The 121,896-nt window shown below is 36.1% G+C and overlaps 4 protein-coding genes across 5 annotated transcripts in view; 2 read left to right on the top strand and 2 right to left on the bottom strand.

Moving 5' to 3' along the window:
• Positions 1–1,211: 1,211 nt before the first annotated feature.
• Positions 1,212–75,925, bottom strand: LOC128211507 (dynein axonemal assembly factor 9-like). The gene is made up of 34 exons (XM_052916373.1): positions 75,795–75,925; positions 75,241–75,329; positions 74,510–74,600; positions 74,095–74,123; positions 73,788–73,912; positions 73,286–73,382; positions 72,592–72,670; positions 72,110–72,215; positions 68,229–68,287; positions 67,665–67,710; positions 65,442–65,639; positions 56,532–56,616; positions 28,742–28,781; positions 28,076–28,160; positions 26,120–26,247; positions 24,721–24,878; positions 23,926–23,996; positions 22,613–22,757; positions 19,418–19,521; positions 18,739–18,885; positions 18,278–18,357; positions 17,991–18,086; positions 17,498–17,609; positions 16,478–16,566; positions 11,927–12,079; positions 11,068–11,144; positions 10,460–10,590; positions 8,530–8,618; positions 8,118–8,302; positions 7,723–7,797; positions 7,172–7,353; positions 6,222–6,287; positions 5,305–5,398; positions 1,212–4,138 (listed from the first exon to the last, which is right to left on the bottom strand). Exons 1-34 carry the CDS (start codon positions 75,866–75,868, stop codon positions 4,029–4,031), a joined length of 3,495 nt encoding a protein of 1,164 aa, XP_052772333.1. The 5' UTR covers positions 75,869–75,925; the 3' UTR covers positions 1,212–4,028.
• LOC128211508 (isotocin receptor-like) lies at positions 39,242–52,007 on the top strand. Of its 2 annotated transcripts, none has more exons than XM_052916374.1 (2): positions 39,242–39,511; positions 49,200–52,007. In XM_052916374.1, the coding sequence occupies exon 2, from the start codon at positions 49,396–49,398 to the stop codon at positions 50,461–50,463; it is 1,068 nt and encodes a 355-aa protein (XP_052772334.1). In that variant the 5' UTR covers positions 39,242–39,511; positions 49,200–49,395; the 3' UTR covers positions 50,464–52,007. The 2 variants fall into 2 exon arrangements, with proteins under 2 accessions (XP_052772334.1, XP_052772335.1); XM_052916375.1 differs by lacking the exon at positions 39,242–39,511 and adding an exon at positions 41,180–41,248.
• A 16,168-nt stretch (positions 75,926–92,093) lies between the features above and the next one.
• On the top strand, positions 92,094–98,276 carry LOC128212489 (uncharacterized). Its single transcript, XM_052917971.1, has 2 exons — positions 92,094–92,218; positions 94,781–98,276. Exon 2 carries the CDS (start codon positions 94,792–94,794, stop codon positions 98,023–98,025), a length of 3,234 nt encoding a protein of 1,077 aa, XP_052773931.1. The 5' UTR covers positions 92,094–92,218; positions 94,781–94,791; the 3' UTR covers positions 98,026–98,276.
• A 20,612-nt stretch (positions 98,277–118,888) lies between these two features.
• The window catches only part of LOC128211127 (uncharacterized), a 7,830-nt gene continuing 4,822 nt past the window's right edge, over positions 118,889–121,896 (bottom strand). The window contains exon 5 of the mRNA XM_052915552.1: positions 118,889–121,896. This exon is cut by the window's right edge and continues 508 nt beyond it. The gene's annotated coding sequence lies outside the window, so the exon portion shown is untranslated.

The following is a 121,896-nucleotide window of genomic DNA, read 5'->3' as shown; positions in this document are numbered from 1 at the left end:
CATCGTATATCGGTCCGTCATCTACGGTTTCCAACTGGAGATCGCTTAGGCCTAGTGACATCAAACTTGGAAGGCAAGTTGGTCATGTCACCACGAGATGAACCGTATTTATTTTGAAGTCAGTGGGTCGAAGGTCAAGGTCTTAGTGACCTGAATCTGAAAAGGTGTTGCCGACCAATAACTGGAAACGTTTGGGCGCAATAATCTAAAATTTGGTAGGCAGGTTGGTCATCACCAGCACCTTAACTAGTTTGAAGTCAATGGGTCAAAGTTCAAGGCCGTGTTAACCTTGAGATGAAAATCCGTTTCCGATCTATATCTGAAGAGTGCTCTAGCCCAGGAACCCCAAACTTGGTATATTGGTTGGTCATAGGCAGCAGATGAACCCTAACGAGTTTGAGGTCAGTGGGTCAAAGGTCAATGTCATTTCTAGGTGACATTTATTCAAAAATTGAAGAACGCTTGCGAACAAAGACCTCATGTTTGGAAGACCAGGTTGGTCATACCAGTAGATGAACCCTATGACTCTGAGGTCAGTGTGTCTAAGGTCAGACAGGTTGGTAACAACCAGTAGCCTAACGATTAGGAGGTCAGTGGGTCTAAGGTCAAGGTAGTGGCCCAGTGATCTCAAACTTAGTATGGTGGTTGGTCATCTGTCCAACAATGCCTTTTTAGGGCATTTGTCATGTTCCTGCGATAGCTCTAGTATTATTTCTTATATTCATGTTAATTGAACTTCAAACAATAGGTCAATTAGAGAACTATGTTAAGAAACTTAAACAAATCGGTTTGTTGCCATGTATAATTTACTGGCTGTAATGTTCCTACCGATTTAAGATTTTTTAAGTTATGAGTAGGATCTTGTAATGAAATGGGCCCTGCTGCATTTCCAGTGCAAATTAAACAATTATTGGGTTCCAAATGATACTGAAGTCTCAAAGCTTTGCCAGTGTTCATTTACAATATTGCACTTTCATACTGATATTGACACATGTTAAAAATCCACTTTGTGTTTTTCAACATTCTTGGACAAGCCATATGCAATTAATGCAGGACTTTACAAGACAACATTCTTATTGTTATTGATGCAAATCATCCTATGATTGGCCCATGTCCATTATTTTGACGTAAATATGAATTTGAGTTTTGGTTAGACTCCTGGTGGGGCATTTCTAAATAAACAAAAAAATAAACAAAGCAATTTTATTTTTTATATTTATTAATACTGAGCAAATCTTAAAGGCTGAACAAATTCATAAAACACAAACAAGCATCAATTTCAGATCTTTTGAGGGAAATGTCAATAGAGTCATTCACATCTTACATTTAAATAATATGAAGATGAAAACATATTGAACTGGCAAAAAAGATACCTGTAGTTATATCAGTTCAATAAACCACAGAACAAAAACCCCCACAAAGAACAGGCATTTGGCTCATTGTTCATGTCTCAAATACTGAATTATATCCATTTGGGGATAGGTGGTGAGATAAACAACATATCTGAGGATATCTTATGCCATAAATATATTAATCAATAACTGAGCCAATGGCTACCTCTGAAATGTAGGTAGATTGAAGGGCAAGTTTATTTAGTATCAATACATTTATGGCATCAGATGTAAGCTTATCTCACTAAATATGTCCCAAACATGTGTAAGCTTATGCGTTCCTTATCTCACTATACATGTTCCAAAGATCCATTCCTTATCTCACTATATATGTTCCAAACATGTTTGCCTATCTCACTTTATATGTCCCAAACATGTGTAAGCTTATCTCACTATATATGTCCCGAAAATGTGTTCCTTACCTCACTATATATGTATATATGTCCCAAAGATGTGTTCCTTATCTCACTATGTATGTCCCAAAGATGTGTTCCTTATCTCACTATATATGTCCCACAGTTGTGTTCCTTATCTCACTATATATGTCTCAAAGATGTGTTCCTTATCTCACTATATATGTCCCAAAGATGTGTTCCTTATCTCACTAAATATGTCCCAAAGATGTGTTCCTTATCTCACTATATATGTCCTAAAGATGTGTGCCTTATTTCACTTAATACGTCCCAAAGATGTGTTGCTTATCGCACTATATTTGTCCCAAAGATGCTTTGCTTATCTCAATTTGGATGTCCTCAATTTTTTTATCTCACTATACATCTCCTCAAAATGAATACCTCACTATACGCCCTAATAGATATATATCAAAATTTTAAACACATACAATGACCTTAATGCCTGTGCAATAACGAGAAAAGAAAATATGATAGAGAAGAGAAACATTTTCACAAGTATAGAGGTATTTGCAGAACACAAGGAACAAGAAGCATACTTAACATGTACAACATGGCATGTGAACAAGACTGTATAAAGTTTACGTTACTGTATAAATAATGGACGGAATGTTAATGTTTCTATCACAATTACTTGGCTGCACCAACATTTGAAGCTCTAACAGCTGCACAACCTTAATTAAACATTTATATATCCTAAACAGAAATTAATTGGTATGATTTGTTTTTATACACTGGCCAGTGTTTAATGATTAATGTGTTGTTATGGAATGTGACTTACGAGTAAAATACAATACAATGTGATATAACCAAAATATTAAAGCATTATTTATAAATATGAGAAATACTTAATTGACAAACATAAAAATATGGAACACAAAATCTACATAAACTAAAATATTTAAAGTGCTAATTAGAGACCTTTATAAATTATTTGAAGAGCTTTTCAATACCTCTTTAATTGATTTGAAGAGGTCTCTATTTTTTGTTGTGATCATTACAATTCAATTGTTGCTATCACTAATTGAATTAGAGAGCTCTTCAAATAAATTGAAAAGTGCTCTGATACAATTAATGAGGGCAACAACTGATTTGCAGATAGCTTCAATTGTAACAAATATGTTCTTATCCATAAATGATTTGAAGTTCAATTGAAGAGCTCTTAACTTCAATTGATTGGGAGATATCTTCAATTAAATTGTAGAGCTCTCCAAATGAATTGGAGAGACCTCTAATTCAATTAATGCCATCATCAATTCGATTAATTTCATTAAAGCTCTCTTTAATTGAACTGAAGAGGTCTGATTAATTGAAAAGCTCTTCAAATATTTGAGTTTATATAGATTTGGCATTCCAAACAAACATATTGTGGAAAAAACAACGAATACAATGTAGCAATTCAGAATTGCCATGTTATCAAACTACATATAGTATTGTATAAATACAAATATACATCTTTATACAATCAATCACAGATTTTACTATGAATGCAACATTACAATTTTACAGCTGAACAAGAAACTTTACAAACACTCACAGTATTACATTAACAACAGTTAAAATTTTACCCAATAAAGCAGTTCACACAGAAATAACACCATAAAAGTAGGTCAACATGTTATATTCTCATTTTTACTTTCAAACTTTATCCTTTCTTATGACCTGAGATCAGTTCTTATTCTTGCTATACATACATACATGTACATGAACATGCTATTCAGATCTTTCTATATTTTATAATAACAATTTATAAAACAACAACAACAAAATCAGGAAATATTCAAAATCCATTATTACTCTTATATTAGTACCATCACCCTACTCATATCATAAACTTTAAGCCTAATATAACTTTATCACTTTCTGCCTGTCTGATTCATTATGAAGCTCATCCCCATTCTGATTTTTGAATACAATTGAGTGGAATGGTCAAGTATGTTGTCCTGGAAAAATGCATTTAAGTAGTGCCCTTACTTAATCAAATAGGTATCACTTCATGGTCAAACAAAGTGACACTCCAGTGAATTCTATGATAAGATGTCCCTGTGATGTTAACTAAGTGTCACCCCAGTGAATTCTATGGTTTGATGTTCCTGTAATGTTAACTAAGTGTCACCCCAGTGAATTCTATGGTAAGATGTTACTGTAATGTTAGCTAAGTGTCACCCCAGTGAATTCTATGGTAAAATGTTCCTGTGATGTTAACTAAGTGTTGCCTGTGTGTAGTCTATGAGAAGAGGTCCATATAGCTGGCTAGCTGTTCCTCCACCTGTGCATTGTGGGCCTTGATATCTGCATTCTTCTCCTCCAAGTACCCTCTCACAAACTCCTCCAGGCCTAGAAAATAGTACATAAAAAATATTATACAGAAAGTCATGAAAAGGAGCATAACTTATTAAGAATTGCAGTTTTACAGAAATGGTAGTATGTGTGCCAAGTTTCAATTGAAAAGCTGAAGTTAAGGCCAAGGTTAATTTTTTCACATAGATGACATCATCGTTGCTAAAGCTTGTTTTAAAACTCACATTCCCTTAATTAATTAAGCTCGCATAAAATTACAATAAACCAAAGGATTACAATAACAAACTTTCAAATCATCATGAATTTCTTTTTTTGAAATTCCAAATCGATTCTTTTGATTCATAACAATAATAAATGAATGCCACAGAGCAAACAAATGTGCCCCAGAGCAAAAAAAGTGTGCCTTCGAGCAAACAAATGTGCCATAGAGTAAACCAGTGTGACACAGAGCAAACAAGTGTGCCACAGAGCAAACAAATGAGCCACAGAGCAAAAAAATGTGCCAAAGAGAAAACAAATGTGCCACAGAGCAAACAAATGTGAAAACATGTGCCACAGAGCAAACAAATGTGCAAACAAATGTGCCACAGAGCAACTTATGCCTGTCTCTTATTATTTTGTAGTTCAAAAAAGGGGCATAACAACTATTAAAGTTAGATATTTGGGCCTTGCTGTACATTTGGTATTGTCACTAGCAATATGTGTACTAATTTTCATTTTTAAATATCTTGAATGATTTTTTAGTTATGACCAAGGTTGACGTTATTGCACGAAACTGACCAAGGCTATGATATACAATAATACAATACAAATACATTTGTATAGCGCAAAAGGTATTGTTCAATATTCGATTGCGCTTCACACAGTTCATGCGCTATTTCACACAAGGCCAAATCTGGTAGGCTCTTAATTATAAAACAGTCCAAACAAATAAGTTTTCAGTTCCTTTCTAAAAATAGGTTCACTTTTAATGTGTTTTATGTCTCTAGGAAGAGCATTCCACCATTTTGGCCCAACCACAACAAGTGATCTGTCAGCAATTCTGGTTCTGGTTCTTGGAACAATAAATTGAATGTCATCAATAATTGAATGATGATACCTCCATTTCTTAATTTGCAAAACAGAAAAAACTAAAAATAAATTTGTGTATCTCATTCATTGTCACAAAGCAGACTGGCATAATTTACAAAACTAAATTGCACCTGGATGTTTGTCCTGCTTGGTGCCGTCAAAGCTGACATACTGGGTGCCGTTGTAGAACCAGCCCTCTGGTAGGACTTCCAGGTGGTGGGTCTTCTGTAAACGAGAACAGGTAGGGAATTAAGTAATTGCATGATAATAGACACCCGCTTCACTGCTTGGAAATGCCTAATTAATCAATTTTGCAGATATAAATACCAAAGTCAGTAAACTCAAGTGTAACCTGTTGGTTCAAATATTTATCTTAAGTGTTTAATGCTCTTGTGTTTTTATCTTTTATATTTATTTTCCAACAATAGAAGTCTACAAAAAGAAGTCATGACCAACCACCCCACCAAGTTTGAGTATCATTGGTCCACACTTTAGGAGAGTTTAAGTCACCATGACCTTGATATATGACCTCAACTGGGGTCATATTCTGGTCATGACCAGCCTCCCTTCCAAGTTTGAGGACCATCAACTTTATTGATTTGTATTTTAGGTCAGCACATATGTGACGTTTGACTGAACTCAAATGAACAAGGGTCATTTGTCATGACCAAGTTCCCTAAGTTTGAGGACCTTAGGCCCAAGCTTTCTCTAGTTATCAATCAAACAATGTTTGTCTACTGACCGACTGAAAAAACAACCTGTGCAAAGCAATATACCATTACTTCTTTGAAAGTAGGCTTAATAATTATATTTTTCACAATAAAGGCTAAGACATTGTATGACTTCCATAAAATGGCCATTGCTTAGTTTTTTTGTGCCTGGCATCTTTGAAATAACTTTCCTCAGTGTAAGTGATGTTGTAAACAAACTAGAAAATTAATGAAGAAAATTTGTGTACAATAGAAGAAAATGAAATTGTTTACGAAATATCTTAACAATTTTAGATACAACATATGTATATGCTCAATGTAACACCACATAAACCTACATGAATTTTGTTGATGACATCTCTGCTGACATCTTTCCTTGAGATCAATGGCTTCTTCTCTGGCTTCTGAAAAATAAAAATGTAAAACATTGAACATTGAAAATGTGCAAAGGCCCATTGCTGGTAATTTTTGTAAGAAGACTGTTGCAAGCTATCATGATTTTCTCACCCCTGGACATAATACCACACAACCTCTTTTTGCACAAAGACAGACAATGATTTTTAAATTTCTTTTATGTTGTTTCTGAATAGAAATATTTCTCTCATTGACCAAGGGACATTACCAGTACTCAATGAATATTATAGGGAGATGAATCCTGCTACATTAACAAGTTATGGCTGACACTGTTTTGGTACCATGCAAATTCTGATAATGATAACACCAAGACTATGGCAATACTTCTTAATACTACTAATTCTCTTAAGCAAAACAAAAAAACATGGCATTTAATAACAAATAGAAATCTGACCAGAAAGAAGGACAGTTTAACATCTACAATATCTTAAACACGGAAGAGTAAAAGGGTAAACCAGTTCGATTTACTATAGGATTTAATTATCATTTGAAGTGGCACAGGTTGCATAGGTAAATGCCAATGACAGATAGATTAACAGTCATTCGAAAAGCCTTTACGTTAATTTATAAAAATGCAATGATTGAGTCCAATTTATATGACCTAGCCCCTATCGAGCGACACTTCAATAGTTTACACTCTCCAGTTCAGCCCTATCGTAAACACAGCTACAAGCTGATATGAGTCACAAGTCTGTTTCTTGGATAAGATCGACATTAATGTCCTTTTTGTAAGGACAAGAGAATTCGCCCCTAGTGAGGCTCAAGCCCATGATCTCTCATGTGATACGCTGATACCAGCACATATGCCACAGTGAAATAGAAACCACTAACCCATAAAAATAATTATATAGTTTTTATCAAAACCTGCACATACCGGAGGGGCACAGTCTCGCAGCCAGTCCTTGAGTTTGTCCGGAGTAAGGCCACATCCAGTAAAGACAATCGTGTTACCCGGGGCCTGGGTTTTCTCCCTTGCTGTCTCCGTGTAAGGGGAGATAACTAGCTGCCCACTCAGAGTTGTGTACCGCAGCTCCATACACTCAGACGGCTTGGAGTCTTGAAGATTAACAAAATATAAAGTTATGTGTATTGATACCATTCTGACATCATTTGATAATCCCAAGAACACAGTTACTCTCTGCTTCATTGAGTTCCCTGCAACATGGCGATAGGAAAATCTCAGAATCATGAATAAATAATGAGGCAGTTGCATTTGATTTTCTGAAAACCAGAAATAGTATTTGTATGATGAAATTAACGTTTAATAATTTTTCACACTGCAACAGAAAATATTATTCCTAAATTTCTAAGATTCTTTCCAACACCGAAACCTGACAGGCAGGTGGATTACATCAAAGTGTAATTAAACTGTTAATACTGCAGTCCTCTACAATCATGAACTCAAGATTTCATAAAATCACTCACCTGTAAACCTTAGTTTTCCATGTACATTATATATATTTCCTACAAATGGGAAACTCCCTTGATGAGATTTCAAACCTGAAAATAAGGGATTATAATCTTCACAAAATAGCATTGTTTTTGGTAACAACATCACAAAATGGGTAAAAAAATCATCTAAAGAAATGTATTGAGGGATGGGAGTAAGAATGTTTTAAGTGACATTAATTTAAAAGAATGAGAATGTATTTGCTTTCAGGCCTAAAAAATTAAAATGTCCTTTTTAGTTCCAGTACTATCACTTTTGGTTTTAAAAGTGGCAATAAAGAATTTGGAAAACATGATCATTATAAGATTTCACTTTTCTACTTAGATTGCACGTAACACCAATGGAAAACATTTATTGAAAGAAAACAAACCTCTAAGTTTATTGACGAGTTTATGCTTATCAAGTGGAAGAGTGAAGTTGAGCTGGACGGTTCCCATCACAGGTGTGGATTGGTTCCCTGCCCTCCGCCAGCTGGGTACCAGCAAGTATCGAGCCCGAACCTTCTCTAATGAGCGCCAGCTCTCCTCGCTCAATATGGCATCCACATCCATACTCCTGACAAATTAAATCACATGATCAAATATCAATCATCATGTTATTCAAATAATCTAACAATTACAAGGTTCAGATAAGTTTTAAGGTTTTTAACAAAAGTAAAATATCAATATCAAAGTAACATTTTTTTTTTAACAAGCCCTGCTGCATGAAATCCTTGCGGGCTTGTGCTTATTTCATAAACTGATGTACATAATGTATCAGGCAATGATGTTACAACGTTATACCTGGAGACATTGCCTTGCTCTGCCAGAAGGAAGGCCACATCCGGGTTCACAGACCGCAGCATGTGTTGTATGGTCTCCAGGTCCTCATTCTGGCAAATATATCAAATAATGAATGACTTGAATCACAATGTCATATGCCTTTACTGCATCAACAAAATTATAGACTCAATGTTACTACAAGAGCTGTCACAGAGACAGCGCGCTCGACTATTCCGCTGCTTTTTGGTGTATGGATTGAAAAGTTTTGGCGAAACATGCATGGAACACTGTTAGATAAGAATTTAATGCAATACATGATGTGCTGAGATATTTACATAAATTAAATGGAAAATATTTGAGGTGGTACGTAACGTAAATTCTAAGTCGAAAAAGTGGCATTTTTTTGTCAAAATGCTTGATAGAGTTACCTCCTCCTGTGTACATGATGGGGGTATGATGGTGAACAAGCATGCACAGTTTCAAAGCCAGATGTCAATGGACTTTGAAAATATTTGAGGTGGTACGCAAACTTTAACGTAAAATCAAAGTAGAAAAAGGGGCATAATTATGCCAAAATGTTTGATAGAGTTACCTCCTCCTGTGTACAGGCTGGGGGGCATGACGGTGAACAACCGTGCAAAGTTTCAAAGCCAGATGTCAATGGACTTTGAAAATATTTGAGGTGGTACGCAAACTTTAACGTAAATTCTAAGTAGAACTAGAAATGTGTCCATAGGACACGGATGCCCCCACTTTGATTTTTTGTCACAGAAAATAAGCCATAATGATTATTCAGGATAATCTGCACATATAGGATAAGTTGAGTTGAGTTGGGTTTTACGGCATCGCAAGACTGTATAGGTTATATGGCGCCATTCAGGCAGGAAAAAACTTGTTGGATCCACATCTCATTTACATCGAGATGATATTTTTTAAGTATTGTTGGGAAATAAAGGGCCCTAACTCCTAAATGATTAAAGCGATTTCCATGGCTATCGAACTTGATCAAGATATTATGGTCACAATCATGTATGTAAAGTTTGGTGAGGATTGGACACATACTTTTCAAGAATTAGATTGGAAACATATATTTTTGAAGTATTTTTGGCAAAAAAGGGCCGTAACTCCTAAATGACTAAAGCGATTTCCGTGACTATCGAACTTGATCAAGATATTATGGTCACAAACATGTGTTTAAAGTTTGGTGAGGATTGGACAAACGGTTTTCAAGAATTAGATCGGAAACATATTTTTGAAGTATTTTTGGCAAAAAAGGGCCGTAACTCCTAAATGACTAAAGCGATTTCCATGACTATCGAACTTGATCAAGATATTATGGTCACAAACATGTGTTTAAAGTTTGGTGAGGATTGGACAAACGGTTTTCAAGAATTAGATCGGAAACAATCTTCGGGACGTACGTACGTACAGACAGACAGACAGACAGACAGACAGACAGACGTACGTACGTACGTACGTACGGACAAGGGCAACCCTATATGCCGCCACTTTGTGGGGGCATAAAAAGGGGTATAATTTTGTCAAAATGCTTGATAGAGTTACCTCCTCCTGTGTACAGGTTTGGAGCATGATGGTGAACAAGTGTGCAAAGTTTCAAAGCCATATGTCAATGGACTTTGAAAATATTTCAGGTGGTATAAAAACTCTTACAAAAACTTAAGTGGTTACGCCGACACCAACGCTCGGGTGACTACGATAGCTCTCCTTATTCTTCGAATAGTCCAGCTAAAAATGAATCGCAAGTCACAGGCATCCAAAAATAGACAAGAACAAGCTATTACTGTAATACAAACAATATTTTTCTTTAAACACCTGTAAAAATGTGGTAGATTTCTTTATGCAAGCTTCATTTAATAAGTGCAACTGATTCAAGTATATTCTTATACACTTAAAATCCCATGCTTTACATCAAGAAGTTGAGGCCACTGACCTGAAGAGTGGTTGAAGAGGTCATGACAATCTGGTTGACCCAGCCCTGGGCACACGTGTTCAGAAGGTAGGGCAGGGTGAAGTGGTGCTCCATAAACACATTCAGGGGGTCCACACACGCTGTCACTGAACCTGTTATTGATTTAAAACAGTTATGAACAAGAGGGGCAACTGTCACAAGATACACTTGTTGATAGCATGATTTTATTTTAAAGATTATGTAAGTTAAGCAATTCAAGGGCCATAACTCTAAGGTAACTGGGGAAAAATGGCTGCTTATCAAACTTGGCTGAGCAATGCTGCCAGTATACATATTCAAGCCTAGTGATGATCAGTCAAATGGTCTTCGAGTTACAGCATGGACATCATAAAGTCTTCAGTTATTGTTTCATACCTGGGCCAGTTTCAATACAGATCATTTGGCTTAAGATCATAACTTTCTAGGCGTAGCTCAGTTTTGGCATAAGTTGCATTTCAATAAAAATATCATGAAGACATTTATCACATAGATTCTACCTGTGGCTTTACAGTTGAATCCGAGTACTCTTATGCAGCATTTGTTTATGACTAAGATATCTTATCAAAACGAAGTCCATGCACTTTCCTTACCTATTGCACAATGAGAGCGGACATCAGGGTCTGGATGGCACTCTATGGCTTGAACCACACTCACAATGTCTGTGTATCTGTTACAGGAAAAACATGTTAGCAAGCTTTGTGGTAATCAAATAAATATATCCATGATAATATTTCGTTTAATAAAGTTAAGCTTTAAACTTTTAAGCAGAGGCGTAATTAACTCTTTTCAACATATATTTCATATTTATGGTAATATCTAGTACCTTTTATTTTCGATCTCTGTTTGTAAAACTTTTGATTTAAACAATGCCCCATGATCACAGCTTAATTAGAAACATGTGCAAGATGGAAAAAAAGCTGTTTAAAGAAAAAAGTTATTGCTTATACATAGTTATTATGCCTATTATATAATTACACTTAAAGTTTAAAATAACTGTTGTGACCTTGACCTTTGACCCCCCAAAGCAGTAGGGGTCATGTACTTGCCAAGGGAAATCTACAACTGAAGTAGCAGGGTCTTAGGTCAAACCAATATGGAGTTTTTTTGCCGACAATGTTTTCATGTCTGCAGACTGTGACCTTGGTCTTTAAGTTACTGATTCCAAAATGAATAGGGGTCATGAACTGGTAACAAGGGCTACCATCCATTAACTTTTAAGAAGTTATTTTGTGGACAAAATTTTAATGAGATTTTTTACTGTGACCTTGACTTTTTGCCCCAAGAGAAGGGGTCATAAACTGGTCAACTGGAGTTTCATGGTTCTAGGTCAAACCCTTCTTGAGTTATTATGTGCACATGACATGGTTTACCAACCAACCAAAAGACAAACTGTCGACCAACACTTGCTTACATTAGTGAAATTGTAGAACTAATAAATGAGCCACTAACCCTGGTACCACATAGATGACTCTAGTGTTTCGTGTGGCCATCTTTCCCTGCTTGCGTCGGCGGTGGACGTTGAGGGTGGCCTTCAACTTGGCCTGAATGTCCACTGGGCTGAACTGTTGTCTCCCGTCAATTACCGGCTTCCAGACAACATACCTGCATTTTAAAACCATAAGGCATACATCTGTTTATGAAATAACATTGTGCACCCTTAAGATAAAAAGCAGGGGGATATTTCCTGTATCATGTCGATTACAATGCCTATACCTATATATCATGTCTCCAACATGAGTGATACAATGCCATTGGTCCAGGTCTGGTCACTCGGTGACGCCATATTTTTCCATATTGTGTCACTTAATTATATCCTACTTAAATGGCGTCTACTTTCTGATTTCGATGAAAAATGAAACATTTTCCATAAATTGATCAATGTCAATAGGTTGTCAACTTGATATATACGTTACAGGGTTAGTAGGTGACTTCATATGGATTATATATGGGCTATAGGAAACCATATTCTGGTTCGAGCTTCACTCTTAACGGATATGATTTCCTTTGCCTTGTATATCCCATATACGGTCACCTACTAACCCCGTAACTTATATCTCGCCTCCTACATGAATGACGCTATCCGATTGGCCTAGAGCAGTCACGTGCACGATGTGTATAATCCATACACCCCCTGTAATTTCCAGTATGTTTCATACCATTCCTGTAACTTTCATACTACGCAAAAGACATAACAAAAATGGCGGCCGAAAAATTTGTAACTTCTCTCTCGGCTTATCTTTTCACTGTAGGGGAGCTAACTCATGCACGTTATTGAATATCCATTGTATTCAAGCAATCTGTTGTGTGTAACCGACTGTTTTACATGAGTCAATGGTTACAAAGATTAAATGGCGATTCAAAAACGATTTACAAGCACAACAAGTGATGAATCTCTCAAAAAAAGGGTAAAATTAAATTCAGAAGAGACGCTTCGATGCAACAAGAAATCTGCAAATGTGCTGAGGAGTTACCTTCAAGAAATTGTTAAAAAATAAATGTTAAAAACAGTAAACTGTTGTTGTTTTTCTTATTATTACATTTATTGACTGTGATACATCTTTCTTGTACAGTTATAATTTAATGTGACCTTACTGCGAAAATATTGTTACGACCTAGCCCCGTGGTCCGTCGACGCTATCAACTGTCCCTTTTAGGGTGACCAAGTATTTGAAGTGTTCCCCTCGTGACTGCCCCTCAGGTACTGGTAGCGAAACCTCTCAATGGCAGTTAAATTGTATGTAGTCTAACCATTGCGTGTCAAAAACTAGTTCACCGGGAAGACAACTCAAATCGATGTTTACAAGTTTAATAAACGTTGGAAAACAGTACACCAGCGGAATAAATCATCATTTAAACATCAAAAGAAGAAAAGGTACAGAATGCAATCGCTGGGTAGACACAGGAAAACGCTATATCATCGTGTTGAAGTCCTTTAAACATTAATTTTCCGCGAATTTCCTATATAATTCTTTTTGGATTTTATCAAGGAGACAAATAATAAAAATCGTTTCATTTGTTATCGTTTTCTATTTCCAGTTAAATGTCAAAACCAAATGCCAAAATGGACGAAACGCCCGAGGGCGAATCGTATGGGATGTGCTTCAAGCTATGTCCAAGTTGCGTCTCCTCTCGATTCTGGAAAACCCCGCCTTATATACACACATGGTCAAATGACCGAAAATCACGGTCATATGACCCGACCGAAAATGACCCGACCGAAAACGACCCATATATTTGGGTCAAATGACCCAAAAATATTGGCTGACAGCCAATCCAAGATGGCGTCGTCATAGATCGTGAACTATTGAAAAAGTAAATAAACAATCTTCTCTACATGAACACGAGGATATTCACGTCTGATATTCTGTGTCTTTACCCAAGTTTATCAGGTTTGTGAGCAATGAAATCTGAATAAAATAAATGTAGATAACTTTGTGTAGCATTTATAATAACTTTTATCCCTGTGGAATGATTGCTCACTCGGCGGTGGCAAAATTCAAACAAGGCTGGCGCGCCTGGAATGTCGGGGCGTTGCTAGTTTCTTGTGTGATTTGCCATTGACCGATAACAACAATAATACATATTATACAAAGAATAAGGTACGTGCATATTTTTCTAACACAACCGTACATATGCTGGGGCATATCAATATGTATGCTGTCAAACAATGTTATTACTATATTTAAATTGTTATTGTATTTATTCCAAATAAACTTGATTTCATAAACTTTTTGTATTTCTCAAGATATAATTTTGAGACAATATTTAAACGTCACTGAAATTTTCATAACAAATACATTATATCTTAATATAATCTTATTATTAAAGGTTCTCGGTGAGATATATTCGTTACACTGTTAGTAGCTGGAGGGGTATATGATATACACCCCCAGTGGTTTCATACCACTCTGGAGCTTTGCTCTTGCATGGTATGAAACCACTGGGGGTGTATATCACATACCCCCCCCCCCCCCAGCTACTAACAGTGTAACTAATAATATGTATCGCACAACTAAGAATGAAACTACGGTAATAGCAGAACATCTTATGTTTGAATAAGAGTGGTCTAGTGGTATGGGTGTATGCCTCTCTCCCCAGTGCTATTGGGTTCGATCCTTACCAATGTTCAAAGAGAACACCAGTTCTGGTTTCTGTCTAGGAAATGGACTCAGGAGTGGTTCATATTTCAGCTGTCTTCCCAATTCAGACATTTGTTATGAAGCAAAATAATAACTACACAAGAAACGCCGCAATGCAACGAAACCAGGTTTTTAATGATTGACAGAAGAACTTCAGCTTGTGTCTTTTTTTCTATTTTTAGTAACAGTGACCTTGACCCTAGGGACCCCAAATGCAATCCATTGAAAGATATCCATAAACTCTTCCTTTATACCAAGATGTGTCAGGATATGTCAACTTAAGTTATTCAGTTTTAACCATTTTGCTATTTTTAGTAACAGTGACCTTGAATCTAGGGACCCCAAACGCAATCCCATGAAAGTATCCATAAACTCTTCCTGTACACCAAGTTTATTCAAGATATGTCATCCCTAACTAAAGTTATTCAGTTTCAACCGTTTTTCTATTTTTAGTAACAGTGACCTTGACCTTGAACCTAGGGACCCCAATCGCAATCCCATGAAAGGTACCCATAAACTCTTTCTATAGACCAAGTTTGGTCAAGATATGTCAACCCTTACTAAAGTTATTCAGTTTCAACTGTTTCTCTATTTTTAGTAACAGTGACCTTGACCTTGACCCTAGGGACCCCAAACGCAATCCCATGAAAGTTCTCCATAAACTCTTCCTATAGACCAATATTAGTCAAGATATGTCATCCCTAACTAAAGTTATTCAGTTTCAACCGTTTTTCTATTTTTAGTTACAGTGACCTTGACCTTGACCCTAGGGACCCCAAACACAATCCCATGAAAGGTCTCCATAAACTCTTCCTATTGACCAAGTTTGGTCAAGATATGACAACCCTAACTAAAGTTATTCAGTTTCAACCGTTTTTCTATTTTTAGTAACAGTGACCTTGACCTTGACCCTAGGGACCCCAAACGCAATCCCATGAAAGGTCTCCATAAACTCTTCCTATTGACAAAGTGTAGTCAAGATATGTCATCCCTAACTAAAGTTATTCAGTTTCAACCGTTTTTCTATTTTTAGTAACAGTGACCTTGACCCTAGGGACCCCAAACGCAATCCCATGAAAGGTATCCATAAACTCTTCCTATTGACAAAGTTTGGTCAAGATATGTCAACCCTTACTAAAGTTATTCAGTTTCAACTGTTTTTCTATTTTTAGTAACGGTGACCTTGACCTTGACCCTAGGGACCCCAAACGCAATCCCATGAATGGTACCCATAAACTCTTTCTACAGACCAAGTTTTGTCAAGATATGTCAACCCTTACTAAAGTAATTCAGTTTCAACCGTTTTTCTATTTTTAGTAACAGTGACCTTGACCTTGACCCTAGGGACCCCAAACGCAATCCCATGAAAGGTCTCCATAAACTCTTTCTATTGACCAAGTTTAGTCAAGATATGTCATTCCTAACTAAAGTTATTCAGTTTCAACCGTTTTTCTATTTTTGGTAACAGTGACCTTGACCCTAGGGACCCCAAACGCAATCCCATGAAAGGTATCCATAAACTCTTTCTATTGACAAAGTTTGGTCAAGATATGTCAATCCTAACTAAAGTTATTCAGTTTCAACCGTTTTTCTATTTTTAGTAACAGTGACCTTGACCTTGACCCTAGGGACCCCAAACGCAATCCCATGAATGGTACCCATAAACTCTTTCTATAGACCAAGTTTGTTAAAGATATGTCAACCCTTACTAAAGTTATTCAGTTTCATAGGTGAGTTTGACGTCGCCCGGCCGCCATCCCGCCCGCCCACCCGAACAACGATGTTCGCCATTCTAATAACCAGGTTTCATTATGTGAAAACCTGGTTAAAAATGCATAAAGAACAATGAAAGTTCATTTACCTGTTTTGTTCCTTGGACATGCTGGTGAGGATATCACACATGTCCTGTTGGTGGGAGCCGGGCACACCACTCAGGATTGTCACTACTATCTGTAGACATACAAACATACAGATGGTCACAACTATTTAGAGTGGCAAGTGCATTTAATTTCAAGCATTGATGTAAAAAACCCTCTTTGGATCAATATTTTTAACAAAAACATTAAATCTTTGAAATATGTCCAAGTATACCCCCAAGTAAAAATATATTTGAAGTAAAAATTATTTCAAAATGTTGAACATGATCACGTTTTTGATCAACATCATGTGATATGCGTGACTGTTCAGCAAAGAGTTACAACCCCTGTGTGGAGTTTGTATTTCATGACCGACAACCCAATCACTTATGAAGCTGACTGGGCCAAACATGAAGTGATTTCACGTTGGCTCTGATTCCTGACGTTAGAATATATATAGTATATAAGTAGATGCCTTTTCTCCCACCTCAGTTAAACAAAATTATGTAAAAAAGTATGTTTTTGCTGTAACTCTTTTGTGCTAAGTGAAAATAAAAGCGTATGGATATGTGATAATTTGTGGTTGTCATGGATATGCAGTATATCGCGCAGTGATTCGGGTTATGTTAACAGTCAAATCGTTTTTTAAATAGTTCTGAGGAGAGTGAAGCATTATTTCTTGGTGCATGAAAACTGTTTTATGGTGACATTTGAAGCGAGAAATAATTAATTAGCTTTCTAAATATTGCCACAAGACAAGGTTTCCATGATGCTACAGATGACAGTCTTCAACAAGGGAGGTAATTACAATGTGGCGTCCATTAAAAAGGAGTTCCATACGGGCATTTGATCTTCGCCCATGGGCAATTTCTAGCATGGTTAGATTATTTGATCTACTTACCTGAGGTGGGAGAAAAGATTATATCTCTAGGCGATCAAAGCATTTAACATCTTGATCTACGCATTTCTACATGTCATTCCACAGACTTGCTTTATCTTCAATATGACATCAATTCTGGACCCACCTCTGCCTCAGTGTCAACCACCTGGCCACCAGCCCGCCCTAGAACAGCTCCAAGGTCTGTCTCTGGTACTGGAAGCCAACCCAAACTGCCTAAGGAGAAATGCTCCAAAAATCTGCAAGAGAGGAACTACATGGAAGTCTCAGCAGGTGAATAGTCTTAACAGTTACTGTTTCCACAATTAAATATCAAATTCAAGAGATAAAAATAATATTCTCAAGCTTGCTAAGACAAAATTTCTTCTAATAAAAGTGCCAGTCTTCTTGCAGTATAGGTGTCCCATTCTTATCAAAGAGATTGTAGGTTCAATCCCCATCAGAGTTTATTTCTCATGGTTGCTCAAAAAGGACCACAGTACTCTTTTATGGCCAGGAACAGACTCAAGAGTGATTTATATCAGCTTTCAGCTGTTTGAAAATCAACCTAAGGTTTTGCCTGCACCGTAAAAAATTGCTCCATCTTCACACACATCAGATATTCTCCTTACACATCATACCTGTACAGATGGGGCAGGCCAGATGAAGCCTTCTGAAGTGCTGTCTTCACTTTGCCCATCGACAACTCCATGTATTCATGTTGTAGTAACGCATGCCTGCAGATAACAACATTTTGGGTGAAAAAGTGGGTCCATATTCAAACCTTTCTTTGCATGAACATATACAGATTTAAAACCTTAAGTAAGGAATGAATTGCGGGGTTGATGACATTATCGGGGTATGAATGCAATTGGGTTGATCAATGTGTGTGGAGTCCGAAGGACAAACTACACATGCGTTTCCATACATGAGTGAGCAGTTGTCCGGTAGCTGGTCGATCCTCTTCACCTTGGGGGAGTCTTCATCCTTACGCCACGTATGCAGTACCTGGAAAACACATGGTAAGATTGGGGTATTGAATGTAGCTTGTTGTCATTGGATATTTCAACCATGCAATAAAATAGACACCATCTCCACAAAGGGATAACACCTCAACTCGTGCTCAGTTTTCAAGTTTGTTTACATAAAAATGCATTTGATATTAATACAAACTATTTTTATCACAATTTTTACAAAGGAAACCTTACAGTGGCCCAACATTCATAAAGCTTTCATAAAGGTTGCATACATGTGTATATAGTCTTGTGTAAAATATATCGTCTCTTTGGCAACAAGAAATAGCAGTTTTTTTAAAGACTTAGCTCTTTCTTATTAAAGTCTAAAGTTTCACAATAATTATTCATTTCCAGCAAGCTAAACATTTCTTACATCTGAATACAGGTGTTTGTAGGCCTTGGACTTGGGTGTAAACATAAGGATGAGCTGGCACTCTTCATTTTGGAGGTGGAACGGAAGAAATGGAAGAAATGTAGACTGGTACTCCAACACCAGCACCGCCACTGTGTTAGAAGTGTCCTGAAACAAATATAAATAGGTAACATATTATTTCACATCATGCAGAATTGAATACTGGTTAATTTTGACCCTAAAAGAGTTGAAAGGTTGAAAATGTAGACTTGTACTCCACCATCAACACCGTCAGATACTCTTCGTTTTGGAGGTGAAACGGGTGAAAGGTTAAAAACATAGACTGGCACTGCCATTGTGTTTTAAGTGTTCTAAAACAAACATGCAAAAGAAACATTATTTCACATAGTGAAGAATTAGTGAATACTGTTCATTTTGGTAGCAAAAAGGTTGAGAGGGTGAAAACATAGACTGGTACTCCAACACCAATATTGTCACCGTTGGTTAGACGTGTCCTGTAACATGCACTCTTCATTTTGGAGATGCAATAGGATAGATGGCCGAAATGTAGACTGGATTTCAAACATTAGAAATGAATCCATGTAAGATAGATCCTGTAAAAGAGTCAACAAATAGTACAGAATAAATATCATATTAGCTGTTCTTGCTTGTGATAAAAAGTTAAATCACATACTCTTACCCCATCATAAAACTGTGCTGAGCGTATGTGGTTGCCATGGAGAGCTACAGCGCCATACTGGGGACACAGGATCACCAGCCCATTCTCAAACGCATACAGGATCGCTGAAAAACATAAACATAGTGAATTGTATGATCATTCAAATTTGTTATATATGACCTTCAAGTTAAATTAATTACAAGGCATCAACAATACTGGTTGTCCAGAACGGTTGTTCATGCAATCCCTTCTCACCAAGGAAACGTGGGTTTGATTACTGGCTTGGGCTTACGAGAGTTTAGTTGGTGGTCACCACACCGGACGAATGGGTTATTCTCCCAGTTTATAGGATTCCCCCCTACAACACAACAAGAGTGAATTAACGCTAATATAACTTTTTTCACAATCGTTATATAACAAAAAATAAACACGAAAATTGTCTAACACTTGACAAGTTATCCTGTAAAAGCAATCATCCTCATATATAACAATAGATATATATACTCAAGACGTGCTTCCTTAGATGCACATATAGCATTTCAATTGCATTTCCGATAAATGAAACATCGTACAAAAATACCTCTGAAAGTACAATAAAGATGCTTGTGATTGGTCAAATGACTTATTATCATTGTGAAATATTTGTTGTCGTGATGAAACAAGTGGCATGATTGACCCCGCTGCAGTTTAAAGAAACAAACTTAAATTCTCTATTGAATTGAATTGGAATCGTTATTTTGAATGCTGAATTTTTATTTAACTAAAATAATAATAAAAGTAATTATAAATATTGAATATTTTGGAATTGCAGATAACCTGTTTATGAAATATTTGGCCGGTGCTAAGATAATCATGAGGTCTTTCATAATTCACGAAAAACCATGCACTAACATAACGTTTCATTAAACCAATTAACCTACAATAAGGCCAAAATAAATAAAATGGTGTGGTTAGGGTTACATTTTGTCCAATTTAAAAAAAAAAAATTATTGGGCTTTTAATATGTTAAAATGTTTTTGTCACCATTGGGGAATGGTGTAAAAGTAATCTTCAGGCACCAATTTCTCAAAACTTCTTAAGTCCCTTATAACAGGATTAAGCTAATCACAATATTTTTTCCTATAATTTATATTTAATATTATTAAATTCATATTTTCTTTTTTTTACAGATTTTAGACTTAAACAAGTCTTTTTTTGCAAATAAAGGGCCGTAACTCCTAAATGACAAAAGCGATTTCCATGGCTATCGAACTTGATCAAGATGTTATGGTCACAATCATGTATGTAAAGTTTGGTGAGGATTGGACACATACTTTTCAAGAATTAGATTGGAAACATATATTTTTGAAGTATTTTTGGCAAAAAAGGGCCGTAACTCCTAAATGACTAAAGCGATTTCCATGACTATTGAACTTGATCAAGATATTATGGTCACAAACATGTGTTTAAAGTTTGGTGAGGATTGGACAAACGGTTTTCAAGAATTAGATCGGAAACAATCTTCGGGAATTTTTGGCAAAAAAGGGCCGTAACTCCTAAATGACTAAAGCGATTTCCATGACTATCGAACTTGATCAAGATATTATGGTCACAAACATGTGTTTAAAGTTTGGTGAGGATTGGACAAACGGTTTTCAAGAATTAGATCGGAAACAATCTTCGGGACGTACGTACGGACAAGGGCAACCCTATATGCCGCCACTTTGTGGGGGCATAAATAGTAATTATGGTTATGCTAATAAACAATTTTTCATTTACCAAAATCAAATTTAAGTATGTGTTTTGGCTAAGTAAAATAAGCTTCTTTATATTGTTAAGCTCAAGATGTTTAGAGAAATTTGGGCCAGTATAAAGCTTTTTTAAACTTTGTTTATTTTTATTATGGATGGACTTAAGTCTTAATAGTTACTTAATTATATCCCATACCACAAATGACAAAACAATCAAAGTTCATAAGTCACAATTAGTTCCGATATCCCAGTGATAATTCAATAAACCAGACAAAATTCTGTCATGGGAAATTTTGTTATGACCAAATTAGTATTATAACTCATCATTAGGTGTGACAATGACCATGCAACGTTGGATATGCAATTATGGTCATAGCGCTTTCTGTGTTATGCTGGTGGGTTTTAAAGGTCTGCTTATCCTAAGTGGCAGCATTATGGCTTGACCCCACTGCATTCCCATTGCAATAACAATTTAGAAGCCTAAGGGGGTGGTGGGGGTGGGGGTGGAATGGGGGAGGGGGATTTCATTGATTAATGAGATATAAAAACCTGGGGTGGTATTTATAAAACATCTTTAGTCATTTCTTAACTTAAGTTAATTTTCTAAAACATTTCATAGTCAAATTAAAAGAAAAGTATTTTTTTTACGTAAAAGTATGTTTTTTGAATTCAATGAAAAAAAGAGTATTTCACATATTATTAAGCGATTTTATGATATGATAAGTGATATACTTAAGAGAATGACTTAAGTTAGGAAATGACTTAAGATGTTTTATGAATACCAGCCAAAGATGTTAATTCAGCCCCACAGAAGTGTTTGGGTGACAACGATGAAAGACATCTAAAACATTACACCACAAAGGGAAGAGAATACAGACAGGTAAGCCCCATTTAAATGGGAGTGGACAAGGCTCTGTGCGTGTCTTCTTGGTTCGGTTGCTTTGAATCACCCACCACAGGGAGGCTCAAAGCCTCAACTGTAACTATGATTCTATCAAAGCCGTTCAGTCATTATCAAAATTTATTCACTTACCCTGAGGTTGTTAGATAACATATCAACATAAAACATACACCAACTTTGTTTAGAAAGCTAAGATGCATGTAAACAATTGTCTGAGAAAAAAACAATTTGGAACAATCTTTCTCACTAAAGTTATTGTTTTCTCTTGCTTCATAAAACAAATCTGTTTTCTTGTTAACATCTGAAATGCTCCTAAATGGCTGGAACCCCCCCCCCCCAAAAGCAATTAAAACAGTTCTCAATAGTTGGAATTACCTCCCAGGCTGTTTTAAATATTTCTGTTAAAAAAACACAATTATTTTCCCAGCACTGAATGATGATATATTTTAAATTATTTCCCCAGAGGGGTAATTAAAGAAGCAGATACACCCATGCATATTGGAGGTGATTTTGGGGAGGGTGGGGTTTGGGGAGTGGTGCTAACTTTTTATTAAACAATTATTTAACTCCTTTAGGGGAACTCACCTTCTTCTGGTGGTAGACAGTGTGTGCGACTACAGCCCAGGTGAATCGGATCTCCTGACAGCAGAAGGTCCCCAAAGTTTTCCTTTAGACTGGGACCCTCCAATTTCTGCTGTAAACACTTCCTCTCATCCACTAGACTTGTCACCTAGGGAATAAACAACTATGTGAAATTTTCAGGCAGACTGGGACCCTCCTATTTCTGCTTTTAAAATTTCCTCTGTTCCACTAGACTGGTCACCTGGGATTTTGACAACTTGGATAAGTTTTCTTGTAGACTGGCACCTTCCCATTTCTACTGTTAACACTTCGAGGGGTGAATGTGAAAAGGTTCTAAGTGACATTAAATAAAGAAGCAGATAGAACCTTTTCGCTTTCACCCCTCGACTTCTTCTCTTAAACAAGCTGGTCTCAAGTGTTATATATGTTCTGTCTGAACCACTGGGATTGTATGGTTCAAGGTATCATACATGCCATATCTCCTGGTGGGGGGGGAAACTCCCCTGGGATTTCGATCCATCCCCCGGTCTTCCGGCGGGAGATAAAAATCCCCCGGAATTAAAAAAAAGAAGAGATTTTACATCAGGCAATAATGACAATGTGAAACCACAGTATGTGAGTGAAACTGAATGTAAAGAAACAACTTCTCAAGGGTGAAATGTTTAAAAAAGGTTTGATAAATGCCAAAAGGAAACCTTAACAACAAGTGATCAATTAATTTGAAGTATTGATCAAAGACAAGGAAATATTTCTATTTTGGAAAAGGAAGAAATTAATAATATTCATTCCATTATCTCAGGGTCTGAACGTCACCATAGCTGATAGTATTACCGGTAAGCAGAATATTTTAAAAGACTTTCAAGGAAGGTTAATTTAATTTACAGTATTACAGTATGACATGACAGTGTATCATAAGAATATGATAAATCATGACATAAAATAATTCTGTATAATGAAAAAGTTAGAGGTTTTCACAGCAAAATATATGTGAATACATTTCTTTCGTAATTGCGTCTAAAAATACTATGAAATTTTGCCAACTTAAACCTGCTAAAAAATCCCCCTGAATACTATCAAAATCCCCCTGAAATTTCAACCGTTCTGAACAAATCCCCCTGAATGGTCCCCAGAAAATATGTCATGTATGAGGTATAATGTAATTCTCTCCATTAAATATAACTAGAATCTAAAAATGTTTAATGAAAGACTTCTTCTCCGTCTCGAATACAAATTTTTCAAACTAACACAAAATGCATTAAACTAGAAATGTATTTTTCTATCAAAGTAACTCACTTATTGAGCCCAGTTATACTTACAGCCCAAGCCCGGTATCTGGGGACATGGTCAGTCAACAGCAGGTAGGTCCCGTCCAGTCTCAGACTGCCATCTGTAGCAAGAATGAGAACCAACAGTTTAACATGGATCAAATTGAGGTTGACATAGCAGCTTCATATGATGTACAATAGTCCTTTTTCATTTTAAGCTGTACCAGTAAGGGAGATCTTGGACAGGAATAGATCTCTGACAGTCTTGACTTTTCGTTGTTATGTTTTTTTAAAGAAATGTATGAAGTGCCTGTTGAAAATTGATCAGATATATTTGTGAGATATGATTAGTTTTTAAATATTTATACATTTGACTTTTTTTCAATGATTTTTGTGAACAATGTTAGTCAGACCTCACATAAAGTCATATTAGACATGGTTTTTATAGCCATATATTCTATTAAACAATATTATTTTAATAGCAATGGAAAGCTTCAAAATATTTATTTTTAAATAATATGCAAATCTCAAAAAAAAAATTGTTATTTTAACAAACCGTCCGAGAACTACTACTGTCACATTAGAATTTGACCTCATTTGAACATCAATTTAGTAACCATAGAAAACAGATATGAATTTCATGGCTCAGAAAAAATGTATAAAAAACTTCAAAGTGTCAAAAATATACTTCCCTACTGGAATAGAACACAAATAGAATTCAAAAATCAGACCTCTGCCTCAAGAGTGATGAAGTATAACATGTTACTTTATCGTCTTAAGCTGTTAGTTCTCAACATGTGATAATAAGTAATGCAAAAATATTAAACTAAAAAGGAGAAAACTCACCTTTCTGGAGGACCTGTATCTGTGAGTCCAAGAATGTTTCGGAGAAAACCAGAGAGCCGAGGAGTGTCCCAGGCGTGTCTGGACTGGGGATGTCAGAGATGGTCAGGGAGGTTGTCTTCACCAAAAGGCTTTTCTTTCCTTCTGCCAGGGTCACAGGTCTGTAGGGAAAATGTAATAGTTTTAACACACTATAATGGAGCCAGGAGTGTCCCAGGCGTGTCTGGACTGGGGATGTCAATGTAAAGAGTTTGACACACTATAATGGAGCCAAGGAGTGTCCCTGGCGTGTCTGGACTGGGGATGTCAGAGATGGTCAGGGAGGCTGTCTTCACCAGAAGGCTTCTTTTTCCATCTGCCAGGGTCACCGGTCTGTGGGAAATATGTAAAGGGTTTAACACATTTTAATGAAGCCAGGAGTGTCCCAGGCGTGTCTGGACTGGGGATGTCAGAGATGGTCAGGGAGGCTGTCTTCACCAGAAGGCTTCTCCTTCCTTCTGCCAGGGTCACCGGTCTGTGGGAAATATGTAAAGGGTTTAACACATTTTAATGAAGCCAGGAGTGTCCCAGGCGTGTCTGGACTGGGGATGTCAGAGATGGTCAGGGAGGCTGTCTTCACCAGAAGGCTTCTTTTTCCATCTGCCAGGGTCACTGGTCTGTAGGGACAATGCCAGTGGTTGCAGGACTGATTCAATTTTAGCTTGACCATGAAACAAATGATAGCCAATATAAGCCTCAGTTTGCAAGTTTGTTTACTAGGTGTAAGTCAGTACAGGTGCCCGTTTGAAGACCAGACTCGTGACTGATAAATGAATTACCAGGTCAGTTATTTCATGCTTTTGTAACACTGATTATTCCATGTACGTAAAATGACTGAAATGTCACACATAACCCCAGGTGTACAAATTCTAATACTAATGAACATTCCTATGAAGTTTCAGGAGTGTTAATGAAGTGCTGTTTTGAGTTACATGTGACGCAACATTTTTTAGACATATTTTAAAGTGTTCAAGAACTATACCTTTTCTTAGATTAAGTAAAATAGCAATAAAATTGCAGGTGCACAATCCCCTGTGTTGAACAACATTCGGTGCAATATTTTCGTAGCTATATGCAACACAAGTTTTTCAGACCTTTTTTTACTAAGAACTGTAGCTCATCTAGACTTATCTAAAATTTAACCTCATTGCATTTTACCACAAAGCCTAAGAAGGCTTGATTAAGTTTAAGATGCCTTGACTGTTTGACTGAATTGTCATCAGTAGATAACCTTTGAGTGAAAACAAGATCCTGACAGCAGAGCGTTGATTAAAATATGATTTTAATGAGATTGCCTATATATCTTCGGGTGAAATAAAAGTTAATTAACATTTCATTCAAAAATGAGTGTGTATGCCATTACATTCCGTGTGAGTCGGTGGCAACCATGCTGAAAGTGATGTTTGGTTTTCCCTTGAGGAACTGAACCACTGCGTCGTCCTTCACCTCTGAACAAACGGCTGCAAATATCTCCAAGGCTGCATCAGCTGCCTGAAATATCATGATAAGGCCACATTTGAAATTTCATACTCATGAATATGATGAAATACAGACGTTTGATTGGACCATTGTGACACACCTCAGGCAATACAGAAATTTTAGTTGAATTAAATATTGATGAATTACAAAGTTTGGATTGAATATTTTCTCCTGGTATATTCTGTACAGTAATCCGAATAATATAGCACGTGTTCCAACATGGAGACAATTAATTTTGAAGCAAATTAATTTTAGTATTGAATCCGTATAAGTAACAGAAAACTATCCTCTATTTAAAATTGAAGGAACGTACTTTTTTGATATCTTGTTTCATTTTGTTTTCCAATTAGATAGATGAACAATGGGTGAATTGTATATTGGTAACGAATTCATTGTCAAGTTATATTTAAATTAAACAAGAACAACTGAAACAGTTGTTTCAGTACTTGAAAGACCCAGAGCAGATTGCAAGTTCGTCCCAGAAACTTCCAGAGAAGTATTTAAAGGATTTGACAACAACGATGATATTAAAGCTGCACTCTCACAGATTAACAGAATTGACGTTGTTTTTTTTTAAAAATCTCAGAATCAGCATTTTGGCATCAATACCTTTAATTCAGTCATATAAGATGACTCACTATAGAACAGATCTCAATTGTTTCAAAAACTGCAGAAAAAATCCTATTTTCTTAAAGCTGTAGTAAAGTGTTTAGTCATAAATCATCAATTTATGACCATTTATATGAAAATCTGTGATCTTATCTTATGTCAGCAGTCTTACAGGGTTCGAATTTAGACTCGCATACTCGCAAAATGCGAGCGACATTTGAAAATTGCGAATGACTTTTATTCAAGCTCGCAAAATTCTGGGAGTGGCTTTTTCTAGACCACAAAATGTTAAAAGGAAAGTAGAATAAACATGAACTTAACTCCTCTACGTAGTTGAGTGTAAACAGCCTATAAGTGGCATGGCATGTTTACACAACCAGTATAAAGAAGACAGTACGGAGTCACGCTCTAGTAAGTTTTCAAAAATAGAACAAATACGGAAAAAGCCGACTTTTATTAGGAATCTTTCCCGGATGCATCGAGGCGTGCATAAAACAAAGTGAATTAAAATGACGTAATCACCTAGCTCAATCATTGGCTAAATTTAGCCCAACTGTCAAAGTTAATAGACTTCGTCGATCGATATATTTCATGGTCCAAAGCATCCATGCTACATTTACTGTTGCTTTTATTTATTTCAAATTTATAATGTTATTGTTTTTAATACTTATAGACTTAATAAAATCTGTAGCATGCTTGCCGAATGGGTATTACCCGATGGCGAGGGTAAATATACAAAGTGAACAATGTCAAATTGGACAGCTTTATTATCAAAATGCGGCCAGCATCTGATGAGTCTTTCCATACCTCCCAAAAAGAATAAGCCATCAACAAGTTCTAGTAGTCGAGTCACTCAAGATTGATACTTTTTAATATTCATAATATGTCTTTGGTGTAAATTAAGAACTACTTTAATTAGACAATATAATTATATTAAGGGAATAAAGCAAATGATAAAATTGCAAGTTGATTTTTCATTTTGCGAGTTGCCTCGAAAAGCACTCGCAAAATTTTGCGAGTGCTCCTCAAAGTTAAATTCAAACCTTGCCTTATATCACTGGTTTCCAGACATTTGCATGTAATAATTGGGTCATTCTAAGACAAAATATCAAAAAGCGTGATCGCAGCTTTAACTGTTAAAATTAAGAAAGTTTGACCCATTTTTTTTATAAACATTTTATGAACCCCCCATTACACCCCCCTACCCACCCAAAGTATCCCTACTGCCCACCTGTTTTATGCCAAGGGTTGAACTGTATGCCTGTATTCCTGCTAGGACGGCATCCACCATGGCCCCGTACAACACTGTTAGAAGTCTGGAAATAAAATAAACAATGTGAATGGCTTGTTGATATTGGAGTAATACTGTGAAAGTATGCATTTACAAAGCAGTTCTATAGCAATTTTGGAAATATGGATAACTGAAAAAACAAATTATTTTAACGGACAGTTCATATCATTTATTAAAATGAGACTGATTTGGACATTCAACCATTCAATTGATCAATAAAAAAAGTTTAATAAATAAAAGCACATCGTTACCCTGGTGCTTGAACTCAATAACCGCTTTTGAATTATATATATAGTTATTAAGTTCTTGCACCAGGCTGGTGACATGAGTGTATACTCCAATAGATTACTATGACCCGTCTTTGACAAACTACCTTGGACAGATGACCAGGCAGAGCAAGGCTCTTATTCGCTTATAAATAATACAAGACACATAGTGACTGATTATAATTACTCAAGAAATGGGAACACTGTGATCATTACTGTAACACACACAAAAATGTAATTCCCATAAGACGACAATTACAGAGTGACATTTCCTTTATATTACACATTCTGCATTCCGATGTGATAACTTATTTCCGTATGAAGAATGATGATAAATTACCTCATTTCCGTATTATCTTCATATTCGGCTATCTTGTTATCTGGAAGAAGAAAATATAAGCCGTTATTTTCATGTCTTTGACATAACTAATTTCCACAACGAGACATACAAACTTGTGTAACAAGAAGTCGCTGATTCAATCTCTGTCTGTCAGAAAGACGAGAAATTTAAGCAACAGCAATGAAACTTATTACAAGAAAAAAGTGAAAGTTTTTGTTTTTTTTCTCATTTGATGACATCATTTGCTTGTCTTTTAGAGTTTTCACAAAATTGGTTCCATATTCCCTTTCATGGGAAATGGGTGAATTTTAATCACAAAATTAACCTTGAAACAAGAGCACTGCAGAGGGAAAGAGAACGCTAATGTCTTTTATTTTTCTACTTTTTAAAAGAGGCATAACTCAACAATCATTTAAGCCAGAGTTATGGGCCTTGCTGTACACGTGTGCTTATTATCTCTGGCAAGCTTTGTACCAAGTTACATACTCTGGCAACATGTATACCAAGTTTCATTTGATTATCTTGAATATTTTTTGAGTTATGCCCAAGTTTTTGCACACAAACACCACAACAACAATACCCTTTTTTTTACATAAAACAGTTGAGCTAAAAAAGAATTTAAATGTTGAAAGGATAATGGAGTTTTATCAATAACCCAGGCTTGATATTGTGTAACAAACCGATGGCACCGAATGAAAAACCTGTATATGCATTTTGGTGCTAAACTTTTTTTTAAACTTTTTTAAATATGCTTATTTTCCTTCTTTTTTTAGAAAACACCCATTACGATAGCCAATCAGATAGCAAAAAAATCATCATGTGTTAAAATGTGGTTATTGCATTGGATGAATGAAATCCTTGTATTTACAGGGTTAGTGCAAGACAGATTCACTTCCATATAAAATTGATGGAGTTACATCGGTTTTGCACTAACCCTCAACATTGTGCAAAAAAAGTGCAGGTTCAGGATTTTCACTTTATAGTTTTTCATCGCTCCTGAGAAAAACCATTTTGGCATTTACTGGTTTTTCATTCGGTGTCATCAAAATTATAGCCCCAAAAGATTACCATCTGCTAGAATGAATAATCAAAATGGACACTATTTTCTTCAATAAAACATACTTGACAGGGTTATACAATTAGTACTCTGCAGCATGACAATGATAATGACACCCTCCGGAAATTGACGTCTGCAAGTAGGATGTTTGTAGGAAAAGTGAACAAAACCTGCATGACAGCGCTATAAATAGACTACACTTCAACGACACTCTCATGATCATGGTCATGACGTTTATTGAGTGATGTTTTTGGCATGATCTGCAAATGGTCATCATGTTTGTGGGGAGAGAGTTTCGGGGATGAACAAAGCCAAAGACCACAGATAGATAACTGTGCCTGACAGGCACCTACATGTATAACCAGACGAATGCGGGCTCTGATTCCCAGCTGCTTTGTCAGATTCATGTCTTATGCATGCCTTTGTAAATTTTGCAACTGACTCGTGTAACACTGTCGCGGATGCCAATGACAAAAAACCTGACATTTACTTTGAAAGAAAACCCTTCCATAATTTTATATATCACAGTCATAGTAGACATTGACTAATTAAGTTTTATATATCACCATCATAGGAGCTGTTGACAAACTAATAGGTGATGAAACAGACGAAACATTACCCATACTCGGAAACAAATACTGATACATTTATGTAACAGTAAAATAATAAGCCAAAATAATGGACGTAATAATTGTTTTGGTGATCAAAGCTATACAACAGAATATATATAATAATGTTTGTGCAAATGGGAGCTCTCGTAAGCAACTTTTCCTATATTTTGCTGATCCATATTATAACTTCCAATTATCCCAGTCACAATTACTAAAGGGCACTGGTAATAATTACCATTTACATTATTAATGAATAGTAAAAGGCAAAATTACAACATATTTCCTTTTATTACACAATGCCATTAATTTGAATGGAAACATAATATAATCTCCAATAAAAAGATCACCCGCAGATTCAGTATTTTCCCCGCGGGGTAAGGAAGCCGCCTAGAACAGTTTATTTCCATATTTGTTACCAGTCACAGACAGTCCAGGGACTTTGGATAGACAGACTATCCGTGCTTTATCTCCATTAAATTTATAATGTAAGTACTAAGTAAATGATTAATGATAACAATATGGGGTCTGTAGAAATGGATTCTGTGGTGCTTAAAGAAAGATATTAGATCATATCTGACCATTATTATATTTATAGTGCACCATTTCAAACAAGCCAATCACAGCCAAGCATTCAGTGCAGAATGATAACTTTGATATTTTCTTATGTGAACAAGTTCATTTATTTCGGGGCTTTGCAGGGCTGATAAAATGGGACATTTTGCTGGTTTTGACTGATTTCACCATATCAGACTGATTTCAAGAATAGAAAATGGCGAAAAAAAAATATATCCAATTTTTTCAATGTTTTTGATAAACCTAGTCCCAGAAAGTATCTCATTCACTTAGTTTGGTTGAGTGTCACCAAGCTGGACCAGTGCGTTTTCTCCGGGTACCCCGATTTCCCCCACAGCATAAAACCACACTCTTGCCTAACATAGTGCCAACGAGAGTGACTTAGTATAGGTTAATATAACTTTCTTCACAGTCGTTGTAAAAAAAAAGAAGTCTAAACTAATTGAAGAAAGTAACTTATTTACTTTCCAGAAAGTATTTCATTTACTCTTCACTATTATATTATATAATAAATGTCAGCAATCTGTCCTCATGTTCTAAACATAATAATACTCCCTAGAGAAATGTGCAGCGAAAATTAAATAAACGCCTTAATAAAGGAAGCTAAATTGAAGAAAAACGTTGTGACTGAAGAATATCTCCCATGAAATAGATCACCACTTCATATCCTTCGAAGAAATCATGCAACCGGAAATACATCTTCGAAAACTGATGAATTGGACTTAAAATATGGACAGATAATTTTGTCTGGAATTATCATTTTACTGGAAATTTAATTCTTCTTTGACAATCATTGTGCTCCTCTTTACAGCCTCTTTGTCTCCAAATTCTGTTTTCACTGATACAAACATCCCCCTTTGAACCAGTCTTGTAACATATTTTTGTTGTGAAAAGAGCAAATAAAAATTGGATTGCTTTTTTGACAATTTTATGAAATTTATGTTTATTGATAATGAAAGTGATCGATCTATTTAATCTCCCTGTTTTATATATAAAAATAAATCACACTTTCCTGACAGGCGTTGGAGCAATAAACGTCTCTTCATTAGATACATAATCAATCTTCCAAATTATAACAGTTTGTTTTTTTAACAGCAAGCTAATTTACCAAGAAATATCGACATTAGTGGAATTGTTTTATATAAAAACAGCAGAAATAAATTTAGGACCGGGAAAGAAACTTCAACATAATGCAAAATAATGAGATATGAGAAATCGACACAATGAATTTTGACAAAAGGTATATGCCGCTCAATCACGAGGTTATTAATTCAAATTCTTTCTCAAGTCCTCTTAAAAAGGACACCAGTAATGGCTTCTAACAATCAAAAGTAAATAAAGCAGTAAAAACTAAAACCGATCTGTTTTGACATTTTACTGAAGACCTCGAAATTTGATTTCATCCTTTCTCATGTGTATTTCTTTCTCTCACAACTTCTTTTAATTCAACATTTCCTGTGATATCTCTGTCTTATGATGATGATTTTGCCTCAAGTGAAATTTTCTCAAATCTATTTATTCTCAGGTCTAAGATGAGTCTAAATTGATTTATTTTACAGCCATTGTCAAATAGTCATTAAAACATCATCTTACCTGAAAGGTGATATTTTATGCTGCTGGGGAGATGGGAATACCCTTGTAAACACCATCTTACCTGAAAGGTCATATTTTATACTGCTGGGGAGACAGGAATACCCTTGTTAACACCATCTTACCTGATAGCTGATATTTTATGCTGCTGGGGAGACGGGAATACCAGTGTAAACACCATCTTACCTGATAGCTGATATTTTATTCTGCTGGGGAGAAAGGAATACCCTTGTTAACACCATCTTACCTGAATGGTGATATTTTATGCTGCTGGGGAGACGGGAATACCCTTGTAAACACCATCTTACCTGATAGCTGATATTTTATTCTGCTGGGGAGACGGGAATAGTAACCCTTGTAAACACCATCTTACCTGATAGCTGATATTTTATGCTGCTGAGGAGACCGGAGAACCAGGTTGTAAACACTATCTGAACTGAATGGTGAGGTTTTATGCTGCTGGAGAAACCAGAGTACCCTTGTAAACACCATCTGAACTGAATATGGTCTGGTTTTATGCTGTTGGGGAGACCGGAATACATAAAACTATTTTGGGCATCTCGGTTCACCACAATGCTCAGTCCCACATATGCGCTGAGCACTAGCCATGGTCCCACAGTAGACACGAAATGTCACAGACTCATAAAGATATGAGGCTTATTCGGGGATCAAACCCTGGACCCCCTGCTTGCAAGTCAGGCGCTCTCCCAACTGAGAAAAGCTGCCCGGATAACTCACATACTTTTTTACCAGTATAAGTCAGTACCATAACAACAATATTGTAGAAATGATTAGATTCTTTTTGTGACATTAATGGTTGCTTTGGCTATGTCCTTAATCCATAGGCCAGACATATAAAGATACAATAGGACTAGTTTCTATTCCATCTCTGACAAAAATGCTTCTAAATCTTAACAATAAACAAGGAGTATGCGGTGTGTTTTATTGGAATTTTTTGTTAGCATAATTTCCTCTCAAAAGTTGGCACCACCTTCAATATGAATATCAATAGGTTTTTTCGAATTTCTTACTTGTCCTTATGAGGGTTACCAAACTTCAAAGCACTGTTCAAAAGATTGTAATAATGGGAAAAACATGTCAGCAGATAGTGCTGATACTCCCAGGGGACCGGAACGGTCAGGCCATTCAATGTCCGGGTAATTGGTATTTATTTGGTCAATATTGATGCACCTCCCTTCTCACACAGTGCCAGACAGTGTAAATCTTTCCTTGAGAAACTCGTGCATCACACAATGACTGATTTAAACTCATGCACAATTCCTGGGATACAATTTTGGACAATTTAGCAAGACGGTAATTCTGATTTAGGTAGCCCTGAATGATCATTGACAGCCTGGTGAATGGCAAAAAGAATGGAAGTGTGTTCATTGAAGTGTTATACTTTGAATAATAAAGATAGAGGATAATTGCTTTTTTCAGTGTAAGATTGTAATATATTTCACAAGTGGCGCAGCCATGAGTGCAATATTCACTTTTGGTGTTCATGAGGTGAAATCTGTTGCGATCTTACACTAAAATAAACAGTTTTTATATTTTATTATATGCATAAAAAGGATTTTAAATAAAGTTTTCTTGCATTTTTCAGAAAAGCGCATCAAGGAGTTAACAAACATGACGTCATTTTGGCGTCATTGAAATTTGTCCAAGCCCTGTACCTGCTGAAGTTTGATTTGGAAATGAGAACGGAATAAAATTTCAAAACAGTGAAAAATATCAATTTGATATTTTAACTGTTTCAAACAGTAAAAACTCAATATTATTTCACTGATAAATCTCTATAGTTAAACCACTGGAAAGCATATAATAAAAGGTCATTTAAACGAGTTCCTTTCTTTCTCTTTATCACAAAACTGTTTATAGCAAACTTTCTGATTCTCCAGCATGTTTAATACAATAACAGAATGAAACGTAGAAGATGAAGGACAATACAGCTAACAGCATCTTGTATGCAAATTAAGCCAGTGAAGTGCAGCAAACAATGGCAGAGCTGTCACCATCGATAGTCATTGAAGAAACATGTGTGAACATCTTTTATTTTGCCATAAAACTCGACTTCTTAACAGATCTTCCTTATTGAGTTTGGTCAGGAAACGAAGCTTGCACTATATTCATACACAGCTTTTGTAAAGTAAATCATCTCTGACAAATTCTGAAGATCATTCGAACATTTACAAAGGGCCACTTAAGTCTGAGTGTTTAAACTTTATATCATGCCTTAAAGCTGCTCTCTCACAGATTTTCCGTTTTGACAACTTTTTATTTCTTGTCTTGGAATAAGCAAATTTTTGCGTGAATATCTGCTAACCTGCACTGATATAAGACTGCTGACAAAAGTTCAGATCTCAGATTTTCATATTTCTGTTCAAAAATTAATGTTTTATGGCTTAAACCGTTACTAACGGTTTAAGAAAAATGCATTAAACATTAATTTTGGAACTTAAATATAAAAATCTGCGGTCTATTTTTTGTCAGCTGTCTTATAAAACTGTTCCCATGGATTTTCGCAAAAATTGGCTCGTTCCAAGACAAAAAATAAAGAAGTTGTCAAAACGTCCAATCTGTGAGAGTGCAGCTTTATAAGAGGGTTTTCTCACAAAATTAAATGATAAATTTACAGAATCTAAGATTTAATGTTGGAGCTTCCTTCATTGTTTTTCTCAAGAGGTAACAAAAAAGTTTTCAAAGGAAGCATGTTGTAAAAATCACAAATAAAAAAATAATATAAGCAATTGCAATAAGGAAACCAGAGAATTTATCATTATATACGGAAATAAACCAACTGTAATAATTGTAGAACTAGGCTGGTACCAGTGAATGAAAAATATAATGATGACACATGCTTGGTAAGTGTAATAATATTTGCTTCCAAGGTGTCAAAATGGTAGACCAACCCGAGACGGTATCAGAAAAGCATTTATTGCTGACATTTACTTGATAAGTGTAATAATACTTGCTTTGAAAGTGTAATAATCGTAGAACAAGGTTGTTATTAATAGGCCTGGTTATCAAAAAAGCATTTATTAATTAACTTGTTTGATTAATGTAATTATACTTGCTTTGAAAATGTAATAATCTTAGAACAAGGTTGTTATTAATAGGCCTCGTTATCAAAAAAGCATTTATTAATTAACTTGTTTGATTAATGTAATAATACTTGCTTTGAAAGTGTAATAATCTTAGAACAAGGTTGTTATTAATAGACCTCGTTATCAAAAAAGCATTTATTAATTAACTTGTTTGATTAATGTAATAATACTTGCTTTGAAAGTGTAATAATCTTAGAACAAGGTTATTATTAATAGGGCTCGTTATCAAAAAAGCATTTATTAATTAACTTGTTTGATTAATGTAATTATACTTGCTTTTAAAGTGTAATAATCGTAGAACAAGGTTGTTACTAATAGGCCTCGTTATCAAAAAAGCATTTATTGTTGACATTTACTTGATAAGTGTAATAACCCTTGCTTGGAAAGTGTTAAAACGGTAGAACAGGCTCGTATTCAAAAGAACATTTATTGATGCCATTTGTTTGGACCCTGTAATAACACTTGCTTGGAAAGTGTAATAATCATAGAACAAGGTTATTACTTACAGGGACTATATAATATACCAGATTGGCACCAAACAAAGTTTGTTCTGTAACAAATCTCAGAACAATTATTTAATAAAATGTTTACTCTTTGATATCATAATTGTAAAAAAAAAGTAAAAAAGTTTGTTATCAGAAAAGTATTTACTAATGACTCTTGCTAGGACCATGTTATAGCACTGGAAAAGTGTAATAATTGTACAACAAGGTTGTTACCAGAAAAGCCTTAATTGATTACACATGCTTGATAAGTAATAACGCTTGCTTGGAAAGTGTAAGAATGGTAGAACAAGGTTGTTACCAGAAAAGTCTTAATTGATTACACATGCTTGATAAGTAATAACGCTTGCTTGGAAAGTGTAAGAATGGTAGAACAAGGTTGTTACCAGAAAAGTCTTAATTGATTACACATGCTTGATAAGTAATAACGCTTGCTTGGAAAGTGTAAGAATGGTTGAACAAGGTTGTTACCAGAAAAGTCTTAATTGATTACACATGCTTGATAAGTAATAATGCTTGCTTGGAAAGTGAAAGAATGGTAGAACAAGGTTGTTACCAGAAAAGTCTTAATTGATTACACATGCTTGATAAGTAATAACGCTTGCTTGGAAAGTGTAAGAATGGTAGAACAAGGTTGTTACCAGAAAAGCCTTAATTGATTACACATGCTTAATAAGTAATAACGCTTGCTTGGAAAGTGTAAGAATGGTAGAACAAGGTTGTTACCAGAAAAGTCTTAATTGATTACACATGCTTTAATAAGTAATAACGCTTGCTTGAAAAGTGTAAGAATGGTAGAACAAGGTTTTTACCAGAAAAGTCTTAATTGATTACACATGCTTAATAAGTAATAACGCTTGCTTGGAAAGTGTAATAATTGTACAACAAGGTTGTTACCAGAAAAGTCTTAATTGATTACACATGCTTGATAAGTAATAACGCTTGCTTTGAAAGTGTAATAATGGTAGAACAAGGTTGTTACCAGAAAAGTCTTAATTGATTACACATGCTTGATAAGTAATAACGCTTGCTTGGAAAGTGTAATAATGGTAGAACAAGGTTGTTACCAGAAAAGTCTTAATTGATTACACATGCTTGATAAATAATAATGCTTGCTTGGAAAGTGTAAGAATGGTAGAACAAGGTTGTTACCAGAAAAGTCTTAATTGATTACACATGCTTTAATAAGTAATAACGCTTGCTTGGAAAGTGTAAGAATGGTAGAACAAGGTTGTTACCAGAAAAGCCTTAATTGATTACACATGCTTAATAAGTAATAACGCTTGCTTGGAAAGTGTAAGAATGGTAGAACAAGGTTGTTACCAGAAAAGTCTTAATTGATTACACATGCTTTAATAAGTAATAACGCTTGCTTGGAAAGTGTAAGAATGGTAGAACAAGGTGGTTACCAGAAAAGTCTTAATCGATTACACATGCTTGATAGGTAATAACGCTTGCTTGGAAAGTGTAATAATCATAGAATAACATACATGCCATATCCCCCAGCGGGGGGAAAAATCCCCCGGAATTTCGATCCATCCCCCGGTCTCCCGGTGGGAGATTAAAATCACCCGGAATTTATAAAAAAAATAATATTTTTTTTATTTTATTTTTTTAGTAATTTTACATCAGGCAATAATGACAAAGTAAGTGAAGCCACAGTATGTGAGTGAAACTGAATGTAAAGAAACAACTCCACAAGGGTGAAATGCCAAAAAGGAAACTTTTACAACAAGTGATCAATTAATTTGTAGTAATTATCAAAGGCAAAGAAATATTACTATTTTGGAAGGAAGAAATTAATAATATTTATTCTATTCTCTTCTTGTCTGAAAGTCATCAAGCTGATAGAATTAAGCACAATTTTATAAAAGACTTTGGAGGAAGGTAAATTTAATTTAATTGTCTTGAAAACATATTTTTCCAATGACATATTTTGTTCTGCAAGTGCATTTAAGTATGACATGACAGTGTATCATAAGAATATGATAAATCATGACATAAAATAATTCTGTATAATAAAAAAAGTTAACAGGTTTTCAAAGCAAACTATATGTGAATACATTTTTTTCGTACTTGCATCTAAAAGTACTTCGCCAACTTAGACCTGCTAAATAAATCCCCCTGAATACAACCAAAATCCCCCTGAATTTTCAGCCTTTTGAACAAATCCCCCTGAATGGTCTCCAGAAAATATGGCATGTATGGGATACGGTTGTTACCAGAAAACCTTAATTGATGGCACATGTTTGATAAGTAATAAAGCTTGCTTGAAAAGTGTAATAATGTAGGATAATGTTGTTACCAGAAAACCTTAATTGATTACACATGCTTGATAAGTAATAACGCTTGCTTTGAAAGTGTAATAATGGTAGGACAAGTTTGTTACCAGAAAACCTTAATTGATGCACTTGTTTGATAAGTAATAAGCCTTGCTTGAAAAGTGTAATAATGGTAGACAAGGTTGTTACCAGAAAAAAAAACAGGTAATGATGGCACTTAAGTGTAATAATAATTGCTTTAAAAGAGTCTAAATGATGGAAGAAGCTCATTAGCAGAACAGAGTTAATCGATGACACTTGGCAGTGTTATAACACTTGCTTGTAAAGTATGTATAATGGTAAAACTTGCTTGGAAAGCATTATAATTGTACAACAAGGTTGTTACCAGAAAAGCATTAATTGATGACACAAGCTTAATAAGTAATAACACTTGCTTGAAAAAGTGAAATAATGATAGACAAGGTTGTTACCAGAAAAAGCCTTATTTGATGACACAAATGTGATAACTAATAACACTCGCTTGAAAAGTGCAATAACAGTAGGACAAGGTTGTTACCAGAAAAGCCTTATTTGATGACACAAGCTTGATAAGTAATAACACTTGATTGAAAAGTGTAATTATGGTAGCCAAGGTAATTACCAGAAAAGCATTTAGTTTATTGATGACACAAATTATGGTGGTGTTTGAGTCAATAAGAACAATGCTTCATTGCTGATATTTTCTGGAGTCACCAATATTGATTGCTGAAGGGAGCCACACAAAATCTAGTCTTCCGCAGACCCACACATCGCTATAGTAACTCAGCAATTTCCAATAACGCTTGGGTGACTCGCTGCTTGTGATTCTCTACTCATGTTTTCTGGAGCTGCTACAGACTGTATTACGCCAGTGTCATCTTGGAATTATCTGCTCCAACCTTGTGTTTTCGTTATCAGAGCAGCATCAGCTATGTTTGGGGAACATGGCATCTCTTGTTATGGGTTGTGTTAACTAATGGATAAGATGAATGCTGAAGCAAACTAACTTGTCAACACAATTAGTAATCTGTAAGTATCTTCATAGTTGTTTTCTTACTCATTTGATTTTAATTTCATTTTTTCTGATCATGCATTAGTTTTTATCATGTCAATTCTTTGATTTTTATGGCAAATTCGATTAGGAGCATCATAAAAATGATGTTTATCTCTTCAATAATGTTTAAAATGTGTTTCAGTTTAATAGGTTTCTGTAATGTTTAAATTCACACAATGGGAAAAAGCTGAATAATTACTCGACGATATACAATCGAATTTTCAAAATTGGTAATATTGATTGCTGTTAAATAAATAATTCATTGTATTAAGCAAATTCAAACTATAAAATGCTAACTTTATGGATGCGTCAATTTATTGAACTTTTAAAATAACTGTGCCATCCAATATCATAATTTATAATGGATGGGGAAACATTATCAACAGCAGTAAACATTTGTAAACGATCATATCAGCTCTCTTTAACACCTAAATCAATTATGCTTTTGCCGATTTTCTGATATTTTCAGGAAATATTGACTTCTGCACAGTACATTAAATGATGCCTAAATATGATCACAAATATGAGTCATTTGAAGTGAAAACTTGCAAATCAATGAATTTAAATCAGAGTCAGCAAAATGGGTATCAATTAAATGTAAACACAGGTAAAAGGGCTGCTGAAAACAGATGGCTGGTTGCCTTATTTTTGCATCATTGAAACTTACTGAATATATAAACAAAAACCAATCGCCATGGAAACTAAACCTTTAACTGATTTTACTTTTTTTGCAATAACATTATAAACCAAATAGCTTTTAATACATCAGAGATTAGAAATAGACACACTTTTAATGTATACAGCAGAAACTTATCATGGAAATCCAACCTTTGTTTCATAGTTTTCTAAAAAATCTACAGTTTTAAGAACAATGTAAAAGAAGAATGTGGCCTTGATCTAATGTTTTCAATTTTTTTTCGAAAATTATGTAAAATTAGTTTTGACGGCTGGGAGCAAAGATGTTTTTAAAAGACATTAAAATTCAAAACAGAAGCACATCTAGGATTTTTTTGCCTTCACCCCTAGGGTTTCTACCGGGTTTTCATAAGTGGTTGAAAGTTATAATGATAGATCTCTCAATTTATTCAAGGTGACGGCTCTTAATCTAACAGTATGAATTTTCCTAAGCAACTGTGGCAAGACAAAAATAATGGAATTCATTAATGCCTCTCTTCAAATAAATAGATTTACCTGCTGAAAATAGTACGATATCATACATTTAATAATGGATGTATTTCAACATCCTGGTCCATCAATATTTCAATGCCCTTGCAGCCAAATTGAATTTCATCAAATCTCTCACTGAAAAAATCATTTCGATGATAAGTGTAATCAGAGTGTAATTATGATAACCATATTTATTTCTGTTTTCAACAATGTTGTTCGACTTCTTATATAATCTTTCCAGGCAAGGTCTGTATCATTTCTTCTAAGCACCTTCACAACAAAAAACAGCGGAAATATCTCCAGCTTAACCAAACTGTTAAGATTCCGAGACATGAAACTCATATTCTTTATTACCTCATGCTGAAATCACAACCTTCAAAGGAAAAAAAATGATAGACCACTGCAGATGTGTAAAATAAAAAAATGTACAGGGTTACAATACATCTCTTATAGCAAACAAGAGACAAGCAAATGGATGCGGCAACGCCCAATCATTTGGAACTCCTCGGGCATTTTCCATCAAGAACAAGCTCGGATTTATGCCGGTACATCAGTTAAAGTAGTTTGTTAAATGTTAAATAATAGTATTAATTGGTTGTAGTGCTTTAACGTGTGTGTTGAATATCTAAGTTTCAATTGATTGCCAGTGATTTTTTTATTGCATAAATAATTAAAATTTCCAAGAGTAAAGTCATTAAGTTTAACTGCTAAATTGAAATTACTACGTGATCTTCTTGCAGTATATATAAGTTAAATGTAAAGATTTCTGACATTGTAAACCATCCAAATACATCAGAGGTTGTTTTTGATGGAAAATGGCCTAAGTGTTCCGAATGCGTCCAATGTTTTTCCAGTTTTCCAAGGGGCACAACCCAACAATTTTTTTCATAAAAAATATAATATTTGCTACACATGCGCATATCGCCATTTTGATCATGTGTACTCAGCATCCAAAAAGTGTCAATATTTCTTAAGATAAGTTACTTATGACCAACATTAAAAAGTTGGCACATTGCCGCTGCTGCTGACACTAACACCACAGCGGTGACAGTACCTAGACTTCATGTATGACGGGTTCTGGCCATAATGCCACAAATGTCCACCAGGAGACATATATAAACACTTAAAGACAAGTAAATTAGGGGAAAGAACTGGCTGTTTGTACCAATAAACATGACGTGAATGGCAGCTTTGCTCTGCCTGGTCATTTATCGGAGGTTGTTTGTCAGACGCAGTCAAAGTAATCCATAGGATTATAAAACTATGCGCTGTTATTTATTGACCCATAAGAATCCCTTTTATTGGTCAATTGAATGATTAAATGTCAATTGTGTGGAACTTTCCAGGCATGGCTGCCTATACGTGAGTACGCACCTGAATCCACATGATTCTGACAAATAAAAAAAATCAGCCGAAGATACTACATGGCCCTAAAACTCCATTTTCCAGTACTAAATAATTAAAGCACCTCAGAACGCCCAGAATGCACCAGATTGCACCTAGTTTTCAACATTTTCATAGGGGGCATGCCAACCCGAACCTACCTTAGGTACATTGTTATGAATCCACATGAATAGAGGACTAGCTACGCCCCTGCTTTCGTACAGTCTCAAGTACAAATTTTAGACTAGAATGATTGGAATATCTGGGACGTGATTGACCTGGCACATGAAGGACCTGTTACCATTCCAGCCAGGGCGGCCCTAACAAAAATAGCTTTTTTGAAACCCTTAGAGTGCTCTCATGGCTTGAAATTGGCAAACTGGAGTGTTGATTATAGGAGCATATAATGTATAAAGGAACAGTAATCAATATTTTTATAATACTTATTTGGGAGCCTGACGGGGTGGGGGGTGGGGCTGTTTTCCTGGAGCCATTGGATCTGCATATTTCCGGGAATCCATTAACAAATCACGTCACTGAAATATGTTTTTGACAGATAAAATGTGGAATCAGGATATCTCTAAACCATCTGCCGATCCAGTAATCTGCAATTTCCACCAGGGTAGCTCCCTTAATCTCCTACCTGTGCTACCAATTAGATGCCCCATTGCACGCCCATATGATGTAGGTAACAACAATTATTGATAAAATTTTCATATAATTAAACAAATATTTTTTCAGGAGTTGGGCAAACAAAATTGTGAGTCATATCAGGTATATAAGGAACTGACTGGTGTAACTGTAGTTAATTACTAAAAGAGTACGCTCATAGCTTAATTTTTGTTTTTCCATGAAAGAATATGCTTCAGTTTGTTATTAAGACAAAAGACAAAAGAAACAGTATTTAGAGAACAAAATCGCTGCAGGTAGAATCTATTTTAGTTTGCATTGTCTGTGAGGCAGATGATTATTTGTTTTGTTTTGGTCTAACAAAATAACACCTAGACGCCTGCTAACATGTAATTTATTTGGATATTTTTTACCACCTGCATGTGCTTTCCAAATTGGGAGAATTTTCTTACTTTGGGAAGATACACAATACGACCAAAATAGCTGACATAATAGCAAACATAATTTATTTATTTTTTATGCCCACTCTATACTGTAGAAGAGCTAGTGTTTTAAAGATCTGATTTGTTTTTCAACAACTACATTGGTTTTTTATTCATTGCCTAAAATAGTGTTTACTGAATTGAGAAAACATTATGTCCTTTTTTTAAAATGGACACAAAGTTTTTTTCGTAAAGGAAAAATTAATAGCCTTTGGTAGGCAGATAATTGAACCAAGAAAATTCCTGCTAATGATGGCTAGAAAAATACCTAGAGTACTTAAAATCAGTTACGTTTGATAATCATGTTCTGAGACAAATGGTGAAATATGGGTCATTTTTTTCCTGGAAAACTCTTGCTAAGCAATGTGATCAATCAAGAACTGCTCTGTAGAAAAACTAATTTTGAAGAAAAACTAACAGAGAAGCCTTTTAAGTAGTGCTGATGTAATCAAATATGATCAGTTCCCAGACCATTTACAACCTCTGTTGTCATTGTCTTTTTTTCTATAGGCCTATTAAATAATAATATTTGCTTTAGATACCCGACCCAACTTACGAAATAGGCACCTACCCTACAGTTTTTATAGTCCATTGATAAACAAAAGTGAGTGTCACTTTTGTTTTAATATATAGTTTAGTAGCTAAAAAAGCTTTATACTGAAGATTAATTTTACCCCATTCACCAATGATGACAGAAATGTTCTAACATTAAGCCTAATAAAACAAGAACTGTCACAGAGACAGCGCGCTCGACTTTTCAGCCGCTTTTCGGTGTATGGAATAAAAAGTTTTGGCAGAACATGCATGGATCACTGTTAGATTAGATTTCAATGCAATACATGATGTGCTGAGATATTTACATAAATTGAATTGGAAAATATTTGCGGTGGTACGCAAACTTTAACGTAAATTCTAATTCGTAAAAGGGGCATAATTTTGTCGAAATGCGTGATAGAGTTACCTCCTCCTGTGTACAGGTTGGGGGCATGATGGTGAACAAATGTGCAAAGTTACAAAGCCATATGTCAATGGACTTTGAAAATATTTGAGATGGTACACAAACTCTTACAAAAACATAAGTGGTTACACCGACGCCGACGCTCGGGTGACTAGGATAGCTCTCCTTATTCTTCGAATAGATGAGCTAAAAACTACCTGTTTAGGGACAAGATGTAACCCTTAGACCACACAATTATTTTGTTCGGCCTTAGGAAAGTTACAATAACTACTGTGCAACGAAATCAAATTTATAAGTTGTTTCGAAGAGCATGTAAGAATAGCATCGTTCCTGCCGATGGCCATTATTATTTTATATGCGCACAAAGATTAAATTTGGAATGATAAATTCAATACTTTAAGCATAATTTAAAATAGCCAACAAGCACATTTCAATACTTCGCATTTTATAATAAACAATTGGCCGATTGTTCAGAACTTTGTGAAAGTTTGATTAAAGAAATAAAAAAGTATAGCTAAAACAGTTGTCTTAAATCTTGTAAGATATACAGCAGATCAAAAGTATATCCAATAAACTCAACAGCAGTAACGATTTGAAAGTTACTGGTATAATTAACATTGATAACTTTAATAAAGCGCTGAACAACCGGCCCATTATTGTTTAATTAAAGCATATGGTATTGTTCCTCCCGATGGCGATTATTATTATTTGCACAAAGATAAGATTTGCAATTTATAATATAATTTAAAATAGCCAACAAGCACACTCAATAAAACACCATAGAGAAAGTGAAATAGTGACAGGACAAGTATACATTTCTTAGTTTAAACATATACTTTACAATGATTGTGAAGAAAGTTATGATAACGAGTACTAAATTACCCTCAATCTCATCGGTATGCCGTTGCGCAAGAGTGTGGTCTTGTGTTGTGAAGGAAACTGGAGAACCCAGAGAAAAACCCACTTGTCCAGCTTGGTGACCACTAACCAAACTCACATGCGCCCAGACTGGGAATCGAACCTGCGTCAAATTGGTGGGAAGCGAGTGTGTTAGCCACTGCGCTAACTGAACACTTAACATTACTTTTTTGAAGATATCCATTAGAAGAAACTGGCTGAGGTGAGTGTGGTTTAATGGTATAGGTTTCCGCCTCCCATGCAAAAGATTGTGGGTTTAATCCCTACCAGGGTGAGCATGGTTTAGTGGTATGGGTCTCCGCCTCCCACCCATGCAGTTGTGGGTTGGATCCCCAGCAGGGTGAGCATGGTTTAGTGGTATAGGTCTCCGCCTCCCACCCTAGAGATTGTTGGTTCGATACCAACCAGGGTGAGAGTGGTTTAGTGGTATAGGTCTCAGCTTCCCACCCAAGAGGTTGTGGGTTTCGATACCCACTAGTGGAACTTTTTTTACCTAGTCTCTTGTATTGGACAAAGTACTGTTTTACCCAAGAAATGGACTTGAGGGTGAGACTATAAGCTTTCAGCTTTTGTCACAATAGAGCTAAAGGTTCAATCCCCACTAGTGGAACTTTCTCATAGTCTCTTGTATTGGATACTAGTACTGGTTTCTACCCAAAAAAACTGACTCGATAATGATTCTATAAGCTAGCAGCTTTCGTCATAATGGAGCTAAAGGAAATTAGTATAAACTAAGAAACTAACTGGGAATGCAGGACCCATGGATTGCAGCAAAATAACATTCCATAGATGAGCAAAAAAAAATGGGTAACATAAAGAAAGGTTTAATTACTCCTTTCATAAGTGCAATTACAGCTCTTTCAGATAATCTTCAGAGTAAATTGACTGGATCCTGTGTTTGAAGGTGTTCAAGAATATTTCAATTACATTTTGTGGGCAATTAATTATTCCCAAAGCATCAGTTCCAAGCAAACGCTGAGAAAATAAATGATCCGTTTTCCAGAAAGGAGAGCTAGATCATCTCTTGGATGCATATATTTTGGGAAGAAGTCTTTTAGTGATGAAAATTTACATGAAAATGCCATTCGCCTATTATTTGAGCAGTTAGGATAATGTTGAGGTAATTGAACATCATGTCAGGGAGAGAGATACTCATTTTCAAATAATCTTCTATTCTCAGGAAAAAAAACCAACAATGGCTTCATCAATAACAATAAGAAAACAGTATTAAAAGCTCTCATAGAGTGATTTACTCATCCCCCGCCTAAAAGGTTTCCAGGATATTGGCTTGGAATGAGCCTTAAATCATTTTCCAGACTTCATAATAAGTAATGGAATCATGCATCCCATATTACGAGCAAAAGCGGACAAATATTGGGCAACTTAGATCATGTGAAGACAGCTAAAAGCTGATACAAATCACTCTGATCTGTTTCCCCGGGTAGAAACCAGCACTGGTGTCATTTTTAAAGGGACTAGACACCAGATGATACGATTGCAGGAAAAAAAGAAATTGTCAAAAACTTACATCAAATTTTCATCGTTGTGTACAACATTGAATCTTACTTACTGATCCATCGTACAGTTTTTGTGCATTTTTCCAACTTGAAATTTTCTAAGGTTGTCTGCCAAATAACATGATTGTTGTGTTTATTATTTTAATCATGTAAATAGAGGATCTGACATGAGTTGTCATTTAATAAAATTGGTATTAAATGACAACGAGTGTCAGATTCTTTTTATCACATGCTTTTTCGGTATAAAATGGCAAAAAACCCTACCTGTTTCACCTGCGAGGCTGATGAGCCGAATATCACCAAGTGTTGTCATTTCCCGCGCTACATGCATTGCAGGAATGTAGTACCAGGATTTATTTAAAACAGCATATATACACGATCGTTTTAATTCCGTTTATTGAAGAATGCATTCTCAGATGATATCCAGTAAAAATCACACTCTAAACACTTTAATTTTAACGAAATCTTTCTTTCTGTTATACCGGAAGTGAACATAAACATCATGACGTCATCTAGTAGATGTGACGTCATAATGTTTATGTTCATTTTCGGTTAAAATAAACTAAATTTTGGACGCTTTTAAATTTGCTTTTTCAAGACATCAAGACGACATACTTTGTTATCCCTCTCTTAATATTTAGAAAGAAATTCAACTACTCTAACCAAACAAATATTTATTATAGAAATAAAATAAGAATTGAAGGTTTGGTATACAGGAATATTACCAATTAGCAGTTCCTTTTTGCCAATTAACTTTTTATATAAATGCGGAGCGATATATTTTCTGACCAATAGATGAAGAGCAATGTTATATTACACATGTGTAATATAAAAAAATACGTGATGGTTATATTAAACCGGAAACAAGGTGTAGCATGTGATAAAATGATGTATTATCAGCCTCATACTAGCTCACATTGACAATTCAAGGCTTGTTTTGAGGCAATACTGTATTTGCCAATTTTGGGACCATCTGGTGTCTAGTCCCTTTAAGAGGCAATGAGAAAGGACCCATGGTTGGGACCAAACCCACAACTTCTGGGTGAGAGGCAGACACCTATATCACTAGACTACTCTTATCTGACCTTGTTACTTAGTAAATGAAATGTAGGACAAAACATCCAATGGACAAAACCTTCAACAATGTCAATATCTGATCTGGGATGTTTTGTCCATGGAGTCAAAATGATGTAGGATGTTTTGTCCATGGAGTCAAAATGATGTAGGATGTTTTGTCCATGGAGTCAAAATGATGTAGGATGTTTTGTCCACGGAGTCAAAATGATGTAGGATGTTTTGTCCACGGAGTCAAAATGACATGGGATGTTTTGTCCATGGAGTCAAAATGATATAGGATGTTTTGTCCACGGAGTCAAAATGATGTAGGATGTTTTGTCCACGGAGTCAAAATGATGTGGGATGTTTTGTCCACCTTGTCAAAATGATATAGGATGTTTTGTCCACGGAGTCAAAATGATGTGGGATGTTTTGTCCACCTAGTCAAAATGACATGGGATGTATTGTCCACCTAGTCAAAATGACATGGGATGTTTTGTCCACCGAGTCAAAATGACATGGGATGTTTTGTCCACCGAGTCAAAATGACATGGGATGTTTTGTCCACCTAGTCAAAATGACATGGGATGTTTTGTCCACCTAGTCAAAATGACATGGGAGGTTTTGTCCACCTAGTCAAAATGACATGGGATGTTTTGTCCACCTAGTCAAAATGACATGGGATGTTTTGTCCACCGAGTCAAAATGACATGGGATGTTTTGTCCACCTAGTCAAAATGACATGGGAGGTTTTATCCACCTAGTCAAAATGACATGGGAGGTTTTGTCCACCTAGTCAAAATGACATGGGAGGTTTTGTCCACCTAGTCAAAATGACATGGGAGGTTTTGTCCATGGAATGTTTTGTCTAGCTCCCTAGTAAATGGACATTATTGTTAAATTTGTTATCCATAAATAATCAAATAATCTCTGTTTATTATTGTTTCTTTTGTCTTAATGACAATCTGAAGCATTTTTTTTCCAATGCATTTCTGTGTTTTTGGATTGTTTTTTATTAGCAACTTTTTTTACAACAAATATTTTTCATGTTATATTCCAACATTTTTGTAATTATTGCCAAAGCAAAATTGCTACATCAACTGGGAAACTACCAAGCCAAGGGGTAGAAGTAAAAACTTCCTATCTGCTATATTATCTAAAGTCATTTACAATCTTTTAACAATCACCCTGCCAATCTTATTATAACTCAATTACATCTTATAAATGCACTTAATAGTCCCTACACTGAAAACAGCAGCAGCTTTAAACATTATTAAGTTCCTGAAAGTATAAGGATCTAGAAGTGCTTGCAACATCAAACAATTGTAAAAGGATTAAAAAACATTGTATGTTTGAGGCTAAACAAATTACGCCTTAAAAATGAATATTTTTTTTTTTTGGCATTTCCTTTTACAAGGTTCTCCGATTATCAATTCTTCTGAAATCTCTTCATTTTTCTCAATTCTAGAGACCTCTGGAGACTTTGGTAAATGTCATGAACATTTTCACAAAGAGATGATAATGAATATCCAATATCTATCTCTACTTTCAGGCATCAGCATCAACGTTCTTGTCTGCGGCTTTAAAAACCTCCAGGGACTCCAAATGTTGAATGTAATAAAAGTGACAATGGACTTCAATTCCAGTTTTTCTTTTGCTAAAATAAAAGTGATGTGGGACTTATAATCCAGACCTTGGATTCAGGGATTGTAAAATTTTCTTTGGGTTAAATAGCAAATCAGTCCAAAATGAATGGGGCCTACCAGTCTACAGTGTATGGTGACAAACTGCTGGTGTTGATGCCACCTCTAGACTGCGTCACACCCCATACAGAATGCTACATGCAGGTTCATAACACGTCCGCACCGATGGAAAACTGGATTGAAATGTCAAACTATGTGTGTTACATCGCCTTTCCCGTGATTCTCCTCATTGGATTAGCAGGGAATTTCACGAACATATTTGTGCTGTTAAAACAATTTCGGACGTCAATGGATACATATTTACTTGGAATGTCAATTGCAAGTGTTTTTTTAATCATTTCGACCATAGTGTATAACATTCAGCACTATATTGGATACATCGAGATTCTAGTACCCGCCCAGAAATATGCGCTGATCAGCCGAGACTGGTTCTGGTTTGTGACAGTCTGGTTGCTCATCCTGATGAGCCTCGAACGCTCAATCACAGTCACCTCTCGGAAATCACAGTCCCTCTGCTCCCCGACCCAGGCAGCCATAGTTGTTGTCCTTGTCTACTTAATTGGCTTTATAAGTGCGCTTCCGCGTTACTGGGAGTACGACGTCATACAGCAGGGCAGCCTTTACCACGACAAGACTTTCACCTTACTACGGAAGTCCACAAATACCAAAATAACAGAATACAAGGCAATATATTACTGGTACATCACTTCCATAACGATATTTCTTCCAACGCCTCTGCTATTATCCATGTTATTCCCGCTGTGTTACGGCACTCGACAGACTGTCATCTCAAGAAACTATTTATTCATCAAGCACAACGCCAGTACAGCGCTCATTCTGAACAGAAGACTCAAGGAAGAAATAGCACTCACAAAACTTGCCATCGTGATGGTGTTTTTATACCTTCTTCTAGTCACACCGTTCCTTTTTTTCGACCTACTCTCACATTTTGCTCCAGGACTTACTCAGACTGGGACGCCATTTTTCGTGGCCCTCTACAACATGTTCACGCTGTGTTTTCATTCATACTACATGTGGCACCAGCAGATCTACTTCTGCTGTAACAAGATCTACAGGCTGCAGTTTCTATCATCATGCTGCTGTTGTTGTTAAATATCTTGTAAATACATCATGGCATCTTGATATTTGATATTTTAGGCTTGTGTAATAAAAGAGCCTTGCAGTATATAGTTTATGATATACATGTTATATTACATGAGTGGTCACTTAAAGCCACTTAGTTATGTTTTGTCACCCAAAATAATTTTACTGGTAATGCATATGAAAACTCTTGTAGTATTATTTTACTCTTCGATACCCAAATTGTAGAATAAAATACAGTTTAACCCTTAGGCTGCTGATGGCGATTTTAAAGGCTTTGCAAACAGCTTGGACCCAGACCAGACGCCGAGTAACTCGGCGCCTGGTCAGGTTCCAAGCTGTTTGCCACTCAGTCAATATATCCCCAAAGTTTTAAGTAAATTGAAAGAAATTTAGAATAAACCAGACGACATTTTTGAGCAGACGACAATTTACACAGCATGCAAAGGGTTAAAAAACAACCTGGTTTGAGTGGGCTACAGTCAAGAACATATTAGAAAACTGATACTGCATCCACTTGCCATCAGAGACTAATACTAAACTGGCAGAAATTTAGCCCATTAGTGAAAACTTTGCTAGCATCATGTGATAATGTCAGTCAACCAATCACGCTACAGCCTTTAGTTGATTAGTGATAGTAACGCATTTGCAAATCTTGGATTTTAAAGACAATATTTGAGCATATGTCAACATTTGTTAAAAGATTCGAGCCTTAAGTATTTTAATTTTAATACTCCAAATGATTTGCCACAGTTTATTTTGAGATAAAAACAACAACAAACGAGTCCCCATTTTAGTTAAGAAAGTTCAATGAAATACATTTTTAATGACCATGAATGTGATATTCTATTCATATCATAAACACTAAATTGTTTATTTAGCATGCCAAATACATTAAACATCGCTATATAGAATGCACATTTACATTGCTTTTTTTTATGACGTCATGTCGAAAGTTATTCCACTTTTTATTTATGAAAAATATGTAAATGACATAATTAATGGTGGGATATAAATTATTTTACAACCTGGCAAAGCAAACTCAATAAATGTATCAGCTATTTTAATGTAAGCCATTTTTTTCTTAACTGGGGCTTTGACGAAATGTGCATATATTTCATTATTCATTAAACATGATATTTTTATGATTGTTATTATCTGTTTAGCGATGCATACCAATATCTTTGTGTTGCTAACGTTCCTTTTAATTGAAATTTGTTGGAAGCCATAAAAAACATTGCCATATTTCTTATAAAGCACAGAAAATATGTTGGGGGAAAATCTAGAACATAAAATAGGAGTTCCGAATGTTAAAAAACGTTGTCAAAAACAATTAGGATTTATTTGAAATTTTACAAAGCATTTTATGTATACTTCATTGTTATTAGTTTCTTTTCATTTTCTTATGCACTAAGGGCAGCTTTTATGAGCAACAAGGGCATGTACTCTGATTACCTATATGGACCATGTCTAATTTGCTAAACTAATTAGAACATGTGTACATAGAATCATTATGTATGTTTATAACTTTTGAAATAAATAATTGTACAAAGTAATTGTTGTCTAGACATGCATCCCCCATCAAGAAAATTTATCTGTTTCTCCAATAAAAATACCCCGTCTCTGAGCTCATTTAGCAAGTAAAGGGGCATAACACTGCTTAACTAGTAAAGGACCATAACTCTGCTAACTTGTCAAAGGACCATAACTCTGTATAATTGTCAAAAGGCCATTAGTCTGCTTAATTTGTATGTGGCCATAATTCTGCTCACTGGTAAGAGCAATTACTCTGCTTTATAGGTAAAGGGCCATATCTCTACTTAATTGGTAAAGGGCCACAAGTCTGTTTAATTGTAAGGGGCCATGCCTTAAGTCTGCTTAATTGCAAGGGGCCATAAGTATGCTTATTTGTAAGCTTAATTGTAAGGGACCATAAGTCTGCTTAATTAGTAAAGGGCCACAAGTCTGCTTAATTGTAAGGGGCCATGCCATATGTCTGCTTATTTGTAAGGGGCCCTAAGTCTGCTTTATTAGAAAAGGGTCATAAGTCTGCTTATATGTAAGGGGCCATACTTAGGCTTATTTGTAAGGGGCCATAAGTCTGCTTTATTAGTAAAGGGCCACAAGTCTGCTTAATTGTAAGGGGCCATGCCATAAGTCTGCTTAATTGCAAGGGGCCATAAGTATGTTTATTTGTAAGGGACCATAAGTCTGCTTAATTAATTAAGGGCCACAAGTCTGCTTAATTGTGAGGGGCCATGTCATATGTCTGCTTATTTGTAAGGGGCCATAAGTCTGCTTAATTAGTAAAGGGCCATAAGTCTGCTTATTTGTAAGAGGCCATAATTATGCTTATTTGTAAGGGGCCATAAGTCTGCTTAATTGGTAAAGGGCCAATATGTCTGCTTCATTGGTAAAGGGCCATAAGTATGCTTATTTGTATGGGGCTTTTTGTATGCTTATTTGTAAGGGACCATAATTATGTTTGCTTAATTGATAAAGGCCTTTAAGTCAGGGATAAATCTCTGCTTTACCAATAGTTGGTAATAACTCTGCTTTAAGTTAGTTGAGAGCCAGATGTCTGGTAATGGGCCATAACTCTCTTTTCTACAAATAAAGACTTTGCCTTTTTCAAAGCTATCACTTGTAATCCTCTCAAATACAGCAATTATTGCCATACTAATTAAATTCAGTATGCCACTCAAACATCCATTAATTACACAACCAAAGCGAATGGCAGCCAAGAATTACATTACCTGATACATTTAAGAACAGAAAAGTAATTTTCCTTCACTGTCTAATTAGCAGCGAAATAATGCAGGATTAAAGAGACAAGAAGTCAGAACAAGTTAATTACTTGTTAGATAATAATATATCTGACACAGTCTCCAGAAAAAAAATCGAGAGAAAATACCAATGGATTCTATTTCGATGAAAAGCGGCTAATTGCTAATTGGCCTTTAAAGTCTGAATTGTTGTCAGTAATGAATGTTACAAAATTACATAGCTTTGGCAGTTTAAATAGAATTATGTTCAGAAATTACTGTGATTATTTTTTCAGATGAAAATAATACTGATTTGGGACCTTTTCTTGCCCAGAAATGGAGGTTAATGAATGTAATGAAAATAATGAATTTTTAAGGGAAGAAAGTTAGGCCCCTTAGGCCACAACAAATTGATCATTTGTTCTACGGACTTTGCCCCAAAAAAGTAGAAGCGAGCGAGCGAAAAAAAACAAAAAAAACTTTTTTTTTAATTTAAGGCAAATCAGAGGCGAGCGCAAGGCGAAAAATTAAAAAAAATTAAAAAGTATATTTGTTACCAAATTTATCATACAATTATGTCAAGAAATGCTAATTTATCTAATACTTCAGTCCATTCTTTTTGCAAAACAAGCAAATCTTTTCCCATTGGATATCTAAATCTTAAGGTTGGCAGAACAAACAGTCTGGGATTATAATCCCTGAGGCCTGATATTGCAGGGCTAATGGCTGATGAATATTGTTATTGCTATCAAGAAAATAGAAGACCAGCTTAAAAACCCCAAAATAAGAGAAAACCGATTACGTAAATAAACCGACTTTCGGTAAGAAGACGGAGTAAACAGCCCGTTCTCCAACAATTCCCAGTAGAGCAATACCTTATACGGAATTATATCTCGTGTCCAGAAAACAAAACAAATTACAATCGCTATCAAACATATTTCTTGTTATCATTTTCTTGTCCATGCTAGGGTTTTCTTTTACATAGTAGGTTGATAAGAAAATGTGTACCAAATTACCTAGGATAAAGTCTGTGTTCGATTAGGGTCCGCTTAAACTTGTAATTTTTAATATAAGAGGCAGATCCATTAGCTTTTACTTAGGAGGTGCAATTTTTGGCATATATACTCCAACAAATTCACAGTGGAGCTATATACCGTATAGGGAATAATAACTCTTGTCTCGATAGCAAAACAAATTAGAATCACTATTTAACATATTGCCTATTATCATTTTCTTGTCCATGCTAGCATTTTATTTTACACAGTAGGTTGAAAAGAATTTGTGTACCAAATGGCATAGGATAACATCTGATTCGATAATGGTCCGCTTCAACATGTTTCATATCAGAGGCAGATCAACGATTTGGGACAAGTTGAGCTCTGACGTAGGAGGTGCAATTTTTGGCATATGTACAAATTCCTAATGGAGCTGAATACCGTATTATGGAATAATAACTCTTGTCTGGATAGCAAAACTGATTACAATCACTATTAAACATATTACTTATTATTGTATTTTTGTTTATCCTAGCTTTACCCTTTACACAATGGGTTGAAAAACAAAAATGCACCATACAATTGTAGGATACCCAGCCATGATTATTGTTGCTGTTTGCTGATGAACATTTACCCCTCTCATACGTGTATAATACATTGTCAACTACAGGGAAATGCCCAAAATCTAAATTTTCGAAGTTCTTTTTTTTTTTGCACAATGCCAAGGCCGTACCAAATTGTTTCTATGAAAATTTTGCCGTCTTGTGCTTCCCGAATGAAAATAAAAAACCAACACACTTTTTATGATCAATAATCCTGCCTTATATTTTTTAACATTGTTTTACTATAATTCTGACAACAGAACACAAATGCAAACAACATGCTTCATACTTTGTACTAGTATTCTTGGCTGTTATTGCTGTTGCACTATTTTGATCGTCTATGCAATAAAGGTAATTGTTGTTGTGTTTTCTTGGCATTTAAATACAGAAAATGATGCATTCCGTGTGATTTTAATAATCAACACACTACATACAGGTTTTATTCAAACACATTTTGCAGTGGAAATCTATCTTACAATTCAAAATGGTCCAGAATTGCCCATGCATAAGAAGGCTCTAGTGTCTATATTATACACATTTGTTAACATATAATTGCCCATGCTGGTCTCCATGAAGGCAGATGGGTGCTACCAAAAAAAGACAGGGTGCAGCACCCTTCAATAACTCTTTCGCTAAACCCCAAAACATTCATCAATATTGCAGCATCCTTCCATAACCCTTTAGCTAAACCCTAAAACATTCATCAATATTGCAGCATCCTTCCATAACCCTTTAGCTAAACCCTAAAACATTCATCAATATTGCAGCATCCTTCCATAACCCTTTAGCTAAACCCTAAAACATTCATCAATATTGCAGCATCCTTCCATAACCCTTTAGCTAAACCCTAAAACATTCATCAATATTGCAGCATCCTTTCATAACCCTTTAGCTAAAACACTACAACATATATCAATATTTTCAATACTAACTAGAAGCGCCGTTATGCGACAAAACCAGGTTTTTGTTATGGGCAATCAGAAATTATAGCCAATTAATTTGTTGTATGACGTTATCTTTACTTTTATCAAAAAGAGATGCCCCCCTCAAAAGCAATCCCAAGCTAGCTCTTTACATAAGCTACCCACACACCAAGTTTAATCAATATCTATCAATGCTATCAAAAGTTATTTGGCAAAAAACATTTTTCTATTTCAAGTAACAGTGACATTGACCGTAGCCCCTCCCCACTCAAAAGCAATCCCAAGCTAGCTCTTCACATGCTACCTACACACCAAGTTTCATCAATATCTGTCAATCCTAACTAAATGTATTGGGCGGAAACCATTTTTCTATTTTTAGTTATAGTGACCTTGACCTTAGCCCCTCCCCAATCAAAAGCAATTCCAAGCTAGCTCTTCACATAAGCTACCTACACACTAAGTTTCATCAATATCTATCAATGCTAACTTATGTTATTGGGCAGAAACCATTTTTCTATTTTTAGTAACAGGCAATCTTGACCTTAGCCCCACCCACCTCAAAAGCAATCCCAAGCTAGCTCTGTACATAAGCTACCTACACACCAAGTTTCATCAATATCTATCAATGCTTGCTAAAGTTATTGAACAGAAACCAATGTTTGACGCCCGCCCGCCCGTCCGCCCGCCCGCCTAACGACAACCTCATTCTAATTACCCGGTTCTCGTTGAAAACCTGGTTAAAAATATAGCCTAATGAATACCATTAGTGCCTACAGTTATGACAAATTTACCTACCTTGGAATGGGTTGACAAAGTTTCTGTTCATGAAGTATGTGCGGGCGCAGCTCAGAGGGCCTCTCGGGCTCACCACCTTACATACCTGCAATGTTAGAGAAGAGATAGAGTAATAATAGAGGCATTAATTAGAGGATGGTTGTTTGTTTTTCATTAAGATCGTAATATATTTCAAGGAGTAAGCCTCTCGCGAAATTTAACTTTTGGTGCTTACTCATTTAAATACAATACAATTTTACACTGATTCAAACATTTAAAAAAAATAATTTATATGCCTTAAATAAGTATTAAAAGACAGCTCATTGCATTTATAAGAAAAACACACCAAAATGTACGCGCATGTGACATCATTTTCCAATAAAATGACGTCATTGATAATGTGCCCAGTTCCTTGTGTATTTTGGATAACCGAACAGGGCTAAAAATATTGATATTTTCACTGTTTGAAACCATAAAATATCATTTTTATTTCACTGACAAATCTCGATAACCACTGGAAAGCAAATTTGTAGTAAACTATTTTGTTCATATATCTTGATAGCATATATATTTCACAGGAACAATCACTGACTGAGGGATTCAGGCCAAAAGAAGGTTTAAGGGGCCCTGATCTCTAATTTCAGAATTAATCCTGAACGTTAATCATCCCTGATTTTACTGTCAACGAAAGCGAAGGTTCACCAAAAGACTGTAGTTACTGCCTGAGTATCTATCTATTCAATATGAAAATGGCTGAACTGCCAGGGTCCAGGGGCCATAAATACCAATGATCTTCAGTCCAAATTAAACTCAAGACTCAGGAAACAATTTCATATAATTACAAAGAATCCAAAGATTTTTTTTTCAATTCATTTAACAAAAAAATGTGAATAAAAGTAAAATTAAAAAAAAAAAAATCAAAAAAATCAGCAAATATCATCATCAAAATTCATATTGAAAGAAATGAAGATTTGCAGTTTTGCCACTTGAGTCTGAACTCAGACTTGAGAAAGTTCATAATCATAGAACCAGGGGGCAAAATTCCTGGTTTAAAGCCTAAGATTGCATTTAAACATATCTGCCCTAAGTGTTAAGAGCAAAAAAATCAATAAAAATTAAAATATATATCTGTTATTTTTCAGGAGTAACAAAGGGCAATTACTCTGTGATTAGCTGAAATAGAGTTATGGTTCTTGTACACTGCACTTCCTCCCAATGTGATTTAACATTGTATCAAGTTTAATTAAATTCCATCCCGTATTTTCAAAGTTATGCTCCATACAAGTTATTGGCAAAAGACTCGGACCAGCTGACCACAGGGTGACTCCAATATACCACCTCTAACTTTTTTTGTCGGGAGTCTAGCACTTACTGTTCCTAAGTTTGAAAACACATTTTGTCATTTTAAGGGTTCTAACAGCTAATAACTAGAGATTGCATTTTTGAAAAAGTACTTATCTCCCCCTTGTGTGGTCGAACGTGAGAAATAATCAATGATGGACATGAAATTTGTACTATTGGACAAAAATCATAGGTGTCATCTACTGGTCATGACAAACCTGCACACCAAGAATGAAGTTCCTGGATCCAAGTATTCTTTAGTTATTGAGCTGTAAGAAAGGTGACATATGAACTGGTGACCAACAAATTGTTTTTCACCTGAAGGTCAGAGTGACCTTGACCTTCTGACTTTAATAGGGGTCATCTATTAAAACAAGATTATCTTGCAAACCAAGTATGAAGCTTCTGGGCCCTTGACCTTTGATCAACTGATCTCAAAATCAATAGGGGTCATCTACTCATGACAAACTGGGATAAGTTCCTAGGTGCAAGCATTCTTTATTTATTAGCGAAAACTGTTTTTCTACCTCAAGGTCAACACAACCTTGACCTTTGACCTTCTGATCGCAATATCAATAGGGTTCATCTACTGGTCATGACCAACCTGCATACCAAATAAGAAGTTCCTGGGTCTTAGCATGCTCAAGTTATTGAGTGGAAACAATGTGTGAAGTACAGACTGACTGATGGACAGGGCAAAAACAATATGTCTCTCCCATTTTTAAACCTCAAGGTCACCTTGACCTCAACCTTTTGACCAATGATCCCTAAATATATAGGGGTCATCTACTTGTCATCACCATTTGGCATATGAAGTATGAAGTTCCTGGGTTCAAGGTTCTTAAGATATTGAGCGGAAATGTTTTTTACCAACTGGCATATTAAGTATGAAGTTCCTTCGTGCAAGTGTTCTTAAGTTATTCAATGGTAAAACGTTTTTTAACCTCAAAGTCACCTTGACATTGACTTTTTGACCAACTGATCCAAAAATCAATAGGGGTCACCAACTAGTCATGACCAACTGGCATTCCAATTATAAAGTTCCTTGTGGAAACTGTTTTTTCATCCCAAGATACTGCATCCTTGACCTTTGACCTACGGTACTGATCTTAAAATCAGAGAGGTCATCTCCTAGTCATTACCAGCTCGCATTACAAGTATAAAGTTCCTGGGTGCAAGTGTTTTTCAGATATTAATTGGAAACTGTTTTTTTAAGCTTTAGGTCTCACGTCATGATCAATAACTTCTGTGATATGGAAATTCAACTGTGTAAATACCTCAAAAATTAAGAAAAAAGTCAATTCACTTGGAGGAGTTAGCTGGTTAATTGCGTGAGAAACATACTGTCATGGTGACATTTTGTGAGACATCAATATTTTGACCATAACGTAACATTTTTCTTCTCCTTTTTTTTTTAAAACGAACAAGCTCTGTAAGTGGAACAAGACAGGCAGTTTCTTACGTCTTATTTTTCTAGAAAGAAATCTTTCATGTACATTTGTTAATCTGGTTAAAGCTAATAAAAGTCAAAAGCAGTAACAAGTTTCGAGGAAAAGCTGCTAACAGAAGCATCTACCAGGAACTGCCCATGCATAATTGATGACTGAAACATTTATGTGGTGATGCTGGTGACGGACTGGTGTACGTCGGTAAAGAAAAGGTGATAATGCCATTTGGGGAGTGAGAGCGGGAAAGTTCCAAGTGGAATAATATATAAATATTGACTGCCTTGAGGGTGACAGTGCACATTGTCAACCTGAGGTAAATACTGTCGACCGAGGCAAAACCGAGGTTTACAGTATTTTTGGAAGGCAGTCAATATCTATTCAGACAAAAACTGTAGATTTTTTAAGTATGCTATTAAAATTCACATGGAAATCATGAGAGAACCCCTTAAAATTGTCAACTTCATTACATTCAGAGGGAGACATTGCGGCAGAAGGTGATAGTGAAGGTAATAGTCGACAATATTGCCCTGGCATTTTAACTATATGTTCTGTAGAAGTGAGGTATTACAACATATAATGTTACATAGAAATGTTTCATTTCCCCCCTTTGAGTTACTCCGGCAAATTTAGCCTAAGGCCCCAAACAATAATTGTTTGGTGAGGGTTACTTCTTGTCCAAAAACAGGTACGGATGGCAGGCCTATATTATTATTTTTATTTTTTTATTAGGCTTTATGTAATAATGATATTGACATCATTGAAGTTTGGCATTAAAGTGATATTCAGTATAGCTTTAAAGGTTTTGTAAACTACATTTTAAAACACACACTTAAAAAAAGAAAAAAACTATAAAAATGGTATTGTAATGGTAAGTATTTTTTTATGCCTAAATGGTATTCCCTCAGTGACTTTCTTGCCCATTTAAGACAGACAGTTTTATGGAAGGGCTATCCTCTCATACTTATAAAAACTTGCTAGACATGGTCACATCCAAGAGAAACAGGTGACTTTCTTCCAAAGATCGTCATGAAATATTTAACATACAAGACAAGTGTTCTTGACTTTTTCAGACATCTGAATAACTGCCATCTTTTACATGTACCAGACAGAAATCTTGTTTTCACTAATGAAATTGTTCTTTGTCTATTGTAAATTTGGCAACTTTATTTTCCAGTCCCATGACTGGGCTGGTGGGTCAGACAGGTTTTGCAAACTTTTGCTTCATGTCAGACCTTGTTAGTCTCTCATTGTTTCAAAAATATCAGAGGTCAATTTGTGTGCAACAAAACTGACAGTCTGCAGGTTGATTAAGATTGGCAGTCTGAAGTTTAACTGAAATGGGCAGTTTGAAGGTCAACTGAAATGGGCAGTCTGAAGGTCAACTGAAATGGGCAGTTTGAAGGTCAACTGAAATGGGCAGTCTGAAGGTCAACTGAAATGGGCAGTCTGAAGGTCAACTGAAATGGGCAGTCTGGAGTTTAACTGAAATGGGCAGTCTTGAGGTTAACTGAAATAGGCAGTTTGGAGGTTAACTTAAATGGGCAGTCTGGAGGTTAACTGAAATGGGCAGTCTGGAGGTTAACTGAAATGGACAGTCTGGAGGTTAAATGAAATAGGCAGTATTGAGGTTAAACGAAATGGGCAGTATTGAGGTTAAATGAAATGGGCAGTATTGAGGTTAAATGAAATGGGCAGTAGGGAGGTTGATAGATACGGGCAGTCTCTCGGTTGACAGATATGGGCAGTATGGAGGTTGACAGATACAGGCAGTCTCCAGGTTGGCAGATATGGGCAGACTGGAGTTTGGCAGATATGGTCATGCTGGAGGTTGGCAGATACGCGCAGTCTCCAGGTTGGTAGATATGGGCAGTCTGGAGGTTGGCAGATACGGGCAGTCTGGAGGTTGGCAGATACCGGCAGTCTGGAGATTGGAAAATATGGGCAGTCTAGAGGTTGGCAGATATGGGCAGTCTGGAGGTTGGCAGATATGGGCTGTCTGGAGGTTGGCAGATAGTGGCAGTATGGAGGTTGGAAGATATGGGCAGTATGGAGATTGGAAGATATGGGCAGTCTGGAGGTTGGCAGATATGGGCAGTCTGGAGATTGGAAGATATGGGCAGTCTGGAGGTTGGCAGATATGGGCAGTCTGGAGGTTGGCAGATACGGGCAGTCTGGAGGTTGGCAGATACGGGCAGTTTCCAGGTTGGCAGATACGGGCAGTCTGGAGGTTGGAAGATATGGGCAGCCTCTAGGTTGACAGATATGGGCAGTCTCTTGGTTGACAGATATGGGCAGTCTGAGGGTTGGCAGATACAAGCAGTCGGGAGGATTGGCAGATATGGGCAGTCTGGAGGTTGGCAGATATGGGCAGTCTGGAGGTTGGCAGATATGGGCAGTCTCTAGGTTGACAGATATGATTAGTCTGTAGGTTGACAGATACGGGCAATCTGGAGGTTTACAGATACAGGCAATGTGGAGGTTTACAGATTTGGGTAGACTGGAGGAGACAGATAAGGGCAGACGTGAGGAGACAGATATGGGCAGACTGGAGGATGACAGATTCAGGCCAACTGGAGGTTGACAGATATGGGCAGACTGGAGGATGACAGATACAGACAGTCTGGAGGTTGGCTGATATGGACAGTCGGGAGGTTGACAGATACGGGCAGTGTGGATGTTGACAGATACGGACATTGGGGAGGTTGGCAGATGCAGGCAGTCCGGAGGTTAACTGAAATGGGGAGTCTGTATATTAACTGAAATGGCCAGTCTGGAGGTTGGCAGATATGGGCAATAAGGAGTTTGATAGAAATTGGCTGTCTCGAGGTTGATAGATACAGGCATTGTGGAGGTTGACAGATACTGGTAGTCTGGAGGTTGACAGATTGGGGCGTCTGGAGGTTGACAGATACGAGCGTCTGGAGGGTCTTCACTACTGTAGGTAGCTTTAATTAAGCAAGGTTATTTTTTTCACAGTTTATGGTATTTAGCTTATTTTACAAGGCACACACACTTTTTTCAAACAGTGACAATTTTCTTCAAATTTATATTTCACTAGATTTTAAATTTGCTTTAGAAAATATGCAAATATTACACAGTCATGAAAGCATAACATTCTACAGCATTTCAATTTAACTTAAAAGATACATCTATTCTTTCAGTCGTTGCATGTAAAAACCAATGATACCACAAGAACAGCTCTAAATCTCCTCTGCCTTCCCTTTCATTTTGAATTAAAGTATTTAATTTATCGCTAGTTCCGGGTAAAATACGACACACACACACAAAAATGAATGCCTTTAACGGAACAAAATTGTAACAATCTCTTAAAATTGCATGAATAATTCATCACGCCTGGAACACACAAATTACATTAAATTTTAAAACATGAATAGATGTGAAAATTTCTGCAGGCATTGATTAGATAAGGATTAAAACAAAATTCCATAATGATGTTTCGATCTTGTCTGTCAATGGAATCCAAATGATTCGAATCCGAGACGATTGTTTAGAATATAGTTTTTATGCATCTGCTATTTCTCTGAACATTATCATGCAGCCTTATTTAAAGATGCACTCTTACTCCCAAATAAGCAGTACCACAATTAATACAATTGTTTTAATTTACCGAAAAGATTAAATAAATAACGAAAGCAATGGTTCTTATGAAGGATACCCTGTTTAATTTAGATAGGTACGTAAAAAAAGGTATTTCCACCTTATGAGACAATCATTGATCTCTGTCAATATTTGAGGACCCACCAGTTATTTAATATTAGTGCGTTCTCAGCTATTAAATAAACGGTTACAATCTTGTTATCAGTAATTTATATTTTCCATGAGTGCATTATTTAGTAAGTAGTTAGGTTTATCACTCAAAATTTATGTTTGTTATACATGTGTATGTATTGATTTTAAATACGAGTATCACATTAAATAAAAGTAAGCAATTGCATGCTAAGACTAATATTCTGTTTGTTTGTTTGTTCGTGATTTATTTTTCCTTTAAAAAAAAGATACGTATCTGATTCATTCTTTTACTACACATCAAATTACCATTTTAAGCAGTTTAACTAAACCTTTGGTTTCTGTTTGATTTCTTTGTATGAAAGAAAAGTTGTCCTGTGTGTTTAGATTTTTTTTAAAGATTTACATCTTGCTAAATTGATAATCCAATATAAAATTCTATAAAACACCTTGAATATCTCATTTAAGTTTCATGTCCTAATTGATGCTTTAGGGTCATTTAGGGATGCATACGAATGGCAATTTTGATAATTGAATATTCGGTTACTCCTTCGATCGAATATTTGATTATCAAAATCAATCTTTCAGAAGTTGGAATATTGGAATACCAATTTTGACATTCAAATACCAAACATGCGATTGAATATACAAAAATATTTGTTTGTATCTCTACTATTAACCAATTATGCGACATGAACAAGGCTCACTTTTACTCTTCACTAAAAAAAATGTGATTTGTTCCAATGAAAAGCATCCCATCGGCATTAGTGCACTTTCTCAGACTGCTGATGTCATGTATATACCATAAACCCTTACCCTTTTGTTTAAAGCTCTCACAGATTTACCGTTTTGACAACTTTTTTATTTTTTGTCCTGAAATAAGCCAATTTTTGCGAAAATCCATGGAAACTAGTTAAATAAGACTGCTGAACAAAAATTAGATCATAGATTTTTATACTTAAGTTCAAAAATTGATGTTTTATGCATTTTTCTTAAACCGTTTAGGCCAATTAAAACATTAATTTTCGAACTGAAATATGAAAATCTACGATCTGATTTTTTGTCAGCAATCTTATATCATTGATTTGCAAATATATAGCAAAAATTTGCTCTTTCCAAGACAAAAAATAAAAAAGTTGTAAAAATGATAAATATGTGAGAGTGCAGCTTTAAATGAGAGCTGCAAACTATCAGGGCCACATGATAAGCCTTGTGTTCAGTGGACCATTTAATTCATTTACGGCATTGATGCAGCAGATACTGATAGCTGATTGCTCATTCATGAGCTTTCGACTTCATGTTTTTGTCTATGTAATGGGTATTTGAAGCGTAGTCCGTACTCACTATTTCATATTCTTCAATTTATACATGACCCATCATTAAATTTAGCAGACCTTAAAAAGTTAAAAACGTTTTTTATTAAGTGCACATGGTTCTCAAAAGCCACACAAAGGGCGCATATAATAGGACATTTACGGTAGTACTGCTGTAATGGTGGTAACATACACATAATTTAGTGGTCTGTTACCTATGAGCTGTTTTCATGACTAGAGGTTGGGGCTCTCAAGTGAAATTTGTAAAAAAGTACCTGACGGGGGATGACAACACTAGATAGTTCTTTTCCCTCAAGAATCATTATATAACTCTTAAAGCCAGAATCTTGGGTCTGGTTTCACACATGCATATTGTCACTTGTAATATGTGGATTCACGCCAGACTTTCCCAGCGGACTTTATTAAACAAAACACATGATTTTGACATTAGCCCTGGGTATTTTGGAACTTGTCTAAAAACATTCCAAGGTTGGCACTAAAAACAAAATGGATAACTAGCAGCCAAAATTTCAAAAGGAAAGTGTTATCTAAAATAATAAATCTACTGGTTCAAATTGAGATTTAGGAATGATTTACAGCAAAACATTCCGTTTGATTTTTGACAATGACTTTCCAATTAACGAAAAATCTTGATCTAATGATATTTTATGGTAAGCTCAGAGTGCTTTTTTTCAGCCCTATTCACCACCTGGAGAAGTATACATTTTTCCCCCACCCAGGAGCATTGACCACTATAAATTAAATTCATGAATATGTCAATAGGTTTTTTTGGTTTAAACATATTTTATTGAGCAAAATTTATCAACATTTCAATACAAATACATAATCAAATTTTAGGATTGGAACGGTAGAACTAAACTAATAGAGTTCCTTTCCCTGTTATGAAAAATTACAATAAGCATTTGAGGCGGAGAAAAGGTTTTTTAAAAAAGGTTTGGAAAAAAGTTATGAATCATAATACATAATTTTTCCCAAAATGACTATCAAAGGGCCTTGCCACCATTTCCTTGAAAGTGGAAATAAAAACGGGCTCGTAGACAAGGGAAATTTAACAACATTACCATAAAGTTGGTAGCATGTTTTCCCACTGCTGTGGTACTGAAGTCTCCTGATGGCTTGCTTAGCTGGCTAATGGCTTGCTTCAGTGACTGACTGCGACTGTTACTACCAAACAGCACATACGGAAAACTAGGGGCCTGGGACTGGTTCTCCTTGGGCTCGACATTGGCACGTCCATGGATGAAAAAGCTGCGTAGTGGCTGAAATATGGCAGGACATTTAATACAAAAATAATTCTTCTTTTACATAGTCTGTAGGAAACATACATGTATATGCTCACATAACCTTGTGTTTCACTTTTTCAATTTGAGACAGGCAGATGTTGTTTTTTTTTGCAAGGGTAGCTTTCAAGTACTTATTATTCCATACAGTGTTGTGATTTATTTTCTGTTGATATTTTTTTAATATAAATCAGTGTTTATATGTCTGCTTAGCTGCAATTACTATTGATGTCAGGACTGCAATTACTATTGATGTCAGGACTTCAATTCCTATTGAGGTCAGGGCTGCAATTCCTATTGATGTCAGGGCTGCAATTCCTATTGATGTCAGGACTGCAATTCCTATTGATGTCAGGGCTGCAATTACTATTGATGTCAGGACTGCAATTCCTATTGATGTCAGGGCTGTAATTACTATTGATGTCAGGACTTCAATTACTATTGATGTCAGGGCTGCAATTACTATTGATGTCAGGGCTGCAATTACTATTGATGTCAGGGCTGCAATTACTATTGATGTCAGGGCTGCAATTACTATTGATGTCAGGGCTGCAATTACTATTGATGTCAGGGCTGCAATTACTATTGATGTCGGGGCTACAATTACTATTGATGTCAGGGCTGCAGTTACTATTGATGTCAGGCTGCAATAACTATTGATGTTAGGGCTGTAATTACTATCAGCGCTGCAGGTACTATTGATGTCTGGCTGCAGTTACCATTAATGTCAGTGTTGTAATTACTTTTGTTGTCAGAGCTGCAGTTACTATTGATGTCACGGCTGCAATTACCATTAATGTCAGGGTGCACTTACTATTGAAGTCAGGGCTGCAATTACTATTAATGTCAGGGCTGTAATTACTATTGATGTCAGGGCTTCAGTAACTATTGATGTCAGGCTGCAATAACTATTGATGTCAGGTCTGTAATGACCATTGATGTCAGGTCTGTAATTACCATTGATGTCAAGGCTGCAATACTATTGATATCAGGGCTGCAATTACTATTGATGCCAGGGCAGCAATTACTATTGATGTCAGGTCTGCAATTACTATTGATGTCAAGGCTGCCATTACTATTGATGTCAGGGCTGCAATTACTATTGATGCCAGGTCTGCAGTCTCTATTGATGTCAATGTTACTCCTAAGTGAGGGTTAGGTAACTCCTAAGTGAGGGTATAGTTACACCTAAGAGAGGGTAAGGTAAATCCTAAGTGAGGGTTAGATTACTCCTTATTGAGTGTTAGATAACTCCTAAGTGAGGGTTAGGTAACTCATTAGTGAGGGTTAGGTTACTCCTTAGTGAGGGTTAGGTTACTCCTAAGTGAGGGTAAGGTTACTCCAAAGTGAGGGTTAGGTAACTCCTAAGTGAGGGTTAGGTTACACCTAAGAGAGGGTAAGGTAAATCCTAAGTGAGGGTTAGATTACTCCTAAGTGAGGGTTAGGTAACTCCTTAGTGAGGGTTAGATAACTCCTAAGTGTGGTTCAGGGAAATCATTAGTGAGGGTTAGGTTACTCCTTAATGAGGGTTAGGTAACTCCTTAGTGAGGGTTAGGTTACTCATTAGTGAGGGTTAGGTTACTCCTAAATGAGGGTTAGGTTACTCATTAGTGAGGGTTAGGTTACTCCTTAGTGAGGGTTAGGTTACTCCTAAATGAGGGTTAGGTTACTCCTTCGTGAGGGTTAGGTTACTCATAAGTGAGGGTTAGGTTACTCCTAAGTGAGGGTTAGGTTACTCCTTAGTGAGGGTTAGGTTACTCCTTATTAAGGGTTAGATACCTCCTAGATGAGTCAGGTGACTACTGAGTAAGGGTAAGGTGACTCATAAATGTGAGGGTAAGGTTACTCCTAAATAAGAGTCAGATTACTCCTAAATTATTGTATATTTACTCCTTTTAGTGAGTCAGGTAACTCCTATGTGAGGGTTAGGTTACTCCTAAGTGAGGGTAAGCTTACTCCTTAGTGAGGGTTAGGTAAACCATTAGTTCGAGGTAAACAGTTTACCTCAAATATTTTTTCTTCTGTCAAAGCTCTTGGATTGCCAGTGCCTCTGAAACAGTAACAGTAAACATTCAGACCAAATTGAATACAAAAACAGGTTAAACCTAAATCTATGCAGATCACAAAACAATACGCAACTATAAATAATGATTTATAATACAATACTTTTCTATAGCAAGTTATAGCATAATTTAAGGGAAATTTATTTGGTAAATCATTAATTTATTTAATGCATTTAAAGTTCTAAGAATACCCCCCAAGATGTTGTCAGCTTACTGCACCAATGCAGAATTATTTAAGTATATATAATATATAAGTTACTTAGTATAAATTATATCGGTGCTTATCTGTTATGATTGTACTTGTCTATAACCTAGCTTTTTCAGTTGGTCGGTAGGCAATGATTTATGATTGTTAAATGATTTAAATGACTGAACATTTGCTTACTTGGAAATCAATAAAAAAATACATTATGGTCATTTTTGGTATGTCAGACCACTGAAAACAAACATATTTATGGAAAGCTTTTCATGTCTTTATCCTTATATACACAAAAGCAGAACTCACAGACAGACTTCCATGGTTGACAGCATGGTCTGCCACTGTCTCTCCAGCTTTGTCACTTGCTGGAATAAGAATGGAAATCATTATGAACAGACTTTATCAAAAGCTTAAAACCGCCTGTTTGGCTATTTGCTGTGCTTTGTCCATTCATTTCGCAAGTTGAACAAGGTTGTCATAGTGATTCAAGGAAAATAATGCATTTATTTCTTTAAAAGGATTTGCTCATGTTTTGTAAAAGCGTTAGTAACAAAAGGCTCAAAGATAAAATTATCCCCCAGCTTATGTAAGAACCCTTATTGGCAAGGGGTTTTGTTGTCAGTTTTCTAATTTTTGTCCTGACTGTACCAGCGTTGGTTCGCTCCCCTCTTAAACCAGATTGTTTTTTTTTATACTTAAATTGTATTTTTTTTCTGAAATTGTAGAATGAAAGTGTTAAATAATTATAATATTAATGTTTTCAGATGCAATACCCTGGAAAAAATTATTGGTCCAAAAACATGAGCGATTCCCTTTCAGTGTTTGTTTATTATAGTGTCAACTCTCTCAGTTTAGAGCCAGCCTGCTGGCCTAATGAGCCACCTTGATTAATGAACATCTTTACTCTTAATTCCTATCCTATATGTAGGGCACTTGACACAAAGGCAATTATTAGCCATACATTTCAATAACTGTTTGGTCTGCAACTGGGTAAATCAGAAAAAGACTGGTGTGAGGCTCGAACGTTCGAACACCAGCTTCATATGTGGACGCCCTAACAACTAAGTCGAGGAGTTATAAAGAGTTATATGTCACAGCTTATGTCGTAAATGCATGATACGAGTGTGCAAGCAAAACTGAAACCAAATATTTCGAAGCGAAATAAATTGAAAGGTCAAATTTGCATTTAATTTAATTAAAAGTTATGTACTTTGATAAACTAATACTCAAGAGGGCACTGATACAATTTACACCCATTAGCTTGAGTGGATGCAGATAAATGTGCATGATAGCACACAGAACATTAGCAAGGCTGCAACGATGACAAAACTGCTGCAAGGCTAACTGTAATAGCCCTTCTTATTCTTTGAATTGTCAAGCTAAAAATCGATCAGTTTTGAGAAAGTATCATCCAAAATGCAAAATAAAGACGCGAGGCCAATATAAATTAATTGCTAGATTGTCATCCATTATTTTTTTAAATGGGGGGATGGGGAACTTTTTATTTTTTTCCGTAGATGATTGCTTCACCATCGAAAATGAGTTCATGCTCTGTCTTATTGCAAAAGGGACCATGTACATGTGTTTCTAGACCAACCACGAACACAATCATAACACAATTTCCCTTTTTTACATGTGAATGTTAAACATCGTCAGGGCTTTTTCTATAGTACCCACGGGTCCGACTATCGGACCCATTCCCAAAGCAAAATATAAGATATTTTTCCCAATCTTCAGAAAAAAATCCCAATAAAAAAAAAAATCCAAATAATTTTTTTTTATTTTTTTTTTTTATTTTTTTTTAGAAAGTCTTTTTATCTGTATTGTTTCATTTGCAACATCCTAATAAATCATGTGATGTCAAGTTTTTTTGATAATTGATTTCAGAAATCATTGATTTTCATCACATTCAGAGATCAGTATCAATTATTATCTGTCATGATTTATTGCAATAGATATTTACACCCCACGGATTGATATTTCAGCCATTTTGGGTCTTTAAAAGGGTAAATAAACTAGTATTAAATCATTTCCTAATTCGCAGGAGACTAGACAGCGTTTTCTCTGAACTGTAAAATTTCCCAATTTCGGCATTTTCACGATGCAAAATTTCCCAAAATGTCCAGGGTCTTTTTCCCAAAATGGGCAGAAAAAGCCCTGATCGTTACTATGGGTATGAATAAATGCCATTCCCAGACAGTAGTGGACTAATACGAAAATACAGACCCTAGTTTAACATATTTATTTGAGTAAATAAAATTTAAGGGACAGCAGAAAAAAGAGGGGGTAGGGGATGTGTGTAAATCTAGCAATCAATTTATAGTCGCTTAATGACAATACATGTTCTCTGTGAATGCTTAACAATAGTTTTTTCTGTCTTAATGATATACAAAGAATTTATAGGTACTTAAGAATATTAAAAGTACTTAGACATTTTGCCAAAAAGTTGTCTTTTTATATTTTACTGGACTTAAGACTTTTTGTACATCCACTTAGAATTCATAGTTATGCCAGAAACCAAACGCCTTGAGAAGGAAGATATTGTTTAGTGTGTAATACTACTGATATTGAGGATGAATTCCATTTAATATGTATATTTCTATGTTATATTAATCTCATTGTTATAACACACAAGCCTCCATTATAAATATACAATTATTGAAAACATATATGAAAAATAAAAAATAAGAAGCTCATGTAATTAACAAGAGCTGTCACAGAGACAGCGCGCTCGACTAGTTTTGGCGAAACATGCATGGATCACTGTTAGATTAGATTTCAATGCAATACATGGTGTGCTGAGATATTAACATAAATGTGGTTCCATGCAAAATTTTAATGAGAAAATCTAAGTCTAATAATAAAGGGCCATTATTTGCAAAATACAGTTATCTAACTTGGTTATTCAATTAAGTTGGATAATTGAATCCCATTGTATAAAGTCTCAATGCAATACATCAAATAGTTGCTGAGATATTTTCCTATGTGTGCTAACATGCAAGACCTTAACCAGAATTTCTAAGTCGCATAATAAAGGGGCAAAAATTATATGTTATAAAAGACAGAGCTATCTTACTTGATTAAATAAGAAGGTTAAATAGATGGGAGCCTGTGTGTTAAGTTTCAATGCAATACATGATGTATTCCCTGAGGTATTGACTTAAAAGTGGTTACATGCAAAACCTTAACCAGAATTTCTATGTCGAATAAAAAAGGGGCCATTATTTTAATTTAATGCAAACTGGAGTTATCTTACTTGGTTATTTAAGTAGATTGGATGGTTGAGTACCATTGTATAAAGTCTCAATGTAATCCATGAAGTAATTACTAAGATATTAACCTTGCTTACATGCAAAACCTTAACCAGAATTTCTAAGTCAAATAATAAAGGCCCATAATTTGCATTATATTCAAATTATTGTTATCTAACTTCATTAATTTAGTATGTAAGATAGTTGGGAATACTTATCCAAAGTTTCAATGCAATAAATGATGTATTTGCTGTGATAATGACTTAAAGATGCTTACATGCAAAACCTTAACCAAGGTGTGACGCCAACGCCGATGCCAACGCCAGGGTGAGTAGTATAGCTCTCCTTATTCTTCGAATAGTCGAGCTAAAAATACGGTACTCTATTAACTGTTGAAATATGAAAGTTTAGCTTGTACACAAATTATGAGAAAAAATAGTATGTATTTCAACATATGATGTTTATACAGGTCTTAAAGGGGCACAATGTCTTAAAGGGGCACAATGTCTTAAAGGGGCACAATGTCTTAAATATAATATATGTCTTAATGTCTATATAGATAAATGCAATGCAAATTAATTTAAAGCATTTTTATGTTTAACTCATTTGATTTGAATGATTGAAACCAAAGAAAATAACATGATTTGTGTACAAATAAAGATATATTAACCTTTTAAATATTCGTTTTCAATTAATAGCTAAGTAGCCACAAACTCACCAGTTAAAAAGCACCAAAATAACACTAATATATTTTTTTTATCTGTACACAAATCATATGCTTTTTTGTTTTGATCATTACAGTCAAATAAGTGAAACGTAATGCCATAAAAATATATTTGCATCAACCTTAATTGTGCCCCCTTCATAAAATGTCTGTTCTCTTCTGTTTGGATAAATAATGCTATATTTGAAGTCTGCATTACATTACATACAAACCTCCAAAATGAGTGTTTCTAGCCCCACGGGGTCCATCAGAGAGTACAGGGTGTGGACTTGACTGCTCACATCAACAATATCATGCTGCATTGTGAAGAATCCTCCGCTGAAATACACACAGACATTACAAGCTTAGCTTATTGATTTGGATTTAAATTATCATTTCTAGCAAGTTTTGACAAAATCAAATAATGGTATCATTTTGTTAACATATTCTATGAGAGAATGCGCTTTTAAGAAGGTGTAAAAACATATACAATTTTCAAAAGCTTTTCATTGAGATTGTGTGGTTAAATTTTCTGTAACATTGGTCATCGTTTGAACAAAATTTCATTAAGATTTATTCATTACCTTAAAATGTAAAGTGTTTGCATGACCCAGCTGTCGCCACTGCCAACCTTGATTCTATAATGACAATAGCTCAACTCTGTTTGGGTTTTTTTCGAAAAAATATTAGCTCAAATTTGTAACAGTCTGCTTACCCTCCAACCTCCTCCACGCCATACACCTGTATGATTGGCCACTTCTCTATCAACATCACATCGAACTGCTGCAGGTGGCCTGAAATAGCATTTATTGTTTTCAATGTCTTGTCTCAATGATTAAAAGCCCAAACATGCAAGCCTACACAAAGCCCTGGCTTGTAAAAAAAACTGGTTTTTCTTATGTTTAAAATATTCAGGCTTGTGGGTTTTCATTCAAGATTAAAATTGCTTGCGCGAAAATCGGATGATGGACCATCAAAATGTACATTTATAGCACAACGCATCGCATAACATGGATTTCATGTTAAAACATTAAACTATCCAATACACATACAGGCACAAATATCTTAAATATAAAAGAACCAAGTATAAGAGCCCTTTACATTCAATGTCAACTCCAACACCACCAAGAATTTAATATAAATCCACATGTTGATCTGTCAGCCCCTGTCTGGTACCAACCGCTACAAACCTTATTACAGTCATTGAAATTAGACTTTTGGATGAACAATCCCGAATTCTTATACTATTGCTTGGCATTAAAAATGTTTAACAAGCCTGGCTATGTAAAATTCAGAATTTGAGCAAGCCCAGAAGACATTTTACCAGTGCTTGGCTTGCAGGCTTGTGTTTTGACTACTGTTATTATAAGAATTCCCATATCGGTTCCCTGCTGCCTGATGTTACTTACCGGAGTTGCTGTAGGGAACACCAATATTGTGGCAACCTTTCACCATGGCAACAAATGTGGAAATCTTGAACTCTTCGGCTTTCTCTTCATCCTCATACTGGTAAAGTAGAAAGAATTAAGATGTAAGGGAAATAAATTTAACATTTTCATTTCATATTTTGTTTGGCACAGTTAGTTTATATCTTATTTAGTTATATGTTGAGAACTCAAAATGTTAACTACTGTTGGTACCACATATGAATTACAGAAATTCGTAGTTTGGTTTGACTGTTTCATGTTTTTACCCTAGAAATGCCATTTCGTGCCATTCGATTTTTCTACATTTTTTTCTCAGGTTTTAAAAAAAGTTTTCTCCCCTTTTTCATCAATATTCATGAAAACGAGATTTAGTTACTTTAGGTAGTCAATTTTCCAACAGTATTGACATAGTGTAAATGGAATAAAGTACTGGGGTTGCCGACGATGCTATATATGATAAAAGAGTAGACTAAGTATACACAACCTCTTCATCATTGAGACAGTGAAAGAAGACATTTCTCCAATGGCTGACATAGGGCAGCAGGTAGTGGTAGTTGACTGGGTTACAGTACACATCCACACGATCACACCTAATACACAGCAACACATCTGAAGGAAAGACAAGAAATAAATTATTATCTTCTAGATACATAAATAATAAATATCTCCAAATATTGCACATTTTTTTATTAGACAATTAATAATTAATCACCTTGCCTGCATAATTCTTATAAATGTTAAAACACTTCAATCAGTCTTACGACACCCTGTGAAGACACTGGGATACCTACCATCAATAACTTCCTCATCAAACCCAGACCTGAAATTATAATGCAATCTTTTAAGAGGAAAGAAATGTACAAGAACAATCTCTCATAAGTAACAAATAAATAACTTGGGTCAGTGGCGTATATTAGGTAGAGATATATAAATATTACTTTTGCCAAGCTTTCCCGTAATAAGTTTTATAGCATTTTGTATTAAATGGCAATGCATTATTTTATCACATGACACTATCCCTGCGCAACTTGAAGATGTGATTTTATTTTGGTTACAAGTTCTACGCTTAATTAGTAAGTCAAAATGACGTCACTGTAATTGAAAATATTAAATGGTTGTTTTAGACTTGAAAACAAGCAACATCAAATGATAGCATTTATTTCATACTTGTAGTCTACCAAAATATTTTTATGTTATCCAACTTACGTTTCTAGTTCGGCCTTCCTGAGATCAAAGAAGCCAAAGAGCAAATAGTTTATCAGCTCCATCATGCCGTCATTATAGCGACTGTCGATCCCTGAAATAAAGAAAAGCCTTATAACCAACCAATAATTGTTCTTTTTTGTAAAAAAAGTCTTACTCAGGCAACAATTAATAAATTGTTTGTTGGCATTTCCCAACTGACTAAAAAGTTGTTTTAGCCCTTGCTGTGGTCATATATTGTTTTTTTATGTTATTGCCACAGAATTTAAGGGTTAGGAAGTAAAAAAATAAACAGACCAAAAAAAGAGGAACAACTGGTTACAAGGCAAACAGAGGGAATGACAATGTGTGTCTGTTGTTTTCAGTAAATACCTCCACCTTTTTCTTATAAAACGGACAAGCTTAAAATGAATAGTTTTAACTCTTTAATTTATTGACTTTTCAATAGCAACTTTACTATATATTTGATTGTATGAAGGTGAAGGACTCTAAATAACGTAATACTTTGGTAATGTGAACGTAATACTTTGGTAATGTGAAATGCTTTTTTGCATTCTTTCATTTTCTGTTCTCTTTTCTTATATCAAACATACATATTTTAACCGTGATTATATGATTAGTTAGCATTCTAAGCAAGTGGATATATAAACAAGGATGGAAATTTAAAAGATTCTTTCTGCTTCCATCTTTGAAATGTCTTGGAACTGTTTCACTTTCATTTCCTTGACATGTACCTGCGATGCAGAGGATCGCTTCAGGAGCATCCTTCTTTTCCCCTGATCCATCACACAGAAGACTCTGGACATGCCGCAAGCGACTGCCACTGAAATTATACATGCAAAGTCCCTGTAAAACATATTACGCAAGGCATACACTAAAATGTGTAAAAAAAAGTAAGTCTGTGCGAAAATGTCAAATGCCCATTGCTCAATTCAAAACCTGTAAAATCAGTCTCAGGCCTGTAAACATTACAACTTTGGAAACTCAATGGGCAGGGATATAACTTAGCACTCGCCCACTCGCCAATGGCGACCTATTTCCGATCTGTTCAACTGAAATTTTAAGGAAGTTCGCCCAGGTGGTGAGCCCAAATTTTTGTAGCGGCTCGGAACAATATGCTTACAGCAGAGAAAAATACTTGGAAGCAGCTAACATGTTTTAAATATGTGTTACAAAAAATGTTTACCCCACCCACCTACATTTGCATTGTCAGCGTTATTAGCAACGGCTGATTATATAGTTGGAATAGCGCTTCTTTACCAAAAATGATGACAAAATGCTGTATTACCTTACAAAGCTGTTAAAAGTTTCATGATTTATGTTTCGTCTTGCGGATGACGGCCGCTTTGAACGAAAATTCATAATCGAACAGAATTTTAGTTGTTGCAAATTTGGTAACACTCGTTAACTCATTTTTTCACCCACATACTACAGAAGCAGTCAACATTTATAAAGTGCATGTTAGCCTACTGCTTATCTGGGATTATGAATTTGTGCGGAGCCTTCGGGTGAACAACACCATATTTTTATCCAATATAAAGTATAGACTGATTATTTTCAAATCCATGTACATGTAATAATAATAATAATAATAATAATAATAATAATAATAATAATAATAATAATAAAATAATAATAAAAATAATAATAAAAATAATAATAATAATAATAATAATAATAATAATAATAATAATAATAATAATAATAATAATAATAATAATGATAATCATCATCATCATCATCATCATCATCATCATCATCATAATAACATGTTTCCATTATGTAAGGTATGTCGTAAGGGGTCGATTACGTATGTATTTTAAGTTTGTAATAAATTTCACTGATAAAAAAACAGCAACTTCAGATGTTAAGCTAGTGTCAATTAACAAAATAGTTTTATCATTCAAAGTTAGAAAAGTATTTTAATACACGTACTTATATAGGTTCGAAACCGATCACTGAGTGATGGAACTCGGCAGTCCGTTGCATGTACTATTGAGATTAAAGCACGGATTTTAATCGAATACCTACATGTACCTGTTTAATAAAGGATGCAATTGTAGAGTATTTATCAAATACTGCACCCAGATCCTGCGTTACGTTTGAGATGAACCGTGACAAACTGACACAGTAATTAATTAATTTGAACGAAACGTTAAGTAAAGTAGAGTGTTTGTTAAACATACTGTCACCTATCTCAATTTCTGAGGGCCATGTCATTGGATTTATGTGACACCTTGATTGATGAAATATTTTACTCACGATTCCTACTTTTTATGCCGGTCGGTATTTAACCGTTATTTAACTTGCTGCTGGGACAGCCACTGGCCAGATCAGAACAAGACCCTTGTGGGGTTACCAATGCGACCCGGGTTCGATTCCCAGCCTGGGTGCATGTGAGTTTGGTTAGTGGTCACCAAGCCGGACAAGTGGATTTTCGCTGGGTACTCCGGTTTACCCCACAGCACAAGACCACACTCTCGCGCAACATCGTGCCAACGAGAGTAATTAATATAAGTTGTAATAGCTTGTTTCACAATCGGTGTAAATTTAAATAAAGTTTAAACTTACCCTCGATCATCCAATCCGTATGCGGACTCGGCCACGGAGAAATTAAGAATCAATTGATCATCAGCAAAATGACTTATATTGTCTACGGTTATATTGTTGGTTAGACGAAACATGTGGAGGGTCCGTGGTCTAGTGGTAACACCTTGACTGTCAACCTTGGTATCGAAGGTTCGATTCCCCGCCGCACCACTAAGCAAACTATTAATAGTCTTCAGGGCGGGAGAATAAATTTCCGTGTCGGGTAGTGCTATACACTGGTGGACGTTAAAGAACTATGGTTACCTTAACCAGGGTTACATTCGATTTGTCAGTGCACTTTGCTCCAAAATCCTAATGTGACTTACAATTTGCCGGAGCACTCGCCGGATGGACCTTGCCAGAGTGTCAGTATGAATAAACTTACACACCCTTAAGTGAAACACGAGCAGCATACAAATGTGCATCGTCAGGTTCCTCCGGTGCACTATTACACTTCGCTAGGAAAATATCGTAATCATTAATTATTAATAAGACAGTTTGGTTGGTGCCGAATGGGGACTTCTTCGGAATCATAGCCAATGAATGTACGTTATTTTATATATTAAGTAACAATATCCGGTATTACGTCATTGTTTACCTTTTCATGTGATTTCAGATTTCATTGGATGAATACGTTTTTCCTCAGCCTCATTTATATTCATAAATACGAGATATTTTTCAGTAAACTTTACAACATAAACAGAAAAAAGTACCGGAGTTGCCCACAATGACAAAAGTGAGTTATGATGGACTGTCAGAGGTGTTACTTAACGTCATTAGCGTTGGTAACTATATGTTTCGTCCAATTGGATGGTAGCATTTTTAAATAAATCTGCGATACATTTCTTTTGTTAAATCAGTGCATGGGCAGTGAGATTTATTTAATCATGGAAATGTTTAGATTTAAAAATAGGTTGTACCAGGATACTAAGCATATTTATGAGCACTTAGCAAGTGTGCATTTATTAAATAAAAGTGGTTGCCCGACGGGCCTGACCACATCTAATTTGATAAATGCCTATTAACTAACACTAACTTATACTTGGCCAAAAGTGAACGTGGAAGATTCGCCAAGGTGTCGCTTGGATTTTCGTTAAACAATACCAGGTCAGTTTTTTTTTCATTGTTGAATTATTATGTTTTACTTTTTAAGAATTTCGTTATGATATAGAACATTCTCTTTCTCGAAGGAATGTTGTAGGAATATAATATACCTTTTCAGGCTTTTTGATATAAACTTATTCTCTTTGTAGCAATTTTACATCCATCTAATCGGTAATGCAAATGCATTTTTTATTGAAAAAGTTACTACGAGTTGTAGTTCATCGCAGAAATATCGTTCAGTGCCCATAATTTAGAACGCGATAAAGTTGTGGTTAAAGTTTGTTAGTGTGCTAGTGTGTTCTTACGCACATAGATGGTTAGGTGCGACGCAGTGGACCTTAAAATTTTAGTGGTCTGCAAGTTCTCAGTTGGAATTCAATATAAAACTTAAGTCAATCTTATGGTCACTAATCTTTGACTTCATTCACTGTATTGGTCAGTTATAAATAACAAGTAATCCGATTAGCTACATCGTTTCTTGGATCCAATTAAGAACAATAATGAATACCACCCCTGGTGTCAACTATATATCGTACATAATGGGCTGTGCCATTGTTTCTATCTATCGCTTCACATGCGTTCAATCAATAACGGCTGACTGCCGATTTACTGAAATGAAAGCATTAGAAAAATTGAGAAACGCTGCCTTATCATTCGACAAAGGAAAATGTTTACCACTAAGAAAGGGAATATTAAAATGCGTGTGTGTGTTTATTATGTATTTATTTTTCTACAAAGAGGATTTGTACTCAACTTAGTGTTCGAAAATATATTTTGTCAATCGGGATGACAGTATTTTTTTTAAAATCATATGAAAGGATCAATTCAAACAGACGCTGTGTCAGTGGACAACAATTGTCTCAACCACTAAAACACCTAACATACTTATACACTTAAACCATTACTTTGTAGTTTGCATACATGATCTTGTTGCCGTTAATGAAACCCTTTATGGATGTTAGAAAGCGAACATTAAAACCGGCACCCTCACAGATTGACACTTTTGACTTTTTGTCTAAGAACCAGGGGTGGTATTCCTAAAACATGTTAAATCATTTCCTATCTTAACTTAATTTCTTAAGTTAAGTATCTAACGTACCATATGATGTAATCGTTTTATAATATATTGACTATTTTATTATTATTGATTTGATCAAAAATTTATACTTTTATGAAACAAAATTCATACCCTTCTTCTAATTTGAACCCATTTTTTAGGAAACTGACTTAAGTTAAGAAAAAAATCAAGAAGTTGAATATGAATATCGCCCCAGCGGATTTCGGCATCAATGCCTTCTGTTCAGTCCTATAAGATAACCCACAATAGAACAGATCTCAATTTTTTTCTAAAAATGGCAGAAAATTTAAATGTTCTCAGTTGACGTTAGTTAGTTAGTAACGTTTTTAGCAATAAAACAAAAGTTTTCGGTCATGACTATAAAAAAAAAACTGAGATCTAAGTCAGCCTTTTGTATCACTGGTGTCCATACATTTACGCAAAACTTGGCTCATTCCAAGACAAAATAAAAAATAAAAAAATAAAAATGTCAAAACGGTCAATCTTTGAAGGTGCAACTTTAAAGTTTACGCCATTGTTACATAAGAAAAATCTTAACGGTGGTATACCACTCGAAAACAAGCAACATCATGGGATAAAAATACCTCACATCTGTAATTAATATAATGTGTTTACTGTCAGACCCTTTCACTGAGTTGAACAAAAGAAACAAGGCAGTCAGTACTTATTTGATAGCTTATTAAAGTCACATCGTTCCAACATACATTTCATGGTAGGATAACAATAATTAACATGATTTGCCACTCAGAGTATGAGTTATAGGAGACCTACTAAGGGGTTAACATTAGAGTTTGTCCAATGAGAAGGCAGTATTTCTCAAGTTTTCCAATACATTTATTTCAGTAAATCGGCAGTCAGCCGTTATTTAATTTTATTTAGGTGAGGCGTGAGATATAAACAGTGGCTGACCCAGTTAGTGGGTAGTTTACACAATTTAATGTAGACCAGTAAAAAACCTCGAGATTTTTTTATGTACTTACACAAACTAACAATCTTTAACCATTACTTAATGCAACTTGTCTTAATTTCTGAGTTCGACGCCAACCGTTTAAGTCTCAGTTTATCCCATTATCATAAAGTAAATGCAAATATATATCAAATATATACAAAGATGGCCTCAAAATATAAAAATAAAAGAATAAGTACGGCAATTATGAGTTATTAATACAGTTATTTATACACAAAATGCATCAATGGAGTTACACTACAACAATTAAATAACAATTTCAAGAGCATTATTTCGTTTCGACATAGCTTTTAACATAAATTTCGAAAGATTCTTAATAGAACGACTGTTGAAAAAGGAATAATAGTAACTGCACTTTTTTACCCGAATTATACACAACGAGCACGAAGCGCGAGTGTAATGGGTGAAGTAACTGTGTTGTTCCCTAACATAATAACTGAATAACTAGATAGGATTCGTGTTACCAATTATCTATAAATATGTTGAAGATAATGATGTCATTAATAACTGTGAAGCTTGTTTTAGAAAAGGATACTCGCCACCAGATCATATGTTTGTTCTACAGCATCTTATAGTTAATTTGAATTACCACAGAAAGAAGTTATTTTGTGCATTTATTGACCTTAAACAAGCCTTTGACAAAGAATGGAGATCTGGATTGTGGGAAAAAATACAAAATTGCAATATTTCAAAAAAATGCTCAAGGGTTATAACTAATATGTACAATAATATCAAATCGTGTGTGTTCTCTTCATCTAGTGCAAAATACTCAAATTATTTTCCTTCCAATATAGGATCCTGTCAGGTAAGGAGAAAATATTTTGCCTCTTTTATTTTCATTATTTCTTAATGATCTACACGAATACTTGCAGTCAAAGCCAACCGTAAACGGAATTTCAATCCGAATAAATGAAGACCATTAACTTCCCCAGTTCCTAAAGCTGTTATATGCAGATGAAACAGTTATAATGGCCAAAACGGCACATGACCTGCAAAATGCTCTCGATGCCTATTCTAATTACTGCACTGACTGGAAACTTACGATCAATACAACAAAATAAAAAATACTAATGTTTTCAAAAGGCCAACAACCAAATTTCAATTTTTCACTAAACAATCAACCGCTTGATATAGTGAAGAATTATAAATACCTAGGTGTGTTATTTAGTAGAATAGGTTCTTTCTATAAAAAAAAATACATGTTGCATCGCAGGCAACTAGAGCAACTTATAGTCCCCTCAGAAACTCTAATAGACTCAGTCTACCTATCGATCTTCAAATAGACTTATTCAATAAAACAGTTAAACCAATTTTACTTTACGGCGCAGAAATTTGGGGTTACGGGAATCTTGATGTTATAGAGAGAGTTCAGCTGAAATTTTTAAAGTATATTCTGAAATTAAAAAGTTCAACTCCAAATTATATGGTTTATGGCGAAACTGGAACAACACCAGTAACGTTAGATATAGAAGAGAAAATGATGTCATACTGGGTACGTTTGTGTAATAATAATAATAATAATAATAATAATAATAATAATAATAATAGTAAACTAACATCGATGATATATAAATGTATATACAAAGCAGTTCAAACTTTACCTCCAGACATAATAAGAACACGATATCAATGGTTCTTCAATATAAAGTCAATATTAACATTGTGTGGACTTATAGGAACTGTAAGATGTATAGATGTAAATTCTAAATGGCTTAAACTTGCGGTAAAGCGCAAGCTGAAACATTTATTCTTAACATCGTGGTACTCCCTTATTGAAAATGCTAGCAACAGTCAATTTTATAAAATCTTTAAAATGTCATCTGGCTATGAAGAGTATCTTCATTCAACACCGAAATCATTATTATATCCACTTATCAAGTTTAGAACAGGAAACCACAAACTACCAATAGAAACGGGAATAGAATACTAGTCAATGAAAAGAAATGCCAAACATGTAACAAACTAGGGGATGAATTCCATTTTTTATTCGAGTGTAACATTTTTGATAACGAGCGTAAGCAATATATAATACCATATTCTAACAGACATCCAAACATAAAGGAACTTGAACAGTTGGTAAACACAACTAACAAAATGGAATTTTTTAATATGTGTTAAATTGGTATCAGCTATTCTTAAACAAATTCGTTAAAACATTACTGTTCTTATTTATCTAAGATATATTTGCATATATTAGTTGACTCTCCCATTGTACTTAACCCATTTTATAATTCGTAAACTATAACACTGTTTGAATCCAATGATCCATGTGCAATACTTATTCTGTTAAACGAAAACGGGACTATCTGGTCTTTAATATACTTGAATGTATGTTTTGTCTTTGAATACTCAATTTGAGCCTCAGAATTGTATTGACTATATTAATACAACTGGTTATCTACTTATGATTTGCGAATTTCACTTAGTTAACCAGTTAGTATGTTACTTATACGAAGTGGAATTCGCAAACATCCTAGATAACCAGTTACTGCTAAAAGCCAAAAAATGCATTTATAAATAAGTGGTAACACGAATCTTATCTAGTTAACCAGTTATAATGTTACTTATTAAGTGGAATTCGCAAACCATAACTAGATAACCTGTTAGTGTTGTATAGCTAAAAAGGTAATAGGTGGCAGTTCTGGGCACTCTCAAGCAAGTTTTTTTTTGTCTCATGATATTTATCTTACCGAATATGTTTCGCGAATATTAACTAGATAACTAGATTCTTATCACGAAAATTAAGTGGTTAACACGAAACAACAAAAGTTTTCAGGTTATCTTACGGCAGTTACAAATGTATATGCCACGATACATTTTAAATAAATTCCCATTTTTCATTCAAAGCGGTGTTTGTTTTCCTTTCACCCACACGAGTTCGACATGGCCTATGCATTTGCAACTTTGACCTTGGACAATGAATGAATACAATTTTATGTCAACATTAAATGATTTATGATGCACATGTATGTCCAAATGACTATTATTTTAGTTGAGTGTTACTTTACATTGTACCGGGAGTAAGCGGTAGCAAGGTCCGTGGCGATATACATAAATTATTGCGTCAGCCAATGGTTTTACAGTATTTTCACGTGACACCTCACGGCCAATCATATCGCTCATTGGCCATTCGGAACTCCTCGGCCATTCTTTTCAAAAACAACCTCGGATGTATTTGGACGGTTTACATACTCAAAAAGAGGTACGTTTAAGTCCGCTGCAAGTAGATTGCGTAGTAATTTTATTTAGCAGTTAAACTTTATGTCTTAACTCTCGGGAATCTTATTTATGTTTGCAATAGTACACTTCACTGGTAATCAATTTAAACTGAGATCAATAAATACAACTCTAAAACACTAAATTTAATTAACGATATAATTCAAACAAATACGAACTACTTCAACTGATGTACCGGCATACATCCGAGGTTGTTTTTGAAAAAAATGGCCGAGGAGTTCCGAATGGCTCATTGGCCTTCTTTGGCCATTATTCTTTTTTTGTGCGTGGGTAGAACTCAACCAATTTATCAAAGTTGAAGCCCCATCACCTCCAACGCCAACACCTCTATTTTAATTTACTGTATTTTCAAGGTCAAGCAATGAATTCATTAACACATACTCACAAAAAAAAATCTAGTCAAAACAAGTTTGTTGATTTTCCGTATGTTCCTTAATCTGCATCATTTCAATATTCCTAGTCATGTGATAAATGCTACCAATTCATTAACATTACTATGGTAAGGCGAATTTTCCCACCAAGATATGCTTTTTCGGGAATTTATTTAACACATTTTACTATTTCACTCAATGGGATTTAAAAAAATCATGGCATTTTAAATAAATGTCACTTTTTCATTCAAAGCTATGTTTGTTTCGCTTCACCCATATGAGTTCGACATGGCATATGAGCCTTGAAAACTACATGAATATGATATTGCATTTCGTTCAACGACACCTTTTGACCCAATCGTAACGACTCGGTCATCTCCGGCAAGTTTCGAGATAGAAAATTCCTGTTGGATACTGGCCGATTGCTTTTGACCGTAATCGTAGAAAACTCTGCAACTGAAAAGATATTGTTGTTTTGATATTGAAGTGTGTGTAAGGGATTTGAAACCACGGATGATACAATTGCAAGAAAGGGAGAAAATTGTCAATTGCTTACATAAAATTGATATCTTTGTGTGTAACTCACTGATGTATGACTTTGCCAACGACACATGCATCTTTCGCAGTTTTGAGCATTCTTCCTATTCGAAACTTACTTGAGTTGTCTACCATGTTCAATCCAGTAGGCTTACAATAGCGTCGGTATATTTATTTGTACTCATCACGTGACCTTCACATGATAAATATACACACTTCAAGGCTTCCCGGAAGAACGGACATTGCAAGGAAGTGGAAAACTGCTGCAAAACAACGTAGACAAGGAGCCCGACATATCAACAATGGTGATAAAATTGTACGACGGCCGAAGCTTGCCGGAGATGGCCTAGTTGCTATGATTGTTGTATGCGCGTGAACATGTAGCGATTTTTTAAAAACAGTGCTTTCCCTTGACAAAGGGAAATAACCAATGTATCTGACCAGTGACCAATCTAAATAAAAGGAAATAAGTTTGTAGATTATCGGAATTGTCGTCTGGCTAACATTTCTTTATAAACATGATATATATGTTAAACTTTTTACGGACATCCAAACGGTACCTTTACAACATAGATTAAGAAAAGTTGAAAGATATGTGGTATTGATAAGTATTCACTAGTCTTACAATTTTAATGATAGACCCTGTTGTCATTCGGAGCTCCTCGGCCATTTTTTCAAAAACAACCTCGGATGTATATGGACGGTTTACATACTTAAAAAGTGGTACGTTTAAGTCCGCTGCAAATAGATCGCGTAGTAATCTTATTTAGTAGTTAAAATTTATGACTTAACTCTTGGGAATCGTAATTATGTTTGCAATAATACACTTCACTGGCAATCAATTTAAACTGAGAGCAATGAATACAACTCTTAAACACTACATTTAATTAATGCTTTTATTCAAAAAAATACGGACTACTTCAACAGATGTACCGGCATACATCCGAGGTTGTTTTTGAAAAAAATGGCCGAGGAGTTCCGAATGACCCGGTTGTAGGTCTCAAATAGACCCTCGTCCAGTATGTATCCCTGTAGACGCGGCCTTCAATAACGACATTTTCGCTTCGCATCTACTTATACAAATCAAATTAATTTAGTTTAAACATATTTATTTTCCAACGATTGTGAAACAAGTTATTACAACATTATAATTTATTAATCACTCGTTGGCACGATTTAACGCGTGAGTGTGGTCTAGTGATGTGGGGGAAATCGAAGAACCCGGAGGAAACCCACTTGTCCGGCTTGGTGACCACAAACCAAACTCACATCCACCCGAGTCGGTAGTCGAACCCGGATCACCTAGGTGAGAAGCAAGTGCGCTAACCACTGCGCTAACCCAGACACAATAAAATCAAATGAATTTATCGTATAATATGCTATGTGTTAAAATTGTTGCATGCCATATATATATATATGTGTGTGTGTGTGTGTGTGTGTGTGTTTTGTATGTATTTGTGTTATTATAACGATAACCTTGTTATGCTTAAGTCTAATAAATATTCTGTTCTGTTCTGTTCTGTTCTGATCTGCTCTAGTAACCGGACAACCAACGGTTGATCAAATTAATTCAACAACGCGTAGTTGTTTTAACAATGAAACAAATGTTTCCTAAATGAGAATTAATTAATAATTATAAGAAGAAAGTTCATCGGACTTTAAACATGCACTCTTATTAAAAGTCAATATTACAAAAGTAAAATTTGAGTGATAATCCTGTAAGTTATCACTAAATAATGCACTTGTGGAAAATATCACTTTCTGATAACAAATCTATAACCGTGTATTTGATAGCTGAAATCGCTAAAATATTAAATGATTGGTAAATGAAAAAAGATTTACGGAGATCAACGATCGACTCCGTAAAATTCGTTCGGTTGATATCGGAAATATCTTGCATACTAATGAGGTAGCTCATCATCCATCAAGATAATTTCAAATATATACATTTTCAATTGTCAATACGAAATTCAAATTTTAATTCACATGATATATCTTTATAATATATACTTGATCAAAATTGTCATGCATACATTACACACCCCAATGATAATGTTCTGTAGAGCATGCTTCAAGGCATATTATCAATGTAAGATCTATACTTGTTTCACAAAATAACAACAAAATATCAACATTGGTGATGGAATTGATCGATGGCTGAAGCTTGCTGGAGATGGTTGTCCGGTTAGCGCAGTGGTTGGCGCACTCGCTTTCGATTCCCGGACTGGGCGCATGTGAGTTTGGTTTGTGGTCACCACACTCTCGCGCAAGATCGTGCCAACGAGAGTGACTTTGTATAAGTCATCAGAACTACATTCACAATCGTTGTAAAATATATAATGTTTAAACTAAATAACAACATAATAAAATACCAGTAAAATATATAATTTAAAAACAACATAAATAAATCGCAAAACATCACCAGGTTTAAGCAAATTAGTACGTATTTCACGTGCACAGTTTTTGAAAAAGGTTTGTTGAAATATACAATTGGAAGCGAAACAAATGTTATGAACCGAACCACAAAAAATATGAAACTGTTCAGTGATTTTTGGGTGCAATTTACTGCCTTCTAAAGGCTGTTTCCCCTTGCGAAAAACTGTCCATTTTCCCCAAAATTTCATAATCTTTTCCCAATTTGATAAATGCAGATTACGTTAATGAATAAAAAAAGCAATGAATTTCTTGAAAATTTAACAAAATCTTGACAAGACGTACTCTTTCACAGCATAATGTATACATAAAAAAGTTTAAACATGTATATTTGCCATTGTATTAGCTGCTTATATTAGTCGATTTTTTCCAATTTTGCAAGGCACAGGCGGTAAAAATAATTTAAAAAAATCACTGCTGTTCCATGTCATGAATGATATATAATGTCTTCCTTAATTAATTAAAGATGCACTATTACTCCCAAATGTGATTTACCACATTTAATACAAGTGTTCCAATATACCAAAAACGATGAATAACTGTCGAAAACAATGAATCTTGTGGAGGATACCGAGTTTAATTTGAAAGAAAGGTGCGGAAAACACGTGAGACGATAGCAGTAAATACTAAATATTTTAGCACTCACCAGTCATTTAATATATTTACGTATTCAGCTATGAAAACACGACTTCAATCTTGTTATTTAGTATAAAGTAGTTAAAGATTTATCACTCAAAATGTGTGTTTGTTAAAAATGTATACACATATTGATTTTGAATAAGAGTGTCAGTTTAAGCAGTAATTCGGTGTTGAGAAAGACAACCAACACAATAACTAGTGCATTTCAATATCTCAGACTGTTGGTATGTTACCTCCCTTTATCGTTGATATTAAAATTCGAAGATATTTGAAGAGCGATAGTATACATATTTAAATAGTCGCTAAATGTGCACAGAAGTCCTTAATGCTGCGTATATATTTGTAGAAATTTGCCAAAAATATGAAACGGAAATGGACCGAAATTATGCGATCAAAAGGCAAAAAAGTTATGTGATTTACTTATACATTTATTTATAAGTGTTCTTACTTTCAGTTGCGCCCACGATGACTGTGCATGCCAGGACGTTCCTGACGTTATTCCTACTGACCAACATCGCCGTCGGCCATTTCCTTGACACGTTTGGAATGGGAGGCGGCGGCGTGATTCACTTATTCGGGCTCCCCTTGGACCCGCTCGGTGGAGGCGTGGGTGAGAGAGAAGGCGCCTACCCTCGAGCCCCGCACACTGACGTTGCCCCGCCCGAACCGGAGGCCGGAGACGCCCGTATGACTCTCGCCGATGAAGATATAGCGGAGATTATGTCGAAAACGCCGATAAACAACCCAGAACGGCAACGCACGGGCGGTCAAATGCCGGGAGAGGCAGCTAGTCTGCAGTATCTGGTGGATGAGTACTTGATGTCGATGGTGACATCCGTGCTCGATCCAATGCCGGTAATGGCTACCGGAAAACAAGGCGATGACGCTGCTCACGGCGAAACGGGACACGGCTTGGTCGGTCAAGTCAGTGTTGGTCAAGGTGCTGTTGATCAAGAAGGTGTTGGTGGTCTGGACCAGTTGGAACCATATGAACGGATGACCCAACATCACCAAGGACATATGCATTTGGGAGAAAACTCGCACAATGCTGCTGCTCATTCATCGAACTACGGCGAAACGGGTCACGGCTTGGTCGGTCAACAGCACCAAGGACATATGCATTCGGGACCAAACTCGCACACTGCTGCTGGTCCTTCATCGAACTACGGCGAATCGGGTCACGGCTTGGTCGGTCAACAGCACCAAGGACATATGCATTCGGGACAAAACTCGCACACTGCCGCTGGTCCTTCATCGAACAACGGCGAAACGGGTCACGGCTTGGTCGGTCAACAGCACCAAGGACATATTCATTCGGGACAAAACTCGCACAATGCCGCTAGTCCTTCATCGAACCACGGCGAAACGGGTCACGGCTTGGTCGGTCAACAGCACCAAGGACATATGCATTCGGGACAAAACTCGCACAATGCTGCTGCTCCTTCATGGAGCCAGGGCGAAACGGGTCACGGCTTGGTCGGTCAACAGCACCAAGGACATATGCATTCGGGACAAAACTCGCACAATGCTGCTGCTCCTTCATGGAGCCATGGCGAAACGGGTCACGGCTTGGTCGGTCAACAGCACCAAGGACATATGCATTCGGGACAAAACTCGCACAATGCTGCTGCTCCTTCATGGAGCCATGGCGAAACGGGTCAAGGCTTGGTCGGTCAACAGCACCAAGGACATATTCATTCGGGACCAAACTCGCACACTGCCGCTGGTCCTTCATCGAACCACGGCGAAACCGGTCACGGCTTGGTCGGTCAACAGCACCAAGGACATATTCATTCGGGACAAAACTCGCACAATGCCGCTAGTCCTTCATCGAACCACGGCGAAACGGGTCACGGCTTGGTCGGTCAACAGCACCAAGGACATATGCATTCGGGACAAAACTCGCACACTGCTGCTGCTCATTCATCGAACTACCGCGAAACGGGTCAGGGCTTGGTCGGTCAACAGCACCAAGGACATATGCATTCGGGACAAAACTCGCACACTGCCGCTAGTCCTTCATCGAACTACGGCGGAACGGGTCACGGCTTGGTCGGTCAACAGCACCAAGGACATATGCATTCAGGACAAAACTCGCACACTGCCGCTAGTCCTTCATCGAACCACGGCGAAACGGGTCACGGCTTGGTCGGTCAACAGCACCAAGGACATATGCATTCGGGACAAAACTCGCACACTGCCGCTAGTCCTTCATCGAACTACGGCGGAACGGGTCACGGCTTGGTCGGTCAACAGCACCAAGGACATATGCATTCGGGACAAAACTCGCACAATGCCGCTGGTCCTTCATCGAACTACGGCGAAACGGGTCACGGCTTGGTCGGTCAACAGCACCAAGGACATATGCATTCGGGACAAAACTCGCACACTGCCGCTAGTCCTTCATCGAACTACGGCGGAACGGGTCACGGCTTGGTCGGTCAACAGCACCAAGGACATATGCATTCGGGACAAAACTCGCACAATGCCGCTGGTCCTTCATCGAACTACGGCGAAACGGGTCACGGCTTGGTCGGTCAACAGCACCAAGGACATATGCATTCGGGACAAAACTCACACAATGCCGCTAGTCCTTCATCGAACTACGGCGAAACGGGTCACGGCTTGGTCGGTCAACAGCACCAAGGACATATGCATTCGGGACAAAACTCGCACTCCGCCGCTGGTCCTTCATCGAACTACGGCGAAACGGGTCACGGCTTGGTCGGTCAACAGCACCAAGGACATATGCATTCGGGACAAAACTCGCACACTGCTGCTGCTCATTCATCGAACTACCGCGAAACGGGTCAGGGCCTGGTCGGTCAACAGCACCAAGGACATATGCATTCGGGACAAAACTCGCACACTGCCGCTAGTCCTTCATCGAACTACGGCGAAACGGGTCACGGCTTGGTCGGTCAACAGCACCAAGGACATATGCATTCGGGACAAAACTCGCACACTGCCGCTGGTCCTTCATCGAACTACGGCGAAACGGGTCACGGCTTGGTCGGTCAACAGCACCAAGGACATATGCATTCGGGTCAAAACTCACACAATGCCGCTAGTCCTTCATCGAACTACGGCGGAACGGGTCACGGCTTGGTCAGTCAACAGCACCAAGGACATATGCATTCGGGACCAAACTCGCACTCTGCCGCTGGTCCTTCATCGAACTACGGCGAAACGGGTCACGGCTTGGTCGGTCAACAGCACCAAGGACATATGCATTCGGGACAAAACTCGCACACTGCCGCTGGTCCTTCATCGAACTACGGCGAAACGGGTCACGGCTTGGTCAGTCAACAGCACCAAGGACATATGCATTCGGGACAAAACTCGCACTCTGCCGCTGGTCCTTCATCGAACTACGGCGGAACGGGTCACGGCTTGGTCGATCAACAGCACCAAGGACATATGCATTCGGGACAAAACTCACACAATGCCGCTAGTCCTTCATCGAACTACGGCGGAACGGGTCACGGCTTGGTCGGTCAACAGCACCAAGGACATATGCATTCGGGACAAAACTCACACAATGCCGCTGGTCCTTCATCAAACTACGGCGGAACGGGTCACGGCTTGGTCGGTCAACAGCACCAAGGACATATTCATTCGGGACAAAACTCGCCCAATGCTGCTGCTCATTCATTGAGCCAACCTCAGGGTAGCACTCGCTCGACCGCTGTAGAACGATTACGAAGAATTCAAGCGAAGATAAACAACGTTCACCAGAAAATAACCATGGCAATGAAGAACCCAGGCAGCGTTGGACCGGGTAAACTGAAGGCTTTACAAGGTCAAATAAACTCGCTGGAAGTTGTTCGTGATATTTTGACTGGTAAAGATAGAGGCCCATCGTCAATGCAAACAATCCAAGGGGAGGCGATGAGCGCGCATGCGCATAAACCTGGTCCACCACAGAAGCAACAGCATCTTCATGAACAACAGCAAGGGCAGCCAACGTCGTTAGATAACTATGCATGTCAGTTCAAGTATGAATACTTGAAAAAATGGTATATTGCCTGCCGCCCCAGATGATTCATTAACGTTTCACTGATAAAAACTAAAATATTGTTATGTTTGTTATATAATAATGGACTTCTTGATTAAGATGTTGATTGATGGTGAAATATACATTAAAATAACGTTTTTTTGTTTGTTTGTGAGTTTATTTCTCATTTTTTTACATGTACATCATGTATTTCAATTTCAAATTCATGTACTAATATAGGTTCCGAAAAGTTGAAACCGATCGCAGACGGATGAAACTGGGCATGGCGCTAGTACCCCCATTAGGTTAATTCAAGCCCGAATTGTAATCGGACACCTGTGTAATTGAGGGTGTGGTTGAAGTTTATAGTAAATTTGCTGCAAACCGGACCATGCTTTTAGTTGCGCACGCATAACTCGAGCTGCACCGTGACACAATGATATATTAATTAATTCGAACTCAGAAACAAGAATGCATCAGCAGAACCACTTACACGATCTCGTTAAAAGGAGAGTATGTGGTCAATTACTCCCGTAAAGCTGACAGTCGTAATATGTCCAGAAGGAGTTACATGTACATTTTATACCGCCTGACAAAGTCTGCCTTTTAATGTTGGTTAAAAATAGCATGAGCAGCATACAAAAGTGAGTTATGACGGATTGTCATCGGCCTGTCACTTACCATTCAGTGGCCCGAAGTGGATGCGGAAAATTCGCCAATGTAACTTGAACTCGCTTGGATTTTCTTTAAACGATAACAGGTAAGCTATTTTAAGTTTTATTTTTTTTATCTTATAAGATCAACGTTATGATGTTATCTGTGAAAGTTTCATTCGTATGTTTACAATATACTTTTTTCGCGCTTTTGCGTATGAACCAATTCTCTTTATAACCAAAAAAAAACGCCAAATTGCATCTTTAGTATTTTTTTATTAGAACGTAAATGACATAAGCTTATACATGTGCAAATTGTGCAACTGATATTTGTATTTCATCGAAGTTTCACGTAATCAGCAATTCGAATGAAGTTTTTTCGACTTGGAAAAACGTTATTTCGAATAGTTGATTGACGAGAAAGATCATTATATGCCCATAACACTATTTAACGTCTGGGTTATACTAAAAGTGTCCGTCAAATTGATTGGTTAGTAAATTTGTGACTTACTCGAGAAGAAATGGGAAATGACAAAAAAACACACAATATTGTTATATGCTTTCCGGTGTTTTAAAGAGATTTATAAGTGAAATAAAAATGATTTTCCATTGCTTCAAACATTGAAAAAAAAATATATATTAGTCACGGTTTTGCAATTTTAGCCCGGTCTCAATTCGAAATCAAACCTCAGCGCACACAGGGCTGGGACACGATTTCAAAAACGTCATTTCCGAAATGACTTAACGTTTGCATTTTTTTTTTTCATTTTGTATACTAAGGCATCGTGAAGACCAAAAGTAAATATTTTACTCGTGGCTACTACGCCTCTCGTGAAATATAGATCTGATGCTCACTCAGAGAAATACATTACGATTTTGCACTAAAACAAACAATAATCCGGTTTTTTGTATAGATATGATAGTGTGTTTTTTAGTATAACTCAAATTTGATAGCCAATCCATGTGGCGATTACCTTTGTTTGCGACCCAATTTCAGAAAAAGGGAATATACATAAGCTACAAAGTGTATCCGTGTGTGTTTTATTATCCGTTTTGGTGTTCTAAAAGGAGGATCCGGCGTGGTATTCAATATTCAACTTAAGTTAATATTATGGTCATACATCATTGCGTTCATTCACGCTATTGGTCAGTTAGTAATTACAAGTAATCCGATTAGCTACATCGTCCTTAGATCCAATTAAGATCAATATTGAACACCAGCCCTGTACTGAACTTAATTGTATATAATTTATTTTTATATGTTATTAATTTAATAGTTTTATTTCCGTAAGCGCTCTTCAAATTATACTTAAAAAAGTAAAAAAAAAAACCAATGCAGTTCAATACGAACTATTTTAAATATGTCTTTTACACATGCAACTGTTCTTATTTTCTGAGTTTGACACCTTTGTCCAAAAATATAAAACATTAACACATAATTATGGCAAGTATGAGCTTTTAATACACAGAAAGCATGAATGTCAGATAAATTTTGAAATGAATTATATCAAATCAAGAAACAACACCAAGAGCATTATTTTAATTTGACATGAAGCAATAAACACAGATTTCGAAAGAATCTTTATTGTCCAAGTTCCAAGTTCATCGCTAACATTGTAATCGTGGTTTTCAAAAAATACGAACAAAATGAACATTTTTTGTTTATACGCGACCGGGCACGTACGCGGATATGCTAAGCATGCGTAAATTGTGATATTTCTGTTTCGTCAACTATTTTCTTGAAATATATTCACAAAGTATGGACATATGAATAATACAATAAATCTAATGCGAGAAAGGCGACTGTGGTGACAGTTTTATTTGGTTGACTGTATACATTTAGCAGACTGGCAACTTAACAATTACAGTCATTGTGTATTGTGGCGTAAGTTATGAGGAGTTGGGACACATCGTGACCGTAATTTCATTGAAGAAAATTCAGCCACTAAGCATCCACTGTTGTTTTGATTCGTGTTTATAAAAGTCTTAAGACATTCACTGTATAGTTTAGTTCCTACAGTATTCTTAAAAGGTAACGTCGAAAGTTGATTTTTAAGTTATATAAGTTATAATATGTGTCATTTTAGCTGAATAATCTGTGCAGTAAGAACATTGTATTGTGCGTTGACAATGGCTTATTATAATAATGAATTAATACATTCACATTTAATAATATATTATTATCGTTACAAATTTAAGTAGTTAACAAACAGGAAGCCTGGCTTTTTTATGCTCCAAAGAGTAGTTTACTATTTGAGGAATCTTTTAAAGAAAGTGTCGAGTGTTTCTTGAAAGATATAATTGGGGGAAAAAGAAAGAGCAATTTACTAAAATATGAAAACGTTTCATGGACATTTTTAGCGTCATTTTAGCAGTATCTCGCAGTATCTCGCCGATGATCAATATAAATATAACACACAAAATCAATTAATAATGCAATTTAATATCTTTAATTTTTGTGATGGCAATGACCTTAAAATCCGAGTTAAATTACTTATTATATTTGACATCACACGAACAGAACAGCACAAACTGCCCACGTGTTTCAAGTGCTGCATTTGAAAAAGAAATACCGAAAAATGACATCGGAAATAAGCATGCATAAGAGGCAGATAACATGCGGACGAAAACTGTATTCGATTTACTTCTATTAGCCTTCATACTTTCAGGTGCGCCCACGATGACAGCGCACACAAGGACGGTTCTGGCGTTGTTCCTGCTGGCCAACAGCGCCGTAAGCCAGTTCCATGACATGTTTGGAATGGGAGGTGGCGGCGGATTGGACTTATTCGGGTACCCCCCAGACCCGTTTGGCGGAGGCATTGGGGCGGGAGCGGATGTCTACCCTGCCAACCCGCCAACTGCCGTGGCCGCGCCGGAACCAGCAGCCGCAGACGCCCAAATGACTCTCGCGGATGAACAGATGGCGGAGGCTATGTCGGAAATGCCGAAAAACAGCCCAGAACGGCAACGTATTGACAGACTTATACAAATGTCGGGCGGTCAACTGAAGGGAGAGGCAGCTAGTCTGCAGTATCTGGTGGATGAATACTTGCAAGTGACTCCCGGGCCTGAGCCAGCCCCGGAAACAGCTGCCCCTCCAAAAACCCCTGCAAAGGGTCGACGACAGCGAAACAGACAACAGGGGCATCGCGGGAAGGGTGGAAGGAGGCAAGGCGGTGGCGCTGCTCAGGGTGGAACGGGTCAGGGCTTGGTTGGCCAAGCCGGTGTTGGTCAAGGTGTTGCTGGTCAAGCTGGTGCTGGTGACCAAGGCCAGTGGGATCAATATGGACAGATGGCCGGTGGCGCTGCTCAGGGTGGTACTGGTCAGGGCATGATCGGCCAAACCGGTGTTGGTCAAGGTGCTGCTGGTGGTCAGGGACAGTGGGATCAATATGGACAGATGGCCGGTGGTGCAGCTCAGGGCGGAGCGGGTAATGGCTTGGTCGGCCAAACCGGTGTTGGTCAAGGTGCTGCTGGTGGTCAGGGACAGTGGGATCAATATGGACAGATGGCCGGTGGTGCAGCTCAGGGCGGAGCGGGTAAGGGCTTGGTCGGCCAAACCGGTGTTGATCAAGGTGCTGCTGGTGGTCAGGGACAGTGGGATCAATATATACAGATGGCCGGTGGCGCAGCTCAGGGCGGAACGGGTCAAGGTGCTGCCGGTGTAACTGGTGCTGGAGGTCAGGGCCAATGGGATCAATATGGACAGATGGCCCAACAGCAGCAGGTTGGTGCTGAAACTGCAGCCGCACCTGGAGGTCCGTGGGGTCAGGCTGCTTTGAAAGCGTGGTATTCCCAACACAATTTGAACGCAGCACCTCAAGGAAATCAAGGAACTGGTCAGCAAGGGGTTGCAGCTCAACCGCCCTGGCAACAGCAGCAACAAACGAAACAACCGGGAGCTGGGGCTGCCGCCAAATCTGCACAAAATGAATGGGGTTGGCAGCAACAAGGGCAAGGAAGTCCAAATCCCTCTTATACCAATACAATCGGAGCACAACAGACGACACAGCAAGGGCAATGGGGACAAGAACCAGCCGCTGCTGCAGCTGCTGCAGCTCCTGCGTGGAACCAACCTCCCATTGTAAAGGGACCTCCACCGACAAAGCAGCAATGGAATCAGGCCACAGGTACCAAAACACAAAACTGGAATGCGCCGCAAACGCAAGGTAATCAACAACAATGGTCGACCCCGCCCCCGCAATATCAGCAGCAGCAGCAACAGCAGCAGCCAACGCAGTATCAGCAGCAGCAGTCAGCACAATATCAGCAGCAGCAGCAACAGCCAACACAACAACCAACTCAACAATACCAGCAGTGGACGCCTTCACAACAAACACAGCAACAATGGGGAACTCAACAGCAGCCACAACAAAAACCACCACAACAGCAATGGGGTCAACAGCAAGAACCACCACAGCAACCGCCTAAGCAACAGTGGGGACCTCCGGGACAGCAGCAACCCATGCAATACCAGCAAACACCGCCAAAGAATCAGTGGCAGCAACAACCTCAGCCAACCGCAGGCGGACCACAACCAGCGCCACAACAACAACAACAATGGTCGCCGCCAGACCAGACTGGAAACCAGTGGCAACAGCAACCCCAAACTGTTTATACGCCACAACAGGTTCCACCAAACAATATCGGTCAGTCAACTCCAAAGCAACAACAACCCCAGACCGCTTATACGCCACAGCAGATCCCACCCAGTTATTTCGGCGGCCAGGCACCTCCAAAGCAACAACAGCCACCAAATGCTTATACGCCACAGGAGATTCCACCAAGTAATTACGGTCAGACACCTCCAGAGCAGCCGCCACCGCAGCAACCGGCACAGCCTTACGTCCAACCGACACAGAGCAGCACTCGCTCGGCGAAGAAAGGACCCGCTGCGGAACGACTGCAAAGAATTCAAGCAAAAATAAGCAGCGTTAAACAGCAAATCACCGTGGCTTTGCAAAACCCAGGCAGCGTTTCGCCAGATAAACTAAAGGCTTTACAAGACCAGGTGAACTCACTGAAAGGTGTTCGTGATATTTTGACTGGTAAAGCTAGAAGCCCGTCCTCCTTGAAGACAATCCAGGGGTCGACGATAAGTGCTCGAGCGCAGAAACCTGCCCCACCACAGCAGCAACAGCCACCATATCAACAGCAACAACAGCCACCATATCAACAGGGGCCAAAGAGACAGTTTAGACAGATGCGACAGGCGCCCACTCCTCCGGCACAGCAAAGTCTTAGCAACAGCAAAGCTATACATCACAGTATGGCTGTTCTTACACGTCCAAACCCCCGCCCGACCGCCTCTGTCATACCCGCAGGCAGGGTGGGGAGACCACAACCGCGACACAATGTGCTGCATAGACGACGAGGTGAACTTGTAGGTCAGCGCAGTCAACATCCGCTAGGGAGACAAAGGAACCGGAACAGAATGTTTGCACGTCCACAGCCCGCGGTCGGAAAAGTTATTTCACCAAAGATAATGGAAACTCTTTATAAGGGCGGCGGTCCGAATACTGGCTCAACACCCGCTCCCATGGAGGGCGACGTACGAATGCTCAACGGTAAACAGTATAAGTTTACGGACGCTGACGGGTATGACGTATTTCAGTGGGTTGTATACACCGGTCCTCCGCCTACCCAGGCACCACCTGCCCCTACAACACAAGTTCAACCGCAAGCTCAAGGTCAAGAGGCCGCTCAGCAAGGTCAAGGACAAGAGATCGCTCCTCACGGTCAAGAGGCCGGCCTACAAGGTCAAGGCCAGGAAGCCGCCCAACAGGGCCAGGAAGTCGCCCAGCAAGGTCAGGAGGCCGTCCCGCAAGGTCAAGAGGCCGGTCAACAAGGTCAAGGTCAGGAAGCTGCTCAGCAAGGTCAAGGTCATCCACAGGAACAGGTGCCCCCGTAAACTTTAAGACAGGGGAAACATGTGACTTCTGTGTGCAAAATGGTTTTGCAGTATGAGGGTTTCATGTGGATTAAGACACAAAGCCGAGGGGAAGGGACAACAATAGCAGATACTTAAATAAAAGTGACAGTTTTAATATGTTAAAGCATAAACAAATAAATATTTTGTTTCCGATTTCAATGACAAAACACAGGGAGTTAGGTTGGTAGGGATTAAAAAAGATATATATATATATATATATATATATATATATATATATATATATATATATAATTATGTATGCAGATTTTTTTGTCTGGATTCATTTACGCCTTTCGTCTTCTTCGGGCAAGAAACTGCTGAAAATTATCAGAAAGAAGAAAAAAATATAACAGTCAGAACAAACTGTCAACTGGCGAAAAAAATGGGTCGTCTGCATAAAATTAGTGAAGGTCGAGGAAACGTAAACAAAGAATATTTGTTACACTTAACAACTTCATTGAAAGTGCCAAACGACTTCTTTTGACTGTGTTATTGAAATAAAGTGTTCAAATAATTTCATCGTGATTTCGCAAAACAAAACCCACACCAATAACTCGAGGCTGTCCACACGTCTTATGGATAAGTGTACATCGTATACAATAATAAAAAAACACAAAATAAATATAATATAATCATGTTATACGAACTGAAAGCGTTTAACGCTCAAAGAGTTCCTTCTGGATAAATCATAAACTATGTAAATCAAGGTTGTATACCTGATGTTTGAAAATGAGATTGAACGATACGTTTCATTCGGAACTCCTCGGCCATTTTTATCGAAAACAACAGGTTGTTTTCGATAAAAATGGCTGAGGAGCTCCGAATGGATACGTTTATATGACTTTTACATTTTATACAATTTTATATGAATGTAATTTGTTAACTCTTAAAACTATTTTTAGAATTTATACATGTCATTGTGTTTGAAAAGGAAATCTAAATTAGTGATTCTATATTATATCACGGAAAGTATTTTGTCGGTCCGTCTGCAGTTGTAGCTGTCTGTTATTGTAAAATGCCATTTGTGCGTTTTAGTACATGTTTTGTTGTTGGATAAATTATACGATATCATTTACCGTTTTGTTATAGCATTTGAAATTACTGAAACATTCATAATCGATAATTATTACGTGGCAAATCGTGCTTTTTAAATACAGTTTAATTATGAGGATACTTTGTTGGCTGATTTTTTATACGAAAAAAATACGAAAATATACCATTTGGCAGGTCAAAAATGCGAAAATATGTCATGTGGTGGGTCCAAAAAAATACGAAAATATGCCATGAGGCGGGTCAAAAAAAAACAAAAATATGCCATGAGCCAGGTCAAATAGTACGAAAATTTGCCATGAGGCGGTAAAAATAATATGAAAATATGCCATGAGGCGGTTCAAAAATACGAAAATATGCCATAAGGCGGGTCCAAAAAAATGAAAATATGCCATGTGGCGGGTCAAAAATACTAAAATATGCCATGTGACGGGTAAAAAAAACACGAAAATATGCCATGAGGTGGGTCAAAAAAAAACACGAAAATATGCCATGAGGCAGGTCAAAAAATACGAAAATATGCCATGAGGCGGGTAAAAAAAATATATGAATATATGCCATGAGGCGGGTCAAAAAATATGAAAATATGCCCTAAGGCGGGTCAAAAAATACAAAAATATGCCATGTGACGGGTCAAAAATATGAAAATATGCCATAAGGCGGGTCAAAAAAACGAAAATATGTCATGAGGCGGGTTAGAAAATACGAAAATATGCCATGAGGCGGGTAAAAAAATATGAAAATATGCCATGTGGCGGGTAAAAAATAGGCAATCATGCCAGGTGGCGGGTCAAAATTACGCAAATATGTCTAGTGGCGAGTTAAAAATACGAAAATATGTCATGTGGCGGGTCAAAAATACGCAAATATATCTAATGGCGAGTCAAAAATACGAAATTATGTCATATGGAGCGTCAAAAATACGCAAATATGTCGAGTGGCGAGTCAAAAATGCGAAATTATGTCATGTGGCGGGTCAAAAATACGCAAATATGTCTAATGGCGAGTCAAAACACGAAATTATGTCATGTGGCGCGTCAAAAATACGCAAATATGTCTAATGGCGAGTCAAAACGCGAAATTATGTCATGTGGCGGGTCAAAAATACGCAAATATGTCTAGTGGCGAGTCAAAAATACGAAATTATGTCATTTGGCGGGTCAAAAATACGCAAATATGTCGAGTGGTGAGTCAAAAACGCGAAATTATATCATGTGGCGGGTCAATCTCATTAAAATCATATCGTGACGTTCACTTCATTTCATTACGTTATGTACGATCTGAGAACATGACGTTAGAGGTCACCTCAAGTTAACCTTTATAACTTGCATATTCATAAGCATGTGCACGAAATCACATAGCGCAACGTCGTGAAGCGTGTATTGGGGATCTGATTTTAATGAGATTGGTGGCGGGTCATAAATACACAAATAGGTCGAGTGGCGAGTCAAAAATACGAAATTATGTCTGGTGGCGAGTCAAAAATACGAAATTATGTCATGTGGCTGGTAAGAAATACAAAAATGTGTCAAGTAGCGAGTCGAAAATAAGAAAATGTGTCAAATGACAAGTATATTCGCCCCAGCACATGGCGTATATTCTCCCGCTATATGGCATATTGTCGAAATATCGCCCCGCCATTTGACGTATGCTATTATTGGCCGACATAACCCACCATAGTGTACAAGTTATAATTAAGTCAAAAAGAGGACATTTCCTTTACACGAGGCTCGTGAAATGTATAATGATTGAATTATGTGAATGTCAGTGGTTTAATTGTAACATTAAAAATGCCGGAACACGATAACAGAATCACATATTCATAATGATAAATGTATTTTTATCATCAAAATGCTATTTGTACGCAGACCACAGGCAATAAAAGTCAATCCGAATCTTGATGAAATATATAATACTGGAAACAAGATCTTGGCATCGTTTATGTCGTAAAATCATTAATATTTGCATAAAACACGCCAATCACAAAGATGTGTGGAATGTTTTGCATGGTTCATCGGATAAGTGCATGTTGAGTAATACATTTCCACAAAATCATGAATATTGACAAGTCAGTCGATTAAATTCAGTAATTAAACCATCATTTTATGTTTAATATGTAACATTTTTAGCATTAAATGTTAATTTTAATACGAATATATTCCTTAAAGCTGCAATCTCACAGATGGAACGTTTTGGCAACTTTTTTTATTATCCTTATTAAATCATCTTTAAAAATGAAGATACAGAGTTTATAGTTCATTACACTATTATATCCGCATTTGCAAATAATTTACACCGTAATAATAAAAGAAGCTTATAAAACAAGAGCTCAGTAACGAATGTCATCGCTCGTCTGTTGTGTTTTTTTCTCGAAAAGGGGCATAACTCATTTATTCTTAATGCAAGAGTTATGCGCCTTGCTAAAAAAAGAGCACAGTTAACGGTCGACAACGTTCGTCTGTTGCATTTTTTCCACGAAAAGGGCGATAACTCATTAATTACCTATGCCACAGTTATGCGCCTTGCTGCACCTCTGCATATTGTCGATGGCAGAAATGTGAAGTTTTGTGTGTATATCTTTAACAGTTTTAGGAGTCATGGCCAACTGCCAAAATGTGAAGTTTTATGTGAATATCTTGAACGGTTATATGAGTAATGGCGGACTGGCAAAAACGTGACGTTTTATGTGAATTTCTTCCTATTATAGGTATATATTTATAAATGAAGCTTTCCTATCATAGGAATAGACATTTCCGGTGAAATTGTGCGTGCTGGAAAATTTCATCAGGCACGAATAACGCGCCATTTTTAATGTCTTTTACTGTATGATAATAATTATAATATCATAGCAGTTCAATGAAGCACGATTAAATATATTAATATACCAGACTTTAATTTTAAAATGAAAACAAATGATCGTCAAAACACCATTTCCATCAACATTGGTTAAAATTAACACGCGTCATGACTTCAGTAAACAACGTCCGACGGGCTTTTTTGGAAAACGTACTTAAGATGCGTTTTCTGTGCATTTTTACATAAACGGATATTAAGCGTATTCAAGAAAAAAATCAATGATGTTTGTCCGGTCCGGAAACTCGCCTGCCTGGTTACTGGCTGCGGCGCATGCCCTCGTGTCGAATGTTTTTTTCTATCCCGACCGAAAACACGGTTTTAGCAAGCCGTCGACTACGCCGACGACATCGAACATCAAAGTTTTATCAATATACAAAGACTTAAAACATAAACACACACACGCACGCACGAACGCACGCACGCACACGCGCACGCATCCCCCCGCCCGCCACACATACACACACACGCACAATCAGACGACCTACAAACAACAACCATGGTAAGTTTTGTTCTCCATATAAGTGTATGATGATAAATTGTTATGACATAAGAAATTGTGTATTATTCTTTGTAAATAACCAGATATAAATCAAAATGTCAATAATGAATAAGTGTGTACTGTTGTCCAATTAATCAATGAGCATAACATTCCGGTGACGCATATTAAACAACTCATTTTAAATATATATTAAAATGTATATATTTTTGTTTATAGAATTTCACAATAAACGGATTGTACAGAATTGAAAAAAGAGACGAATTATAACAAAAATGTTTGAAATAATTTCATTTCACCTCTTTGACAAAATGATAAATGGTGGCGTGGTTGTATAAAATGTGTTATGGATGGTTTCGTAATTAGTTTGTCTATGATGCATTCAAAACCTCCGACTGTGCGTTCAAATACATGTAGTGAAAAAAGTGAATATGTTTTATATGTTTTTTTAAACCTGTTAGAATCTATATTGATTATAACTTGAAATAAAAGCTATACTGCATGTAACTTGACAAAGATCTGTATTCGAATGAAGGCCGTATTGAATATAAGTTGAAATAAAGCCATATTTGGAATAAAGCCCTATTAAATGTAAGTTGAAGTAAAGCTATATTTGAATTAAAGCCCTATTAAATGTAAGTTGAAGTAAAGCTATATTTGAATTAAAGCCGTATTAAATGTAAGTTGAAGTAAAGCTATATTTGAATTAAAGCCGTATTAAATGTAAGTTGAAGTAAAGCTATATTTGAATTAAAGCCATATGAAATGTAAGATGGCATAAAGATGTATTGAATGTAATTTTAAATAAAGCTGTAGCTGAAACCAAACTATGCCGAATGTAAGTTAAATAAAGCTAAATTGAATGTAAGTTAAATAAATCTAAATTGAATGTAAGTTAAATAAAGCTAAATTGAATGTAAGTTAAATAAATCTAAATTGAATGTAAGTTAAATAAATCTAAATTGAATGTGAGTTAAATAAATCTAAATTGAATGCAAGTTAAATAAATCTAAATTGAATGTAACTTAAATAAATCTAAATTGAATGTAAGTTAAATAAATCTAAATTGAATGTAAGTTAAATAAATCTAAATTGAATGTAAGTTGAACAAATCTAAATTGAATGTAAGTTAAATAAATCTAAATTTAATGTAAGTTAAATAAAGCTACCTTGAATGTAAGTTAAATAAAGTTTAAATGAATGTAAGTTTAACAAATCTAAATTGAATTTAAGTTAAATACATATAAAGCTAAAGTGCATGTAAGTTGAAATAAATATATACAAAATGTATATTGAAATACATGTAAAGCTTTACTGAATGTAAGTTGAAACCAAACTATATTGAATAAAAAATGAAATATAGTTATATTGAACGTTATTTCAAATAAACCTTTAGTGATGTAAGTTGAAACCAAACTGTATCGAATGTAAGTTGAAATAAGGTCATATTGATTGACAGTTGAAATTTAGCTATATTAGATGCTAAGTTGAAATAAAGCTATATTAGGTGTTAGCTGAAATAACGCTAGTTTGCATGCAAATTTAAATAAGGCTATATTTGAAATCAAGCTATTGAATGTATGTAAGATTAAATAGAGATATCTTGATTAACAATTGAAGTAAATCTATGTTAAATGTAAGTTGAAATAAAGCTATTGTTGAAATTAAACTACTTTGAATTGTTATTTACTTACGGTTTTGGCTAAATTTAAATTGCACACGGCGCAGGAAATAAAGACCTATTTATAAATACTTTTAGACAACGATTAATTGACTGTTTCGTCCAAAAACTTGCATAACGATGATAGTAATTCTTCAAGGTGTCACCATTATAAACATTACGAAACATCATTAAATACAGAAAGGTATCTACATTTGGAAATTCCATTAAAATATGAAATTTCTTTGCTAGATTTCGCTGTTTTCAAACCATAAACTAAACCTTGACCTCGAAGGTTACGACAAGGATATTGTGCGCGACACCTTCTCATACTATGGTGCTCACTCATTCCAAATAATTTTTAAATCCGACAACGAATGAGAATTATATTAACTGGACACATACTTCTTTCAGTTTGGCTTATATAGTAAAACATACTAAGTTCAAAAAGGTGCTGTAACTTGGACCGTGAAGGTATGGACAAGGGTCTTGTGCACAACACGTCCCCACGCTTTGGTGGTAACTTCTTCCAAAATAAATATAAAATCTGACCATGAATGAGAAATATACGGCATGAACACGAATACATATAAGTAAGGCTTATAATTATAATAAAGCATACATAATTCAGACGTTTACTGTGACCTTGACATTGGATGTGGAGACAAGGGTCCTGTGCGCGACACGTTCTCTTGCTATTGTGGTCACTTCTGCCAAATAATTTCAAAAACCCGACCATGAATGAGAAACATATTGATCGGACAAAAAAGGGGCGGATCACACTAAGTTTAGAAGGTTGCTGTGACCTCTGGCCTCGAAGGTATTTACACGACTTCAGTGCGCGACACATGCCCATGCAATTGTGGTCGCTTATGTCATATAATTTTAAAATCCAACAATGAATGAGAAAGATATGGACTGGACGCGAACTGTTACCAGTAAGGCATATATAGAAAAACATACCAAGTTTACAATGTTGCTTTGACCTTGACCTTGACGGTAGGGACACGGGTCTTGTGCGTGACACATTCTTATGCTAAGGTGGTCACTTTTGCCAAATATTTTTAATGATACAAAAAAGGGACGGACAGTAGGACCGACCGACTGACGGACGAACGGACGGACGCGATGACGTGCGTGATTCCTATATAGCACCCAATTTACGTAGGATAGTATAATAAAACTACATGACTATCGAGTAGCCATCTTGAAAACAGTGACTATGCCGCTTCGGGTAACACGTGCATAAATTTTGACCCGGATTTCGCCAATAATTCACAAGCATATGTAACAAGTGTTATGAATTCCAATCAATCACCAGTGCTTAACTATGAACAACCATTTCAATATGGATTCAACCCTCAGTCACCGGGTGTATTCGCGGCGTCAACACCACAGAGTAACGCCCCACCCCCATGGGCTCTAGAAATTATGTCGGACATTAAATCAATTAAAACAGTTATACCTAAAATTGACCAAATGGAACAGGCCCTAGGAAGTATCAAATTAAAGTTGTCGGCTTTTGATGAGAGAATGAGTTCGGTGGAAAGGAAAGTCAACGACATTGAAAAGGCATGCAGCTTCGTAAGTGAAGAACATGACTCACGAAAAACAGAGGTAAACTCAATTCAAAAACAAGTGAAACAAATAGACACATTTTGTAAAAATGCCGATTCTGCGATACATTCATTTCAACAGAAAGCAGAAAGGGCCAAAGAGGAACTCTTAGACATGAAAGCGCGGTCGATGCGAGACAACCTTTTATTTTACGGGGTATCTGAATGTGCCCCTGAGAATAATGAGAAGCTCATCAAGGACCTAATAAAGTTGAAATTTCAGCTTGAAACAGAGGGTATGATTTTCGACCGTGCGCATCGACTCGGGGCGAAGGCGGCTGGTAAGACTCGTCCCATTGTGGTTAAAATCCACAACTATAAATCAAGAGAGCCGTTAGGTTAAAATCCCTCGAACCGCCCATCAAAGATGCCCTGAAGAGCTCCGGCCATGGCATCGGAGTGCAATCCCCACAGGAGTACCGTGACGCTCGGAAGGCATTCTACCCTATCGTAAAGGACGCCGAAGAACATGGAAACACCGCCCGTATCACCGGAAATAAAGTCTATATAAATAGAAAATTAACAAAAAAGTTTGTAAACGGCAAACTCTGTGACCATAAAACCAATAGTGCATAGGACAGTCAAGAGGAGCCAGAATTAAGACTTATATCATGGAACATTAATGGTCTTTCGAGAAAAATTTTAGACACTGACTTTTTAGACATTGTTAATAAGTATGGTGTTATATTTTTATCAGAAACTTGGATTTCTAAACACACTTGTTTAAATCTAAATATTAAAGATTATTTTTGTGAGCATTTAATTGGAAATAAGTCGTACAACACAAAGAAAGGCCGTTTTAGCGGTGGCCTATCAATTTATTATCACCAATCATTAAGCAAGTATTTTGAAATTGCAGAAAAAAACCAACGTGGTATAATTTGGATAAAGTTAAGTAAAGATTTATTTAATTTTGAAGAAGATGTATATATTTGCAACACATACATTCCTCCAAGTAACTCTAATATACTAAGAAATGATCAATTTGATTTTTTCGAAGAAATAGAACTTGGTTTTGAAAAGTATTCTCAACTTGGTAAATGTTTTGTTGTAGGGGATCTTAATAGCAGAAGCTCTAATGTCATAGATTACCTTACATTTGACAGGTATATTGACAATGATAATCAGCTGTCAGATCATGAAAAACTATGCACTGTGTTAGTAAATATCTATATCATGCATTTTTGTTACGATCAGAACCTAATTATGTTGAGAATTGATATGATATATAGTATACTTCTCTATTGACTATGTCTTTGCTCTTCACGATGATTTGTTTCATATGTTTTGCATTTTGGCTATAGATGATATGTCATTTAATGCTGAATAAATATTATGTTAGGTTACATGAAATGTTACCTTAGATAAACCTATATTAAAAGTGAGTTTGAAATAAAGCTATTTTGAATGTGAGTTGAAATAAAGCTATATTGAATGAAAAGAAAAATAATGATATACTCGAAATCAAACTATATTGCATGTAAGTTCAAATAAAAGCTATATTACATGTTACTTGAAATAAATATATGTTTAAAATAAAGCTATATCGAATATAAGTTGAAATAAATGTATATTAGATATCAAGCTACATTGCTTTTTAATTGAGACGACGCTTCTTAATGAAATTTGAAATAAAACTACATTGCATGTAAATTGAAATAAAGCTGTATTGTGTGTATGTGAGAATAAAGGTATGTTTAATGAATATAAGTTGAAATAAATCTATATTTGAAATCAGCTATATTGCTTGTAAGTATGAGACAACGCCATTTTAATGTAATTCAAATCGAGCTATATATATTAATGTTGGTTCAAATCGAGCTATATTATAAGTTGAAATAAAATTATATTCGAACTAAAGCTATATAAAGCATCCCCTACAGCCAGGCTAAACGCTATAGAAGAATAACATCAAGTGATGACCGTTTCCATGAGGAATTTGATAAACTAAAAACCTATTTTGAAGAACGAAACTATCCAATTTCTGTTATACATGTAGATGAAGCTGTTTCGAAAACATTTTCCATCAGTGCAGGGGACGCCTTGCAGCCAAATGTTAAATCATCGGAAAAAGACATTATTCCTTTTGTGTGTACTTTTAATCCATCATTACCAAACATTGGTAAAATTATAAACCAATATTGGGGACTACTCAGATATTCAAAAAGTATAACTGTCCAAGATCTCATTAACTACAAACCAATTGTTGCATATAAGCGGCCTAAAAATATTCAAGATATACTTGTGAATTCTAAACTTACAAATGTTGTCACTAACGGGTTCGTTACTAAATGTAATAGATCCAGATGTTCACATTGTTGTACTATTTTTGAAAATGACAAATTTTCAAGTACATATTTTTGCAAAAAATTAAGATAAATCATGAATTGTCCTGTTCTTCTACAGGTGTTATATATGTTATCAATTGCAAAAAATGTAAAAAGCAATATGTTGGTCAGACACAACAAAAATGTAGTCAGAGAATGAACAGTCATAAGTTTGATATAAAGCATTTTCCAGATTCATATACAAATGTGTCTGAACATTTTAATGCTCCTGACCACAGTATCAATGATTTTTCTTTGATAAAATTGAGAACAATTGGAAACGATTATTAAAGGAGAGTAAATGGATGCACATTCTTGGCACAGTCATTCCTAATGGTATGAATTCAAAAATATTATTTTAATTCTTCTTGCAGAATTAAAAAAAATCACAGAATTAATCTGGTTTATAACTGTTTTAACCTATTTAATGTTGCATAGTTTATACTGGTTTATTGATGTTTGTTTATGCATTTATATTGCATTTTACCATTTACCATTGTATAATTGTATCTCTTAGATCCTATAAGACATTATTTTGCGCAAAAATGTATGCAATATTTTGACGTTATCAACGTTGACGTCATTTGATGTTGACGTCATTTCCTGTTCATTATATACATACAACCTGATGAAGGCCGAATGGCCGAAACGTTGTTTCATAAATAAATAATTTATGTTGAAGTTGGACTTCTTTAATTATCACCATAACTAAAGCTATACTGATTTTAACTTAAGGTAACGAATTTTTTTCGTAATTGCCTTTATTAACAAAATTGAAAAAAAAAAGTTGTTTGTCTTTTTATCGCTTAAGAATGCCTTTCGTTTTTTATAGATTGTTTATAAATTATATTGTGACAATAAAATTTGTATACACATACGTATAAGACGATGCATCATATTTAATTATCTGCTCTGTTCTGTTGTACTCTTTACATACTAAAATTGGACTTAAACTTAAGGTTAAAACAATTAAAAAGTTTATTGACATATTTAACAGATACCATGCACATCAATTAGTCCAAGATAGGGGCGTAGCTAGCGTCTATTCATGTGGATTCATAATTATGCTCCAAGGTGGGTGTGGGGGATCCTGGGGCATGCCCCCTCGGAAAATTTTGTAAACCATGGTGCAATCTGGCGCATTTAGGGCGTTCTGATGTGCTTTATTTAGTACTGGAAAATGGACAGTATTAGGATCATGAAGGCAAGTATGCATAGTACAATTGTGGCTGATTTTTTGTTTGTTTGTTTTTTGTCAGAATCATGTGGATTCAGTCGCGTACTCGCGTATACGTAGCTACGCGCCTGCGGAGAGAAGATAGCGCTCATGATGTTTAAGAATGACGCGAACGGTAAATCATGGTCGGGGACAATGGCTCATTTCGCTCTCCGTATACAATCTCCAGTGATGGATTGCACATACGTTTTCTGATTAATTCGTATTAAAAACGTTAAAATATCCTATCCCATTTCAAAGAAGAAAGCCTTCAGAAATTGTTTTCGTAAAAATCCAAAACATCTTTAGTGGTAATTTCAAACAGCTACTGTGTTGTTTTTTTCGGTAAAAATCAACAAGTCAAAACAGATTAATATTTTACGCTGAATTACGCATCGCTGTGGCTTTGTCGATATGATGGATATCATAAATTTAACGTAAATAGACAGTTTAATCAACAACGCTTGTTTACAATGTGTATGGATTACAAAAAAAATAAAGTGTTCACTGAATATCGCAGAACGTTTGAAGGTAGTTAACTATTAAAAAGACGTTGCTCTTCCTCCGAGAATGAATATATCCTATGTGTTCCTGATATGGCTTATATTGGAGACTAAGGCACAGTTTCCGTTCTTCGGACGTTCGTATAACGGTCCGAGGGCAGTGGAAGTCCCTCGGATGTACAGTGGTCGAGGGATAGGTCAATATCCGCGCAGGGAGACAGGACGTGCCATACAGACGAGCGACAGAAGAGCGGTTCACGGAGGGCTAGCGCCGAGTTATCCGCAAGATGGCTTCCGGTATCGGCAAAGTGATGGATACGACGGAGATGGTGTAGGGGCAAGGTCGGCATACAGCGGACGTACACAAGATTATGGCCAGAGAATGGATAATGGATATGATCACAGAGCGCCATACTCGCAAAGGGGAAACGGTTATGTGAATTTGGCGCCTTCTAATTGGCGGGAAAGCGGGGGACGGGGCCATGCACAGGGACGCTTCCCAGATCCCCGGGGATCGAGTTTAAATGGCAGGATGACAACAAACAGCCACCCGAGGAGTTATGATAACAGGGACAGTTTCTCGAACAGTGATTCATTCCGTTCACGTCCGTTAAATACATTTGGTAGGGGAGAAACATTTCAAAGGCAAAACAGTAATTCCGAATACCAGGGAGATAGAACTGCTGCAAACCCAGACAGCAGATATAGTAATAGACCGAATGGATATCAGTCTAACACAAATACTGCATATTCTCGAGACGATTACAGAAATGCATTGCCACAACGTGTACGCAACGGAAATCAATATTCCAGATACAATAATCACCAAAGGCCAGTGCAAAGACAAACTACTAATCAAAATGTTGACCCATACCGAAATTCCAGAGGTTGGCATCAACAGAGCAATAGAGAGCTTCCACAGCCTGGTGCCAACCAGCCTCAATATCGTGATAACCAGCCTCGAATTCGGGATAACCTGCATCGAACTCATGACAATCTGCCTCGAACTCGTGACAACCAGCCACTAACTCGTGACAACTTGCCTAGAAATCGTGACATCCAGCCTCGATTTCGTGACAGCCAGCCTCGAACTCGTGACATCCAGCCTCGAATTCGTGACAGCCAGCCTCGAACTCGTGACAGCCAGCCTCGTTTTAGGCAACACGGACAACATAACGTTCAACGAGAATGGCCAACCGGCGGACGTCCTCAATCGACCATTAATCAAAGACAGACACAGCAAGTGGCCTCAAACTATCGGAGTACTATAAATGAACCTTTATATGGACGAAGCGTTTGGCGACGCGCAAAGTCAGCGACACCAGCGGTAAATCAACCATTTGCTGGCCAGAGTCGGTGGCAGTCAACAGGTTTAAATTCGCGCACGGGTCACAGTAGTTTGAGGACGCCCAATATTGACACGCTAGTTCGTGAAGTCGACAATAGTTTCCCGCGTTTTCGAGGTGTAAGAAACGAGGTATTTCAGTACAGAACTGCCGTCCAGCGCACCCCGGGTGGGACTGGCTCCAGCCGTAGGGGGGATTTTACGGGTGAGCCCGTGTCCTCTCTTCAACTACCTTTTGAGCGATTATCTTTAAGGTATCCCAATTTCGTAGAAACGCAACGTAAAAAGTTACAAGAGAGCCTTCAGGCGGCGCAATCCACTCAGCGCCAACGGGACTCAGGCCGGGTGCAGCCACCCGGTTTGGATCTTCTCGGCCGCCGGTACGAGTCTCCGGCCAGGGCCACTTCCGGCAACACGGTCCATGTAGTGGTTGCGGACATGGACGATGACAAATCGGGGCTGGTGGGGCTCGCATCCACTAGGGAACAGCTAATTGCCGACATCACCCGTACTCTGGGCATGGCCGAGCAGTTGCAAATCGATATTAACAGTCTAGGAGACCCAGACTGGACCGTCCAGTCAAATACTGGAACTCGTGGTTCTAGCGCACCGCCAACTAGGACAGGCGGCACAGAGCCAGGCAATGTTAATTTTATATTCATAGACGAACCCCTTCTCTCCGACTTCAGTGAGGGTGGAACGAATGTCACATCAATAAAATTGGACACGAATCACTCAAATACTTCTGACGTTGGATCAATACACTTGGACCACCATCAACCATTCTTCTTAGAAAGTGGTAATGATGGATTCGTACCCGTAGGTGATGATGAATCTAGTCTTTTATCGACCCAAGTCGAAAATGGAGATTGATTTTGTGAAAACATGTTTATGTATAATAAACATTGGTCAACTGTGATAGATCGGGTTAACGTTTGAAACTCTTACTCTGGGGGCATAATACGTGAACAATTACGCCTCAGCAAATGATGTGTGACATTAGATTTATAATAATGGATCAGACTGTTTACGTGAAAATGAGTCAAACTTGTTTTGAGTTGCACTGGATTCTAATTTCTTGCAGCTGCAGAAGTTTAAAGCTGATTGTCCTTTTGTATTATTCGTGGAATAATTATTAAACATAGGCATCATTGTAAATTAAAAATCACACTTACATGAATTATAAATCAATCGAAATGTATAGTATCGGTACGAGTTTCCCGAATCCTCGAATCGGTAATTATTGCATTCGGAACTCCTCGGCCATTTCCCATCTAAAACAACCTCGGACGTATATGGACGGTTTACAATGTTAGAACTTTACATTTAAGATCGCGTATTAATTTCATTTTAGCAGTTAAACATTAGGACTTTACTCTTAGGAATATCAATTATTTATGCAATATCAAACTTCACTTGAAAGCATTTGAACTTAGTAATATAAAGTTTACGTTAAGTCACTACAATTTATTATTATTATTATTATTATTATTATTATTATTATTATTATTATTATTATTATTATTATTATTATTTATTTTATTTGTTATTATTATTATTATTATTATTATTATTATTATTATTATTATTATTATTATTATTAATAATATTTTATTATTATTATTATTATTATTATTATTATTATTATTATTATTATTATTATTATTATTATTATCTATTTTATTTATTATTATTATTATTATTATTATTATTATTATTATTATTATTATTAACATCGATCCGAGGTTGTTTTCAATGGAAACATGAACGAGTATTTCCGAATGTATTTATTGATATGTGTTGCAGTACATGTTTTTATGATTAAGAGATGTTTTATCGTCATTTTTATATAAAACGCATGTCTTTGTTTGATAATAAATTTCAATCATTTATGTTTTATTCATGTCCATTTTAACAGCATTGGATTTAATGTTCAGATCCTCGTAGGGGTTAGTCATGCATTAAAATTATCTCATTGAAATAGTTTTATCATATTGCTACATATTTGTGTGAATTTAACTTTAGGCAGTACTCAACGTGTTAAAAAATAAAAAAATAAATCAACGTGATTCAATTTGTAACTTTTTTTACAAATTAAGGATTATTGAATAAAATCCTTTATCGAAACGGGCCTCAACCTCGTCCAAATTCCCTCGTTACGTTGGATAAAGAATAACCTTGGCATAGCTTAAAGAAACAAAGCTTTTAATGCAAAACTGATTAGTCAAAAGACTTGACTTATGTGTCTGGTGAAATAGGTAGAAAATGTAGAAACTTGAGTCTTAATATGACATTTCTGAAAAAATGGCCTAGTGACCTACTTTTTTATCCGAAATGCCATACTTATCGAAAAATGCGTACGTTTCATTAAATTGGTTAATAAGGTCGCCGCCAGGATGTTTTGGGATATTTGACATATAGTCCCACGTGATTCCAGATTGATCTAGATCCTAAACATTTGGACTAATCAAGAAGATTGGTCGAGAAAAGATAGTTTTCATAAAAAGTTAAAAGAAAATCAATCCAAGCTTAATGAAAATTGTTTGGGTAGAAAATGTGGTTTAACTTTTGATTTGACATTACCCTAAATCGTGTTCTACCTCACTTTAATGTTCTATAACGTAACAAACTGACCCGGGTTTTAAGCTGACAGAACCCATTACGTTAACGTGACCTAGATTTTAGAAAAAAACATATGTCATGAAGAAATGGCTCGAAGTGAAGCTGAAAAATGTTCACACACACATGCTTAGGACAGCAGGCGGTCAAAATATCTCAACAAAGACACTAACAAGTACTTAAGATGACTTAAGTTAGCTATAACTTCGTTATATTTAAAAGGGAGTCGTTCACTTTTTATCGGTCCAGACTTTAAACAAAATAGTTCCATGTGAAATTGGTTCCTTAATAGACAATGATAAAACATTATCCAAAGTTTGAATAAGAGCTACAGTCGAACCTCGTTGACTCGAACTCCCAGGGACCGGCGAAAATACCTCGAGCCATGGAAAATTCAAGCGAAGCGGGAATGCTCACCTTCAGTATAAAGAAATCGGTCCTTTCAATTAAGTTCGAGCCAACGAGGAATTCGAGCCAAACGAGTTCGAGCCAACGGGGTTCGACTGTAGGATCATTGACTCATTTTTATCAAAGTTTAAACATCTTCACCAACATAAAAGATGTGAGGCCCTTAAATACTAGCTTGATTTTTATTTCTGAGAAACGATTTGTAAACATACATTTTTGTCTCATCTTCAACTGTAATAATTCATCACTAAAAAGTGTTATAATTATTTGTATTTCAACTTTTTAAGGCGTTTTTCTTCAGACGGAGGAAAACATGATTAATCATTTTATAACTATAGCAGTAAATCTTGTGAAAATTATATCATCTTAAAAGGCTAAAATGATCCATTACAATATGAACAGCAGTTAAACTTTGCATCATAATGCATATGTGCCATAAATTAGTCATAACACGGTAGGCAGTCATTGGTCCAACCACAGTATGTTATGCGTTTGAACAGTTGGAAATCCTCGTTTTTTATCGAAAACAACCTCGAATGTCAATCGTAACAACTCGGCCATCTCCGGCAAGCTTCGAGATAGACCAATTCCTGTTGGATACAGGCCGAGGTGTTCCGATTGCTCGATGTATGCTGGCACATCAGAAGAAGTAATTTGTATTTTTTTTAAATTAAATTATTACTTAAATGTAGTGTTTTAGCTTGTATTTGTAGATCTAAGTTTAAATTGATTGCCACTGAAGTGTGCTATTGCAAACATAATTAAGATTCCCAAGGGTTAAGTCATTAAGTTTAACTGCTGAATTAAAATTACTACGCGATCTACTTGCAGCGTAGTTTAAGTGTAACGATTTCTGACATTGTTAACCGTCCATATACATCCGAGGTTATTTTCGATAAAAATGGTCGAGGAGCTCCGAGTGGAGTATAAAGTGCTACAACGCGTTTGCCGGATGGTTTCTTATTTTTCTTTTCTGGGGTTTGTATAAGTAATCAATCGAGAAATGTAGTTGTCTTGGGTTAAATGTAAAAGTTCTGAACGTAAATCAAATTCTGATCGTCTAGAATGTGCATAATTCGCTACACAGTTTAATGTTGACAATGTTAAAGTATGGATTTTCACGAAAAGTGTTGTTGTTCCGTAGGTTTAAGCAATTCCCTCACATATTTGTAGAAGGTTGCCTCGTTACATTTTAGGACTGTATATGTGCTGTACTTGGTGCAACAGGCTAGATATCGGAACACCTCGGCCAGTATCCAACATATGTCCCGAAGGTTTCCGAAGATGGCCGAGTAAGCTTGCCGGAGATGGCCGAGTTGTTACAATTGAGCGAAACCTTGTGAACGTTGTGGTGCCATAGATTGCCCATCGTGAACAATGTCAAAATACTTTAAAAAATGCCCGCCTTAATTGATAATCATGAAAAGATACTATAAGTGTATTTTAATGGTAGAACAGCCCTATTAGATATATTGCTTTTACACACCAAATTGCCTTTGTAGTGATCTATCAACATGCGAAATAAATCAGTGAGGTTTGAAATAAGAACAATGTCACTGAGATTCATTATTGCATATTGTATATATTAGTCAGAACTTAATTTTTTGAATGTTTTCTGGTGATTTGTAGATATTTCTCAGTAGACAATTGTATAAAACTGATTTAACGTTGGTCAAAATATTTGATTGGTCAATATTTGTCAAGAAATAGATATTAAGTCTATTAACCAATCAACTTATTTAAATGTGCAAACTAGCCTTAAAGCTGCACTCTCACAGATATACCTTTTTTTACAACTTCTTATTTTTTGTCTTGGAAAGAGCAAATTTATGCGCAAATATCTGCAAACCAATGATAAAGATTGTTGAGAAAATATCAGATCGCAATTTTCATATTTCCGTTCGAAAATTATTGTTTTAAGGTTTAAACCGTTACTTATGGTTTAAGAAAAATGCATAAAACATCAATTTTTGAACTTAAATATTAAAATCTGCGATATAATTTTTGTCAGCAGTCTTGTTTAACTGGTTTCCGTGGATTTTCGCAAATATTGGCTCGTTACAAGACAAAAAAAAAAAAAGTTGTCAAAACGTTCAATCTGTAAGAGTGCAGCTTTTATGCATATAATAAATAAAAAAAATAGCTATCAATATGCTCTCAATAAATTTCTTCCTTTTAACATCAAAGTTAATATATCAACTGTCTATGCCACTCGTGAAATATAAGTTTTGGTACTCACTAGGTGAAATATATTATGATCGTACACTGAAACAAACTATTATCCTCTAGATATTAACTAAATATATCACTGGATGTGATTAATATCCCCACTTTAGCACGTCCTTGTCTTAAGAAGTATAAATGGGAGTCATGTATCCTCATTGAATGCCGGTGTAACGTTGTAAACTGACCCCCATAGGTCATTATTTTATATAGAATAATGACCCCTTTCTATAAAATACTGACACCCCTTCAAAAATAATGACCCCCCCCCCCCCCCGATTTTATCTATACAATATTGACCCCCACCTAACCTATTACTTACATACTCTAATATCAATTCAAGTCACTGTCGTGTTTCTATTGCTTATATTTGTTATTGTTGAATGGGGATACATAAAGAAATCCTTTTCCAACTTGAAACCCCTGAAACTTTCAACGTACACGGTAGAACATATTTAGAACATAAATCACGAAACCCTTGCTTTAAAGGTGGATGACTTTTTGTTTAGAACATGTTTTAAATCTAAATCTTTTTGTTACCTTTAAGGGTATCGTGCTTCAAGTATTTCAACAGGCTTAAGTTTTATTTTTTTAATATTTTTTCCAAGATTTGTTGAGATAGTACCTTTAACAGCCTCGTAACTTTGTGACATCGCATTATGTTACGCATACATGTATATAATTATTAATTTGCCTTTGGTACAATGTAGTGTAAGCATTCTGGAACTTAAAGTAACGGTGATTTTGTCCGAAAATTTGGAAGAAACATAATTTTTTATTGCATCCTACATGTTGCACTAATTTCATAATAGCATGGGCTCGCGGGCTCATTACGAAAAATTGCTATTGACGGTAAAATAGTTCATTTTCTGCAGTGAAGATTGTAAAAAAGGCAATTTATACGTGGAAAAGCACAATGTTTTGTGCCACCCTTGAAAGTGATGTCAAATACCCTAAACCTTCTTTATGTCACCTATATGTCACTCATATATACCTCCAAAAATAGGCGAATCGGGTGTGGGGTAGCCTAGTGGTTTTATTACCCGTGACGCTCCTCGTCGTTAGAAAATATTCAAATTTCAGTATATCGTTGAAGAGACATCCTTATTTGGATTTGGGGTATTTGTGTCACTTTTCAGGCGTTGTTGAATAGAAAAAGTAAACAATTATATCAATATAAGACATAAAATATGCAAATCGGTTGTGGTGAAGTCCCATGTGTTATGACCTGTGACGCCCATGACAATAAAATGTTGTTCGAATTTGAGGACCATAACTTCCGAACAGGAGGAGCAAATCCATTTTTTTTTGCATTTTGCACAACTAGGCATCGGTAGTAGTTATCCCAGAAAGTTTAAATCAATTTCGTCCAATAATGAATGAAGAGTTGCGGTCACAAAGAATGTTGCACGTACGCACGGACGGGTGCCATTACCATATTCTCCTCCGATGCCTATCGGTGTGGATAATTATGTTGCAAGTGTACCTTAGATGGGCTAGGGTTAGGGTTTGGGTTTGGGGGTCGTTATACTATAGGGGGTCATAATTCTATTTCAGGGTCATTTTTCTACGTGTGCGGAAGTCATAATATTATGAAACCCTCGCCCCCCTTCCCCGGTCATAATATTATGACCAGGGAGTCACTATTCTATATAAATAATGACCGACGGGTCATTATTCTATGGGGGTCAGTTAACAACGTAACATCGGCATATGTCGGTGAGAATGCATCAAGTAATATCGCGGTAACATCCACATGATTCGTACGAGAAGGTTTAAGTCGAAATTTTGCAAAATCGCACAAAATCCGTACGAACATCGCGGTCCCTTGCGAGTATCTACGGTGTGTGTTGTTTTTTTTTAACTCGTAGCGGCACCAGGGACTTTGCCGAGCTTCCGGGATCTCATTAAATTCCCAAGTTCTCACCGAATTCGTAAAAAATCAAGTCGGGAGTAGCTCGCAAGGACCCCGCTAGAGCTTGTAGGGGCATCGCACGATGTGCTTGCGAATTTGGAACGCAGCGAGGCCCGTAAGCGGCTACCCAGTGTGTGTATATATCACGTGATAAATTACGTCACAAATGCTACGTCGAAAGGCAACATAGTATTTCGAATGAAGACTTAACAACGATAATTTTTCTTTTTCTTCATTTTAAAAGAAACAAAGGGCAGTCTTTGGGTGTAGGGTGTAGTAAAAAACAGAAGGGTGCTGTAAAAGGGCAACGGGGCGTCCCACCCTGTTTTTTAAGCCTAGCTGGAGCACTAAATACTTGATGTGGCCATCAGAGATTGTTTTCACGAAACAAATGCATTCCAGAAAATACAAATTATACATCCCTGAAGATAGCTTCACATTGTTTGCTTTACGAATAATATACTTCCAGGGATGAAAGCGAAATTCACCCCTCGAACTGATTATCAAAAACAACAAATACCTTAGTTTAAAACATTTTAATGTAAAGTCATAGAAATCAAATTAAAAGAACACATATGAAAATGAACACATATGAAAATGAACACATGAAAATGAACAAATATGCGAATGAACACATGTAAATAAACACATGAAAATGTACACATGCAAATGAACACATATGAAAATGAACACATGAAAATGAACATATATGCGAATGAACACATGTAAATGAACATTTATGCGAATGTACACATGTAAATGAACTCATGAAAATGAACATATGTAAATATACACATGCAAATGAACACATATGGAAATGAACACATGAAAGTGAACACATATGAAAATGAACACATGAAAATGAACAAATGTGTTAATGAACACATATGAAAATGAACATATATGCAAATGAACACATGTAAATAAACATATATGCGAATGAACACATGAAAATGAACATATATGTGAATAAACACATGTAAATGAACACATGAAAATGTACACATACAAATGAACACATGAAAATGAACACATGAACATGAACCCATATGAATATGAACCCATATGAAAATGAACACATGTTAATGAATACATATGAAAATGAAAAAAATATCAAAATCTTTACACTGTACATGTTTTATTTACAATATTTACATGTGCATGTATCTACAGTGAGAGAATGAGCAGCACTTATAGAAGCATACTCTAGCTGCCAATGTTGACTAAACATTCTAATTTCACTTTTATATAAATGTTTGGACACTCAGATGTGTGATTGACCTCGCAGCTGAAGGGATAACCATTTTGGCCAGGAGTTTGAGAGGCTAAGCAACCTGCCACACAAGCAAAACTTTGTAACACCTGGATTTAAATTTGAAACAAACTCCAATGACAGTACTAAAAACAGTAAAATTGACAACAAAAAGCAACCATTTAGAATGTTTTAAAATAATTATTTGTTATTATCTTTTTGTAGTCACATAAGCTGTTGGATCAATGGAAAACCACAGACAAACCACATCAGTATAAGCTAAATCAAACACTATTTTTTTGACTCTGAATCAACACTATTCATTTAAGCAAATAAACATAAATGGTTCACCATTAAAAAATATTTTATAGATATGACAAGTGCAACAATGCAGAACTTAAGATTATGAATAAATATAACACTTATTCATATCTTCAATTTTTAAAGTCTATGGAAATATTTTCTTTGAAGTTTAATGAGCTGAATAAAATTTAAAAAAAAATCATATTAATGATTTATGTTGACAGTAACACAAGTTTTTACAATGCCAATAAGCTGACTGGTGTAATGAACAAATAAAAAGTTTCATGAATAATTTTAGATCACAACTGAAAAAAAAGATTTATATATTGAAATATTCTGTGAATTATATTTTCAAAATGTGGTTGTCTGTTATTATTATTTCAAATGCGGAGGAAGTGACAATAAACATGCTAATTTGCATTTTTTGTGCAGCATCAGAAGCATTAATCAATTGTGACTAGGGATTGTATTCATAACGCTTCTTAATTAACATAAACATTTTCAATTTAGTGAATTTTTTTCCGCATATTTTAAATACCCTCCATTTTCATCAACTGTAATTGTATGTCTTTATTTTTAGGACATTTCTTCTTGCCAATTTCATATTTTTGGTGTAAAAACATTGTAAGTTTTCTTCAAATTCAACTTAGAATTATTTTTTCTACCACTTAGATGATAAATTAATATGGCACCAGCTGTTGATCTCATCACATGGATAAATATTGATTATTCTCAATAACATGACTGACTACACATGACTCATTTTCTCATGAATAATAAATTAATATTAATAGCAAATCTCGTAATATCATTAAATCATAACCATCTATGGTCTATCCAGACAAAGAAGTATTTCATGCTCATTTTTTTACATCATGTCAGAATAAATAAATGTTGCATTGAATTTCAATCAATCATTCTAATGCAAATCAAATGGGCACATTGTTTTTTTTAACTTATATATAGCAATACCGTGCATATTTTTGAATAAAGTTATAAACTTAGTGGTCTACATATTTTTTTGTCCAATGAGAAGGCAGTATACTTCAAGATTGCCACCACCTTTTTTCAGTAAATCAACAGTCACTTATTGATTTCAATCAGGTGAAGCAATAGATATAAACAGTGGCTGTTCCACTTATTAGGAAGTTTAAACAATAGTATGGAGACCACTAAAAAAGCAAAAGGTTGTTAGTATGTATTTACCCTGTCGCATCTAAGTATATATTAACAACCTTTAACTATTTTTAAGATAAGGTGAAAAAAAAACAACGTAATTATGTAAAATGTAAAAATCAAGTTATCTATAATAAAATATAAGAACTATTTACAGAATTATTTTAATGCCATTTCATCATGTACATAAACCAGGGGTTTCTTTTTACTGATTTCAAACTGAATTTTGACCCCGTTTCCCACCTAAAAAATCATATATTTTTCCCATATTTTTGTGTGTGCAAATATTTCCCCTCCTTTTTATGAAGATTTTTTTTTTAATATCATATAAATAAGTTATACTGCGTGCTTTCAAAATTCCCTTTTTTTGGCAATATTCTCCATTGGAAAGACCCCAGCCATATTCCCTTACAGTGCAAAAACAGCCTTGTGTACATGCAATCTGTTTTGGAAAAAATTATGTTAGTGTACCAGTATTTTCCAAACTTAGAGAAAGGGCAAGAATGACATTAATATGATAATGTTATGTGCACTGACAATTCCTGTCTATATTTGTATCACTATATAAATGAAATTCATAAAAATCTAATTTAATATACATACTTTTTTCCTGTCAAACTGAATATCATGAGCGATTGAGTGTAATATTCAATCTCATTAAACTCAGATCTCTAATACTATTATACTCGCTTTACGACATACAAACCGTAATGAAATGAAGTGAATGTCACGATATTATTTTAATGAGATTGTATTAAACATGTAGCTTAGATGATATTTGACAAATTGACATAGTTTGTGAACTACACCGTCAGGATAATCTTAAAAACCTAGACTGAACGAGATGTTTCAATGCGAGACCAGAGGCAAACATGTTTACAAAAC

The sequence above is a fragment of the Mya arenaria genome, chromosome 12 (assembly GCF_026914265.1).
Source record: "Mya arenaria isolate MELC-2E11 chromosome 12, ASM2691426v1".
Taxonomy (NCBI): Eukaryota; Metazoa; Mollusca; class Bivalvia; order Myida; family Myidae; genus Mya; species Mya arenaria.
This window is presented reverse-complemented; position numbering and strand designations above follow the sequence as displayed.

Bases quoted from the DNA above. Each gene is read 5' to 3' on its own strand.
- LOC128211508 (XM_052916374.1), top strand. From the start codon at position 49,396: ATGAATGGGGCCTACCAGTCTACAGTGTATGGTGACAAACTGCTGGTG.
- LOC128211507 (XM_052916373.1), bottom strand. From the start codon at position 75,868: ATGAATTTTCGTTCAAAGCGGCCGTCATCCGCAAGACGAAACATAAAT. The intron at 67,711-68,228 runs GTGAGTTCTGCT...TTACTGTTTCAG, and splicing joins TCAACCATGGAAGTCTGTCT to AGGCACTGGCAATCCAAGAG. The intron at 22,758-23,925 runs GTAAGTATAACT...TTTATTCCCTAG, and splicing joins CCAGATACCGGGCTTGGGCT to GTGACAAGTCTAGTGGATGA.
- LOC128212489 (XM_052917971.1), top strand. From the start codon at position 94,792: ATGACAGCGCACACAAGGACGGTTCTGGCGTTGTTCCTGCTGGCCAAC.